Source organism: Megascapheus bottae, chromosome 5 (assembly GCF_031878675.1).
Source record: "Megascapheus bottae isolate mThoBot1 chromosome 5, mThoBot2.hap1, whole genome shotgun sequence".
In the NCBI taxonomy this organism is placed as follows: Eukaryota; Metazoa; Chordata; class Mammalia; order Rodentia; family Geomyidae; genus Megascapheus; species Megascapheus bottae.
This window is the reverse complement of record NC_143513.1, coordinates 73,714,867-73,859,045: the sequence shown is the minus strand read 5'-3', so window position 1 is coordinate 73,859,045 and position 144,179 is coordinate 73,714,867. Positions and strand designations below refer to the sequence as shown.

General features: G+C 38.7%; 2 protein-coding genes across 5 annotated transcripts in view; both read left to right on the top strand.

Annotated features, from left to right (window-relative positions):
• Positions 1–11,338, top strand: part of Dgki (diacylglycerol kinase iota) — a 402,899-nt gene extending 391,561 nt beyond the window's left edge. For all 3 annotated transcript variants that reach the window (XM_090333372.1, XM_090333371.1, XM_090333370.1), the window contains 3 exons: positions 3,787–3,823; positions 5,424–5,523; positions 8,207–11,338. In XM_090333372.1, the coding sequence (XP_090189498.1) occupies positions 3,787–3,823; positions 5,424–5,523; positions 8,207–8,323 (254 nt within the window). In that variant the 3' untranslated portion in view covers positions 8,324–11,338. The remainder of the gene's footprint in view (positions 1–3,786; positions 3,824–5,423; positions 5,524–8,206) is intronic.
• Positions 11,339–34,736: 23,398 nt separating this feature from the next.
• On the top strand, positions 34,737–122,462 carry Ptn (pleiotrophin). Of its 2 annotated transcripts, none has more exons than XM_090333369.1 (5): positions 34,737–35,042; positions 96,664–96,779; positions 97,741–97,914; positions 100,015–100,176; positions 121,708–122,462. In XM_090333369.1, the coding sequence occupies exons 2-5, from the start codon at positions 96,665–96,667 to the stop codon at positions 121,758–121,760; spliced, it is 504 nt and encodes a 167-aa protein (XP_090189495.1). In that variant the 5' UTR covers positions 34,737–35,042; position 96,664; the 3' UTR covers positions 121,761–122,462. The 2 variants fall into 2 exon arrangements, with proteins under 2 accessions (XP_090189495.1, XP_090189494.1); XM_090333368.1 differs by having other exon boundaries at positions 34,741–35,042; positions 121,705–122,462.
• The last annotated feature ends 21,717 nt before the right edge of the window (positions 122,463–144,179 follow it).

The following is a 144,179-nucleotide window of genomic DNA, read 5'->3' as shown; positions in this document are numbered from 1 at the left end:
GTGGCTGCAAATACAATGATTCTGGTCAGACATGGTCAGGAACAAGATATTCTTTGTTCCTTGTTGCCATCCTTAGATAGTCAGACCATGGCTGATTTCATTCAATTAATGTGCTTTCAGGACCTCCCCACTTGCACAGAGGCTTGGACCCTAAAGAACCCTAGAACTACCATAAGAGCACCACTGAGAGCAAGCATTGAGTCGCACTGCCAAATAAGGAAGAATATATAGCAAGGCCTCTGTTGCCTAAGTAGCAGCAACAGTGGGAGTATAGCCATCTGTCCAGAGTCTGGGCTGCTGATGCTCATGGAACGCCTCTCAGCCCTTTAAAAGGGTTGTCGAGGGAAGCTTGGTAGAGGTGCCATCAGGTGAAGCATCCTTTTGCTCCAGATTGTGTTGAGGGTACTCTGTCAGCAACTGAACAGGCCTGGAGTGCTTGGTTCTCAGGACCTCCAATTAGAGTCAGCAAGTGGCTTCTTGTGTAAGTGGGAGTGAAGCAGCTCTTGTTCATGGCCTTCCATCCCCGATGTGGAGTTAGACTTGGCATGATCAGCTGATGCATGCCAGAGAGCAGCTGTTATTACTCTCTAAGGAGTGAGTGTGGGCTCCCCAGCCCTGTTGTAAGTCGTAACACACGAGCCCCATATCAACCCTGTGGGATAACTGATACAAATCCACTTGCTATAGGTGACCACCAAGGGACTCCACACACATCTAGATGTGCTAAGACCATTAGGATTTTCTTATGAACCTCCCCAAAGTGTCTAGATATTGAATCTAGGTGTGACAACTCCAAAAATGTCATTCCTTTACTGATACCCTTTACAGCTTTGAACCTGTTTAGGTGTGCATGAGGTAAGGGAACAATTGGCATTTGGGTTTTTTTCCCTTGGAATTGTAGAACTGAGAGTCACATATGGGTGATTTAATTCTCTGTTATATGATGAAAATATTTCAAGAAATACAAAAAATATTTAAGTTAGTCTTATATTTGAGAAATGTAGAATGATTTATTTAAGAAGACCAGGTATGTGGGGCATAGTAATTCACTCCTGTAATCCTAGCTACTCGGAAGGCTGAGATCTGAGGATCAAGGTTCAAAGCCAGCCCGGGTGCAAAAGAACCTGAGACCCTTATCTCCAGTTAACCCCTAGGAAGTGGGGCTTGGCTCAAGGGTAGAGCAATAGCTTTGAGCTGAAGAGCTCAAGGACAGTGCCCAGGCCAAGTTCAAGCTCCATGACCCACGGGGAAAAAAAAAAGACCAAAAGAAGAGGTTAAAATGTAAAAAACAAAAAAAATCCAGCCATTATGAGAAAATGTTCATCATCCATGGTCATAAAGGAAACACAAATAAAAACAACCCTAAGCTAACATCTTACCCCAATCAGAATGGCCAATTTTCTGAACTCAGGAAGTGACAAATGCTGGTGGGGATGTGGAGAAAGAGGAACCCTATTGCACTGCTGGTGGGGATGTGAACTAGTACAACCACCCTGGAAAGCAGTGTGGAGCTTTCTCCAAAAACTAAAAATAGACCTTCCCTATAATCCTGTCATACCACTCCTGGGCATCTATCCTGAGCATCATAACCCAGGATATGATAAGGACACCTGCTCAGCTATGTTCATCTCTGCACTATTCACAATAGCCAAGCGATGGAAACAACCCAGATGCCCTACTGCATATGAATGGATACAAAAAATGTGGCACATATATACAATGGAATTCTATATAGCCAACAGACAAGATAAAATAACATCATTCACTGGGAAGTGGATGAAGCTAGAGCAAATCATGTTGAGTGAGATAAATCAAGACCAAAGGAATAAAAGGCGCATGATATCCTTGATATGTAGATATTAGATCCAAATAGTACAAGAGCGAGGACTCAATATTTGGGTACCCAAGATTATTGACACAGTATTGAAAATATAAACCTAAGTACATAAACATAAAAATCTATGATGGGATATATACTCTATAGATATGATTTATATAGATTGATGTGTATCTATGACATACAAACTCTCCACTTTATTTTGTGTTCTAAAATCTATGTGCCAGTGATTGCATATAGATTCTCTTCTTGAATACTTCTTTGTTAAACATGACATTTGAAATATGATGTAAAAATCTGTGTTAATAAAATCTTAAAAAAAAAAGAAGACCAGGCATGTTTAAGCAAATACATAATATGAGCCTCACGTCTTATGGGAAATCAAAAGAAATCCATTGCATTTTGTCTAGAATTGTCTCCCAGTGGGCTCCTGGGAGAGTGAATCAGGTGTAGCCTTGGAAGATTGTTAGGAAAGGAAGATTGTTATGAAAAGAGAACATAGGTGGGGCTGGGAGTTTGGCCTAGTGGTTAAAGTGCTTGCCTAGCATGCATGAAGACCCAGGTTCGATTCCTCGGTACCACATACATAGAAAAAAGCCAGAAGTGGTGCTGAGGCTCAAGTGGTAGAGCTCTAGCCTTGAGAAAGTCCAAGGACAGTGCTCAGGCCCTGAGCTCAAGCCTAGGACTGGCCAAAAAAAATGAGAACATAGGTGACTTTTAAAGGTAGGAAAGCATGAAGAATGATGGTTAGTTGGCCTCTTACTAGCGTCTCTTATGTGAGAAGAGGAAATCTTGGTAATAAATGAAGAAAGGGTGGTCCCAAGAGAAGAGTGGTAAACTTCATTGAACACTTGGGTGTAAGCAGTCAATATAGTGTTTATGTGGAAAATTAGAAATCTTGGAAATATATGACCTTTATAGCCTTCTTAGTAATTGATTTCTATATACAAATTATAGGCTTGGCAGAGACCTAGTAGGAAGTCTGTAGGTCAGAGATGATGGGAAAGAGAAGAGGGAGCAAGTGAGCATCAGAAAAACAGGGGAAGAGACAGAGAGTTAGAGACCCAGACAGAAAGGGATATTGTAAGAGAATTACCTGGCCCTAGTAAGTAGCAGAAGTAAAAGCAAGGAAGTTAAAAAATGACTGAAAATGGGAAGATTATGAAGATTCCATAACCTCCCACTCATCTTCTTGACCAGTGATGTTCTCTGTTAAGAACTTATAACCTCTTCCCCTTCTTATGTTATGACAAGTTATTTTCCTTAGTGGTGACCTACACCAATTAAGAGAACAAATCACAGGTGTCATATTTCCAAAGACCTTCCAAGCATATTTAATCATTTATCCAACTTAATATTTGAACATCTGCTTGACATCAAACTCAAGCTGACATCCCTGGAGAGGGACACGCTGCTAGAAAAAGCATAGGCCAAAACTTGCAGAGGTTTATTGGATATGTAGGAAGAAAGACATCAAAAAGTGATTTTTAAAATAGCTTGATGTTTTCAAATAATAGAAGTTTCCATCATTTCTGAAGTAAAGGGATTGAACTAGATGGTTTGTATCATTTCTTGGAAATTTTCCACAATCATAGAAGATGCCTATCCTTATTATTTCTGGGTGAAGAATGAGAAAGAGTCCTCAAAGCCCACCGTTAGCCTTTTGCTCTCTAAGTTTGCTCTCCCTTCCTTTTTTCAGTTACTACATTCCAATTAATTTTACTTATTCATCTTAGTTGAAAGATCCTTGGTCACAGAAATGCTAACCATGCTCTCTCCAGGTGAGATAGGAAATGGGTAACTGAGAGGCTATTTTCCTTTTATTATCCCTGTCACCAACTTGTTTTTTTTTTAATGAACCTTTCTAAGACATTTTAATTTACTGATTATAGATTGTGATTAGTTTTTGAACTTCTCTCTGATGAACATCTTCCCTTGCTCTTGTTTAGGACCTTCAGAGTTATTGGACATGGCAGACAGTGAAACGTGAGTGTTGCCTTTCATTACACGATCGAGATTACTTTTTCTTGAGACTATTTAGGAGAAGGACATAGTCTATCAGGCATATCAAGTTATTTTAATTGCATTGATTAAGGTCCTACTTCAGCTGTATTTATAAGTGTGCAGAGCTAGTCTACTCAATAGAATATCATACTACAAAAATTAATGACAAGTGTCACAATGATTACAAAGTCAATGCTAATTGTCATTTAGATTTCCTCTAACCAAAGTACTTTCTCATTGGTGCTGAGAAGTCTAAATAAATACCTTGCTTTTGTCTCCACCTGTCACAATTGTTCTCTCTTGCCTTGGGCTTGTAAGAAAAATAAAACCCTGGCATGCTAAAGTATGCTATGTATGGGATGTCATCAGCTTCTCCCTGGTAGTCTGTAATGGCACAAGTTACACACTACCAGTGTAAAAGTGAAATGGAGGAAGTCATTTCTCAGCTCTCTGATGATCCCTAAACTGGAAGCTTTATTTTCAACTATTTTATTCCTCTGGCAACAAAACAGCTACTTCTCTACCCATAGAGCCCAATTAACTTTGAAATCCATATGAAAACTTCTAGAAAATGTCAAAGAAATTGACCAAAAGGAAAAAAGTGACTAGCATTGGAGGAGAATAGTCTAGAGAAAAGCTTCATGGGCAGGAAGCAGGGATGGACAGAAACCAAGAGGACCAGTGGGAAATGATACTGTCCTGAACAACTCCACATTGCAGACACTGGCTGCCATGTGTTTCAGCTGGTCCCACTCCTGTGGGTGCCATCCTTTTACCCATGCTTGTTTACTCTAAGGATGATGCTCTATTTTTTTCCACATGAAGCCATTTGTCATTAAGCCTCATTTTGACTTTGGAACTCAGAAGGAAAAGATCTTGTGAACTATTTATGTTCTCCCATTCATTTCCCATTGAGAGGCAGGTCTCAGATCTGCTGCCTCCTGGAGAGGACTTGGGCCCCTGAAGTCTCTAGAGTCTTACCAGGCCTCTCAGATACCCCTCCTCCTGCCACCCTCACAGAGCTAAGAGGGCTCAGCAGAGTAAGGATCAGCCTGGTCCTTTGAAGGTACAGTCCCAGCACTTATTCCTCCAAAGGCCACCTGGCTCTGCCAAGGGCTGTAGGAAAGATGTGTTCAGTGGGTCAGGAGCCTGGGCCTCCACGTAGCATCCAGTGCATCTCCACCCAGAGCTCTTGATGTGGCACCAATGGATGTGTAGAGAACTGCCTCAGCATTGGGACACAACTGCACAATGGATCTCTTTCTTAGAGCCATCTAGTCTACCTGAAGTCCCACAGTAATGGGTTGAAAAGTATCACCAGTAAGTTAGTTAACCAGTACTGTTTGAAGCTGATCCTCTAGCCGATGATGGCTAACTCAAGGAATTTTTAGACATTCCCTTGCCCACCTCTTGGGAATGTCCCCTCCAGTGCGGGTGTGGGTCACCCCTGGAAGGAAGCTGAGGGGCACCCAGCAGGGATAGAGTACGCTAAGGCCCCCTCACCCCACCAGCTGTCCCCTCCCCTCCAAGCCTGTAACTCAACCCCTTCATGGGTGGTTTCCCCACTTCTTCTTTGATTTAGGGGTGAGACTGCACTGCACAAGGCTGCCTGCCAGCGGAACCGGGCGGTGTGCCAGCTTCTGGTGGACGCAGGAGCATCTCTGAGAAAGACGGACTCCAAGGTAACTGACTGAGCCCGTCCAAGCATGCTGCCGCCGGGCAAGTTCGCAGGCCCTGCCGCCGGCAGGACCCACAGCTCAGGCGTCCTTCCTGTGCTCATGGAAATGCCCGGGGCTTCAGAAAAAGGAGGAAAAAATAGAGTGTTTCATTTAGAGAGACTGCAGTTGAAATGTATAAGCACAAAGGGAAGAGTGCGTGCTTGCCTATAGAGCTCTCTAAACCTTTCAGCATGCCTGGCCTGGGGACTAGGGGGTGTCCTGCTCAGTATCAGCAGGCAGGGGGTGGGGAGATGGAATCAGCATCCCTAGAAGAGGGGCCAGGGCTGTGTAAAAGACACTGGCCTGGCTACTGACAAATATCTCATTGAGGCTTCTCTTTCAGCACTGAATCCAATGTAGTAAGGTTTTTATTGTATTGTGGTTGTTATAGTATCACTATTAATTTGATATTTTTATTATTTGGTACCATTATTGTTATTATTGGTATTGTCATTATTTTGTCCAGTACTGGAACTTGAATTCAGATCATGAGATCCCTGAGACCTTGCCTAGCTTTTTCCACTTAAAGCTGAAGCCTTACCATGTAAATGGTACCTCCAGTTCTAACTCCTTGAGGATGAATTGGAGATAAGAGTCCCTTGGCTTGGTCTGTCCAAACAAACCATGATCCTCAGATCCCGGATATCTCAGGGTCCTGAGCAAATGGGATTGTAGGCATCAGCCACAGGTTCCTATCCTCATTGTAGTTTTAAATCTACCATTCGTGTGGAACCGTACACTGATGGTATACCTGGGAACTCCTCAGATGATGAGGGCTGGCTCTGAGATGGTTGCAGTCTTAAGTCTGATAGATTTAGGTAGTTGTTTATCTTTTGGTTAAAAAAAAAACTGCATGTGTTTCCTTACATACTTTCCCAAAATTATCCCTATGAATTGGTTGGGTATTATTGGCACTGTCTGGTACAGAAATGTAAACCTAAAAATGGAGGTTAAATGTGTGTTTGTACCTCTGGACATTCAGAAGCCAAACTTCCATACTCCCTCCCTCTCTGATACTGGGGCTTGAACTCGGGGCTTGTGCATGCCAGGCAAGTAGGTAGGTACTCTACTTCTTGACTCATCCCTCCAGTCTCCTTTGTACATTGGTAATTTTCAATTGCTCGCATTGCTGGGGATGACAGATGTAAAACACTGTGTTCAACTACAAATTGAGATGGACTCTTGTGAATCTTTATACTTGGACTGCCTCAGATTATAGGCTTAAGCCACCACACTCATCCTGTAACAGAATACTCAGCAAAGATGAATGTGTGAAGCAGAATTACAAAGTTAATTTTCACATTTGCTGTGTTGCAACATCAATAATTCTATCTGTGGGACTTGACATGTGGTTACTTTCTTGACAGAAAATGTAATGTAAAACTGGCTTCAAAGTGTGCAAATACATTAAGAGGATAGTGAAACCAGATAGTGCTAGTGAGATAAACATATATTTACACACACACACACACACACACATATGCATGCATGCATGTGTATGTGTGTGAATTTGGTCAGCAAGTGCCCACAGGTAAAGTCATTATTAGAAGAATTGGAATTTGGTTGCATTGTGAGCCAGTTCACTTTGTAGAGAACACCCAAGAGAAAGAATTGCAAGATGGAGTAAAGTAAGTTGAAGCTCAGTGGAGCTGACCTAGGACTGAACCTGTGTGTGTGTGTGTGTGTGTGTGTGTGTGTGTGTGTGTGTGTGTGTGCGCGCACACGTATTTGAGAAAGACCTTTTACTGAATATTAATACTGGATAGGATGTTGATGAGTACTCAGTTTTAGAAAAGAAGTTTTTAATTTGGGTTGTTTTGTTTTCTTACAGTACTGGGGATTGAACCTAGAGCTGCAGCACATTAGTCAAGTTCTCTACCACTGAGCTACACCCCTAGTCTGGCACTCAGAGTTTTAAAGCAGTGTGAAAACTTCAGGGACATAGTAACCCCTTGACTATACTGGGTTGAAGTGCAGAATTTAATGTATAGATGAGGCTCTCGGTACATATCAATCAAGGAACAGATTTTGAGCCAATGATACACACACACATACATGCATACTGATATATACATATGTAGATATACATATAAATATATACATAAAACATTTATTCACATAGCTATTACGGAAGCCTAATTAATGACTTAAATGGTAGTGAAATGATGAGAATCTACACAGTTATAATTTCTGCTCTGATAATGCCTCAAACTACAGCACACCTTTAGAAATAACTTGGTCTCCTAAGTAGACCTTCTTACTTCCTGAGCCAATGGTCCTGTGTGAAATTGTCCACTTCCCTCATCTTCCTCCTAAAGCTGGTTCAATACATTGAAGCTGTGTTTTGTTTTTTGGCTGGTCTTATTCCCTGTTTTGGCTAGCTAAGTGGATATTGTAATCTAAACCACTACCACCCTTCCAATCTCAGCTTCCCAAGTAGTCAGAATGATAGGCACTTGGCTTATGATGTAAACTCTTAAAACTTATCATTTTCCTATCTTCTGTATAATGCTGATCATAAAAGATAGTGGATTTGAAGCCATCATACAAACTCTAAATCATTAAACATGGAAGGATCCTTATTTGTGAGTGATATGCATGTTATCTCACTCCAGGTGTTTCTCTTTCCTCTTCACTGCACCTATAGGGTAAGACACCTCAAGACAGAGCACAGCAAGCCGGGGACCCGGATTTGGCAGCTTATCTAGAAAGCTGCCAGAACTATAAGATCATTGGCCATGAGGACCTGGAAACGGCTGTGTGACCCCATAGACAGGCAAGGAGAACATGAGCAAGCATATCACCTGTGCCCTCCTGGCCACTGAGCAGCTCCTCTGAAGAAGCTGATGGAATCCATGTATCTGTCTCTCTCCTGCAAGAATCGATCGGAGACCAAGCTACCCGTTGTTTAAGGGCTATCACGGTGTACAACAGGATGTGATAGCCCGTTGAGAAGGAGGCCAGGCTACATGGAGATTTGTGGAATATGATTTCCACAAAATGTGATCCTATTGCTTCCAGCAAGTAGCATGACCTTCTGTGTTCACCTGTATAATTTATTTTAATGATTCAAAGGATGTTTGTTTAAATGGCACTGCTCTTTCTTCTTCCTATGCATTCATCTCTTACCAATATCACACAATTCTACTGTAATTACCCATCAACTAAACAAACAAAAAATACACATATTTCTCTTCTCTTTCCCATGAGTCTTTGAAGACCACAAGATTCTCCGAAGGTCTTTTAAAAACCTTTTGGATGTTCTACAGAAATATAACTGTAAAACCTCTTCCATTTCCAACACTAACTATACCCAGACTACTTAGTGACTCTTTGCATGCCCTATCCCCTCCCCTTCCTGTTTCATGAACTAGGAGCTGGGAAGTGCCACGTGGGTGATGTCATCTTGCATGCTGTATCTCTAAGGTATGGCGAAGTGGCATGGGGTCTGTCTGTGCTTGGAGGGTCCTCAGAGAAGTTACCCAGGGGTCAGCCCAGAAGCTGGGCTGTGGATGATCACCTTGCAGGACTGGTTCAGCTTGGGCTGTTTGTACAGCTCCGCACTGCCTAGATGTAGCCCTCTTTGCCTATTGCTGCAATCGAGATGAGCAAAGGATTAAACAGAATCCCATAGCTAGTTTGCAGAACTACTCAGTTCAAAGTACTGGAATGAAACCCTGTGGGAACTGTGGTTATGAGGAATTGAGCGCTCTAATGTTTACTTCTAGTCTTTGTAGAAGGATAATAGAAAGCAGTCTAATAACAACAGACCAGCAAAAGCAGAAGTAGCAACATACGTCAAGATAGGACCCTTGAACAAGAAAACATCATGTGGAATGTTAACACGGTGTCCATTCTCTGTAGACTCCTGGGTGCAGTGGTGACAGGCGCTCCATTTTAGGCTTTCTTTGTAGGTTTTTGATTTTCATTACTTCCAGGGCAGGCTTGATTGACCCAAGGACAAAACCCTGTTTAATATACTCCACTGCCAGATTTTCAGCCTACCTGGTTCTTTCCGATATCTGCTCTACATTTTATTTATCAGATCCTAAGTTCATACCCACTAATCCCACTACCCATGTATGAGATGATCTCCCTACAGTCCTTTCACTACTTTATGTTTATCAGAAAGCTCTCAGTTCTAACCACTGTGAGAATCTAGTCAATCTGGTGGTAGAAGGGTGGTGTCTTATCATGCCACCGATCAGAAGGGAGTTTGTGATGGCTAATATATCAGGAGGAAAAGTTTTCTAACTTTCTGTCTAAATACCTTAGATATAAGTCAAAAATAAAAGTGAAGTGTCCAAGGTTCCCCCCCCCCTCTTTTGGCAAAATCTGATGTCTCCTGAGCGTCTTTTTATTTTGCTCTTGGACACAGAAAATTGCTTTCCCTGTGTTTCTACATGTGATCATTTCTGTATATTTAATTTAATGTCCAGTTGTGACACATCGTTTATCTGAATCATATGTTGGTCACCTATCATCATTTTGAAGTCTGGATTTGGTATACTATATGACGTTGGAACAGCCTTTCAGTGGGTGGGGAATTTTGTTACCACAGTCTCTCTCTCTCTCCATCATTATTTCAAAATCAAATTATTCACATCATTTCCAGCTGTGGAAGAATGAGTTGCTTATGAGTAATTTATTTCCCTATATCGGAGCCCTCTTTTTTTGGATTTTACAGTCAGTGAGAGAAAGAACTTTGGATTATAGTAGATTGTTTCCAGAAGCTGGGAAAAATTATTCTCTGGGAGAATTTAACCACTGGGCTTCTGCTGGGCATTCTTTCCATTGGTGGGGCTGTCAAGGAGGTCATTTGCTGACAGGAATATAATCAGATCTTTAAAACAGACGAAAACCTGGCTTTGAATGGTGCCTTCCATTTTCTGGGTAGAGTCAGACAATTAGCTCAAGCAGTCAAGCTACCCAGCTGCTGTCGTTGTGATAAAGGATTTTATTTTCATCAGCTACCATCTCACATTTCTCTGCAAATGCTTCAGAGAAGCCATGAGAAACTTTAGGGTACAAGTGGCTTTGTGCCAATTCAAATAGGTCTGATCGGAGATACAAATAAACCCTTGGTATAAAAACAGATGAAGTGCCGACTACCTGACACATCTGGAAATCATCCAAAAACAAACAGAAAAGGCACTGGATCCTTCATTATTGATGAGAGTAATATATGATCTTTCTCTCTTTGAGGACGTAAAATCCCCGAAAAAAATGAAAACTGGAGTTGTTATTGGGTTTTCAAAAATAGGGAGGGGGAGGAAGGACAGCGGAAAAAGACAGAGATCTCTTTAATGATTTGAAGTTATATCTACATCCTGTAGCATTTATAATCACTGATTTCTATGTGTGGCTGCTATGGGTTTTAGAAAGACTTCTGGTTTTAGAAACTCTTCTATTGAAGAGTTTCTATCTCAACTTAAGAAGTAAATAAGAAGTATAGAGGAAATGGTCTGAGCTTACTCTGGAAATCACACGACTTTGTGAGATATGAAAATGTGTCCCTATAGAAATGAAGATTTTATAATTTTAAAAATACACTACTGAGACCATATTGCAATAGGTAGTCCACCTAGCTGGCACACCTGTGTTTAGTCCTTCTGGTCATGGCATTATCTTTTATGGGATTCTACTTTTCCATTCTGCTGATAGAAGAATGAAAAATGGAGGTACTAAAAGACAACATTCTATATTCTTAGAGGGAGTCATTTCTACCACTTGGGACTTTTGTATTGCACAGTCAAGAAATAGAGCACAGACCAGGGGTCCTTGATCACATAAGAGGACTCCATAAGGAACAGGAGAAGGTTATTAAGCCCAAAAAGAAACCGCACACATACTACAACTGGGAATTTTTCTTTGAGAGACTTCTAGTTACATTTAGAGTGGAGATGTTTGCACTGGGTGCAAGTTCTGAGCAGAATTCAGCTGGCAAAGGCACAAGTAATGCCATTAATAATGACTGGTGGTAATCTTCATGTTCTTTGCTGCCAAGGCAAATCTGTCTGTGTTAGGAGACGCTCAACAGGTAGTTGCTTTGCCTAAAGGATTTCTGAAACGTATTTGTTAGAATTCTCGTGATATCATTGGTTTAGAAAATGAGGGATACTCATTTCATTTTATAACATGTCAATGTAACTGAGACAGTGTTGATTTTTTTTCATTTTGAAACTAGCACATTCCTTATATGACAAATTATAATGCCACAGGTAGCATCATATGAAACATGACAACATCATTCTGTGTTGGTATCATGTCTTAATAAACACTGTTAGCACTGATGAACATGGTTGCTTTTACATTGTATCAGATACTCCTTGTTCATACATATGCATGTTTATACATATATACATATACATCCACATATATAGACAACTGTATTTATTTGCATACATATACACATCATCTCTATTGCATAAGTTTAAAAAGAAGAGAACATTTTCAAGGCATGTTAATCATCATTATACATATAGTTCACCCCAGCAGACAAAGAGAACAGGGAACACACTGAAACTGAGCAAACCATTGTGTCAATATTGTGTGTGGCATCTGTCATTGCCTATTTCATAAAATCCATGACCAGTCGTTCTTGTAGTTCATCATTGTTTCTGTTGCCTTCCATGAAGCATGAAATATTCCTTGCCCTGAGACTTATCCATGGTATTCTGGCATCTCAAGAAGAGAGAGTCCTTTGACTCGGTGATGCTTCATATCAGTTTACAGGCTTAACCCTCCGTAGGTTCCTCATGATGATTCGCTGGGAAAAGCTACTACCAGGAAGGGTATGTGGTCGGAGGTTTGAACAGCCTGTCTTCCAGGAGAAATAGCTAATGCAATCACTGAGAACAGCATGATACTTGATTCAATTATGCTATTTAAAAATAAAAATAGAACTTTGTTAAAATGGCTCATCATAACCATCAAATAAAACTACTAATTTCTCTGCTTAACTAAATCATATTCATTTTAGGAAAAAATAGGACATTTCTGAAATGAGCTCTCAGATTATAACATTGCTTGAACATGCAGCAGCTTCTGCCCACATCTCACTAGCAAGGTCTTTGCATCTCTCAGGGCTTCTAGGCTCTGAATTTAGCATTTGGTGATCCAAATCCTGCAGTTCTTTATCTGGCTGATGTGGCCACACCCACTTTTGTGTGCTACAGTCATCACTCCCCTTGATTTTGAGGCCACAGCAACAGTCTTTCCACAAATGTCAGGGGTTTTGTATAAAATCTTCCCCCAACGCTAGGATCACAGCACTTCAACATTAAGTTGTCCTCTGTGGTAGGCATTTATGTGGCTTAAGATAAGTAGAGATCCTCTGACTTCGGTCAAGGGACCAGGAAGTAACCTACGAATTTCAGCATATCTCATTCCTTGCCATGTAAAAGGTCACAGTCATAACTGCTCCTTTCATATCCAATCATAAAAGTAATGTGTGCCCTTGATATCACTCAGAGGTCTGGAGAAGAAAAATAGAAGACAGACAGAAGAATACTTTTGAAGGACATTTGTGAATATAACAGCATCTCCCCCTAGTTTAATAATAAATCTAAAAGAAGTGAGGAGTAGCATTCTTGGACAAGTAAGTTACTCTCCTAGAATACTGAGATTCAGTAGGCACAAAGCAAAAGCATAAGAAATAATCCTTAGCCATTAAAGCAACTATTTTAAAGTAGAAAGAGGCACATTGGGTGGGGTCTTCATACTGTAGTTTCTAGTGTCATTTGCATTCAGCCCTGTGTTCACTAATCCATTTTATCTGCCTGCATTTAGTCATGTATTTAAATGTATTCATACTTTACTCTAACATAAGCATCTTTATTAAGGATATGACAATGGTTTTGATAGGCATAACTTTACTTCAGGGAACTGCTGATCAAGAAGGGCAGAGAACTTCAATGTAGGAAGTTGTCTGTTGCAGAACCAAGGGATGCCCCAGCATGAACTGGAAACTCAGCCAAGACTTTATTGTATTGATTATTCATTGGCTACCATGTTGCAGTTCTAGATAACCAGTATTAATGTGGAAAGAAATGATACTGTGTGCTGCTTCCCTTTTCTCAAAGCCTTGGTGACATTTTTGAGAGTGCATTTGATACTAAGACTTGAAGAGGACACTTAGAAACTCTTACTTTTATAAAAGTAAAGACTAAGCCCTATGCTATCCCAATTCCCATAGACAAAACTAAAAATGAGTAGGCAGAATTTGCAGTGGGTTTTGATTAATAAAGAAGATGAAGTATGAACTTTTCAATCATATATTGGGACTTAGCAGCATTTGAGCACAGGGTAATTGACCATCTTTAAGAATGTTGTGAGTGAGGAAAAGTAATCTTAATGGGACTGGAAGTATATTGCTTTATTTTCTTTGAAGCTTCTTTTGGCTCTAGTGAACATCAAGATTTCATTTGAAAAATCCATGAAAACCTTGAATTTTAATCTTCAAAATACTGCTTTATTCACCAGAAACTTTAAAATCTTGGGAGGGGTGGCCATTATTATCACTTGGACAATTTAAAACCAACTAAGCACGAATTTAAGAGCATGCAAAAAGAAAAACATGCTAAGAGATGTAACTAAATGCAAAACACTGGCGGCATTGGATTTTTGACTCGTATTTTTAGGCATTTTCACATGGAGCCCTATTAGAAATCTGTTTTGTGTTTTTCATACAATATTTTTAAAATACTGTGATTTGATATTCTTAGAATTAAGTGTAATCTAATATAACCACAGAAAGAAATTCTGACATTTTACTTAGTAGTCATGTAGATGTACATGAAAAGCAATCATGGAAAAATGCCTTGGTAATTACCAGGGAGGAATAACCCAGAACAGAAAGAAAATGATGGTTTAGGTTTTCTGGAAGCTTCAAAAGTTTCATTATCTAGAGCCAGATGGCATCTTAAATTGGAGAACTGTGGAAATTTATATTTGAAACACATGTATCTTTCAATAAAAAATTTCTTAGGCCACTCAGATGATACCGTTTATTCATAACATTTCTATTATCTTTCAACATTAGTGTTTAGGTGTTTTTTAACTGTATTTGGGGGGGTTGGTACTAAGGATCAAATTCAAGATGTTGTACCTTGCTGGGCAAATGCTTTGCAACTGAGCTATATCCCAGACCATGTTTAGGTATTTTTGATGCATTTTTGACATTGTGAGCTTGGTCCAACCCTATAAAGTGGTTAATGCAGTTAATACATTCTAAATGAAAAGGCCAGACTCATATAGTTAGTGATGGAATTGCAAACAGAACTGCAGTCTAAATATTATAGACTTACATGCACAAATTAGACACTTTCTGAGTATGTAATTTTCCACTTTTGCCTTCGATGATATTTTGCATCACTTGTTCAGATTTCCATAATAATATGTTTCCTCCATGAAAAATATCTGCCTAAGATCCTACAGAAAGAGTTGATTAGAACTGAAGAAGGCGGTAAAATCAAAAGCTCAGACTCTTTCTAATCACAGACAGAAAGTCTTGCCAGCTTGGACTTATTTCAAAGGCAAAAAGAAAAAGTCAAAAGTTTGGATACCATGGTGGACTTCATTAGGAAAAAACTGAACCTTGAGGACTAATGGCTCCTCCGTTCCATTTGTGACTCTGGGAAATGCGCCTGCCTTTGAAGAAGTGATGGATTTACCATGAAGAACATCCACCACACACACCATGTAGGTTAAGGTCCAGATCACCTATGGGAAATCATTGCTGCCCTTGGGAATGGAAAGAACAGACAACATTCTCCACTTTACAATCTCATATTTTACCCAGATCACCTTTAGGCAGACTAGTGATTTTTTTTGTGCAGATGGAAGCTTATTCTGGAAAGAAGACATTGAATTAGGAATAAAGATGGAGGAGGCAGAGTGAGTGATTCTGCTCTAAGTCCTGTAGTCCAGGCAGTTTGTTGAACAGGGCACCTAGAGCCATGAAAAAGTACAAGCTTTAGAATGTGAGGACTTTTATCCCCTGATCATTACATCCAAATAAATAAATTCAGTGAGACTTCCTGAGTGAGTTTACCACAGCTGGTGGTTCGTCTAGAATTTAAGGGAAACTTGAGCAACTTATTGAGAGTGGGTATAAAAGCAATCTTTAGTTGTGAGAGTTCTTGAACTAAACAAACTTTAGTATTTGTCAGATTTAGGTTTCTGTGCGTTTCTTTAAACTGTAGCAGATCTCAGAGGCCATTCACCCCAGATGCCTGCCAAATAGATGACAATGGAATCATTTTTGGAAAACTATCAGCCATTAGTCCAAATCATTTAGAAGCAGGGATTTAATGACTCTATAAATTTGCTTTGCAAATTTTATAAACACACCTACAATCTTGCCGATTACCAAAACAGTTATATGCTTTTATTGAGGAAACAATCTCACAAATTTAAACTGTCTCTTTCTTAACTTTTTCTGTTTATTCCTTTCTTTGGTATATAGAGTTGGGTGTAGGATTTAGAGAAGGTCCTGAGAGTTTCTATGTTTTCTATTAGTGAAGATGCAGGAAGATACTCCATAGTTTTGCATCGCTAAATAAGCTCATCTCAACTGGCTAGCATTTCAACAATATTGCTACTTAAGAGGATTATGGTTTTCATGGTCCATCTTCTCTTATTTCCAAACTGATAAGGTCTGAGTTACTAGATGTTGAGTTAGCTGAGTGGAAGGACAAAGAGACTAATAGCCATTTTTGACATAATTTAAGAAATGGACCCATATCCAAGGTTCTGCCCAAAGAGCATTTTTAGATAATATATTTTATTAATTTATTTTTGAATTATCTTTAAATAGTTGTACAAAGGGATTTCAGTTCAACATGCCAATGTCTTTGTACAAGATCAGTCATTTCTATCTCTACCATGATTCTGTGAAATAAAGTTAATTTGTTTAAACAAAAATTCCAGTAGTTGCTCTAGTATTTAATCAAAGATTGAATATGACAGACTCCAAGGTGCATTTTAGCTCTGCTCTGTCTTCTTAGCCTTTTTTGGGAAAGAAAGTGAAATGAGGTTTATGAGAAAATACAAAATCTAAGGACTCTGAGATGTAATAAGACTCCAGAATCAATACAGATTCTCATTCATACATAATACACTCAACAGTTGTTGATCCTTATGAAAATAAAACTCAGAAAATATAGAAAACAAACCTGCTGAGGATGGAGCCAAGAAGTACTAGAAAAATTAGATTATATGTGGAACTGGTAAACAAAGTCAACTAAGGAAGAGCTCAGCTTCCAAGGATTGAGTTGTTTTGTGACAATTTCCCCAACTGCTTACAGGAGGTTAGACCTGTCCACAGACTTATCTTGGACAAATTTTATCATGGGCCCATGATAAAATTTGGAAAGAGTAAGGATAATCTAGGAAATATTTCTGCCAAATCTAAATACATTCTGTCCTTAATAATTTAGTAAACATAACTTTATAATTTTGAGATTAGAATCTAACCATTGTTGTTAACCCTTCAAAGATGATGAGAAAATTACATGGTGTTTTTACTAATAAAAATAAAATGTAAAAACCCACACATAAGAGAGCCCTAAATCTTTTTTTTTATTTTTTGGGGTGGGGGTTGCTTCTTTTTTTTTTTTTTTAACTAATCCTGGGCTTGAACTCAGAGCCTGGGCACTGTCCCTGAGCTTCTTTGTGGTCAAGGATAGTACTCTATCAGTTGAGCCACAGTGCCACTTCTGGCTTCTTCTGAGTACTTTATTGAAGATAAGAGTCTCAAGGACTTTTCTACCCAGGCTGGTATCAAAACTATGATCCTCAGATCTCAGCTTCCTGAGTAGCTAGGATTACAAGTGTTAGCCACCCACACCCAGCTGATTATTTTCTACTTACAGGTAATTTCCCTAAATATATTGGTGAGATTTCTTACTTTTAAGATATCATCTAGCCTTGATATTTATTACTCCTTGACAGTCATGAATCGAAAAGGTTCCTGGTTTTGTGTTTATGAACAAAAACATTTTTCTCTTGCCTTCCCCCTCACCCCCATGTTGGTCAGGCTGAGGCTCTGAACATGTGCCTGCATCATTCCCAGGATAACTCTGATACTTGCAGATAGCCTGGTTGTGAGAAGTGGGGTTCATCCTGGAGGATGAACCGAAGAACTTTTCTAGATGAAAAATTCTAATAGAATATTTACAAAAGCACATCATTGAATGTTTAGGGTCTAGAATAACTTCATATATGTTAGTGCAGCTTTTTTAAAAAATACTGCTAATAGTTAAGTAGGCAATTGTGAATCTGCGTTTGATAGGGCCACAGTTGATTGACAGTAATGAAATCCATTCCTTCCAGGAATGGATAATCTCCGTGTCTGCAGATAAGACTATCTCCCTAAATTTCATTTCTGAGTGAGGAAACATTCTAAGGCATCTGGAAGGACATTATAAGTCAGGCCAACGTGTAAATGCTACATCTGTCTAATATATTTCAGTTGCATTATTAAGGGCTCTTTCATGATTTCTGATTCTGTCCAGTCAAATGCCAGAGTCGTGTCTTTTTTGCAAGGCCACCAGCTGGAGGGTAAAATTCATGAACAAGTCCTAGTAGTGGCAGTAGAAACCAGAAGTTTTATTTCCAGGTAAAATGGATCCAGATAATAGGAAGTTGAGGAAGGAGTGGGAAGGGTGGGGTGGGGAAGAGAAGAATGGAGTTTTTTTTTTGTATAACAAAGTCATATTTTTCCCTAACTTTCTTGCATTTCCTATTTATATAAAGAATCTTGATCACTGTGTTGCTCTATAGAGATTTTCAGTGGAATAATTTGGGAGACTGAACTAATTTCTGAAAAAAAGAAATTGACAGTTACTTTTTTGGACTTTTTTTTCCCCTGTATTGTGAATTGTGTGGAAATGTACAGAATAAAATGAAATCCAATCAATTTGTTTCTTTTGTCTCTGTTAGACATAGTATGTAAGAACATATCCTTAACTATGTTTACATTTGATTTTCATGATCAAGAGTAAGCAAGCCTAACTACAGATAGAGACTGTCTATCCCTGATGATCAGAATATATATCTTTTAATTCTATTGACTTTTACTTCCAAAACAGACTCTGGAGGCCTGACTTACCATCTCAACAAAAGGATTACTTATGAAATAATAATTGTTAAGATATGGGACCTCAATGAGAAAGACACCAATGATTCAGAGATGAGAATCAGTTGAGATAAGTTCTAAACTTACCTCACTTTACAGATGATGGGGAGTTTCTCAGCAATGGGTTAAGGCTGATTCCTACAGAGCCCTGCATGTTTTCCAACATAAAGGTGACAGAGTGGAAGGTTAGGGAATGAGGCAGCTACAGGGTACGTAGAGGAGTATCAGAAAGGGAAGTTCTGCACAAAGGATCTCACAGATCTGCAGAGGCTCCTGCTTCAGCATTTATGAGAAGGCTGATCAGTACATACATGACACATGAGAAAGAACCATCCAGAAGGATGTACAGGAGTAACCAATGGGAAGAATCTCTCTGGTCTCCAGCCACATAAACAGCTATGAAAGCATTGAGTAGCATTCTCACTTGAGTCTTGAGTCCCTGCTGAGGGATAACTAACCACAGACTTAGAATTACTTTAACTAATCACAAATATGGCCACCAGGAAGACACATTTGGTTCTACCTGAAGGCACTGCCAGGATCAAACAGGGCATTGGTGGTAGAGGAGACTCCTCTAAGCCAGTGGAGACCTTGATGCCAGCCTATTCTGTTCCTGAGAATCTAAATCCGTATTTCCCTCTTTCCTTGGGCCAGAATTTCTTCCACTGCAAAGGAAGCAGGTAGGATAAAGAATCTCAAAGGGATCTTATAATAGAAGACTCATGACAAAGGTGAGAAAAGCTTCAAAATGCTTACACTCAAACTCATTGCTTTGGGAAACTTCACTAAGCCACCCCAAAAGTATAATCTTGAGTAATATTTGTCCTAGGATTTGTAAAATCCCAAATAGATATCTATTCCTTTTAACTCTGTGTGTGTATGTGTGTGTGTGTGCGCGTGCGTGTGGTGTGTTGGGTTGGGGAGGGGATCTCAGTGTTTACCCAAGAGCCTCCTATGCTCTAGTCTGACATTTATTTTTTTTTGTAGAATACGAACTCCTCAAAAACTTTGTGTGTATGCTCACTTTTAGAGAACGCATGCTGCTCATTTATTGGCTCTACAGGCTATTTCAAAGTCTTGTAGATAACTTGCTTAGTTTGACACAGATGGAAAGCACTAGAACTTCTACAGAGCCCAGATGCTTAATGACTACGATGTCTTACAACTACATTAACGATATCATAATGAAGGAAAGGAGAGATGTTTCTACTCACGGATCATTCTAATTACAAAGTGGGTTTCTTCTTGGTTTGGCATTTTTCTCAATCAATATGGAAAGCCCTGAGGTGGGCACTTAAATTGCTGATTACAAAATGGGTTGCCTGGCCATGTAACACTCAACTTGCAGGGCCTCTGTTTTCTCATTTGGAAGCAGAAAAAAAATAGCAGCACCCAAAAGCATCTGGTGTGCATAGTAAATGAGATGTTGGCTGGAAAATATTAAAATACAGCTTGGCAGGTAGTACATATCTTTAAAAATTAAATAATATCCACACTCGGGCAGCCATCCATAAGGTACAATTCTGAAAACATACACTGAGAGAAAATGTCAAATAAATATACTGAAATGAAGATGGAAGAAAAAGTGGCTTGTCCTAAAGCCAGTTGTCTATTACGTCAGTTTGTGGGCATTACTGATTTGAAAAGAAACCACTGTTCCTTCAGAAATGTGTGTACGCACAGCCCACATTAACAGTTTATAAATCCTTGGATATCTTTCTCATTTTGAATTTGCCTTTTGAAAACCTGTCTTCAGTCTCTTGAGAGGTTTCCACATTTGCCAGGTTTCCACATTCAGATGGCACTGAGCCAAACTTGCACAGTTTCTTTCATGATCATATTTATCATAGCAATATCCTATACCCCACGGGGTTTCATTTCAGTTTCTGTGTCCTGTCCCAGTACTTAGTTTCTTTGTCCATAGCTTTTTAAATCTCAGTTCTGAATTTGTTTTTAACCCGACTTTTCTGAATTTATTTTTTGTACAACTGCAGAAAGAAAAAAATGCTTCTTTTACTCATAGCTAAAGTTTGCAATAAGGACCACAATAGAGTCACCTTTAAACTAAAAGCTTGTTGTTGTTGATGATGGCTGTGAAATACAGACTTAGGAGCTACATTGGATTACCTATATAAAAAACTCAGTAGCAGCAGTTTGTGCTGGCTCAGTGAGCAGCTGGCCAATGGTGGGGGAGAATAGAGACCATCAGGAGAGAGAGAGCCCCAGTACTTCAGTTAAAAAGTACATACTTAACTATCAATTACAAAGTCATCATTAACATTGTCTGGAGAATAGTGATACTGAAAGAATTGAATTTGTGTGTGTATGTGTGTGTGAGTGTGTATGTGTGTGTTGTGTGTGAGTTGTGTATATGTGTGTGTGTGCTAATATTGGGTCCTGAACTCAGGTCCTAGATACTGTCCTTTAGCATTATTTTGCTCAGAAGTGGCACTGTACCACTTGAGCCACAGGTCCACTTTTGCTTTTGTGGTGGCGCTTATTTGGAGATAAGAGGCTCACAAATGTTCCTACCTGGGTTCTCTAGTAACTACAATCTTTAAATCTCAGCCTCCTGAGTAGCTAGCATTAAGGCGTGAACCACTAGTTCCCAGCCAGAAATGGAATTTTGACCTAAATCCAACTTCTATTTCCTATTATGTTTATCTTGTCTATAAAGAAGTAGGAAATGTTAAATAAACAATAAATATTCAATATCTGCATAGTCCATAATAGAGTTGTATCAACCATATGATTTAACAGGCAAAGGCATTTCCCATAGATTTTTTAGTTGCATGATAGTTTTGTCAAAGGATAAACAGATGCTGCTGCAGCCTGGTGGATAAGCTGGGTGAGTATACTCAGTGGTAGGAATTGTTTTAACTAGAAAGCCCATCTGGGTGTCTCTCATTGACAGCTACTTTATGGACTCAATACCCCAGCCTCTGATATTAATGACCTCTATGGTTCTTTCCTCTATTGACTTTGGAGTTGTCTCTTTTGCTAGTGAAACTTGAGCTGCCGTATAAATCAAGTGATGGCTTTAATGAGCATTTGCATATCCAAGCTTGTCCTTTGGGGTTTTTTTTCTTGGAACCTAAGCACCTTCATGAGAGAGTCCATGGAGAGGCTATGAGAGAGGAACAGTACTGGACAGTTCTCATCTGTTTCAGAGAAGTGGCCCCTTGTAGAAGCCACTGAAGAAACCATGTACAATGTTTCCAGCAGCCCTTAAAGTGTGGTAGAGTTTAAACTCAGGGCCTTGTGCTTCCTAGACAGGCACTTTACCACTTGAACCATGCCTCTATACCAGTATTAGTCATATTTTTAGGACTAGATGTTTACATGTTGAAAGAATGTGCAATGCTTGTTTTTCTCAATCTGGCTTATTTCTTTTAACATGATGATCTCTCGATAATTTGTTTTCCTGTAAATTATGGAATTTCATTATTCATTTTTATGGCTGAAAATATATGTGTATCCCCTCACATTTTCTTTATCCATCCCTCAATAGATGGACACTTAAGACAGATACCAAAAAAGAATTACTGTAGACATGGATGCGGAATGACCTCGACTGTATTTTAATATATGTCCAAGAATGTATAGAAGGATCATTGTTCTCAGTCACCTCCAGCCATTTCTATAATGGTTGTCTTAAATTATATTCCTACCAAGAGTGTATAAGGGTCCCCCTTTCCCTATATCCTTGCCAGTATTTGATGTTACTTTCTTCTTGAGGGTTGCTGTTCTGACTAGGGTGAGAGGTCTGCTAGGGAGATGTTCACACCTGCACCTCTACATCACACTGGCTACTTTTGATATAAACTCTCACTTCCTTGTAGAGAGCTTACCTGGCTCATGGTATTCTTATTTCTCAATGCCCTACTGTAGCTGGGGTGAAAGGCACACACTGTCATGTCCAGTCTTTCCACGGGGATGGAGTCCCCTGTGCTTTTCTCCCTGGGCTGGCCTGGGACCCCAGTTGTCTGATCTCAGCTTCTCTGATAAGTAGGACAGATGTGTACAGCTGGTACCTGGCATCATTACTAAGTTTTTTCAAAGCCATCAAGTTTGACATAGTTTGCAACCCAGCAATAAATAATTGAATAAGAGTCTCAATGTCTGGAAAGAGACAGCCCAGTAGCCCAGTGGTGTTTAAAAGCACATGCTCCATTCCTTCCTATTCATAAGACTGACCCAGGGAGGATGGTGGGAGATATGACATAACTTTTTTTTTGTTTTAGTCCAAGCAGTAATTGAATTTGTGGCCTTGGAATGGCTCCTGCTCGAATTATGGCATTGGAAACTTCTTACAAAGCACTTATTCTGCATTCCAAACACCCCATTTTGTAAAGTGAAGAAAAGCCACATGTCATGGTCTGCCATAATCAGTAACCCCAAAGGTCCTAAATAAGAAAATGAGAAGCTTCACAAGTAATCACTAATAGATGATCTATAATCACACTATTTAAAATGTCCTGGGAAGAAATATACTCAAATAGTTATGTAAAAGAGACCAGGTCACATTCCTAAATCACTTACTGATGAGTTTCAAGAAGGACCCCCACCTTTCAAAATACATTTTCATCTTTTTAAATTTTTATCAGATTTATTCTTTTACTTTTATTTTTATTGTTTTTTAATTGAGAAATTAAAATAGACTAAATAACTGAATATTTAAATATATAAACGTAAAACAGGACCAAAGAAATGAGAGACCAAATATCACTTTTAATTACTGAGAATCATGGCTTAAATGGAAGGACCACTGGGCTTCCAGTAGCTTGTTTCTAATTCTAGAATATACACACGAGAAGACATCACATGTGATTTTTGCATAATCCCTGAACTTTAAGTAATAATGAAAGAAAATTGGTACAATCGTTTTTGTGTGTGTGCCAATCTTGTGGCTTGAACTCAGAGCCTTGTGCTTGTTCTTGCTTGGCTTTTGCACTCAAGTCTGGCGCTCTGTCATTTGAACCACACCTCCACTTCTGGCTAATTTGGTCTGATAGTTAGAGATAAGAGTCTCTTAAAATTGTCTGCCAGACCTGGTTTCTAACTATGATTCTCAGATCTCAGTTACTTGAGATAAAATATTTGGCTAACTGAGACACTACTATGAACACACCAGTCTTCTTAATATTTTTTTTATTCTAAACAACACAGTGAAATAGTGCATTTCTCTCTGGAATGCCAGTAACTCACATCTATAATTCTAATTGCTCAGGAAGCTGAGTTCTGAAGATTGCGGTTCGAAGCCAGCCTGGGCAGTAAAGTCCACGAGACTATCATCCCCAATAAACTACTCAGAAAAGGCCAAAAGTTGTGCTGTGACTCAAGTGGTAGCCTTGAACAGAAGCAGCTCAGGGATAGTGCCCAGGCCCTGAGCTCAAGTCCCAGGACCAGAAAAAAGAAGTATATTTCTCACTTAACTGATTTTGCCTCATCTTCACGGAGTAAGAGATAAAATATTATTCCTGGAAATGATCTATTCAATGTCCATGTATTAGTTATGAACAGCTTGCTGAGTTTTTAAGGTGAGAGCAACTCTGAACCTCTGAAATGAATGACTGATACAAAATGAATGGGAAAGAGTGACAGCCTTGTAAGAATGTTGACACAGACAGTGGCAATAAGGTAGGTGAACTGATTGAATAACTGTTTGCCTGTTGTCACAGCTTCCTATTAAGTCCCTGACAGTTAACAGAAATGAAAATAATGTCATCAAAATTCAGCACAGATGTAGGACCTGAGGTCCAGCTTTGAAAAAAGGAGCAACCCAGATGTTGGGCTTCTGAGAGGAGATGGTATTCTTGCAGTTAGTCCATTGTATCACCGGGGAGAAAGGCTGCATGTGCTATGTGCCATACAGTCATGGCACATGCCTTGGTCATCCCAGACAAAGCCTTGCCCAGCCCCTATTTCATTTGCCTGCTTTCCATTGGAAAGCTGGAAAACAAATATTCAACCTACCAACACAGGATGCACATAAATTCTAGCTACTTTACTGATGTTGGCAAGGCTATCTACAGATCTAATGTATGCTTGTCTACAAACAACCATTCCTACAATCCTCTCTGCTTTCTTCCTTCCCTTTTTTCCCTTCCTTCCTTCCTTCCTTCCTTCCTTCCTTCCTTCCTTCCTTCCTTCCTTCCTTTCTTCCTTCCTTCCTTTGTTCCTTCCCCCTCCTCTTTCTTTCCCCTTTCCTTTCACTCCTGCTTTTTGTTTTTTGGGTGGGGGAATTGTGTGAGTAACATGTTTTGAACTGAGGGCTTCTGCTTGTCTTGCCTGCTCAAGGCTGGTGCTCTACCAATTGAACTACACCTTTAACCTGGCCTTTTATGCTTTTTGCTGGTCAAGATGGTTAAGTGTTGGTGGAATCTCTTTGATTTTTCTGCCAAGGTTGGCTTTCAACTAAACCATAATCTTTTAGGTCTACATAGTGTTCTACATAGGATTATAGACATGAACCACTGGTACCCAAGCCCTCCAATCTCTTTCTAAGTTTGTTATATAAACCAAATAATGGCCTATCCATAACCAACATGTTATGTTGGTTACTATTTTGAACAAATGCTAAGATAGAAGATGGTTCATATGTTCCACATGTGTTTTATTCCTTCCACCCAATCTTTTATTTTGCCTAGGATAGTCTTAGAGTCAATTGTATCAGTTCAGTCAGTTTAAACTAACTAGATGGGCCGGGAGTTTGGCCTAGTGGTAGACTGCTTGCCTATCATGAAGGAAGACTCGGGTTCGATTCCTCGGTACCACATGCATAGAAAAAAGCTAGAAGTGGTGCTGAGGCTCACGTGGTAGAGCTCTAGCCTTGAGAAAGTCCAAGGACAGTGCTCAGGCCCTGAGCTCAAGCCCAGGACTGGCAAAAAAAACAACAACAACAACAACAACAAAACCCCAAAACTAACTAACTAGATAACAAGCTGACCCAGATGTGAGGCCAACTTCTAACACCAATTAATAGTCCTTTAAAATCTGAACAACTGTAGAACTGGCAATTGACAAAAGACATTTTGATGAAATTTGGTAGCAATAGCTGTGGTTAAATGAGGCATTTACAACTCTTTTGATTTGCAGTTCACTAAACTTAACTCCTGACTTTTAGATGTATGTATTCAACCTAATTCATCAGAAAGTAAGTTTCCCCAAACTATTAAAAATGAAAATGCTGTAAATGATATGTGCTGTCTTTCTAATACAAGATTTTCATATTTACTGAATGGGAATGGGCACAGTGAGGCAACTACTTAGAAGGCAGAGTATTGGGGCTCTCATTTCCTAAATAATTCACAATCGCTAATGGAAATCAGACCCAGAGATTTCCCAGTGGAAGGGCCCGCAGCCCTTCTCCAGTTACAGAGAACAACAATAAAGTATAATGTTAAAACAATATATTATATATATTATATTGTTTCTACTCTCTTGGGGGCTTTCTTAGCATGACGTTTCCAGCTTTGTAGTAGCTGCTGATGTTGGTAAAGAGAGAAGCAGGGGAGGGAAGGAGAGAAATCAATATTTAAATCTGAAACAGCCAGAAACTTTAATGGAGGGTATCAGCCTTAACGAGTTCTGTGTATGTGTTTGGCCTTTCAAAAGCCCCAGGTCTTAAAAGGATGGGAGATATTCTGAGTAAACAACTCATTAAGCCTGACACAGGCATTTTTGGTGAGCTCATGATAAACACATTTAAGGAAGAATATTCATGCCAAGCCTTTGTTTAGGAATTGCAGTAGTAGCATGAACTGTTGTTTAAAGTAGTGTGTTGTTTTCTTTGCTCTTTCTCTTTCTCTCCAAACAGGAAGAGAGTATTGATGTCCCATTCTTGGCTACCAGCTCCCACAGTTCTTGCTATAAGTATTGTGCTGAATAAGTTTGAGTCTCCAAAAGCACAAAGCAATCTTCAAGTGAATACCGTTTTATACATTAAAAAAAAAAACACACACAACCTTTATTATTATTGGGTAGGAATGCTAGAGAGAAACTTGGAGGTCTTATCAAAGGCTGTTGGTACCCCAACATTTGCTGTCTGAAAAGGTGGCCATAAATCTCATTGTATCCAGTCCTGGTTGGCTTCCGGCCCTGCTTGCATACAGTGGGGTTTCTGGCTAGTAGCCCCGTGCAGTGGGGGGGCTGGCGCCTGGCCTACGGATTAGAGAGCTTTCATTTCTTTGTCTCATTGATATTAGTCACAGAATCTCCCTTTTCATGCACAACCTAAATCCATGTGGAAAGTGGGAGTAGAAAGCAGAAACTGAAACACTACAAATTCTGAACTCTTGCACCCCAAGAATATGAAAAAAAAACTGTCCAATTTCCAACTCAGTTATCCAACATCTGCATCTATTTTGTTATGCACATTTAGCAGGAAATGGATAGTCTGGTATATCCTTGAAAGGGAAATTGCTTTATAGATATGAGATACTGTAAGGTAATCTTAGACAAAGGATTCAGTATGTTAAGGGTGTTTTTTTCCCTGTTTTATCCCCCTCTCCTTTCCCCTCTTCTCCGCTTTCTCTCTTTAACAAATTAATGACTATTCTGAAATTTCATCTCAAAAACAATTTGATAATGTATTTGTGGATACGTTTTTCCTAATTTGTGTGTGTGTATACTTTGCAGATGTATACGTGTAGCATATCATTTGTTGACAGATTTCCTCATACTCTTTTTTTTGTTTGTGTATTTGCACTTTGCAGAATTCATCAGTAATCCTGGAAAAGCATTCTACCTATGTTGTGGCAATGCTTGGCTGAATTTCATGGACCAAACTTTGGTCTCAATTAATAGTTACCTTGTCTAAAATATTCATGCCCAGTGGAAGCAGAAAGTAATTTCCAAAATGAAACCATCACTCTGGATAACTGAAGAGCAGCTAATTTTAAATATAAACCAACCTGTCACATCTTTCTAATTCAGCTAAAAAAACCTACTGATGTAAGAAATGAAAAATTAATGTCTTGAATGGGGCATAAATTGAATACCATGGACATGACTGTGCTGCTTTTTATTATACACATTACATAATTCTCATTTGTGAGATATCAGTTCTCAGAGTTCCCACCTCAGGAGAGGTAGGAAGCACAAGGATGGGATGAACCCACAGCTAAACACGTAAGCATCTGAGTAAAGTTGTTGCCCCCTGAATGGAGGGTTCAATGGGCTCCCTCCGCTATGAAATGACATGAATAATGTCTATCTTACAGAATTCACAGTATTAAATGATAATATAAATATGAGAGACTTTAATAACTTGCACTATCCCGAGCAAGTAGCATTGCTGTAGCACTTGGTGATGCTAATCCTTAAGAGAGAGGGATTCTTTACCTTGTGAATACTTCTGATCTAAAGATCTCGAAATTCACCCAGATTAAAATAAAATGTCCAGTCCCCTCCAGAGAACAGCAAGAATCTTTTTTTCATATATTTTGAAAGTTTACATTATATTCACCAGATAGAAGGTGCATTGCTTCACAAACATTGATACCCTTTTTCATGTCTTGGTCCCCATGTCTCTCCCCCCAAGCAAGAATCTTAAAGACAGCTGGACTTACTCTTTTAGGGAGAAGGAAATGGTGTACAAGAGCCTTGAGTGCTTCATTAAAAGTCAGAAAATGACCCAACAGCAAATTGAGCAAATCAGAATCTACTCATTTTTTATTCCATATATTTAAAAATCTACATTCCTTCCAGAGGCTCTTTGTGGGTATGTTGGTTCTAACAGTAATGGTGCTGGAGTGATGGACTTATGGTTATTGAGTTACATGGGATGTTTTAAAACTTTGAGCCACATCCTTTGACACATTTTATTTTTGTAGAATATTCATTGTATTCTCAGGATTGGTTCATTATTATTTTTAATGATGATGCCTGAAAGATGAAACTTTAATTTTAATGAAGCCTAATTTAGCAAAGTTTTAATAACAGTTTGTACTCTTAGATCTTAGCTAAGAAATCTTTGCCTACTTCAGGGTAGCAAAGATCTTACTTATCTTTTTTGGCCTTTGCTTTTACAGTTAGTTCTATAATCTATTTTCAGTTAGTTTTCCTCTATGGTGTCAAGATTTATTTCTTTCCCTGTGGGTATCCAGCACCATTTTTGTGAATACTATTCTTCTCTCACTTAAATTTGTTTCATTATATTTGTGACTATTTTTACTCAATGATCTAAGGTTTCTTTTTATGTCACCATTGTACAATAATCTTGATTATTGTTGCTTTCCAATAAGACTGCATAGTCTTTGACCATTCTTTTTCTTTATTTCAAAATATCAAAAATATTTTGTTTATCCTATAACTTTTGTACTTATCGATTAATATTAAAATAGCCATTGGAGTTTTATATAAATTATATTGAATATTAGGTAAGTGTGGAAAAAATATTATCTGAGCAATGTAAAATTTTCTTCCTTTTGTAGTATTTGTTTATTTATCTTTGAGTGGTTGAGTGGAGTCACAGAAACGGAGGGACAAGTGCAGCTGTGGAACTCACTAGACACTAGGTTAAAATGAATTGCACAACTTATGGGTGGAGATGGGAGGGGAAAATTGGGAGACAGCGAGGGAAGGAGTGTCTGTCCCAAAAGAAATGTGCTCATTACCTGACTGAAATAACTGTAACCCCTCTGTACATCACTTGTATAATAACAATAAAAACATTGGGGAAAAATGGAACTGGATGGGGCCTGTTGTCTCATGCCTGTAATCTTAGCTACTATTATGAGGCTGGCACGGAGGACTGTTTCACACTGGCCTGGGCAAAACTTCACAAGAACCCATCTCAACCAACCAACCAACCAACAAACAACAACAGCATCAAAAAAAAAAAAACCCACGCCAGTAGGTGCAGTGGATTGAACTTATTATCCCGGGTATAAAGGAAGCAGAAGTAGGAGAATTGTGGTCCAGGTAACCCAGGTTAAAAACTAAGATACTATTTGAAAATTAATAAAAGTAAAGAGGTAAGAGGGCAGAAGGAGTTGGTGTCTGGGGGCATGATTCAAATGGTAGATAGTCTGCTTAGTAGCTCAAGGCCCTAAATTCAAACCCTTAGATTGCCAAATATATATATGAACCAACTGAGTAAACATGATGGATCTCTCCAATTTCCTTTTTTTCTTTTCTTTTTCTTTTTCTTTTTTACTATCATTGTGATATATAGAGGGGTTACAGTAACATTCATAAGGTAGTGGGTACATTACTTCTTGAACATTGTTATTCTTTCTCATGTTTCTTTCCCACTTTCCCTCCTCCCACCATCTCCCAAGTTGTAGATAATTCATTTCCAACCTATTGTCTTGTGACTATCAATGTTACACTGGTTCATCCTTTACTTCTTCCTTCTCATTTTTTCAGCTTTTTGTTGGCCCTCTTTTACTCTCTAGGAATGTAATGTCCAGTGAAAGCACAGAAGTGATATTTTCTAGTTCTCTAGTTCAGATGGGATGTATTGACTTTTACTACTACCTACTATGTTAGCTAGAAGCCTTTTTCATTTCAAACTAAGAATATTTATTTAAACGTTTACATTACTAAGAACTGTAGTTACACAGAGGTAGTGAATTTGTTAACTGCTTGCCCTGTATACCCTTATGTGTTCTTTTTTCTCTTGATATTTTCATGTGGTGAATTTTATGGTTTAATTTTTACTATGAAATAAGAATTGAATTTCTTGGATAAATATCTGGAATGATATGTACTATCGCTACTACTCATAAATGGTTGGGGTTGATTTGATAATTCATGTGAATGACTTTCATGTCCATATTTCTGAGGGATTTTGTTTTTTGGTGGTGTGTAATTAATCATTTTGCGGGGTATTGTTGGTGTGATTTTCTGTGTGTGCAAGAGTGAGTCTTTGTCTTAGTACTCCTCTTTTAAAATTGCTTTGACCATCTGGAGCCTTCACCTTAGGAGTTTTGATCAAGAAGGACCAGATAGACTAAGAGATCCTATAAGATGCTAAGTAAACCAAACTGCTTAGAGTTACAAGACTGACTGATAACTTACATACTTGAGAAACGTTATAGCAGGCATTGCTTGCTTTGTCTCAAATCCATTCTATCCCTATTTTTTCCTCTATGGGAATTATCAAAGCTGATTTATTCTCTACTAGGCATTTGATCTCTTTCTCCACTTTTAAAACATATACGCTTGTATGGATAGCCTTGAAAACTGAATAAAGTGCCGTGGTTTGCAAATGGAAGGTTTAGTTTTAGAATGAAAGGACCCCAGTTCTTAAAAACATTGAGGAATTTATCTACTAATTTCATTTGTGTGAGAAAATCCCTAATGACTTAGCAAGCTATATTTTTTTGGTGTACTTTCTGTTATTTACTAATCAAAAAATATAGTCTTACAGTCACAGGAATAAAAAATAAATTAAAAGTTATTTTATTTTATAGATGTACAAAAGTATTAATTGTATTTCTATCAAATAATACCAGCTTGAGTAATTGTCATTTTGCATTCTGGGAAGACTGAAAAACTGGGACTGCATGGGAACAGCTGGCACAGTTTTCATCAAGTTCTCTCACACTTTTCAACTTGACCCATCTCTTCATATTTGTCACCACATAGTCAGTGGCGTCTCTCCTTTTCAAAACACCCTTGGCACCTGCTATAATTTCTATGATTTCAAGTCACCCTTGCATTGCTTATAGTTTAGCTTAGTAATACCAAGTAACAGTAAGACTCATTCCAGAGTGTTCTAGTGTACATGCATTCTTCACTGAGCACTCACAGAGGAGATGCTGAAAGCAACTTTGGGAAGCAGAATGCGTATTAAAGGCCAAATTATTTCTTGTTAGTTGGGGAAAGACTTGGTCATTCTTCCCAGGAAACAAGTACTAGGGGAAGACATTTGGCAAATGGGTCATTGCAGTAGCCTGCTGTTGAAGTTACCACGTCTACCCTTCCCTCTGGTGGTCTGTTTGGCAGAGTGGAGAGACCAGGTTTGGTCTCTCTTAATTGTTTCCCATAAAACAAAATAACTGAATGAACATGGGGCAATATATATTCTGGTATCTTCCTTCCTGTAATCCAATCTTCCTTCACTGAATTCTCACCACAATCACCTCTGACCCTTATACTAAAACTCCAGGAAGGTCAGAGCCTTTGCCTTTTCTGCTCCCTTTGCCTCGAGCTGCTTCTCTCTTGTATTTACTTGGCCAACTCCTGAGCTGTCTGAGGATCAGGATTTTCATCCATCTTTCTTCTTGATTCTATTCACTCAAAAACATACCTGCTTAAAAATGTTGGTGAAATGAACTAAACGTTTGCAATCTTCCCTTAGTGGTTGCATAACTATGCCCTGGGATAAAGTTTGGAGCTGAGTTTGAACACTTCAAGATACATTCAAAACTATGTTTTATTTAAACCTTCGTGAAAATGATAAGGGTGATTACAATTTATCACATTCCTCTAGATTTCTATTATTGAAGAAACCTAAGTTCTCTGCAACCTTCTTTAGTATTTAAATAAATATAATGGTAAATGATGTTAACATCTTGATCTTAGTAACATAATGGGCCAAGTCATTCTTTGTGATAAGGGTTGGACTTTTCATGGTGGGATATCTAGAAGTATCTGGCTTGTACTCAGTAAATGATACTTAGAGAACATTAACCTTTCGAGTTGGGACAAAAATATCTTCAGTATTTCCAAAAAATATCTCCAAGTATCTCTCAGAATACAAAATTGCATTGCATTGGTAACCGGTCATGTAAGTAATTTTCATATAAAGCAAAACTATGATCTAACGCATTAAATGAAAATCATGAGAATCTCATTCTCATTTTATGACAAATAAGTACTACAGTGAATCCTGAATTTTAATAGCTATAGAAGGTGAAAAGAAAACATGAGAAAGGTAGCAATGTTTATGAAGTAATGCACCTTCTATCTGGTGAATATAATGTAACCCTTCTATTAATTACAATAAAATATTTTTTAAGAAGAAGGTGAAAAGAAACTATAGTCCTTTCTTTAATGGTCTTGGCCTCCCATCTCTCTAGAGAGATAGGAAATACTAAGATATCTTTCGGTGAAGAAGGTGAAAATAATAGTAATAATAAATATTAATGATAGTGAAATCAGATTTAAATAAAGACTGATTGCTTCAAGGAAACAATTGGAACACACACAGAACACATAACCTTAAGTGTCAAGGAGGAAGACAGCTCCTTTATTTCATATAAAGGTGTGTGTATAGAAAGTTTGGTTGGAAGATTAGACCAGAAGTACACAAGTGAATTTCTGATGCTTCTTGATTTGAAAGAAAAGGGGTGGAGGTTGATAGATTAAAAAATCTACCAGCAGGGCCACTTTTCTCCTCCTCCTCATCCTCCTCCTCCTCCACCTCCTCCTCCTCCTCCTCCTCCTCCTCCTCCTCCTCTTTCTCCAACTGACCCTTCCTTGGGATATTTGTCCAGGTAGCAGTCAGTCTGCCTAAGAGCCCAAAGTTCTTGCTGCAACTATGTCTCTAATTTGGGTATTGAGGAACCACCTTAAGAAATGTAAATTTTAAGAGTCCTACAATGTGAGGGGGTAATAATGTTCAGAAAGATATGCACCCACTACCTCGTGTTGTAACTGGGACCCCTCTGTACATCACCTGACAATTAAAAAATAAAAAGTTCAGAGCCAGGAGTTTGGTCTAGTGGTAAGAGTGCTTGCCTAGTATGCTCGATGTTGGGGGTTCAATTCCTCTGTACCACACACAGAGAAAAGCTGGAAGTGGTGCTGTGCTCAAATGGTAGAGCTCTAGTCTTGAGGAAAGCACAGACAGTGCTCAGGCCCTGATTTCAGGCCCCAGGACTGGCACAAAAAAAAAAAAAAAAAAAAGAAAAGAAAAGAAAAAAAATAAGAAAAAAATGTCCTACGATGTGTAATAGCTACATATCCAATTGAACTGAAGAGATATAAGCTCAGAACTATGGGACAAATAAGTGCAGTGGAGTTTATGATTGATTTGAGATGTATGTGTTTCGTAAAATGTTTGCATCAGCCTGTCTAATGATAGCTACTTAGGAGGCTGAGATTTGAGGGCAGTGATTCAAAGCGAGCATGAGCCAGGAAGGTCCCTGAAACTCTCTTATCTCTAGTTAATCACAGAAAAATCTGGACGTGGTAAAGCCCCTAACCTTGAGCAAAAGAAGTTTAGAACAGCACCCAGACTTCATAGCCCAAGCTCCCCTCCCCCCCCAAAAAAGTTGTTTCCATTTGTATTATACGTCTCAGTCATTTTCTATACTCATTTAATCTAATCTATGCCATAAATATTTATCTGTGTGCCACCTCAGATTTCTAACAATGCACTTTCCTCCATTATATGATAGGCAAATTCCAAAAATCAGGATGGTCCAACCTTTGACTTTTACAAACTTCAGCGCTTGAGCTGCTTTGATTTTTGCCAAAAGCATGGCATTAAATAGGTCACTATATGTACCCCAAAAGCCAAAATAAGAGGAGGGGGATGCTTCCTAAAGGAAGCCTGGGGCCTAAATGGCAATTTTCAGCAATCTGTCCTTCTAGGTGAGGAGCTACAAACAGCCCTTTTCGGGTTTGGAGGCTGCAGGTGGGCTGGGCCGGTCTGGCAGGGGAGACTGACATCCCGCAGGGAAGCCCGGGGTGTGGGGGGGAGGCACTGCATTTGCAAACTGTGCTTTTTCATCCTGTAGATCACGTTTAAAAGAAAGTGTGCAGCCCCAACTGTAACCGAAAATAGCCATCGATTGTCCATTTAAGATATCCAACGCGCGCTAGGAAAGAATAGACCAGAGCCTGGGGGAGTTTGGAAAAAAATAAATCGTGCGTTGTGGCCTGCGAAGAGCAAAACCAGTCTTCCCTCTTCCGGCCTTCTGCGGGTTCAAACCCGTTTTCTTGCTCTGCGGGTAGGGGAGAGACTGGCCTTGGAGGCTCCTGATTTTAATAAGCTTCCCAATCAGCTCTCCCTCCCTCGCCCAGCCCCTCTCCCCCCACCACCCCCTCCCTCTCAGCTCGCTCTTCTCATCCCTCCCATTCTCCATTTCCCTTCCGTTCCCTCCCTGTCAGGGCGTAATCAAGTCAAAGGCAGGATCAGGTTCCCCCCGCCTTCCAGTCCCCAAATCCCGCCAAGGGAGCCCCTGAGCCCTGGGAGATCCAAAGTGGGGAGAGGGGAAGCAGGCGAGCGGTGACTCATCCGTCCATCCCGAAGCGGGGGGAGAGCGCGCGCGGCAGGCGCCCAGGCCGGAGCTGCAGCCAGCCGCACCGGGACCGGCCACCCCTGACCTCAGCCCTCCGCCACAGGCAGCCCGAGCCCCGGGGAGGACCTTCGCCACTCCAAGTAAGTGCCCGGGAGCGCGCGATTTCCCCAGGGGGTCTCACCCTGCGCCTCGCCCAGGCCCCCGGGCCACTTCTCTCCGCTGCCTGCACACTGGAGTGGCTGGAGTTGGACCTGGGCTGCTTGGTGATTTTTTTTTTCTTTTTTCCTTGAAAGGACAAAACTGACTTGCTTCAGAGGCCCAGGGAGACATATTTTTGGGGGTGTGGGGTGGGGACGGGGAGAGCCAGGTGAGGCAAGTTGGAAGGCAAAGCATGCGTTTCCAGGGTTGCAGCTACCTGCTAGAGCGCACGGCCCGGGGTGGCCCGGAGCTCGCCTCCTAGGTGAAAATCGGGAGCGTTGGTTAGGGAAGAAAGCCAGCCAGGGCATTTCAGAAAGCAGATCTCATTTCCCTGTCTTGCCTCTGCTTCTCTGATTGCCCCGGGGCTTGCCACCTGACTACTCCCAGCTGGCATTTCTAGGTGTGATAGGCATGGTCAGGTTCCTTCCTCCTGCTCCAGCTCGCTGGGAGAAATCCGGGAATGGCTTAGCCCGAAGTTTCAGATACACCTTGAATCTAAGCTCTCCTTTGTGTCCTAATTTTAATGACTGCTTTCTCCCCCTGCCCCCCAACCACGCTGCCACCTCAACTTTTTATTTCACTCACACAAACCTGGGGCTTACTGATTTGCCACCTACTTCACAATTTGAGTTATGTTTCTACTAAGTTAACAACATAGGGTCTTCAGTTTGGGAAAGGAACACATGCACACTGCATAAAACTTCCTTTATCAGCCCCCACTCTCCCTTGTAACACATCTCAACACACACACACACACACACACACGCAGAGTTTATGCACACTTTAGCTAACTCATTCCTCCTGTCTCATGGTTAACAGTTGCTTTGTGTATTTAGGGATAGAGTGAAAACAGATGTGAAGGGGTGAGCTAGGAAATGAGGGAATGAACAAGGAGAAGAAATATCAAAGTTCTTTTAAGATCTCTCTTCCTTAGGGTTGTTTTCACTCCAGCAGTTTAAGGTTTATGTGTGTGTGTGTGTGTGTGTGTGTGTGTGTGTGTATGTGTGTGTGTGTGTGTTGGCGGGAAGGGCCTGGAAGTAGATTGAGGAACTACCAAGAAAAGCTTTTGAAGTAATGCACTAATGGTCTGGTTTCCCAGTCCCAGGCCACTGTGGGGTAGAGGAGGCTGCAGAGCTCATTTTAGTCCTTTGATCATTCACTGATGCATTGATTTGTAGGGATATTAAAAGATAATGAGAGTGAAATAAGGAGAAGTCCGACGACATAGAAAATGAAACTTGTATTTTCCATCTCCATTATGTTGTGTTTTAAGTAAATTATGTGCCTCGAAGGCCAAATCATGGAAAACACTTATTATGTTAAATTCAAAGGAAATTAGAGTGCATATTGTCTGCTGTACCCTCTGGGATGTGCATTATTCTTAACTGGCAGCAGTTGTGCTTTCTCTTTTAAATTGGAAGATGAGATTTTTAAAAAATATCTTATTTTTCTTTTCTTAAAAACACTCTAATGCCATTCTTTTGTGCTTGAAGAAACTTTAGTGGTTTCATTTCTCTGTTAGGTCTTTAGAAGGTGCTCTTTCTTTTCCCACTGTTCACATGCCCTGTTTAGGACCCTCACCCCTACCCCTCCCCACTTTAGTGATGGGCCTGAGTAAAAACTGTACCCCTGAAGCTGTAGCAAGTGGCAGCTTGAGGTGTTGGGTCCCAGCTGTTGGCTAGATAATTAATTATGGTCTCAAAAGTAGAGTATCAAATCATAAAGCCACTGTTAATATATGACCTTTTAGTGACTTTTAAATGAGTTACTATAAAGAAGAGTACAATGGATGTAACTATGTACCGTATAATTTTTTTAAATATATTATAGCACATGTAAGTTTTCGCTTTTCTGGGCCTGTTTTCCATGAAATTTGGCATACAAACTCTTTGAAAGTTTTCATATATCTCAGATGCTCTTCACAAACAGCGATGTATAGAAAGACCTGAGTTGTTGTTGTTTGTTTGTTTGTATAATGACTTTTTTTAAAAAAAAAATTGTGGTTAAGCCAATGGCCTGGTTTGACTTTTCACAAAACCCAATCATTTAAAATAATATGAGAGAACTTAGATTCCCAAACAACTTGGGTACTTGGATTAGTTTGTATTTTCCACGTCAGTGCTATGCGTGCTTTCTTCATGTAAGTGCCATTCTCGCTTGATTTCTGAACCTATTCTTATTTGTGATGTGATTTTTATTACTACTTGGAAGTTTCTGAGGAAATAGTTTTAGCTGGCTTGTTCAAAAAGGGTGTGATAAGTTAACAATCAATTGAGGGCAGGAAGTCAACGTTTAGAATATAGAGGACTCATCTCTAAATGATTTTTAATCACGAGATTAAAAGCTTTGGCCATGAGATAAGAGCCTTGGCCTGTACTGCTCATCTCTCCAGAAGGTGTGGTCCGTGCTGGAAACACACACACCTTGTGTGATGGAAGGGTGACTGTACTCTACTTTTGGGCTCACTTTCCCTACTTTCATGTCTGGTTTACTCTGCAGATCCAGTTGAACACAACCCTCAAATTGCCTTTGTTCCAGCTTCTGCTGGTGGTGATAATGCCTTCTCCTCTGGCTGTTGGTCTAATGACTAATTTGAAGAGCTCTTGTCTCTTGTTGGCAAAAATCCATGCCATAGTTTTGGAAATGGGGGTAATATTTACATGAGAATGTTTTTCTTTTTTCTTTTTTTTTTTGTTGTTTTATGATCTGGGTGTCCTGTTTCCTTCCACAATTAATTGGCTTGAGTAGAATTTGGATCATGGTTTCCTTTTAGAGAGCTGCTTTTTATTCTTGATATTCATGTGTAATTCAAGTTTCCACCCATTGGGCCATTTTTTTTTTCTATCTGCTTCAAGCCAGTCTTGTATGTGGCAGTTTTCATAATGGACATTGCAGCCTATCTATGTTTTTAAATATAATGTGTTTGATAATTTAAGATTCTTAAGTTTGAGAGAGTTAGTTATGATGAAATGTTATCCAAGGTCATTATAATTCTGGTATTATTAATAAATTTGGTTATTTTGATCACACCATCCATCTCTGAGGGTTAAGGATAGATAAGAATATAGTCAATTGTTCTTGCTGAGATACTTTAAGTAATAAAATTTTATTTTTCTCAGAGTTCTTTATGGTTGGAGTCATTTTTTAAATCATGAGCTTAGATAATGTACCATTCAGGGTGAAAAGAAGTTCATCGTTGAGTCTGCTAAAGCAGAGCAGACAAACTATAAGGAAAACTTATTGCTATTTGCTTGCAAAAAAAATATGAGCCATAGTACCTGATAACTATGCTCTTCTCTAAGAATTACTTTGATTGGATTATTTTTATTATCTTTAGATAGTTGTACAAAGGAGGTGACATTCAACAGAGCAGCTTATGAATTCAGTGCATTTGATGTCACCTCTTTCAACATTCTCACCCATCCTACTCCTTCCCCCACTTTTAATTTTTTTAGGATATGTATTGATTTTATTATTTGCCATTAAGAATTACTCTCAGCCAAACCAAAAACATCATTTTAAAACACAAATGGCATGCTGTGTCTCAAACAGTTTGTTCTCATTTCTGCCAACTTTTTTCTTCCCCTTCCTTTATTTCTCCTCCTTCTTCTCTTTTACTAACCTACTTGTTGTTATTTTCATCCAAAAAGATGTGTGGTGCTTTGCCCAGTTTATTTGTAAGGGCCCATGTGAGTGAGGAATGTCTGCCTGTAACTGGAATTCCTAGAAGGTTGGATGTTGCAGGCTGATATTTTGACACTCAACTCTCTTGTCAGTGCCAACCAGAGGGGTTGCTTTTTGGATTCAGCGCCTTTAAGTGGTCAACTTGTAACAAATGTCGACTTTATTCTTTTAGCATTGCTTCCTCTGGGGCAGGGCAGTTAGTGGGGCAGCTCTATCACATCCAGGTCCAGCCTAAACAATTATTTATCTTGCTGCTGTGTTAAACAAGTATCCATATGGTACAAATGATGCTATTCCAGACAGTGGAGCAGAGTTAAGAAATACAGCAAGTTTCTTTTCTCTAGAGGTTCGCGGTTTTGTAACTTCAAACAGTTTGCATTTTGTAAGCAAAACTGATGAAACTTAATGAAATTCATGTAATTTATGGAACACTGCATTAGAAATTCATTGAAAGGTGTCTATCAATTAATGGCCAATATTCCCCCCACCTACTCCTACCTATCTCTGAAGAAAATTCTTTAAAAAAATTTTTTTTATTGTGAGTCATGGGGCTTGAGCTCAGCCTGGGCATTGTCCCTGAGCTTTTCAGCTCAAGGCTACCGCCCTGCCCTTGTGCCAAGCCCTACTTCCCCTTTTCTAGAGATTAATTGGAGATAAGAGTCTCAGTGCCTGGACTGGCTTTGAACCTTAATCCTCAGATCTCAGCCTCCTGAGTAGCTAGAATTACAGACATGAGCCACTGAGCCTGGCTTGAAGAAAATTCTTTAAAAAATTAGAGGTCTTCTCATGAAACAAATAGCTATTTTTTTAAATTGTTGGGATAATGTATAGAGGGATTACAGTTACTTTCGCCAGGTAGTAGGGGCATTACTTCTCATACATTGCTATTCCCTCTCGTGTTTTTGTCCTCATTTATCTCCCTCCACCCCCTCCCAATCATCTTGTTTTCCCCCTTTCCCTTTCCTATTTCAAATAAACAAATGAACGTGTATACAATATATCAGGCAACAAAGTCAGATACAGTAACAGTATGAGATTAACCATAAGAGCAAAAAAAGAGACGAGAAATAACATAGTACATTAAGAACAACAATCACACAAGATAAAGCTCTTGTATCCTAGAGTTCTTTTTATTTAGTAATAGCTTTTTGTACTTTTTCCCTTTACTCACTGCTTAAGAGCACTATACACTAATACTACATTTTATGCTAATCTTTGCTGTTTTATTGTGACCACCTGGATATGTTAGTATCTAATTATTTTTCTAACTTTTCTGTCTTCTCTTACTTTTATCTTCCCCTACCTTTCAATTTCTAAAGGGGACATTCATTTTTAAGTCTCTCTCTCTCTCTCTCTCTTTCTCTCCACACACAGACACACACACACACACACACACACACACACACACACACACACACACACACACCACACAGCAGTGGTTGAAACAATCTCACCTTTACTGGAAAAATGTCCCCATACCTTTTGAAAGATCTTGCTCATGGAGTTTGAGAACTATGCTATTTTGCGTAGTGATAAGTGATGAATGAAAAATTCAATAGTTGACCTTGAGTATCATTTATTCTTTTTGCTGGTACTCGTTTCCTAGAAGAGCCCAAGCCTTCCCATTCTCCACGTCAGACCTCCAGAGGACTTGCCAGCTCTGTCTTGCAAAGGTTGTGGAGATGAGCCAGCTTTTTGGAAAGTCTACTCACCATTTTACCCACTTCAGTCTCTCTAAACATCCATTGTTTCTGCTTACACAGCCAACTGTATTATTCAAAGCAATAAGTCTGATCATTCGAAGCTTTGTTTTCCTCCTAACTCCTACATAGCTATGAGGCTTTTACTTCTCAGTAGCTTTCACATTTATTTCTAAATCATATGAAAAAAAGTATGACTTTTTTTTTTAAATGAGAAAGATTTTGAGAAGGCAACGCAGTCCTTTCAATGATAATAGAAGAAAAGTAATAGAAGAAAAGTTGTCACATTCTTAGTTGGGGAGTTTTTTCCCCTCTTTTATAACCTAATGTCATTTCTGTCTATTCAAATGATGTCATCTCTCCATTGTCTCTCACATCTAAAGTCCAACATGCATATAAAAGTTAAGATAATCTAGAGTGATGGTTCCCTGTTTCCAGTGCTTCGCAATCAGACTGACAAATAATCTTGGAGTATGCAGAGGCCGGGGTCCCAGCTCCACATTCTTTCTTTAGTGTTGGAATTGGGGTACCAGATGTAACACACGAACTCTGGATGCAAATGAGCCGATACATGTCTTAGTCCTATCAGTCTAATATTCAATCATCAAATAGATTGAGGTTTAAATCATTACTCTTGCTATCAGCGGTGGGAATGGCAACTGTTGTGGTTTTGCGAATCAGTTTTCATACCTCTAACAATGAGGAAAATGCTTTTACCTTCCAGATCATTCTCTCCTTTTGCTCTAACTTCAGTAATAAGAAAAGAAACAGAGCCTACAAGTATATCTAACGTGTGAGGTGTGTTTAACATGTAAAAATCTCCAGAACAGACTGTTTTCCATAGAGGCTTACAGAGCATGTTGCATTCAGGGGCCCCCAATCCAGAGTTCCATCACTTTGTCACTTTATTGCCCTTGTGGTGAAACCCATAGCTGTGACCTTTCTGACCCCTGATGATTACTGTTTGGATTCAGGAGCCAGTGCAAGCCTCACCCCTTCCCTCCTTCCCTCCTTCCTTTCTTCCTTTCCTTGTAGTATGTGGGATTTGAACTCAGAGTCTAATGCTTAGCTTGCTCTACCATTTGGGCCATATGTCTCCCCAGGTTTTTTTACTTTTGTAATTTTTTTTTGAAAGAGTTTTGTGCTTTTGTCTGAGGCTGGCCTTAGACTGCTATTCTACTTATATTTCCCATGTGAGTGATTTCACAAGGATATCCCACAATGACCAGCTTATTAGTTGAGATGGAGTTTTCTAACTAGAGCCTAACTTTAGCTAATCAAAATCCTCTCCATCTTTGACTCTGGTGTAGCCGGGATTACGGGTGTGAGCCATCTTACCTCTAAGCCAGGAATCAGCATTCCATCACCATTCTGCCCACTGCGCAGTGCAAATCGACTGGAAGCTTAAGTGTTCAAATCTAAATTGAAAATGATGATGGAGTTACCCGCTTTGCTTTCCTCACAGGTGGTGGTAAAGGTAAATGGCTGTGATGTAACATTTATAAACTATAAACCATTACACTAAACATGAACTACTCTTAAGAATACCAGCAGGGGAAATTTCTGTCTCTCTCATTCCCCAGTTCTACTGATGTCTGGTTCCTTTTCTCCAAATGCCTAGAGATTGCTTAAGATGTGCAAGGTAAGTTTGATCCAGGAAGCGAGAAGGAGGGAAGGTATGTGAAAGGAATGAAGAAAAGGAAATTTGAGTCATGGTTTAAAAAAAAAAACAGCAAGAAGATAATTTGTAGGAAAGCTAAATAAAAGCAGTCATGATTTCTTTGATTAAATACTGTATTCAGATTCCTTATCAAAAGTCTTACAAGATTCAGATCACATTTCTCAGGTATTCGCCCTGGGTTGTTTACCCAAAAACTGTGCTGTTCCAACCTTTCCCTGTTTGTCGGCCATGAGGCATCTCGTAGATGTACAGATTCGCCAAGCTGTCATCCTAGCAACTAAGGAGGCTGAAATCTTTATGGTTCAAAGCCAGCCTGGGTGAGAACTCTTAACTCCCATTAATCCGCAAAAAGCTGGCGTTGGATGTGTGGCTCGAGTGAGTAGAGAGTCAACTTTGACAGGAGCTTAGTCCTGAGTTCAAGCCTCAGTACCAACATAAAAACAAACAACAATAGCAACACAAAAGCAGAGTTTGAGTCATTAAGTCTCTTGGTGTTTTCTGGCATCTGCTGATACAGGGGCTTTATTCACATCCAGTCACAGGTATTTAGTTTAGTTGGAGAAACCAGAAAGAACAGAATGATCAGAACTCTTCACCAGATCCACAGCTTGATCCAAATGGTGAGAGAGTCACAGGCAATAGTGCATCTGGCCCCATAGAGAAGCTGCTCATGCTTCTGCTCAAGCTCCTTCATGCCCAGGAATTTCCAACCTTTAGTTATTTAAGACAGACATTTTCCCCACTCCTCCTAGTTGCTATTGCCCTGGCTGATGTCTTTGTAAGAGCACAGATGCGTGGCTCTGCGTGGCAGGGTCTGCCAGGGAGTCTGCCACTGGAGTCTTCTCCTCCCAAAGCAATATGGAATCCAAATGTTGCTTTCTTCGTTTGCATGAAACGCATGATGGGAAGCTTTGGAGTAAACATGAATCTAAATGTTCAAAGATGGTCAGTGGTGGTTTGGATTGGAACTGGGGCTCATACTGCTATTCTTTTTTTTTTTTTTTTTGCCAGTCCTGGGCTTGAGCTCAGGGCCTGAGCACTGTCCATGGACTTTCTCAAGGCTAGAGCTCTACCACTTGAGCCTCAGCACCACTTCTGGCTTTTATCTATGTATGTGGTACCGAGGAATCGAACCCGGTCTTCATGCATGCTAGGCAAGCACTTTAACCACTAGGCCAAACTCCCGGCCCCTGCTATTCTTTTCTTAGTGTGAATTTGTATCAACTGTTTTCCCTTCCATACCGTAATGGAAGAAGAACAAGAGTGGGTACTATCTTATATGACCCCGTGAAGGCATTAGGTTGCCAGAGAAGAACCAGAACTTTTTTTTCTTTAGTTCAGATTTTTTCAATAAGGAACATAATTAGGTAACAGAGAAAGTCATGCAGGGTGGCAAATAGAAACAAGTCAAAACTATAGAATATCATTTGCATAGTGACCTTCATGATTTGGTCCCATCCAGTAGCCTTTATTTTAAGCAGAAGATCATCAGGTGTCATGAGAATCTATCAAACCAGTCAGGTGTCCCTTCTGGGGACAATGCGTTCCTATAGAGGGGCTTCCAGTGAAGAAGCTTAAAGCTTCTAGAAGAAAGAACACAGATAATTTGATAGATGATTTTAAATGCATGTCCATGTTTAAGTCTTGCAGCAATGACATAAAGCCTTCCTACTTAACCTTTTTTTTTGGCTCACAATATAGGTTTCATTATTGGATAATGTCTCTAGACACATGCAGGCTCTCAAACACAAATGTCTGTTTCACCTAAGTCCCTCAACCATCTCAGCTGGTCCTAAGAGCCTGGGAAATTCTGAGCTGCTGTGGGCTCCAGGGATGGGGAGAATGCACTGTCTGTAGGTGGGTCAGCTCCAGGGCGCAAACCTCTTTGATGCCTGACACTCCAGGGTTTGGCAGTCTTCAGGGTGTTATTTATTCTCTCTGCTATTATTTGGAATGACTAGTGTACAATTGGCTTCAGTTGAAAGTGAGTCAGATCAAATTTGGGTCTGAGAATCATTCTTGATCACAGAGGAGGGGTGAAAGTCAAACGCCTTTATTGTCTATGCCAGTGTTAAGATTCCCACCAACTTTGGTCTCATGTGTGTGTGTGTGTGTGTGTGTGTGTGTGTGTGTGTGTGTGTGTGTGTGTTTTAAACTTTATAAAAGAATAGTGTTTTAGTCTAATTGAGTTTTCCTTCTGATATGCTGTATCTGGGGATTTACAGATACACTTCAAGGCTGACATGAATGAATTTGGTCTGGAGAAGTAGATCAAAAGCAGTTTAGAAAGAGACATTTTTTTTAAACCAATTCCCCTTTAAACAGATCCCCATTTCCTAAATGCAGGGTAACTGCGGGTTCCCAAGATTCCAACCAGAGATGTTCTGTTTGAAGAGGTGAAATGAGGGCCATTAACTTCAAAGGCAAGCACAATAAAAATAAAAGTGGATTTGAACTGTGAGGCCTTAGGGAAAATATCCAAGAATGGGTAAGATAGAAGCCCTTTGTTTAGAGAGAAGAACTCCAGGCCTCAGAAAATGCTATTAGTTGGGTGTTGAGCTTTCCCATCGTAGACAAATGACAGGGAAATGTTCCATTTGGTCCTTGGGCCCATCTGCTGTGATCCTGCTCCTTGGGAAATTTCTCTAGAAAGCAATTGCTTCCCTCACTTTCTAAGTCTCTTGCAAGGGCTTTATATGTCTCCAGCAATAATAGTCCCATGAAATCAATCCAACTCCATTGGCAGAGACCACTCCATTCCCATCTTGCTCTTCTCAGAAGACAAAGCAGTATCAGCAATGATGGTATATAGTTTCTGCCTCAACCAGGATGGGTCCAATCATGAGTGCAGGGCTCTAAGCTGAACAATCTGGTCCCTGGAACAAATTCTTCCTGCATCCATGTCTTCTAGATCTTCTTTGGAGTTGCTACTTTCCATAGATAGGTTAAAGCACAGCAGGTCCTCAGCCCAAGGCTCTCATTGGTCTGTCAGTTTCCTAGGTCCTGTCAGCCCAGGGCTCTCATTGGTCTGTCAGTTTCCTTGGTCCTGTCAGCCCAAGGCTCTCATTGGTCTGTCAGTTTCCTGGGTCCTGTCAGCCCAGGGCTCTCATTGGCTGGTCAAGTTTCTTGTGTTGATGTTTTGCCTTAACTGCTGTTTACCATCTATTGTGTGGAATATTGGACATCCTGTTTCAATATTTAGAAAAGAGGTTAGACTTGGGCCTAATATGTTTCTATTAACCCATTGCTAACAAAATGTCTCATCTAATTATGCACATCAAACACAACACTTCAGTTCTTCTCATCTCAGATTGACTCCTTCTCTATCTGATGTTACAACTGCATCAAGGTGTAACAAGTTCCACCATTATCCTCCATTAGACTTTGAGCAATAGCAATTGGAAGTAAATATAGGAACACAAAGTGATTTTAGTGTTTCTTTAGCAAAGAAGATCACTCTAAGATATAGAGAGTGTTTCTCTCCCTCAAATAGGATCAGTTTTGTTGATTTACTAACTTCCCATGATATTCCTTATCTCAACTCTTGGTGGCATTTAAGCAACACAAAACAAACAAACAAACAAACCAAAACCTACCTTGTTCCTGGAGAAGTTTTTAGACCTGAAGAGTGACTTGGCACCTTTGATTGAGGTGTAGGGAGACACAGACTAGTGGGCAAGGCTTTACAAAGCAAGGATGCAAATGAGAACCTAGGGAGCTGACTTATAAATATGTATGACTTTACTGAAATAAGGATGAGCGAAACTGACAGAGAAGTGTCATGTGCAAATGAGGGATATTGACATACATATCAGAAAAAAATAAGGCCTGGAAGACTTAATCTGTAGCTCTGATAACATAGCCCACAAGCAGGTATCTAGCTGGTATGTTTCCCTTTTGGAAGTTGCTCTCTGAAAGCAACTTTGGTTGCCAAATCATCATGGGTCACTAGTCTCTCTTATTTAAAGGAAGTCACTGTATTTTCACGGAACATCATTTTTATAAATTCCATGGGTAGCCATGTAGTTCTTTCACTTTGTAAGGGGCCTGACTTGCAAAGAAGTAGGTGTGCCTTTCATGTTTGCTGGTGTGGGGAATTAGAGCGTCCTCTTTCTTCATTTCTCTCCATCTTTCTGCTTGCCTCTAGCTCTTCCCTGCATTGACAAGCAAGATGCTACCCAGCAACCCCAGCCACAAATGGTTCCCTGAGACATCAAAGGCATCTCCTACTTTACTATTTCTTCATGACTTCTGCTTTATTGTTGTTGTTTTCATTGTTATTCTGTCATTATTTCTTTGTTACGTTCAGCTGTGATATTACCATTGTTGGAAATATCCTCCAAGTATCAAGTAGGAGGAACCCCACCCCAGAAACCAGGCTCCCACTATACTTGTATCTCATCCATGTTGTATCCCGTCCTCATGCTGCACTTGGACACCTCTGTCTCTTGCAGTGCTCTGGAGAGCTGGAACAACACATGAAAGTTCAAGGTAACTTTAAGTATTATTCCATGAAACTGCCAGGCTAGGAGGCAGTTGTGTCCCTTACCACGAAATATCCCTGGAAACTAAAAATCTTGCCCTCTTTTCTTACTACTTCCTCATTCTTTACTGAGCATCATTTACCAACATGAATAGTAACAAGATAGATAATATTTGTCGAGTGCTTTTGTATATGGTAGTAAGCCCAGCACTTGAACTCTGCGTTCAATGCTGGGGCTGAATTCTCCCCACAACTAGGGTAGGACTGCTTATTTTTGTTAATGAAGGAACTGGGTCTTAAGGATTCTTAGGTAACTCATTCACGATCACAAATTTGTAAGAAGTAGAATCAATAAAACAGCACGAAGTGAATACTTGAAAGGAATGAAGTTGGGGAAAAGGAGTAGGGGAATATAGAGAAGAAGGAGGGGGATGCAGTCCAAAATTCAATGTATATTTTACAAACTTAAGAAGAATGAGGGAAGGGATGAGGAACAGATGAGAGCACTGAAAGGTTTGACACTGATCTACATAGATTGTATTCAGAAACTTTCATTAAATGACAACTTCTTTGTACAGTGACTTAAACATAATAAAAGATTTTTTTAAAGAAAGGACTAGAATTGAGGTTGTAACTTAAATACATCTAACAACAATTTTCCTCAGTACCATATTTCTTCTCTCTCTTTTCAGAGACAAGACCCCAGTGACTCTTCAAGTCATTTTAGTTCAATATTTCCTTCTTCTGTCTAGTCAGGGTCTATGGATAGGATGTCATACCATGTGTATGACATTCTGGTCTGGAAGATGCAATTGATTGGATAATGAATGCTGTCATCAGTTTAGAAATCCTTCTTTACATGTCACTGCCTACCTTTCCATTCTCCAATCTCTTCCCAGGCATGGGTTAGGCTGGCACAGTGTTTCAACATGCTTGTGCTGAGAATAGGGCAGCTCAGCCTGATCCGTTAGCCTGCTATCACCTGACTAAATTGTTTGTTGGACTGCTCTATTCCAGCCCCAGAGGAGGCCACAATGCTGTGTTTGTTTGTGTGTGAGAGTCTCTGGCTTTGATTAGCAGCAAGCCCCAGCGCAGCTGAACATACAATAGGGACGAAAGGATGGGGGGAAAAAAGAAGAAAACTCCTGCTACAGTTTCCCATTGGAAAGCATTTGCTGTCAAGTATAGACACCCAGCCGCGGAACACAGGGGCAGAGGCTGGGAAAGGTTAGGTGATGCATTCTCCAGGACCTGCATCTGTGGTGTATGGGGAGGCTTTCCACCCTGTATCCCTCAAAATGTATTTCACAGTTCTGGTTTCTGACTGAAATTCATAGGCTTACATGAGGGGTAAAATCCAGAAAATCAATAAGCATGGATTACAAAATTAAGACAAAAACAGTAAAAAGGAAAGCTAGTCTGTACAATTGAAAGCCTTCAAGGTCCCAGTCTGTAGGCACCTCCAGAGAGAAACAGAGACTGAGAAGAGACAGAGACTGAAAGGGAGACAAAGAGATAGATGGAGAGAAAGAGAGGCAGTAAGACACATAAAGATAACTTGTGGTAAAGAATAGCTTTGTCAGGGTTTCTGAAAGAAGACGATTAGGAGGGGAAAGTGAATGGAGCACAAAAAACACAGGCTTTTTTTTTTTTTTTTAAATAGGAGTGTATTGCAAATGTGGCCAAAAGACAGAGGGATGTGTCCCAGGTGTGAATGAAGAGTGAGATGATGCTACATAAGACATTGAGGAAACTAGGGCAAAAAGGCCTGATGGGTGCAGAATGGCTGTGAACAGACATCATAGCTGGGATGTTGAAGAACAATACGCCAGACCCTTCAAATGCAGGCTATCCTCCTTGAATTTTATTGTGCCCAACAGTATGGTATCCTTGAGGGTTCTTTATAAAAGCAAGGAAAAATAACTTGGTGAAAAGTTATTCCAGCTAGGATATAAGAAAGATTCTTTTGGGACAAGTAATAGATTACAGGTGGAAATAATTAGTTGGGTTATAAAAAGTAATCCTGGGAACCATGCCTTCCTCCAATCCCCTTGATCTTGTACATTGTGGAAATCCTGTCCATGCTTCAGTGCTCTGCTTAAATACCATCTCCTCCATGAAAATTGTCTTATTCCTCTAATGAAAATGCATACGGACTCATTTTTCTATTTCTCCACTTTATGATTTTTCTTTTATGTTTTTTCCCTCCCTCTTTCCCTTCCTTCCTGCCTCCCGCTTTTCCTTTCTTCCTTTTCTGTATATGTTAGGAACACAACCTATCAGGCTCCATGTTCAATGTCAGGAGTACAGGGATGAGTGAGGGTGGTGCTCGTCGTCAAATCACACATCTCATTGCAGAGAGCAGGTAAACAGAGAGATAGTGCATCAGTGCAATTCAGGATTTGTACATGTGTTTAATTTTTGGGGGGAAGGGTAGCTAGTCCTGTGGCTTGAACTTAGGCCCTGGGCACTGTCTCTAATCTTTTTTTGTTCAAGGCTAGCCCTCTACCACTTGAGCTATAGCTTCATTTCTAGCTTTTTTTTTTTTTTTGCCAGTGCTGGGCTTGAGCTCAGGGCCTGAGCACTGTCCTTGGACTTTCTCAAGGCTAGAGCTCTACCACTTGAGCCTCAGCACCACTTCTGGCTTTTTTCTATGTATGTGGTACCGAGGAATCGAACCCGGGTCTTCATGCATGCTAGGCAAGCACTTTAACCACTAGGCCAAACTCCCGGCCCTAAAAATATGTTTTAAAAAAGGCTAACAGTAGAGGTAGAATATTGGCCTTGATCAAAAAAACCCAATTGAGAGTGCAAGGCCTTGTTCCAAGCTTCAGTACTAGCACACACATACAGCCAAAACAAAACAAAAAACTGAGTTTTTGAAACTGCTGGATTGGGGAATCCTAAAGGAAGAGGAGCAAGAAGAGTTGACTTAGGGAATGAGGCAAGTGATCCAGGCCTGAAGGAATTGTAAGGAGGCAGAATTATTGGTGGAACTTATCTGGGGTTGGGTGCTGACCAGTGAAAGTATTTTGTAAAAAAAAAAAAATCATTCTAAGAGAAGTTGCTACTTTATTCTTCCCTATACTCCTGTGTCCCTGAGCCTTTGCCGGCTGGAGCCTTTTGATGAGAAGTAGCCTTAGGCTTGTGGTCCTAGGTCTCCATGGAAACCCATCTCCAGCTTGAATGCTAGCCTTCCAGGCTCATTACTACACATTTTCCTCTTTAACATACTTTCCCTACAACGTGGTAAGTCCAGGCTAACATTATTATTTTTTCCCCTGGGAAATACATAGTTTTAAATTACTTTGTCCCTTATAGATAGAGGTTTCCTTGAATATACTAACTTTCCAGAAAACTCTAATCAAGTCTAGACATGGCACATGCAAATGGAACGGTTTGAGGCCACATCTTCTAGGTTAATTTGCCTTGAAAGCCATTTGTAGTTCAGGTGACCACAGAACAAACACTGCTGTGCCCACATGGAGATGGAGATGCCAGCTCTTGCCCAAAGTGTTCTTTTTCCTTGTAGTCCTTTCATGAAACTCAACTTCTGAGAGACAGTAAAAGCTACACTCTTATGGCTCAATCTATATTGATTAAGGTAGGTGTGATCAACAGGGTTGTGCTGTTTCCAAAGGCAGAAACAATATGTTATGTTCTTGGTTAAAAGAGTTCCTGTCTAAGGAGAATCTATTATCTGGTGTCTCCTTTCCTGCTCCTCCCCAGGCCCTGCTGGGCTACCAAATCTCTCTCTTCCTCTTCTGTATTTTCTTTGTCCCACTTCAGGGGTTTTCTTTGGTAGTGATGGCAGAGTGGAGGGTAGAGAAACCATTGTCCAAGTTTTCTTCCCTTGAAATGTATTTTCCCCCCAGCTTTGATAAAAGAAAGAAAGCTCAGGAAATCAAACTTGTCTGGTTTCTAGTCCTCAATTTAATTATAACTCAGAAGAGTTGGGATATGTCCTGAGGACAGAGATTAGAGAAGATATTTTCCAAGAGGGCCATTTAGCTTAGTATATACTATATTTAATGCGGTTTCAGATTGGAAGTTAGTAATTTAATTCCTGGCTCAAGTAATTTGGGCCTGGAGAGGGTAAAATCTTTTTCCTTTCCCACTTTGAATAGTACTGGAGTTTGAATTCAAACTCTCATGCTTGCTAAGCAGACTCTCTTACCACAGAACCACTCCTGATTATTGCTTAGTTATTTTTGAGCTTCTTGTCTAATGACTTTAACAACCATCCTCCATGTAACATTTTACTATTCACAAATTGCTTTTGTATCTTATTTACTCTCCAAATAGTTCTATGAGATTAGTTTCTGAAATTGTATTTTTATTATCTTTAATCATACCGAGCTCAATTTTCATATTATTACTCTACCTACAGATAAAACAAAGGGTATATCTGTGTTTTTTTCCAAAACAGAGAACCTGAGTGCTACCTTATCTATCTCAGAAGATCTTTGGGGAGTGGATTATTATAGTCTGTGAAAGTATTTTGTAACAAATATTTCCACAAAAGTTGCTACTCTCTTCTTTCCTATGTAATGCATTATTCTACTGCTTAGGAGCACTGTTTCTTGAAGAATATTGTGCCTGTAATCCTCTGGGATAATCCTAGGAAATGAGAAGGTACTTAGGCGTGCACTCATTCTTTGGCACAAGTGCATGGGCGTGTGTGTGTGTGTGTGTGTGTGTGTGTGTGTTACTATAGTTTGGATTTAGGGCGTTGTACTTTCTGGTTAGGTGCTCTTCTACAAGAACTGAACTCAGCTCCTAGTCCTCTTTCACTTTATTAAATCTTCAGATAAAGTCTCATCGTTTTGCATGCAACCAGTGCCCAGTTTGTTGGCTGCGATGGGGTCTCATGTTACATTTTTCTCACTTGGCTTTGTCTAAGCTTTGCATTCTGAATAGCTGGGATTACAGGTTTCAACTACCATACCCAAAATTACTGTCATAGTTAAACTTGGGAGCTTTTTTTTTCACTTGTGTGTATGAATGTGTGCATACTATATCCAGCACACACACACACACACACACACACACACACACACACACATTCCATCATAACACTTTTGCAACAGCATGGAATTGGATACAGTTCAGCACTGACTTAGTCTTTCATTTAAATCTCTTAAACTATTCAGGCCGCTGTCCTATCTTGTAAAACAAGGACAACTAAAAGATTGCGAAGATCTCTTGAAGAGCTTTTTGTTGTTGTTGTTCTTTTGTGGGTCATGTGGCTTGAACTCTGGGCCTGGGCACTGTCCCTGACCTCTTCAGCACAAGGCTACCGCCCTACCCCACTAGCCACAGCCCCACTTCCTATTTTTTAGTGGTTAATTGGAGATAAGAGAGCTGGCTTTGCACCATGATCTTCAGATCTCAGCCTCCTGAGAAGTTAGGACTACAGGTGTGAGCCACCTGCCTGGCTCTTGAAGAATTTTAATTCAGGTCTTATGGTCCCGCTATGAGATCTCCAGATTTTTCCTCTTTTTCTCCAGGATCCCTTTCATATTCTATTGTAAGCCATTGGTTCTCAAACTGTGGTTCTCAAATCTGCAACATAACTGTACCTAGCAGTTCACTAAACTGCAAGTTCTCAGTACTCCAAACTCTGAGGGCGGGGCCAGTAACCTAAATGTTCTAGGCCCTCCAATGGTTCTAATCTCTGAGAAAATTTGAGAACCACTGATTTAAACTTTCTTGATCCTGCTTAGTAAATGCAGCTACATCATCTTCCTCTACTATGTTATGACTTTAAGTACAAGTCAAGGAGGGTTCAGCGAAGGCCTTTTGTAAAGTTCGTCTGTTTTTCTCTGGTGACTTCCTAAAGTAAGAACCTACTGCCCTTACCTATGAAAGTTTGCCCAAGAAATGAAGTTTTCAGCTATTGACAGTCTTCACTTCTCCTGCTTTTATTTTATTTTTTATTTTTTTGCCAGTCCTGGGCTTGATCTCAGGGCCTGAGCACTGTCCTTGGACTTTCTCAAGGCTAGAGCTCTACCACTTGAGCCTCAGCACCACTTCCGGCTTTTTCTATATATGTGGTACCAAGGAATCGAACCCGAGTCTTCGTGCATGCTAGGCAATCACTTTAACCACTAGGCCAAATTCCCGGCCTTCTCCTGCTTTTAAAACACAAGCTTTTCATGGTCACACTTGAACCAACTGACCTTGCTATTCTTCAAAACCTAGTTTACATGTAAGTATATTAACTAAAGGTAATTGCATAAAATATACATTTCCCTGTAGCTAGCAACTCATTCTACAAACCACCACATGAATGGCAGATGCAGATGTGTTTTATAAACAGTGACCAACAGTCATTTCTTAGCCATCCATGCATCTGGCATTCACTTTAAGCACCTAAGGGCACCGTGGATTGTTTTGTCATCTCTGTGCCTTTCAGTGATAAGTGCACAAGATTTTAAAAATGCGAAATCCAAAGAAATCAGCCAACAAAAATGAAGTACAGACAGGGGATGAGAAATAATTTGACACTAGAAGTGAAACTCCAATCATAGAGTGAGGTGAAATGAGTGGGTGAGGATGGTGATTCTACTGCCATCTGAGAGCCTCTGGACACAGCCAAACACACTGAGCAAAGAAAGGCAAGAGAGCAAAAATATGGGATGTGGCAAGGAGATGGAGGAGAAAGCTATTTCCCCCTCTCCAATTTGCCAGCAACAAAATCTCTTCAATGGCATAGTTGGGTCTGTTTTGCAACACTAAGAAATCAATGAATACAAACCTGGAAAAGTGTGTGACAGTTCACCAGGCATAGGAACAACCTGTTCTGTATTGTAAGGTGCACTACAGAGAAAAGAAAACAAACTGAGTTACTCTTGATTATAGTTTCACCGCTCCTCTCATCCAAGTAGTTTGTCCCAGTATCTTAAACGTTTTACATGACTGTATACTAAGCAAATATTAGTTTTAGTCTATTTTAATTTTCTTATGCATTTGTCAATGAAAGAGAGTCTTTAGAAGCTGAACAACATTTTTTCATAGGTCATAAATCACTCATTGTTTTCCTCCTGGATTAAAAAGGGTGCTTTCATGGCTTTTGATTACATACTCATGTTTAGCTTCTCCCCCCAGTCTTGCAGTGGGAACTGTCTGCATATATCTGCCCTCACATTACTCGTGAAAATAGCTATACTAGAAAAGTGGTACATTTGTAAACTAGGAAGAAGATTTTCCTAGTTGCAATACCTATCCATTTATTCAGCCATCAACTATTTTTGGGATGCTCACATATCATTCTTCAAAACTCTGGGAAACCCAGGTATACAAACATCAAAGGTCCTTACTTTCATTCTCAGTAGATGAGAGGCAAATAAATAGACATGATTCTTGTTAGTAGTAAGGATGATAAAGGAAGTGACAGAGGAAAATGTAGTACAGATCGATGATGATGATGATGATGATGATGATGGTGTGTGTGTGTGAGGATGGGATGGACAAAGATACCAGATGCAGGGAGGCCTCCATCTCAGATTATGCAATTTCAGTGATGAAATCAAAACTTCTTATGTTGTGCTTTCATTACCATATATTTATGAAAATTAGCTGTTCCTATTAAACACATTACTTAGCCTAGTCACTCATGACTTATTTTTAATAAAACCGATGAGAAAAATCCCCAATAATTAGTTTATACATAGAATTTTAATTCAAGGCTATCACAACTTTTTCTTCCATATTTTAAGCCATATTATATTTTTGCCATTAATTTTATGAAGTCCTGTATGTAAATACCAAAGGTAGTGGTCAAGCTAAGAAATGACTATGAAACACTTTTGTACTTGAGTGTATAAAAGAAAATCCACTCAAAATTAAGTCACTATACAACAAAAAGAATAGTGTTATAGAAAAATTCCTAAATCCAGCTGGGCATGGTGCCTTACACCTGTAATCCTAGCTACTCAGGAGGCTGAGATCTGAGGATCAAGGTTTAAAGCCAGCCTGGGCACTAAAGAACATGAGACTTATCTCCAATTAGCCACTAGAAAATGGGAAGTAGTGCTGTGGCTCAAGGGGTAGCCTTGAGCTGAAGAGCTCAAGGACAATACGCAGGCCCAGAGTTCAAGCCCCATGACCCACCAAAAAACATGTAAGGATTGGCATTCATTCAAAATATTATTAGAAGAAATACTATTAACACCTTTATTAGTTTTATTATTACTACATGGGTATGAAAACAGTCATTGAATTACCCGCTTAAGCAATGAAACACGAATTGTGAGAAAAAGAATTCTATATGCAAGTATGTGGATAGACACTATTCTAACCAAATTCCAAAGAGGAATCCAAATCATATTTGGTTTAAGGGATTTTTTTTTCTTACAAAGCAAACATCTCTTTGATTCTTAGCAAGCTGTGAGCAGGTAGCAAGTCTGGCCTTTAGCGAAAGCTTGGTAAATGGTATTAACCTAGAGTTTGGAGGAGAGAGCAATAAGGACTTGGGGGGCTTCTTTGCTTGTTTAGTTGTGCATGCCTCAGAGAATTCAGTGCTGCCTGTAGTGGGAAAACAAGGGCCTTCTCAGAGTTGTCTAGTCCCTTCCTTATCCATCCATTAGCCTGGAAGCTCTGAATGGGACACCTGCGGACATTGTGGAACACTCGTTAAAGAGTGTGGCACACACAGTCCTCAAAGCTTCCTCTGCGTGTCTGTGAAAAATGAAGCCAGGAGTTATAACACAGAGCAGCATTCTCTCAATCCCAGCATGCTCTGCAAGACTAGCTATCACACCAAGATGTTTGAAAAATAGCAGTGGCCCTGCAGCTGACAAGGAGCAGCGGGGCTGGGGAAGGCAAGTTGCTGGCTTGTCAGGCAACTGCTGCTAGCATTGAAATTCAAGTGACAGGAGAAAGTCATGAAATCAAGAGAAAGCAAGGACAGTAGGCTTGAATTTAAAGATTTAAAAAAAAAAAGCCTATAGGCTTGTAGAAACTTATTTTTCTCTCTGTTTACTGTCCAGAGTTGTATGATTTTCTATAATCTTCCAGAATCCTGCCTCAGTTTTCTTTTTCTTACTTTGGTAGGATTCCCTACCCCCTTCTTTCTCTCTCTCAGCAATTGCGTCAAGGCTGATGTGGAGTATGTCTTAATCCCCAGTTAAAATGATACAATTCATCATATATTAGTCATGCAGGGAATAAAACAATCAGAGCAAAACAGCGATGCTAAATTTCCTAGAAGTGTGAAATGAACCAGTTTGAATGACAGTTGTGGCGCATCGGGTTGGTAGAAAAGAGTATTCATTTGTATTTTGAAGCTGGGATGTTTTGCTTTACAGAAAAGTTTGTCAGGGAACCCTTCTATCTCCTATCCTATTAGGTGAGTAAGGAGGAAGTGTATCGTTGGGTTGCAGGGGACATCTAAGTGTGGAGAGGATTTGCAATGAAAGATGAACAGAACAAACAAGAAAGAAAGAGCAAGACCATTTTATTTCCTCATGGCATAAAATAATAATCACGAAATTGAAGCTGCTCAGTGGCTGCTTAAGAATAAATGCAGCCATAAGACATAAGTATACTTTGTCTTCTAAACTAGCAGGCACATATTGAGTGCATACAAACTATGCAAAGGGATTCTACAGCTAGATGCAGGGAAGATATATTTTTCCCTAAATAGTCCCATGATGTGGGAATCCAGCTGTGTGGACTTAAGGAAGTAGAATGTATTTGGAGCTGGTACATCAAGAAGGGCAGGAGTATTGAGGAGAGCTTGAAAAAGGACGTAGACCACTTAACATTCTCACTTACCCTCAGATGTCACTTTGTAGGCTACTCAGATGCAGTACAGGATATGAGAAACCTTACCTTCAAGGAGCCGGAGCAAAGCTGTGTGAGCTGTGAATGCTTGGACCCTTTGAACACATGAGTACAGGTCCTGTACAGATCCTCTGGGCCTCAAATCTTGACATTTTGTCCTTATCCTCATCCGCACAGGCCTGAATACCCTTTGTGGACACGGAGAGACAGGCTGAGACTCTGTCAGACTCTGATAAAATGGAAAACAGAACCCCACAGGGGAGAAATCCTGGGCTTTCCATTTCAATGACAGAGGAAGCTGAGCAGCCAAAAAAAGAACTCAGAGCTGAATGAGGAGGACTGAGGGCTTGGGAAAATGACAGAAATGTTTTCCTGTGGCCCCTTGGAGAGCCTCCATTCAATGTCAAGTTTAGGAAATACTCCCCAAAGAGCTTTCAGGTTATGGGTATAAAGGTAATACCCTCTTTGGAGACTTAAGCTTCCTGAGAGCAAATAAGAAGGAGAGAGAGGGAAAGAAAGGAGGTAAGAGAGAGAGAAAGGGAGGAGGGAGGAAAGGAGAGAAGGAGGGCAGGGGAGAGTAACTTCTTATAATCTCCAACAGTATTTGAGCCAGAAAAGTAAAGGTATCATGTATATGACTCATTTACTCTCTCTCTCACAAATTTTAAGGCGTGAAATGAATGAATCTAGTTTGATAGATGATACAGTGGAGGCCAGCAAGGGGTGATAAGGAAACAACACGTGATTTTAAACATATGCACTTTAGAAAGCACAGAAATAAAGAGGGCACTAGTTCTGAAAAATCAGTAAAGTTCAGCTGTTATTGAGGTGCACTGATAAATGGAGAACTAGACAGTAGATAGGTGATCAGGAATCCTTTTTCTATAGGAATATAACAAGGGAGAGAAGCACAGCACAACACTAAAGTACCTGAGCACAGATAAGAAAAGTTGGGTAGTCGAGAGGAGGTCTTCTATTATTGTGTACTATGTTTATTGCTGTCATACAATTTCCTTTGAAGTATTCCATTGTTTGAAGGAGTAAGGAGACTTTATATAGGTCAAGTAAATTTCCCTGTTATCAACCAGTTTTTAGCAAAGATGAGATTGAACTGAAGCTATCTGACTCCAAAATCCATGCTACTTATCACCTCCTGGTGATTGAAGACCAAGACAGAAGATAAATACTTTTCAGGAAAACCTGGGGCCATTGGTCCATTGACTTATTACTTGGTGGCATGCACCTTTTTGCACCTTGTCTCTTTGAGGCCTGGAAACATGATGTTTTATAAAACCTAGAGTCTGCCATTTGTTTTCTTCAAATTGTAGATGACAGCTCAACATAGATTAAAATGTTACCACCTTTTGGGGGGTGTGGGGGGGGGAGGGAAATGGGTACCAAGACATGTGAAAGGGTATCAATGTATGTGAATTAATGCACCTTCTATCTGGCAAATATCATGTAACCCTTTTACTAATTACAATAAAAAAATGCAAAAAAAAAGTCAAATCCCTGTGGAAGATGATAATAAAGTTTCAAGACACTGGTCTCTCTGCCTTTTTCTCTCTACTTTGCCATAAAAGCAGGTCATATTACCTTGTCACATCTTAGATCTAGAATGACCATGTCCTCAGGACTAGAAGATTAAAGACTTTACCCACAAAAAAAATAAAAATAAAAAATAAAATGTTACCACCTAATATGACTAAAAAATACCACCATCAACAACAACAAAAACTAGGAGAAAAATTGTAAGATTCTTTTTTCCATATATTTTATTGTAATTAATAGAAGGGTTACATGATATTTGCCAGATAGATGGTGCATTAATTCCCATACATTGATACCCTTTCACATGTCTTGGTCCCCATTTCCCTCCCCCCACCCCCCACCCCTCATCTTGTTTTCCCCCCATTCCCTATCCAATTTCAAATAACCAAATACAAATATATCCAATATATCAGGTAACAAAGTGAGATACTGTAACAATATGAGATAACCAAGGGACAGCAAAAGAGATGAGAGATAGGTCGGGAGGTTGGCCTAGTGGTTAAAGTGCTTGCCTGGCATGCACGAAGACCTGGGTTCGATTCCTCGGTACCACATACATAGCAAAAAGCCGGAAGTGGTGCTGAGGCTCAAGTGGTAGAGCTCTAGCCTTGAGAAAATCCAAGGACAGGACTCAGGCCCTGAGCTCAAGCCCAGGACTGGCAAAAAAAAAAAAGAGATGAGAGATAATATAGTACTTTAAGAACAACATCATTCATTATATGGCTTATGTTTCTATATCCTAGAGATCCTTTCATTTAGCATCATACTATATGGCCTTTTGTATCAAGGTTTTGCTCTATTGCAAATCTCTGCTAGGAGAGCCCAAGGTTTCTACTGATTATGATTTTTTCTCAGTTTTTCCATTTCCTTACAAATGGGGTGATGTCGTTCTTTCTGACAGCAGCATAGAATTCCATTGTGTACAAATACCACATCTTGTTGATCCACTCATCAACTGAGGGGCATCTGGGTTGGTTTCATATCTTTGTTATGGTAAATAGTGCTGCAGTGAACATCGTTGTGCTAGTGGATTTAGTATGTCCTTGTTTCTGGATGATTGGGTAAATGTCAAGTAGTGGAATTGCTGGGTAAAATTTGTAGGATTCTTTTGAGCATCTTCCTCTTGGAAGCTTCTGGAATTGCTATTACCATCAGGGTCAATATGGGGAGATAAGGTGCTGAATATTGTCTTCCTGGTACTTCTGTAACTTCCTGTGAGGAAAAGTTCAAGTCTATCTCTTTAAGGAAATTCCCTGACTTGGGCTCCTAGGTCTTACCCCTAGATCTTAATACTATGTCAACCATTGTCTCAACTGGGTTATCTTCTTCTGCAAATATTCTAAGTTATTTGAGGAAAGATTATATCCTTTTATTTTGAACCTCCAAGGCAGCATAATTGGGACATCAAATGCCTTATGTTTAATTATATAAAAATAATTAAGGTATTTAATTAAGGTAATCTTTTAAGAAGATGTTATGAATTCTGGAGAAATAAAGACAAATAGCTAGTTGTCTGTTGAAGCATATTTGAATGTGAGGCTGGCATGTTTTGAAATTTCTAAGATAAGGAAATGGACAAGCCTCCAAAGTCTATAGGTTTTCCCAAAGATGAGACTCATAGAAATAGAGTTAGAGGTCTGAGGTACAGGGATTCCTCACTGGAGACCTGTGAGCTTCTTCCCACCTTCCTTCTACCTACATACTCATACTCACAGACAAGCCGGGGAATTTCTAGGACAGTTGGACATTGATAAAAGCCTTGCTATTCAAATGTAGCTCTCACATGGGATGAAATATAAAAATCACATGCAGATTTCCACCCTGAGGAGACCAAAGGACTGGGCTATGATTGTCTTCAGGCAAGAAGAGTGGCGATCCTCCCACTTTCTGCCTCTCTCCCTCTCCCAGAGCTCTTCTGTCCATCGAGCCTGACACCACAAGCCCAGGGAGTCACTGAGAGCCTTAGCACAGTTCCAAGTGACTGGTGTGCCCTGTAAGATTTCCATGCCTGTGTGGAAATGAGAGAGGCAGAGAGGGATAGTCCACCAACCTGAGTGGAGCCCCACACCCAGCAGAGAAGCCGGCTTGAGGAGAGACAAAGCAGCTAATTGTGAGCAATTCCGTGAAGGGCCTGGGAAACTTTAGCACAGAGGGGTGGCTGTGACCCATTTGGCACCAGTGGGGCTGGCCTTGCATATTTCAACACCCTGGATGGTCCAACACCTGGGGTCCCTCATGAGTGCCACCCTGTTCTTGGAGATTTATGACATTCACCAGATCTGGCAGCTGGCTAATTTACAGGAAAGGTAACACTTCCCAGGCCCATTCTGCAACTCTGGACTCCCCAGGAGGGCTCGGGTCACCTCTGCTTCATTCCCCTTGCAATGCTGGCCATTTTCTACTACAAAGAAAGTGCTCATTATTCTTATTTGGGGATCCCTCCATCTATTGATATCTCATCTTGCTCATGTCTAAAGCAGCCCCTTCCTGTTCAAAAGATAGACGTGAGACTTCTGTGGTGAATGAAAAGGAGTGATCTTTGTGAAATCCTCCTCCAGTGTATTGCTTGAGATATGTAATCGTGGGAAATGTTTCTCTCGGAATTTCTCAGTAATACTAGTTTGTCTTTCAGTGGGCTTTTCTTAGGAGAGTCATCTTTCCCTCGTAGGTAGGAAGGCCTCCGAGTTCAAAACTACACAGGGGAAACTCCGTGTTTATGAATGTAGAGAAGGGGAGTTTTGAACTCAGAACCCTGACAATGTCCATGGACAGCTATGTAATGGTGATGTCTATGATAAGATGTGAAACACTTTATTTAGCCATAATGGGGATGGAACGGCAGGTCTTGTGCTCATTAGGCAAGCAGTCTGCCATGAGGCTCTGAGTCCTTTTGTTCAGAGAAGTTCTCATGCTTTGCCCAGACCATCTTCAAACCTAGACTTTCTACTTCTGCCTCGTAAGTAGCTGGGATTACAGGCTTGGACTACTATGCCTAACTGAGGAAAATTACACATAGAGAGAGGATCTCAGAATCATCTACCTTTAGAGGTGGTGAGAGCATATTTAATTCAGATTCATTTTGTTTGCGCTTCTTTCTGTGGAGCCTTATGGTTTTGGAGAGGAGTCTTCAGGGAGATTGAGTAGCATAAGAAGTTTTTCCCATTTTGGTATATGATTTAATTTGGTAGGAAGCTTTTGTTACTTTTAAATAAAGTGAGGCTACCAATTTAGTGTATTATTTTCTTTTCACTATGCAAGTGCTGAAAAAAAGCATATCATAGGGCTGTAAAACTAAGTGACCAGAGCCCATGGGGTCATCTGCCCTAAATAGCACAATTTAGGTTTGTGCATGTACTAGAATCCACACACACCTGTCTTTCAGCCATTGTATTCTTTTCTTGTGAGCTGGAGTGGATTCTGAAAACCCTATTTCTGTATTGTTAGTTGGCTTTGTGGTTGGCTGTTGCTAAAGGAACTCAAGGAAGACTCAAAGGAATTCAGGGTTCTGACCCTGGATCCAGTTATATCTTCTACCTCCAGGCATCAAGAACTCTTTTTCCTGGACAACATCTTGATATACATAGGAAGCATTAGTGAAACAGAGACACCAACTAACATTTTAAATGCGGTAACACAAACAAGTAAATGTGCACTTGATATATAGAAGATGAGTGTCTTTCGGAGCTACAACTGACATTCTTGCCTGTAGCTTAAAAAGAGTTGAACCGGGCTTGTCACTTCTTTAGGTAAGGGCTTTAAGACAGGTAGAAGAGTCTGCCGCAGACCACAGCCCTCATAGTCATTCCTTCCATAATGGCCCAGGACAGCTGCCACTTGGGCTCTCTAAGCACATCTTCCACTGGCCACAGGTGATCTTGTGTTCCTTTTTTGACAGTGACGCCATTTCTGGTAGTGATGCATCACTTCCAGAAGCCTCTTGTCCGTGGGCAAGAAGCCTATCACTGTGCCTCAAGTTCAAGGTTAAAATGAACCCAATCTTAACCTCCCACTTCTGGGTGTCTTATTCCTGGCCTCACTCTTTGTCTGCCAGGACCAGCCAAAAAATCAACTACACCAATGATTTTTAACAGAAAGTATAAGCATAAGTAAAAGATAACAATGCATAAAACTGCTAATTCATTCATAGAAATAAAACACAAAGGATCCAGGAAATATTGAAAAGTAGCATATGGTCCTGAGAAATAAGTGAAACATATGTACAACTATCCGCTACACCTGTGCATATTCTTTTACTTGCCTGTTAAGTCTCTCCAATCTCCTGAGGCGGAGTACATTCAGATGGCTCTTTTTAATTCACCATGCACGCTTTGAGGTGTGCATTACATAGTTTCATACATGCCTACCTTGTGTTAACTGTGGATATTCTGTTAGTGACTCTGGTTACCTCTGTCAGCTGCCCCAATGCACAGAAGAAAGTAGCACAATGCACAAAGCAAGAATAATAAGCCACCATACTGCTGAACCTGCTTTAGTTAGCAGAGTATTATAATGTACACCTATTGTGGAAAGCCTGCTTTGGGATTGTATTGTTTAGGGTAAATCTTGTGAAAATTTGGCTATGCTTAAATATAGCAATTTGACATTCAATGCTTCTAAAATAGATTCCTTCTTCTGCCTTTTTAATGGGATTTCTCTCTGCTGCTTATCACCCAGTGGCTAAATAATGGGCATGGTGAATAATAGATGTAAATAAAATATCAAATTAAAATAAGCAAATCTGCTTTCTGAATGTTACTTCTCAGTGTCTACTTATAATCCAGAAGCTGATATAAATAGGCCGAATAGTGATTCTACCTCTTGCCCAGTTCATGGTAACCAGGACTGGTTAGATAAATGAATCGATGTTTCAATTGACATAGGCTCTTATTTGATTCTTAGGTGGCTTTATTGAAGCTTTTCAATCCCACATAGGATAATCCATAATATGTTAGATTTCATAACCACATTGTCGATACAAAGGTCTTCATTAACTCTTCGAGTTGTTTCCCATCCATATGTGAATTGAAATGTAAAAAAAATATTCATGAGAATTTGTTGAATAATTTTTCAGTTCTAAAGAGTTTGGCTGAGAGTTGAGATTGACAATAAGGGAAAGAGTATAGGTCAATTAAAAAAATACAAGTAGCAAAATTCCCTACTTCTCTAGGAAGGTAAGAAGGAAGGTAGGAAAGGAGGGAGGATGGAAGGAAGGAAGAAGGCAAACAGACATGCAGGCAAAAACCCTATCCTAAAAGCAAAATGGTTGTGGGAGTAGCTCAAGTGAGGGTTCTTTCTTAAGAAGTGCAAGAATCAATCCTTAAGTACAAAAATGGATAATTAAGAAACAGAAATGGGGTCCAGGAATATAGCCTAGTGGTAGAGTGCTCATCTAGCATGCACTAAGCCCTGGGTTCAATTCTTCCACATCACATACACAGAAAAAGCCTGAAGTGCCACTGTGGCTCAAGTGGCAGGGCACTAGCCTTGAGCTAGAGTGTCCAAGGACAGTGTCCAGGCTCTGAGTTCAAGCCCCAGGACTGGCAAAAAAAAGAAATGAAAATGGGGACCAAGACATGAGAAAGAGTATCAATGTTTGTGAAGTAATACACCTTGTATCTGATGAATATAATGTACCCCTGCTATTAATTATAATAAAATATATGAAAAAATAAATAAAAATTGGTAAATAAGACATTTCTCCTTTATTGATAGGTTTTTATAGATAACATACATGGCCACCCATATCTTAAAATCAGCCCTATTCATGTTTCTATGATGTGGACCACTGACAATAAAACCGTTTTCCTCAGATGTTCCAGTTCTCTAGATTACAGAGGTCTTGTACCATCCTTCTTTTGTACATTTGTCTCAGCTCCATTTCAAGGTATATTTTGATTCCTATCCTTACTTTGATTCTGTGTTCCAGTTTCAAGTGATTTTTGACCTGATGGGATATATTAATCCTGGTAGATCTAGAAGTAATATGATTTTCATTTGAGCCTATCAAGGGTGGTTAAAATATCTAGTGCAGACAATTATGAGCAAGCTAGCAAATGCCGAGTTATCTAATAATATGTTTAAGGCTTCCAGTTCTTTACTTTTTTTTTTTGCCAGTCCTGGGATTGAGCTCAGGGCCTGAGCACTGTCCTTGGACTTTCTCAAGGCTAGAGCTCTACCACTTGCGCCTCAGCACCACTTCCTGCTTTTTTTATGCATGTGGTTACTGAGGAATTGAACCCAGGTCTTCGTGTATGCTAGGCAAGCCCTCTACCACTAGGCCAAACTCCCAGCCCCGGTTCTTTACTTTTTATAGTCTCTAGAAGAGTGTTTATGTTTTAGGGACTTTACCAAGAGCTGGAAGGAGCTGGAGACTGAATCCATCGTATTTAGTCCTGTGCGTTTGCCTGCCACAGAAGACTTAATCCTTTTTGTATCCCAAGGTATGCACTGTGTTGGTGATCTGATCCTCCACTGTGATCCTGTCCACAGCCTGGTGTGGTATGAACACCTATTCTGAAAAGAAAACAATGTTATTTATGATAATTGAACAGGCCAGGATCTGTCATACTTAGGGGTGCCACATTAAGAGAAATAGATATTAATTAGGAGGTGAACACATTGTGAATCCATTTCCAAATGAGTTCCAAGATGAAAACTCAGCTATTTTTGTTATCCTTGGTCCAGATTATTTTTCACTGCTTCTATTAAGAAAAAGTGGTGAGTGTGGCTGTATTGGCTTAGATTTTTTTTTTTTTGGCCCAAAGAGTTTCTTTTATTTCACAGAAGACCTCATTTATCCTAGCTCTGCCTGTTCCCCTGAGGCACTGGAAATTTAGCCAGGGCATCTGATTTATATAATTAGACTTTCGTGAGTATGGATGGCCTCTCATTCCAATGTGAAGTGAGATGAATTCGAAGAAAACACTCTTCCTTTATGCCCTTTGTTACCTTCCTTCCCAACTCAGCTTCCCATTTGTAACTTGGTTTACCAGGAAAAGCCCTGATTCTACAATCCAATGTGATCTCACCCAGTCAGAGCTTTCAGCCAGAAAGACTTAGAGCCCATCTATTTCAAAATAATGACTGAATAATGATGATCCTTTTGGTACTGCTCTCACCCAAATCCCCATTTAAAGACTGTGACTGGAAGGACAAAAGCTAGTGTTTCAGGAAGGGCAGATTTAGGGTAGATCAGCCATGAAAATCAGCATTGGTTCACATGTCCAGGACCTAATGAGAATCTGGCAGGGGCCCAAATGGAGTTTTGAATCTACTTGACTGAGCATTCTGGTCTCCCTTTTGAGGCTTTTCATGGGAATCTGTAGAACAGAAGAGGAGGGAGGTATGGAAATAGTGCAGGCAAGGGGACGATCACAAGAGCATTTGCTACAGTCTCAACCCCAGGCTCTTCTTAGTTTGGGATGCCACACTTGGTTTCTGTGTATACTCTGTGGCCTTTGGAACGGCTCAAGTTCTTTGCTCCTTGACTGTGGATGTGTACAAGAAGTTCAATGAGGTTTCCACTTGAGTTGGGCTCATGCGAATTTGCCAGCTTGACTGTCAGCCTCTTTAATTTTTTTTTCCCTCCCAATCACAATACATCACCTCCTTCATGCATATTCTTGGGCTGGAAACCTGACAGTTCTAGAAAATGTAGTCAGAAAAGTGTCAGAAGAGATGAAGTAAAAAGGAAAGTGCAAACAGACATTTAGGACCAATGCCAAATTTCTCAGTGTAATAATTTTAGATTTTCTATTTGAAGGAAGCTAGAATATGCAGTGAGGAAGGAAGGGGTATTTTATTTTCCTTCTTTCTTTATTGCACATGCAATCCATATTCACCCCTAACCGTTAATAATGTATTCCTGATATGAGGGAAATACATGGAAAAGTAGCAGAAGTAACTTCTTATCAACATACTTGACCAGAAGCATGGACTTATTTGAATTATTACATCAAATGAAATCTCTTTGAGGTACTTAGCTTAGAGAGAGCTTGCATAGGATGAAAAATAGGTTTTCAGATATATGATTACTAAATAAAGGGTATTTACATCTGATGTGAAAAGAGGAAATATACTTTTTGCTGCAAAACTGTTGAACAGTTTTGTGTGATCTGAATTTAATTACCCCCCTCATTTAACATTAATATTAAACATCTTAAGCCAAGAGGAAATGCTTTGTTCATCAGCTTCTCTGCTGCCACCAATTTGGTGAACTGTGACGCCCCTAGCTGATTGGATTTAGGTCTAAGCACACTGCGATGTTCAACCCTATGGGTGAAAATCTGGACTGACATTATCTATAATAAGGTGCTCTGTGGTGTGAAAGAAATATTTCTTCTGAGTGCATGTTGGATGTGCATACAATCTCAGTTCCTAATGTTCTGGGCAGATGTCTTCTTGTTTCCATCTTTCCTAGCTCCCAAACTGTACCATTGAGATAAGTAAGAAAGGAGAATCTCTGCTTTGCTTAAGAAGGTGTAATGCAAGACATATGCATTCATTTGTTTATTTGAAATAGGAAAGGAAAGGGGGGAAAAACAAGATGATGGGGGGATGGAGGGGAAGGAGAACAAAAGCATGAGAAGTGGTATCAATGTGTGAGAAGTAAGGCACCAACTACCTGGTGAATGTAACTGTAACTCCTCTACATATCACCCCAACAATAAAAAAGAAAAGAAAAAGAAAATAGGGTCCATAAATAATCTGAACTAATGTTAAAGCATAAATTATTCAAATTTGTAAAAAGTCTTATACTGAGATCTATTTAAAAACAATAATATACATGCCCTCATATTTTAAAGTGACTAGCACTAAGTAAATACTTATGTGAGCAATTTTCTCTGAAAAAAGGAACTAGTTGTAAAGCAAACAAAAAAAAGGAGGGTGTAATGCAAGACATATGCATTCATTTGGGGGGAACATTTATCACTATCATCTATCTATCTATCCATTTATCTATAGATAAATAGATACAGATATCTATCTATATCTATATATCTCCCAGTTCCAGGAAATATGTGTTGCAGCTTTTCATCTGTGGCCTTCATTTCCAAGAATTGGGACCTTGCACTCCATGCCAGCCTCCTTATCCCCCTCCATCTCTTTCCCTGGCCTTCCTTCTCCTTCCCTGTCACTGTTTCTCAGCTTGTTTCCCAGTCAATAAGGCTTTCTTCTTCATCTGTTTCTTATTGATGAATGAGTTTCATTCATCTTTCTGTTTCTTTCTTTATTTTTGGGGGGGAGTGGTCTATGAATAGCTATAGACTGTTTGCTCCCATTTTTTTCGCTCCACTATTCAGTTCCATGGTGACAGAAAATGGAGGAGAGCCACAGGGTGGGAGGCCCCAGGGTCAAAGGTTACGAGTGGTCACCTTTGGAATGAAAGCTTCTGATTTCCACTTGGGATAACAATCATAACCTCCAAAGAATCTGTGAAAGTACTAGCCTCTCAGGAGGTGCAGTGCAAAGGGAGGGAGGGGGGAAGGAGGGAAAGATCAGAGGAAGGAGGAGGAGCGTGAATCCCAAGGTCAGTTAACATTATTTGCAGGAGTTTTTCGGATAATGCTTGGTGACTTCGTGTGAGTGTCATTGTCCTTTGAGCCTCTCTGTGTATCTTCCACAGGGTTGGGTTGGGCAAATATTGTGCTACATGCTACATGCATCAGATCAAAGCTACTCTGCCTTGTGGACAACTTCATTTCAAACGGTTTTGGTGGAAAATACTTGTTCATCCCATAGAAGCTCTTGGAAAGCGAGGGTTACATTGTATTGGAAATCCATTGTCACTGCTCAAAGGTTTTGCTGTTCCCTTCTGGAAATGATGCTTGCATTTAGACTTAGTGGTTTAACACGTGCAGTTTAACCTGCAGGAAATTCTATAGACACAGCCAGTAAATAAGCTTTGCTTGGCTTCACTGGCAGATTTGTTTTTAAAGCCCCTTGTATAATTTTGGTGAGGAATGGATTCTCATTAAAGTCACTACACAAGTTACCTACTAAAAATGTAAAGTCTCTTGTTTCCGTTTTATTTGTCCTCATGCCAAATACAGAGATCTCTGCAGTGTTTCCTCACTGAGTGTGGGAAGAGTGAATGATAAACCAAAGGGAGTAAGAATTTGTTTCCAGGTGTTTGGAATACTGTTTTTTTTTTTGCATGCTAGAAATTACTTGGTTTAAATCATATGCTTCAATATAAACTACTTAGTTTATAACCAATAACCCTAATACCAATTTTGAACTATGTTAAGAGTAGTTTTTTTGTGATTAGTCTCAGTTTTTTTTAAAGGGGTGGAGCAAGGTGTTTTCATTCTAGCAGCTTAACAGTAACTATATTCAACCTTCAAAATGGAATTATTTAACTTGAGTCCAAAAAGAAACCAAAAGAATGTTACATGGAACATGTTGTATTTTTTTTTAAATCAAGTCGCTTATCAAAGTGACCTGGGAATCTCTCCACCCCCTCCCTCGCTTACTCTCTCTTATTGGGCTCTGTAATGGTGATTCTCTTTTTTTGTGTGTTATTCTCTTTTTGAATTAAATTCTATTTTCAGAGGGGTTACACTTACATATATAAGGGAATTTGTATATCTGTTGTTGAACATTGTTACTCCCTCCCTGTTTTTCTCCTTCTTTCCTTCCCTCTAACCCTTCCCTCCCCAAATTGTAAAGTTCATTTCCAACAGACTGTCCTGTGAGTATTGCTTTTGCACTGGTTTACCCTTCACCTTTTGTCTCATCATTTTGTTGTTCCCTGATTCTGATGTATCATATATTTTGTAAGGTATTGTCAGTAACAGGGAAAATAAATCCTTCCCAACTCTAAAGCACTTGGTAGAATTCAGAGCCACACAAAACACAATTCCGGCCTAATAACAACAAAAACAACAAACATACAGTGAGAGTATTAGAAAACAAAGCCATTTGCACATCTCATGCAGCTGGCCTATAGAAACAGTGCCTTATTGATGCTATTCCAATAAATACAGTCTAATGAGTAAACATGAATATCAAATGCTTTTTCACTCAGGCTACACAAGCAATAGTTACTGTTTCACGAAGGAGCTAAGGAGCACGTCGTTTACATGGAGAACAGAGACAGCAGAGCTGAACTGACTGCCTTTGAGTTATTTTGAGCTATTTATGCAACAGATCCCAGCCATTAAAGGGTAGCTCCAAGTTATTCCAACCACCCATCCTTGGGGATTAGATGTCACCTGCAAAAGATAGGGGTGTTGCAGGTTGCTTTGCCTGCACAGAGTAGCTGGTATCAAATATAGAAGTATGCAGAGTGGTCAAAAATTGCTACATAAATACAGACTTGCTAGCCATTAATGTACTAATTTCTCTTAACTCTCCAGGTAATTTTTATTTTACATAGAATGCTCTTAAACTTTATTATAACACAACTAAAAATTATTAGGATTCATAAGAGATATACTTGGTAATTGTTCTCTTATCTTGGTGGTAAGCATTGTTGAAAAGTTTGGGATTATCTCAACTTCTCTGCATCTTTAACCAATAAGTGCTAACATATTTTCATTAGGACACTAGTTATAGCAAAACAAAGAAGGACACAATTTATTTCTGTTGAGTTCATGTTTTCCTGTTTGTCTATTTTAATCAAAGTTCCCAGAGTTCTGTAGGAGAGCTTGTTGCCACTTTTCTTTGGGAATCTAATGCAAAGCTTCTGTTCCACATGACATTCTGCACCAAATGAACTGTTGGGACATTTCTGTTCACTTTATATGGAAGATCTCGGCCTGTCTTTTTATCTTCATGGGATGTTTTCTTAAGTCACCCCTATTCCCAAGGAAGAGTTAGGCCATTGCTCTGATCTCTTTCCACATTGCCCTGGCATGTCTCTATCTTGGTCACTCATTTGTCAGCTTCATCTAACAGGCTGTGACTTTCCTGAAGGCCAGTGCCCTGCTGTGTTTTTTCTGTCTTTGGTGTCTACCATCTGGCTGATACCTAGGAAGTATCTGATAAATAGTCACAAAATTAAATGCAGAAAGACATAAGAGAAAATGATAAAATTCACCTAAAATATCTGATGAACACCTATGCTTCTCAAATACACCACTGAAATTAACCATTTAAGTCTTATATCTTAGGGTCACTCTGATGACAATACAATGCTAGATTTTGAATTTCAGTGTAATAACAGTGTTTATTCTATCTATCTATCTATCTATCTATCCATCTATCTTCTATCATCTTTTACATATCTTATAAATATCATTTACTTACCATTTATTATCCATCTATCATCTATCCACACATATATCTGTCATCTATCAATCTGCTGAGAATTAGAGGGTTGGGATTTTTTTTAAAAAATGCAGATATGGAGGGTGGCCACTACCTCACCGTAGCCTTCTGCTCTCTCACACCTTAGCCACAAATCATGGGTACAAGCAACAATGGACTTTTCATGAAATAGTCTTAAACTTAACCACCAGCAAAGTAGGTTAGAGAATTTGATGCAAATATGTAATGCAGGACTTCCATAGGCTTTTTTTTTTGCCAATCCTAGGCTTTAGCTCACGGCCTGAGCACTGTCCTTGGACTTTCTTAAGGCTAGAGCTCTACCACTTGAGCCTCAGCACCACTTCCGTTTTTTTTTCCATGTATGTGGTACCGAGGAATCAAACCCCAGTCTTCATGCATGCTAAGCAAGCACTCTACCACTAAGCCAAACTCCCGGCCCCCATAGCCTTTTTAATAGTTTATATTTTTACTTGAAGGGAAGAGTGGCACTATGATTTTAGGGCCAAGACAGGGTCTCTGGCAACTATTAGTAGATTAATTCTTCAGAATTGACTCTCAGGCAGAGACACAAAAATTGCAAGTATATTTTTCTTTGGTGCGTGTTGGCCACACAACTGAAGAGTTAGAGGAGATTTGCAATTGGACATTGAATGTTACATGTTTTGTGTGGAGTTTAAGTAATGTCTACCTTCTGCTATCACTTTGGAAATAACTCTCCATCAGGGTCCCATTGATAGTGGTTCTTTGATCTTGATAACTCTCCTGCTCAGTGCCATTCTTCATCCTCTGAGGGATGAGAGCCACAGAGGACCGTTCCATTCAGCGTCCTGGAGGGATGAGCCACCGTGGGTCTCACTGCTCTTCTTTATCAACCTTGTCAAATGACCATCTTTTTAAAATTCAGTTTTCCCCTTTTTCAAATGGGGATTCATAGTTACCTCCTAATGGGGCTATAATGAAGATGAAATTAAGCACAAACATACAAAGCATTTTGTTTTATGCTAGAGCCAAAAAGGAAAAAGAAAACAATAATAATGAAATAAAACAAAACAAAATCAGTAAACTAGAGCTCGTTTTAACTTATGACATTTTGTTATAAGTCAAAAGTATGAAACTTGGGCAGTGGATTCCTGAATGGCACAATCTCAAGGGCTACCAAAAGTTGCTGATAGGACAAAACTCAGTGTTGGTGACTAATATTCTGTATAAGTAGCACAGACCCATAGAAAAAGATGTATGCAAGCACAGAGCAAGGATTTATTAACCCCCAAGGCAAGCAATGGATTCTGTTTTCAGTACATAAAGAAGCACTCTCTAGGGTTCCCCCACTTCTCATACATATCTGAAGCTCTCCATGTCTCTGATGAAACTGATTCCATAAGTGAATCTAGGAGAGTGCACAGAAACAGGGCTGCTAGTAATAGAAGCCGTGCCAGTTCTCAGAATTGCTGGATCTATTACGAATCCTGGTCCCTTGCTTTGCTCACATCTAAATTCTGGATAAGAAACCACGGCAAGCCAAGTGATTCATGCCTGTAATCCTAGCTTCTCAAGAGACTGAAATCTGAGGATCCTGGTTCAAAGCCACTTGGGGGGGCACTAAAGTCCATGAGACTCTTATCTCCAATCAACCATCAGAAAACTGGAAGTGGCACTGTGGCTCAAGTGGTAGAGCACTAGCCTTGAGACGAAGAGCTCAGGGACAATATCCAGGCCCAGAATTCAAACTCCATAACTGATTTTTTTTTAAAGTTACTTTATTGAAGTTTCTGGCAGGAAAGCCAAGCTCTACTGGGAGGTTATTTCAAGAGAAGAGTAGGAGCCCTAGAGTTGGATGATTCCTGCTACTGTGGTCAGGAAGGCAGGAAATAATCCTGTTGCACAATTATGGGCCATGAGGCCAGGAATAAAGCACAGCTTACGACTTGCTCAATATGGGGGTGCAGAGTCACCAAGAGTGTTCAGGACCCCCACAAGTCTTTTTGCATCTCAGGAACTAGTCATACAGACCCATAAAATTTTAAATATGAATTTCAACAAGTAGTTTACAATTATTTCATTACCAATATTTGTGTACTACAATTTATGGGAGATTTAAGCTGGCCACTAGTGACTTGGGCCTCTTAGCTACTTTGAAGACAGATGATATCTGAGGGATTATGGGTTCAAAGCCAGTCCAGGCAGAAAAGTCCATGAGACTCTTATCTCCAAATAACTAGCAAAAAGTTGCAAATAAAGCTATGGCTGTAGTGGTAGAGCACCAGCCTTGAGTGAATAAGCCAAGCAAGAGCTCACAGCTCTGAATTCAAGCGCTGGTACTGTCTGGTGGATGCGTGTGGATGCACACATGTGCGTACATACACACATCATACAAGCAAAAAATAAACTTTAAAACATTGAAAAAATGGAGGGAAATTTTTACATGCAAGTGCTATGTGTACATTTTTCTGTTCAATTATTGGCTATGTACCCAGTAAGCTTTTGAGCAGGTGAGGTCAATAGTTGGCTAATTCAAGAAAAAAGAAGTTGGAAATCATATTTTCTTGGTTGATAAATACGGAGTTGGGGAGTAAGTCAATCAAAATTTAAATCATTTGGATTAGAACAAATCTCGGGAAATGGAAGATTGAAACAGTAATGTTTTTATAGCTAAGGGTCCCCAGGTACTCTAAAATCTGCTTGTGGATGTACCCCCCTTATTCCCTGTTTTTGCTTCTCAAGCCTTACTTTAGGTCTTTCATGTTGAGTGTTATGGGATAGCTGCTTGTAACAGCTTTATGTTCTTTACAGAGTAAGCTCTGACATGAGGTTGGAAGGAGATAAGAGTCTCAGAGCAAGATTGTGGGAGCCGCTCTTGTGAATATTACTCCTGTCCACCTCTGGACTGAACTGAGAATCTCTGCTTTGCTGCAGCAATCCCACGAGCTCTCCTCACCTGCTTTCTCTGTTCTGCTGTGAATACCATGGGGGCTGGTCTTTATGATAAACATCAATGGAGTCTTTGCCATCTGGCTTTGGCCAGTGGAGTCACTGTCAGGAGATCAAAGAGTTGGAGAAGGACAACTCTGAGCTATTTATTTCCCTCTTTTCCTCCCCGCCTATTTGTGAATTTTTAGAGTTTGCTCTTTTTCAGCTTGCTCTCTTTTACACTTCTCTTTCTACTTTCCACCTGAGACTTAAAGCAATAAAGAACATTTTTGTTATTGTTTGGCTCAGCAATCAAGCATCTCTCCTTGGTGAGCCTTAACTCTCTTGACATGATTTTAAATAATATATTCATTAAATTCATCCCCAAGAATCAACTGGAGTCCATCATCTGTTTCTTGCTGAAACTCTTTTTTTTTCCTAAGACAATACCCCCAAACCTGCAATCCATTCACAAAAATGTACTCACGTGTCTTAAACATCTTCTGCAGCCTTGTCACTTCTTCTTACATTAATATATATGTATTTATATATAATATATATTATATATATGTTTTTTTTGGCCAGTCTTGGGGTTGGAGCTTAGGGCCTGGGGACTATCTTTGGGCTTTCTCAAGGCTAGCGCTCTACCACTTTGAGCCACAGTACCACTTCCTGCTTTTTCTGTGTATGTGGTACAGAGGAATCGAACCCAGGGCTTCATGTGTGCTTGGCAAGCACTCTACTACTAGGCCATGCTCCCACCCCTATATTTTATATCTTTATTCTCTTTAAGTAGCTGTACAAAGGAGTTTCATAACAGTTTATGGTCTTGTCACGCCTTCCAGCATTCTCCCCTATTTCTCCCAACCACTTTGTCACTTCTGCCAATACAAGGCATAATAAGCTCTTGGGTCCCACAAAAGAACACACAAGCCAAACCTAACCATGTTCCCATGAGAGATGATCACTCACTGTTTTATAATATCCATTATTTGAACAAATGGTTTTTATTAACATTATTCTGTATGTCCATATTTCACAGACACTTCTTGGAGCAAGAGCCATTGCTTTTAGTTGCATGCATTTCTCCATGGTATAACTCTTTTTTCAATGTGTATTGGAAAGTGTATTTGCTGTTAGGAGTTGGCTCTGATTGGGGATACTTGTGACTCTTTGTGCAGCCACGTAAGCTGAGAACAGCTTCATGGCTCAAACTATAATAACGCTCCTTGATGTCAACAGGAACCTGTAAAGGAGAATTTCTGAAGCCCACGAATCTGCCTTGGTTTTCAGGGTCTGATGGGACTGGGAATGTTGGAGTTAGCTCAGCTTCTCAGGAAAATAATCATGTCTCTGTGCTTGGCTGTGTGCATTATGAGCTAAGTGGTGTGGTGCCTGGCATAGCTCAGCCAGGGATTGCACTGAGCCCTTCTCTTTCAAATGCTTCAACTGCTGCAGTGTGAAATCAGCGTCTTACCTCCTACTGCTGCTACTGCAGAAACACTCAAACAATTGACAATGACATAAAAAGGGTGAGAGGTTCTATTTTTAATTTAGTTTCCCATTCCTTGAGATCTCATTCCTTCGTCAGCTTGACAGTTGTTTTGGTTTTATAAATTTTGTAGAATAATAGTTTTGATCTCATATTTTTTTCTTAATTACTTACGGAAGTAGTTACCTTGATGATTAAAACAAATGATGGTAATGGCAATAGGTTTTACAGCTTACCAGGTGATTTTGCATATATTTATCTGTTCACTACCATGCTGAATGAAACAGAAAATATGTGATTGCTATATGTAAGCCAAAAGAAATTAGGATTTTGCAAGATCTCCTGCTTTGCTCTGGACCTAGAGAATCAGGTTTTCTGATAGATATCTGCCACTTCCATTTTGAATTTTGCTGCCTATACTTTTCAATCACAATCAATATTGCTTCAAGGGACCAGTAACCCTTTAAATAAAAAAGATAAGGGTGAGTAGGTACTGGGACAATTGTAGTTCTTAGCTCAGATCAAGCAGCTTGGTCTCAGGTAGGACATAAATCTTCATGAAGTATGGTTATTAGTATTGATGGTATTGGAAATGATTTCTATTGAGTGATATGAGAGATATTGTGCTAGATAAATATAATGTGAGCCCCATATTGAATCTTGTCTTTCCTTTTGACTACATTAAAAAGCAATAGGTAAAGTGAATATAAATAATGCACATCTACTATTATCATTTCACCATGGACTCAATGTAAAAATATAAGATATTTTGTTACTTATGTTTTCATGCTATCTTTTAAATCTGGGGCATATTTTTACATTCACCACACAGTTAAACTCGGACTAGTCTCATTTTAGGTGCTCAGCCACAGGCTAATGGCCATTTTATTGAACAGTACAGCTCTAGAGCAATTTAACACTTCACTTTGGCCTGACAGCATTGGGCAGTGGGCAATGTACTAATAGGAGTTGGCTGGCATTGCACTAGGGGTATATTGTCATTTGCCTTGAGAATATCAGAAAACAAACTTGAATATTATCTACTTGTCTTTAAATTCCATCATGAGCAACCTTGAACTTACCTGAATCTGTGGGGGATTTTTTTTGTTTGTTTGTTTTTGCTTTGTTTTGTTTTGCTTTTTACTTGAGTGCAAGGTCAAGGCACTGTCCCTGAGCTTTTCTGCTAAAGGCTAATGCTGGATCACTTGCTTCACAATTCCACTTCTGACTTTTTGTGTGCTTAATTGGAGGTAAGAGTCTGATGAACTTTTCTTCCCAGGCTTGCTGATCAGATTATCAGATCTCAGCGTTCTGAGTAGGTGGGATTACAGATGTGAGCCCTAGTGTCTGGCTATTGATTTTGTTTTTAATGGTCAACACAGTGACCTGCTCTTGAATGAATAAAAGAATTACTGGTCAAATGAGTGACTCCATTCCTTTTCTGTTCATGCTGTCCTCAAAACCTGGTACATAGTCCATACATAGAGCACTGTTCAATTCTTACAACTTGCTACTACATGTGCTCGAGAGTCACAAATAGCTGGTGGCCATAGGAGAAGTGTAGATTGGAATTACCAACATAAATCACCAGATGGACAACCAGGAACAATAACTTCTTCCTTGTATATCACTCTGGAAAAAAACGACCTTTGATTTAAAATTCAATGATACTTTATAAGATGGGTGCCAAGCCACACACTGGTAATCCTATCTACTCAGGAGGCTGGCTATTTGAGGATCATAGTTTGAAGCCAACCAAGACAGGAAGTAGGAAGTAAGACTTCTTATCTCCAGTTAACAATAAAAAAACCGAAAATCGACTCTGGTTCAAGTGGTAGAGCACTAGCTTTAAGCAAAAAGCTTAAGGACAGTGCCCAGGTTCTGATTTCAAGCCTTAGGAATGGCACAATGACAATAACAAAAAGATCACTTTATAGAAATAGATATCTGATTTCCAAATATAATCCAATGCTCACATTAGTACTTACGTTTCTTATCAATGAAAGTGATTTAGAAATGTGAATGTCATCTAATATTTGCATTTATTTACATGTTTATTTTTTTATATTAGATCTTTCTAATTAACGCAAACTGGTCCTGAACTTGCAGTAGGGCTATATTGAACCTATTACCTTCGCCTTTCAAGAGCTGGGATTATAGTTGTGAACCATAATACATGAAAAATACCATGTATTTTTATGTGCAAATGAGCATGATTCTTAAGGCACATATCTGAAAGTCCAGAAAAAAAATCAAAACACAATAAATAATGGGCTTTTCAGTAACTGCCGCTTGGACTGTTTTCTCATGACTGGGATTGATGGCAGGAAATTTGCAAACAGGCCAGATTCTCTTGGTGGAGTGTGTGATGTCCCAGTAGGGAGCAAGTGACACCGCGTTGGCATCTGATAAGACACTTGACTGCCAAGCAAAGCAGCCAGAAGCTAATCTGAAAAGAGAGCATGAATGTTCACGATCAACACAGTGTCACACAACGTGCAGAATATGCCAAGGGTCCCTAAGCCATAGGAGAAGTAGGGGAGAAACATATAGAATGGTGTGCCTGTACAGTGTCCCAGGCTTGAGGTCCTGTGGAGGTAGAGATGCTCTCTTAAAGCTTTCCTTTAATAGGTCTTCAGCCCTCATTATAATCTAAGCAAACTGATCAACCCCAAGCTCTGTCTACAAGGAACCCCCTTTGCCAAGCTGCAAAAACTAATAATGATGGTGCAGTATTGGTGGCTCAAACCTGAAATCCTAGGTACTCAGGTACCCAGGAGGTTGAGATCTGAGCATCTCAGTTTGAAGCCAGCCAAGGCAGGAAAGGCTATGAGACTTCTACCACAGTTTGTGTGTGTGTGTGTGTGTGTGTGCATGTATGTGTGTGCGTGTGTGTGTATGTGTATACGTACTATAAGATTCTTAACACAATCATGTGAGACTTATCACAATCATTATATATATGAATGTGTCTAATTATAATGACTATTGCTAGATATTAGGTATATATCTAATGCTGGTAACATTCTTTGGTTGCATGATATACCAAAACCTCTTCTTCTTTAATAGTTTAAAGCACAGTCTAGATATTTTATTAATTTGGGTTGAAAATGATAGGCTGAAAACTTTAAAAATTAGGATCAGATTGTAAACCACAATAACCATTGTTACAACTGGTACAGTATGAGTCTGTGTTCTGCCCTTTCAGTGTGTGATCTCTGTTTGCCTCAGGAATTATTTAAAGTAGAAGGTCAGAATGTTTTCTATCATATGCAGAATTTAGATCTAAAGAAAAAGTAAAAAGGTCAAAGCACAGAGGACTTTAGGGCAGTTAAACTATAATGAATGATACCATAGTGTTGCATATATGTAATTGTGAACTTGCCCTTGTGTCACCAAGGAATAGATTATCATATTGATATCTTTGTGATGCCATGTATGTTAGAATTATCCAAAACTTGACTATCCTTTCCCAGTATCCAATGCAACTAATCCTGTGCAAGCATTTCAAATAGATGAGCTGGGAACCTTTATGAACAATATCTTGGCGTTTTTGAATTCTCTTCCATAGATAGACTGAGTAGGAGGTGGGCGAAAGTTTGCCCCTATTAGCCCAAACTAGTGTGAGTCACCTATTTCTACTTCCATGAGTCAGGAGAGAAAAGCTGTTTCCACTCCGTTTATGTGTGAATTCTACCATCTCTCACTTATTTCTTACCTCTCCTCTGTTGTTTAGCTTTATCATAAGAAGGAGGCTATGTGAACATGTTTATTTCTGAGATCAAAAAAATAGCCCTGGGAAAGAAGAGCAATACTCGGTGACAGGCAGAAGCACCTCCATTAAAGATCCAGAGGAGTGGCTCCAGGGATAGAGCATACAAGTTCAAACCCCAGTACCAGCAAAACAGACAAAAAATAGACAGCAACTTCCATTGAAAACTTGTGTATACATGTTTGTGTAGATGATTCTTGTTTTTAACAAAGTAAGTTTATGATGTACACATGACATTAAGAACATTACACATTAAATTCTCAGCAATTTAATGTGGATAATTACATGTGAATGGTTATACAAAATTCAATTTAATGTCTTCTTAATGAATTCCATATTGATAATGGGCAATTTTTCATGTTTCACCTTTAATCATTTTGATATTTACTTTAAATACTTGTAAAATGCTTCAACAATTCTTCAAAATGTTCTCCGCATCTGTTTTTTGTGTGTGTGCATGCATGTATGTGCATACCAGTTCTAGGGCTTGAACTTAGGGCCTAGTACTGTCCCTGAGCTTTTTTGCTCAAGGCTAGTGTTTTACTGCTTGAGCCACAGCTCTACTTCTGACTTTTTAGTGGTGAATTGGAGATGAAGAGTCTCATGGACTGACCTACTCGGCTAACTTCAAACTGATCCTCAGATTTCAGCCTTTGGAGTAGCTAGAATTCCAGATGTGAGGCAACGGTTGCTTATTTTTTTTAGAGTTAGGAATATTAATTATGGAAAGAAAAGCAGTTATTCTAAGTATAAAGATATCATGTTCTATTTCTTAAAATAAGAGGGAGAGGTAACGAGGAATATGACTCCATGTATTAGTCAGAATATCTTGTCTGCCTCAAAATTAAAATGAAGTTCTGAGAGAAATGAAAATATCTCTACTGTCATCTACTGTCTCCACCATTCTAGCCCCAAAGTTTTGTGGTCAGTCTTAAGTCAATCATTTCTTCTCTCTACAAACTCATTATAACTTATTTCTTATACTCTTAGGAAAGATCATAACTTTTTCTACTTAGCTGTAAATGACAAGCGAAAACAAGGAAGTCTTTCAAAATACATTTACGAAACAAGTGTTAAACTGAGTAGAACTTTACTGAATGTTTAAGATTCACTTGAAAAATGATTTGCCTTTTCTGAAAATAGAATCGATTCTATTGCAAGAAATGTTTGCAAGAAAATAACAATGGTGTATGAATTAACAGCAGATCCATTAAATTCTTCTGGGCACACACTCATGCAGACATATAAAAAGTACAATTGGTCTGTATTTCTTTCTAGTTGTGGAGAGGAATCGGCTGTCCAGCTGTTTTCATTGCTCGTTGCTATGACAAAATATCTAAGCTGGCTGGGGAGAGATGGGAAGAGTGATGGGAGTGGTGATGTTGATCAAGTTGAGTTGTGCTCACAGACATGATGAACTGGGAAAAAATAAACAAAGGAAGGAAGGAAAGATTGGTTTTGACTCTTGATTTCAGAGGTCTCAGTCCATTGTAGCGGGCGTATGGTGAGGATGAATGCTGCGGCTATAAGAGACACCTTACTGTATGGTGTCCAGGAAGCAGAGATAGCAAGAGAGGGGCCAGAGATAAGATGCAGCCTTCATTGACAGGCTTCCCACAGTCACCTCCTTTAACTAAGCTCTATTTTACAGCAATCTATTCAGGTATGAATTCAATGCCTTGTCAATTGATGAAGTTAGCACTCTCATGTCTCAGTCATCTTTCAATAGGGTTACCTGCTAAGGGCTATGCCTTCCACACATGAGTCTATGGGGAGATTTCATATTCCAATTACGACGCCAGCTTTGTCAGATTATTATCTGTATTCAGTTCCTTATAGCTTTATTCTGAAGACACTGCTTCCTTGGTGGGAGCCACCATATGCATTCCTTTACTCTCCTGTCTTAAAACCTTTGGCTAAATGCATTTCACACTTCAGATCTTGATGTGCTGTTCTGATGGTCCACAAGATCCAGACTAAATAGCTTCAATACTCCATCTCCAAAATAACCAGCAAAAAGCTGAGCTGGAGACATGAAGCAAATAGTCGAGTATCACCCAAACAAGCAAACCTTTTTTATGATATTTTGTACATATCAGATTATCTATTATTAACTCATTAAAAATTATTCTTAACCTGGTGCTGGTGGCTTTCACCTGTAATCCTATCTACTCAGAAGGCTGAGATCCGAGAATCATGGTTTGAAGCCATGGCAGGAAAGTCCATGAGATTCTTATTTCAAATTAACTACCAGAAAACTAGAGTAGACCTTTGGCTCAAAGTGGTAGAGCACAAGCGTTGAGCAAAAAAAGCTCAGGGACAGCACCCAGACTTTGAGTTTAAGCCATATTACTGACAATCACAAAATAAATTATTCTTTCAAGTATTTATGTGTCTTTTTCTTCAGAGAATTATATTACCTCCATGTTTAAAATCATTTGCCAACCAGATATTTAGTTTACCTCCACATCATAAATTTTTCTTTCTAAAGAAATGAGTAACTTTGAAGAGTAAATAATAAATGCTTCTCCTGTTTTATTCTTTTCTCTCTCTGTATTAATTTGATTGACCTATCCATAAATGGGATATGGTGTTGATTCTACCCTGAGTTATGATCATTGAGGTGAAACCAGGACTTTCATCAGAAATACTGAACATGAGTTGCTATGAGGGAACTGAGAAGCTGAGGAAGCCAGCAACCATGAAAACAGAGATTTGCTTAAGTAGCCTGGGGCTTATGCCTCCATGTACATGTTTTAAGGTTTTCAACTTGCTGAAGGTACACTTTTATAAAAGCAACAACAAAAGAAACTTACAAAAATAGTGCTGCACATAAATTTTTACCTTGCTGATTATACAACTTATATATTACGTGTGTGTGTGTGTATGTGTGGAGAGAGAGAGAGAGAGAGAGAGAGAGAGAGAGATGAGTAGAGAGAGAAGAGAGAGGATGTTGATGGAGAGATTAGAGAGTGAGAGAGAGAGAGAGGAGAGAGAGTGTAGATGACCATATTGTGAAGGCAGTGGGGATATTCAGCAGGACAAATTTATTGGGAATTATTGATTATTGATCATACTTGCGATCACTCTAAGCTATGGGCACAGGAACTTTAGAAGCAATAAGCAATAATTCCCTTCCCACTTCTTTTTTTTTTTTTTTGGTACTGGTACTGGTAGAACTTGAACTTAGGTCCTGGTGCTGTTCCTTACCTTTTTTTGCTCAAGGCTGGTGTTCTACCACTTGAACCACACCTTTAGTTTGGCTTGTTTTAGTGGCTAGTTGGAGATAAAAGTCTCATGGGGGATAATCCAGAAACAAGGACATACTAAATCCACTAGCACAATGATGTTCATTGCAGCACTATTTACCATAGCAAAGATATGGAACCAACCCAGATGCCCCTCAGTTGATGAGTGGATCAACAAGATGTGGTATTTGTACACAGTGGAATTCTATGCTGCTGTCAGAAAGAATGACATCACCCCATTTGTAAGGAAATGGAAAGACTTAGAAAAAATCATATTAAGTGAAGTAAGCCAGACGCAAAGGAACATAGGTCCAAGAGTCTCCCTCATTTGTCATAATCAGTAGAAACCTTGGGCTCTCCTAGCAGAGATTTACAATAGAGCAAAACCTTGATACAAAAGGCCATATAGTATGACACTAAATGAAAGGACCTCTAGGATATAGAAACAAAAGCCATATAATGAGTGATTGTGGTCCTTAATATACTACATTATTTCTCATCTCTTGTGCTGTCCCTTGGTTATCTCATATTGTTACAGTATTTCACCTGCTTATCTGATATATTGTATATATGCTTATTTGGTTATTTGAAATCTGGGAGGGAAGGGGGGAAAACAAGATGAGGGGTGGGAATGGGGGGGAGGGAAATGGGGACCAAAACATGAGAAAGTATATCAATGTATGTGAAATAATGCACCTTCTATCTGGTGAATATAATGTAACCCTTCTATTAATTACAATAAAAAATATATGAAAAAAGAAAGAAAGAAAGAAAGAAAAAGTCTCATGGGGGGCCAGGAGTTTTGGCCTAGTGATAAAGTGCTTGCCTAGCATGTACAAAGACCCATGTTCGATTCCTTGATACCACATACATAGAAAAAAGCCGGAAGTGGTGCTGAGGCTCAAGTGGTAGAGCACTAGCCTTGAGAAAGTCCAAGGACAGTGCTCAGGCCCTGAGCTCAAGCCCAGGACTGGTCTCATGGATTTTTCTGCCTCAGTTGGCTCCGAGCTATGATTCTCAGAGCTTCAAACATAGCTATGGTAACAGACATTAGTCCTCTGAGCCCACCCATTTCCTTTTACTTTTATCCAGATGTTAACATCATTGATTATAGCATTTTATCTTTTTCACTACAGACTTGAACATCAGATGCCCAAGTCTACTAATCGTACATATAATTCAAGACAATAATATCCATGGAATATTATTTCATGAGTCTTTTCAATTTTACTCATGTAATTATTCACCAGTTTAACATTCACCAATTATATAGGTACTTTCCAGTCAGAGAAGTAGAAAAATTCTATAGAACATTTTTTTTTTTAGCTCCATGTTGGTTTTGTGGTCTATTTTTTAAAAGGATACTATCTATTCATCTACCCATGACTCATCATTTCTAGTTATTCAAAAGGCTGAGATCTGGAGGATTGTGATTCAAAGTCAGCTTGGGCAGAAAAGTTTACTAGATTCTTTCTCTAAGATAAACAGCAAAGGGCAGTCTTATAGGTTTGGCTCAAGTGACAGAACACAGCAAAGCAAGGAAGCCAAGCAGGTCTCAGGCCTGATTTCAAACTCTGGTAGTACAAAAACAGGCAATCAAGCCCAAAGATGTTATGGTTTTAAGCAAATATTGAGATCTAGGTTAGCAAATCCCGTAACTTAAAAATCCAGTTCAAATTTACAACTGCAAAGTAATAATTTCCAATCTATTTTTATTTTCGGCTCTTATGTCACATTTGATGTGGGTACAGTCATAGTTAATTCTGTATCCTACTGTTTACCTTTGACTTGCCAGGAATTTCTCTTCATTTCTCTCTAGGAATAATGAAATGGTATTTACAGTGAATAGATTCCAGTTTGCTGTAAGGAAGAAATGTCTAACAATTTGAGCTTCTCAATAATGGGACACACTGATTTGCTCATTAGCTCTTTTTCCACCCATGTTTAGCATTTGCATACATTAAGCTTGCAATCAGGTAAAACTTTCACTGTATCCTATGAACCTCCATGAAATAAATTTTCTTTTCCTTACTGAAGTTGTCAATATGAATGCATTGGATTGGAAGGTTTCACAGGAAATAATTGGCACCTCGTTGTTGTACTCAGGAGTATATTTTGAGAATAGTTTATTTACTGAATCCTAGATACTCTGTGGCAATGAGATCACTGTTATTTTAGTTATTTTGTCTCAAAACTAAATGAGGTTTATTTTGCATGACTTTTGATCTCTTTGTTACTCTGTAATAAATTTCAGTAGTTGTCTTAGTCCTCAGGCTAATTAATTACTTGTAGGGAGAACCTGGACAGAGGTGTCATTGCGTGGAAGTATTTGATGCTCCCAAAGAAAGGAAGAAATAGCCATAAATCTCATTTTTAACATGGAAAGTCAGGGAGAGGAAGCAATGGATTGTCATAACATCTTGACCAGATCTGTCACTTAATGTTCACAAGGGTCTCTCAACCCTGCATACAGTGGATTATGAGTGGGTGGGCCTATGTGTGGGAGGGAGGAAGATGGAGGAAATGAGGTCTGAATGATCCTCTATTTGGAAAAGGAAATCTGGTTTCTAGAGGATGGGTTTAAGAAACAGAATCACCATCCCTGACTCCAGTAACTCTAAATGACAGCCTGTAACATTCGTTTGTTTGCAGCATTTTCTTTTCACAGCAAACATTTTGCCACTGCTGAGTATGATGAGAAATGCAAAGAACGTGGCTAACCAAAAAGGTGCAGCGAACCTCTACCAATCCACCAGGCCACTGGAAATTGGAAACCGACCTGGTGCAATGCTCTCATTTCAGATGTCAGTAGGTCCTTAATGAATTAAGTTTGCCAGGATTCTAACAAGATTTGCCCCTTTCCCAAAGTAGCACTTTGCATAATCAATGAAGCATTTCCTTGATTTCTTTTCTTGTTTTTCTCTTCTAGTTCCATTCTTTCTTATTTATTTATTGTTTTATTTTTAGTCAATGAGCTCAGCTCTAAATGAAAGCTAGGGTTGTATGAACTGAATCAGCTGGAAATAGTAGCTGAAAGGCGTGCAAATCAAAGCTGGCAAGCTTCAGCTCTTCCGTTCTTGAAGGAAAGGGCTAACTTCAATCCAAATGGCTTCCTGAGCAATTGTTTGATTATTCGAGGGTTTTGTGTGGGGTATGGAACTAGGCATTAATAACCCCACATTTGCCAGCTACACTGAGAAAATACACATCCTTACCTCGTGGTGCCTGAGCATGCATCTGGACCCTTCCTAGTACTGTGGGAACTATGTGGGAAGGAATTTTACATCATTTATGGGATAGGAGTTGGAGGGGGCTGGCTTTAGGCTTTGGTATTTTCTCCTCTCTCTAGCTTAGTTTAGGGCTCCAATTGTAGACCAAGGAGACTTTAGGAAGTCTGGAGAACAAATATCTACTTCAGTAACTGTGCTAATTCCTCGGATATAAAATTAGAATAATATTAATCACTTCTTCAAGTGGTGGTGAAGATAAAGTCAGATAAAGCTCTGAGGTCATCAAAAAATCTTTAATAGGGCTGGGAGTTTAGCTTAGTGGTAGAGTGCTTGCCTAGCATGCATGGAGACCTGGGTTCAATTCCTCAGTACCACATACCTAGAAAAAAAGCCAGAAGTGGTGCTGAGGCTCAAGTGGTAGAGCTCTAGCCTTGAGAAAGTCCAACGCCCTGAGCTCAAGCCCAGGAGTGGCAAAAAAATCTTTAATAGGGTTATATATCCCTACTTCTATTATCGCTCTGCTCTGTCTTTAGTTTCTGTTCTAGAGTTTGAACTTGGGATCTAGCACCTTTTAAGCAGGTGCTCTATCACTTGAATCATGACTCCATGGCTGATTATTTTATATCTTTAAAAGCCACCTTGAACACTAATTAGAAAAAGCTAGATTATGCATTAAATATATAGTCAAAAATGACTATTTTATTTGGATTCTTAAAAGGCTTGTAGTTTAGAATGTGTGTTTCATAATCTTTTTTATCTATCTAGAAATTCATGGGAGGAGGGAGCCTGAATCTTGTGAAACAAGTAAATTCTTTCATCAGGTCAGGACCTAGGCTTCATTTGTAATGAGTTTTCTGTGATGATGATGGTGGTGATGGTGGTGGTGATGGTGGCCCCAGGAGTATGTTCTCCTTCAGAATAATAAATGATCCATCATTCATTTGATTCATAATTGAGAGTGGAGGGAGGGGCATGCTGAGACTTACCCTTGGGGCCTATGTGTTGTTCCTGAACTTTTCTGCTCAGTGCTACTGCTCTACCATTTGAGCCACAGCTCTAGTTCAGCCTTTTGATGGTCAACTGGAGACAAGAGTCTTATCAACTTTCTTCCTTGAGCTGGCTTTGAAGTGCAATTCTCAGATCTCAGTCTCCTAAGCTAGAATTCCAGGTGTTATCCTCGTGGGAACTTGGCTAGACTCATAATTTTGAGTGAAGACCGGTTTAGAGCTTATGAGACAGTCTAGTATTTAATGCCTGGGATGTAAGTTAGGCAGAAAGCAGTATTGAATGGTGTATGTAGTGATGTCAGGGCAGTGATTGTGTAGTGTTGTAGCTTCTTTCGTAGTGTCTATTAGGTCTTTGCAGTTTTTCATCTGGCTCTGTCATGTAGTGTCTGTGTCTCAGGTTTCTGCTCTCTGCATCTCATTCTCATTTTCCCTCTGATTGTTCTCTGATTGTGTGGTCTTATTCTGAAAGTTCTCAATTCATATGTTTGTAAGAATTTTATTACATGGAAGTTGGTATTAGGGACATCCTAACTGAATGTGAAATTGAAATGGTCTTATTTGCATTCTCATGTCTTGGTATTCAAGTTGACTATTTGCTATTCGCATTTGTTGTACAGCCAAGTTGGATTTGATATGTAATCCATGCTAATGGCATTCCAGTGATTCATTTTTGCCTTTGCCTAAACGTTTAATGTTTTAAACATCTCTCTTGCATAGAGCATGTAATTGGGTCTTGTTTGTTTGATCTGGTTAGACAATCTATGTTTCATTAATGTATTTAGTCTATTCATAGTGATGAAATAAATCATGTGTCTTTTTTTTTGCTCTGTAGTTCTCTTGCTTTAAACTATTATCCTTGCCTTAAATAATTATGTATTTGAATATTAGTAAAAGTTCTCTCTCTATATATATGCCTTTCATTGTTATTTCTTTTATTCTGAATTTCCACATGTAGGCATACAGCATGTTCATATATAACATTTAGGTATAATAAATATACAAACACATACAGTATAAAATAGCATATGTTACTTCCCTCCAATCTAAACAATTTTTTAAAAAAATTCATTAGAAGAACACTGTGGTAGTATTAGGTTCTTTCAGCTTTTTCCTGAAGAATATTTATTTATTGTAAATTTTTGAAATATATCAATTATGGTTTGCTATTTTTTCCTCTGATGGTCCATTGTCTTTTTACTTCCATTTTTTTTCACTGGGAAGCCATAGAGGTCTTTACTGTCTCACCCTGTAACGCACTCCTACAGTTGTTACTCTAAAGATCTTTCTTGTATTGTCATGATGTTTTCCTTGTACGTTATTTTCCACTGTTTCAATATAAAGTGTCTCCATGGATTATTCCTCTTATCACTCATGCTTGAATACTGCTGAGTTAATTGCTTTAGCAAGTTTAGGTTTTCATCAACTTATAAAGTATTTAATTACTATTTCTTCAAATATTTCTTGTGGCATAACTTTTGTTTCTATATCCATTTAATTTCTTTGGTTACTTTTTGTTGGTGTAAATATTTGTGAAATTATCTTTGTAACCAAGACAATGAATATATCCATCCTTTCCAAAAGTGTCTTGTGAAATCTTTTGTAAGCTTTCTTTTGTCATCTTTCCTCTTCTACTTACTCCATGTCCTCAAACTCCATGCTTAAGTTTTTCCTGCTACTTTTCTAAGCTCATCTTTTCTGGAAGTGTTTTGGGTAGTTTCATTGTATGGTAAATAATTCAGCCATATTATTATTTTTTGCCACTCTGTGTATCAGAATAAGGCACATAGTATAATCTTTCAAATATTATCCCACTTTACTGAATAAAGACATTCTGTAACTTCTTCACTGTTATGAGCAATAAGCATGAAGCAAGCTCATTGGTGTGCTAGTGATGATTCTTTTTTTAAAAATTTTATTTAGGGCCTGGAACATGGCCTAGTGGTAGAGTGCTTGCCTCAGGTACATGAAGCCCTGGGTTCAAGTATTCAGTATCACATACACTGAGGCAGCCAGAAGTGGCACTGTGGCTCAAGTGGAAAGCCAAGCACAGTGTTCAGGCCCCAAGTTTAAGCCATAGGCCTGACAAAAATTTTTTTTAAGTTTTTTGTCTGTATGTAGTACCAAGGAATAGAACCCAGGACTTCATGTGTGCTTGGCGAGCACTGTACTACTCAGCCACACTCTTTACCCTGGAGATGATTCTTCATATTGCCTGTATATTCCAGTATTAATCTGAACCAGTCCGAGAAGACAAAATAAAGCATGCAGCTTTATTGCTCACTAATAGACAATAAAGAGTAACAAAACCTGGATTTCATGGCAAGGCAGTCCTGAAACCTATTCAGGACAGATGGCATCTTACTTATATGTGCCTCATATTATACTGTATCTGAGGGACACCTAAGGCTAACTCTTCCTTGGGTTTTCAGGCTAATGTGTTATGAGACTTCCTGCCCTAGGATGGATAAGAACAGAGGCTGGACAATTCTGTGCGGTTATACTAGCACATTCTACACTAATACCTGAAGTTCAAATGAGAAAGATGGAAGACTTAGGTCTCAAGGGCTTACCATAGAATATATATATATGTATATTCAAACTTTTTATTAGTGTGTTAACTTTGTGGCAAATATTCAAAAACTTTTTCTGTAAGCTGGTGCTTGATGCTGCCCTGAGACATTTCTGTCTCCTACACAGAGCTAAGATCAGACAAATATCTATTCTTAATCCTTTCCCTAATACATTAGTAATGTCATACATTCTTCATTTGTTTAGAGGTATGTTGAAAATCTACATGCTGTTTTGTTACTTAGGGTTTTAATTAAGTCATTTCATCTGAAAAAATAAAGCTACTGGTTATTAGAAATGCCATCTGAACCTAGTAGTAAACAAAGATATACTTAGCTGTTTTAGAAGAGTGGTAGAAATCTAACCTGAAATAACTTCTTTATTAGAAGCTGAGATTGGTGTCTTTGGATATAGTTTCTTACTGAGCTTTAGTCTATACCTATACAGTTGTGTCTTCAGTGAATTTGAGAGCATTTTTTCCATTACTTCTTAATGTCAGATATCCTTGGTTTCTGTGAATGAATTTTGCCAATATGTAAGATTTTCTTTAAATTTCAGTGTCCCAAATAGAGACTTGTACTTTTTAGTTTTCCACAGGAAATTCTGTCAAGGATATTAGACTCTTTTATTTATTAATTTATGCATTTTTATTGTTGGGGTAATATATAGAAGGGTTACAGTTACATTCAGCAGGTAGTGGGTTCATTACTTCTCGTTATTTACTTTATTTTTGAGTCAGGGTTTTAATATTTCCCAGAGTAGTCTTTAGTTTGTTACACATCCAAGGCTGTCCTTGAATTCATGATCTTCATGCTTCTGCCTCCTGAGTAAGGGTTGAGATGTGTCTGTGGGTGCTGTTTCAGCCAAAGTGATCAGTCCACCATAGCAGATAGTGTTTTGTTTTTTTTTTCCAGCCCTGGGCTTGAGCTCAGGGCCTGAGCACTGTCCTTGGACTTTCTCAAGGCTAGAGCTCTACCACTTAAGCCTCAGCACCACTTCCAGCTTTTTTCTATGTATGTGGTACCGAGGAATTGAACCCGGGTCTTCATGCATGCTAGGCAAGCACTCTACCACTAGGCCAAACTCCCGGCCCCTACTTTGATCTATTTTTTAAAAACATAGGTAAGGGACATTAGTGTGCCAAACATGCTCTAGACCTTACAAAAGAGAAACAACAAAAAGTTAATGCTTTGTACTTTAAGGACTTCCTGGTTACTTACTGAAGGAAAGTATATATACATGTCTGCCTAAACATAAGATATTATGTAGACGAAATGCAAGCACAGTGACCATCACACAAGCATACCTATGTGTAGTTTGCAGAGGTTAGTACAGAACTTCCACAGTACAGGCCATTCTCAGTGTCCTCTACACTAACAGGGCCTCATAAATCCATGCCGTACATTGTCAGTAGTTATTCCTAAATGGAAACGTACTACCTACCTGGCTGCTGTAGCAACAGTACCATGCAATTATCTAGTGAGAATCATTAGTTAGCTTTCTACTGTCTGCCTCCCAGGTTAGCCTTATTATTATTCCATAGACACTTGTGATTGTGATACACAATCACAATCTAATTTTATTTAACTTAACTTTATTTTACTTTCCATTCATGTTTTTTTGGGGGGGAAGCAGGGAAGAAATAACTGTAAAAGAATGGCAAAGAAAGAAGAAAAATTGAAGAGGTCTGAAGATGTGAGGGGCACTAAATTAAATGGTCAAGAGAGCTCATGTTTCTTTCTTTCTTTCCATTTTTATATACCACATTTTATGGGATCAACAACATACCACTTGTGCACTTGTAAATGAAAAAAGAAGTTTATGGTATGGGCATGGCACTGTGTCCTCAGGTAATAAATATCATATGATTACCTTGGCATTGGCTGCACTGCAGTAAAGTCATTGGGCTGAGCCTTCCAAGGTGATCATATTTTGCCAAGGAGAGGGATTTGGGGAAGAGTTTCAGTCATCCAGAATAGCACCAGTGAAGACCAGTTGATTTAAACAACACTTCTGGGTTTAAAGAATCACAATCTTTTTTTTTCCTGGTTGGGTGGGCTAAGAATGCATAGATTGAGTAGGTAAAGGGAGAGAGAATGAGGCATCTATGAGGAAGAAAGCTTTTAAACGAGTCTAGACAGTTCAATTTCAACAGATCGGTGGAGTTCAAGTTAGAAGCAGCCAAAAAGGCAGCAAGCAGGTGAGGAGATGGGATGAGAAGCAGGGGAAGAGGAAATGCCTTACCCTTTGCACTGCCCTTTATTCCAATGACTACTCAGTGTCCATTTTATTATGAGTACAGTCTATCCACCTTGCCATTGTGTTGTTCTAGAATGGCTAAAGAGGATGGCAGGAAGGAAAGAGGGCTGATATACAAGGTAGCAGAGAGGCACTCGGGGGTCTGGGTTTATCATGGGCCAGGCATATTCTTGTTTACTTTTCATGTATAATCTCTGGTTCCAAAATATATAGTTCAGGTGGGAGATAAGTTTCTGGCTGGGGAAAATAGAAATTAAATGTGCTGTTTCACAAAATCTAGACATTGTAGAGATTCTATTTCAGATCTGAGTTACAGCAATACTCTTTATCCTCTGAACCAAATTTTTGTGGACAAATATTAAAAGTATAAAGAGACAATTAAAAAAAATCTGACAATGAACCTCTGGTTCACTTTGTTGTGATAAATTAAAGCAATAGGAAAACTACAAATAACTCAAGTCCTTTTGAACTCAATTTCACTCCAAACAATTGAACAAACATAGCCTTCATATGTTATAAAAAGTAACATTAAATGTATTGATTTCCTTTGAATATTTGTTTCAGATGGTTTTCCCTTCTTCCTTCCTAGATGCTTCTGAGTTTTTAAAATTGAATTGGAAGTTAAAGGCAATTTCAAGAAATGTATACACTCAGTTGTACAGATTAATAGAACCAGAACTGGGAAGGTTATAAGTTTAAAGACAACATGGGTTTTTCACTCTGTTACTGTGGCAGAAAGTATAAAAGAAGGATTCCTGGGATACTATGTTATAAAATGTAAATGGTTGCCATCATTTTTTCTTGAAAAAATGCAAACATCACTTAAAACTACAGTTTAGTAAGTTTTAATGTTGAAATTATGACATAGACATTTATCAGTGTATTATAAAATGATTAAGACTTCATATTTTGCTGGGTTGATAACCAGTGGACCAATGGAAAGGAGAAGTTCCTTGGTTAAACCAGGAAAATGTAAGTGGATTCAGGGTTAGAGTACTTTGGGTAAGCCAGGTCAGTTAAGAAATCTGAGTGGTGAATTATTGACTTCTTTAAAAAAAATACTAAAAGTGGAGATAAATATGGGACTGTGTAGTCTCAGAAGAGAAGACTATAGCAGGAAAAGTAATAATTTGGAGGTTAAGATTCAGTAAGAAGTGTCATATATCACTAGCTCTTTCTCAACTGTGTGCACAAAGGTAGGCATTACCATTCTGCCTAAATTGTCTTTCTCTAGCCATCATATCACTTCATATATTTTTCACAAATCAAAAACTATTTCACAATTAGAAACTATTTTATCAATGAATTTGGGTACTTCCCTATTTGTAACTTTCTTATTAAATAAACATATATATATATATTTATATAATGAGAGCTGGGAAATTTAGTCTATAGGATTATAGCCATAGCTATAGCCAAGTCTGGCGCGGTGGCTCATGATTGTAATCCTAGCTACTCAGGAGGCTGAGATCTGAGGATCAAGGCTCAAAGCCAGCCTGGACACAAAAGGACCTGAGACTCTTATCTCCAATTAACCTCTAGAAAATGGGAAATGGGGCTTGGCTCAAGGGTAAGGCAGTAGTCTTGAGCTGAAGAGCTCAGGGACAGTGCCCAGGCCAAAGTCAAGCCCTATGACCCACAAAAAAAAGAATTAATTTATACCCAAGGGAAACAACTCTTTCCTGTAAATAAGTTTACAATAACTAAGTACATTTTGATACTGTTAAGTTAATATCTTAAGTATATATATATATATATACCCTTGATATAGTACATTCTATAAATGTATTTGTTCATTAATTAAATGATTCTTGACTGATAAATCCCAACCAGTCTTCCTCAAACTAAATTAAAATGATTAGTACTAAGTAAGAAAAGATAGGCCATTAATTCGACCAGTATAATAATCAAGATTATCATAATTTCTCTGATTTTCCCATAATATAATTTATAGATACAAATTCAGTTATTGAGCATAGTAATAATAATCATTGGCCTTAACTTATCTTTGCATTACTTTACAACAAAGAGATTGTAAAACAGTTGTCCTTTCCTTATACTTCATAACACTTTGTGCTTCTTAAGGAATAATTGGCTTTTGTGTCACTATAATCATTATTAGAGTGCAAGTGTCATGAGGACAAACCCAAATATTGATTTTAGCATTCTTACTGTTCTTTCCTGAGAATATGGGTCCATGGCTGGCACAGTATAAGTACTTCCCCAAAGCTTAGTGAAATAATGTAGTAATTTGGGAAGGAAGGAAATGGGTGTATGGTTTAGGACATCTTCCTAAATCATCACATGGAATCAAATGGAGCAGTTTGATAGGTGGTAGGTAAAGCCAGGATCCATAGACAAGAGTTAAGGTAAAACCCAAGAGAGGTTACTTCCCATGAATCTGAAAATAAAAGTGGGTTAGACGTATTTACTAGGAAACAGAAGACCTGTAAGCTACTGATGTCTGAACGAAAAAGGGCAGAAGGAACCTGAAAATATCCTTAAGACCTGAAAATTGAGAGAGCCCCAAATTCTGCCCAAGCCTTTGCTCTAAACTATGATGAGCCACTTTGAGAATAAAAGCTCCCTCACCCAGACTTTTCTTCAGAAAAGGAATTCTCACTGAGGATAAACAACTAGTAATAAAATTAAAGTCAATCAAAAGAGCAACAGCAGAAATAAAGTCTAGACATATATAAAAAGAAGAAACAGAACCATGAACTCTCAGAAACTTGCCATTTGATTTTAATCATTATCTAGAAACTTAATTAATTCTATAAAATTAGAAAAGTATTTGGACATAAATGTGAATAGGAAACATGTTAAAATAGAAGCTCATACAAAGTAACAATGAAAACAAATCAGGGAAACAAAGAGGGAGCTAATGTCCCTCTAAGAAAAGAAAAAAAATGTTTGGATATGTTTAAGAGAAAAAAATTGTCTGTAAAAGACTGTTATACAATAAGCCAGAAAACATTAAGGGAATTACATAAAATATTGAGGAATATCATTATTCACCATTAGAAGATTCAAGAATGAGATGACAAAAAATGAAGAATTAGAAATAATAGAACACTTTTAGAAACGAGCACTAGCAGAAATACAAAATTAAATGAATGCAAGTAATAGCTAAATAAAGAGAAGAAAACAAGAGCAATTGTCTTTAAAATGGAAAAAAAATGCCTTAACAGAGTTGAGATAAACTGGCAAATTTTGAAAACAGCTCATGATTGTCTGAGAATATCAACCCATAATGAACAATATCAAGTTATATGTCAGGAAAATTATGGTACTTGAAAGAAAATATTTTGTGGGGAACTCAGCAAAAACAAAATGCTCTTTTATTCAGGAGGAAAAGAAAACTATCATGATTAGATGTTTCAATAGAAATGTTTATGACAAAATAAAAATATAGGAATATATTTTAGGCATGAAAGAAGCATGGAATACAGGGCACTGTATCTAGCCAAACTGTTAAGAACATTCAACAATTTAAGTAATAATATTTCTGCATGCATCCTAAGAGATTATAGTAGACAATGACTTCAAAATAACAAACTCGCTAGAAAGAGGACTGGTGATAGACATAATTTTATGCCTGCTTTTGTAACTAGAATTAATGGGATTTCTAATGCAGAAATTTATAATGGCTACAACTCTTGATAGTAAGCAAGTATAAAAAATGAAGGATAACAGATATTACTGGCAAAAACAATTTTAACTAGTGCTAAGATTCATAATTGGAGCCGGGTGCCCGTGGCTTATGCCTAAATTCCTAACTACTCAGGATGCTGAGATCTGAGGATTACAGGTCACAGCCAGATAAGAAAAGTCCATGTGAAACTCTTATCTCCAGTTAACCAGTTAAAAACCATAGATGGTGCTGTGTGGCTCAATGTGGTAGAGTGCTAGCTTTGAACAAAAGAGCTCCAAGGCAGTGTCTAAGCCCTGAGTTCATGCCCCACAACTGCCAACAACAAAAGATTCATAATTAGTGTTGTATTATGAAATTTGCTTAGTGTTTTAAGACTTGCTTATGTAATATAGGATTCCCATACTGAACTCAAAAGGGAAAGGGATTCTGGGTTGATTTTAGGCTCTCGAAAATTACAAGCAGTCCAGGTACTGCCTCACAGCTGAAACCCTAACTATTCTACTTAGAAGGCTGTTATTTGAGAATTGTGGTTCAAGACAAGTCTGGAAAGAAAGTCTGTGAGGCTCTTACCGCCAACTAAAAGCCTGAAGTACAGCTGTGGTTCATGTGCCAGAATGCTAGACTTGAAAGAAAAAGCTCAGAGATCCTGAGTTCAAGCCGCAAACCAGTCCCCAGGCTGCTCCTTCAAAGCAAAGGGTGTTCAGAATGAATAAATCATCAGTTATGGATGGTACACCCTTCCAACCAAAGCCCACCTCCCACATGTCTTCCACCTCTCAACAGTCTGTTCAGATTTTGGATTCATCAGTTGATGAAGACAGAGCCCTCATGATTCAAAGACTTCCCCCAAAGACCTGCCTGCTTGCATCAGGCAGAGATCAAAGCTTTCAATATCGGTGGTCTGTTGAGGCACTTCATGTGTTAGAAAGAAAGCTACGGAGTCAGCAAATTCTCTTCCTGAACCAATAATGTTTCTTAATATTTTGGATTATCTTTACCTGTACATCCTTAACAGTAGCCTCTATAGTGGTTATGCTACTACCTAAGAGTAGCAAGACGTCAGAAACTGTTCCATTGATGGCGATTAGTGGATTTGTTCAAAAACATTCCCCAAAGTAAAAGGTGGAATTGACATTTGAGTCAAAGTTTGTTTTTTTTTTCTCTAACTCCTGTAGTGGTCCATCCAAATAAATGACCAAGGAACAGTTTCCAGCATTCTTATCTGTCCTTTATTCACCTGTTAGTTGCTATCTTTGAAATTGTTGATTTTAGCCAACAAATGGACAACTAATGTACGGTAGATGCAAGGGGCATTCCAGTGGTGTAACTCCTTTGAATGACTTATTTATAGTTGAACTAAAGGAATACCAGAAAGTTGAAACATATTTTGTTAGAGGGGGAGAAGTCAAGAGGGGACACACTAAGGGGGAGTGGAAAAGTAGGCAAATACAGCAATACACACACACACACACACACACACAGTGGTTAAGACAGCTGGGATTGGGACAGGTGGGATAGAATGATGAAAGAGGTAACACTGCTCAAGATGAATTATATTCATAAACTGACCTGTTGAACTGTAGCCCCTCTGCACAATGGCTTATGGGTCATGATAAAAAGTTCTCGATTCCACTCAAATGCTTTAGAAAAGAGAAGCTTTCTTCTTCCAATCTTCTGTTTATCAAGAGAAGAGACTGGAAGTCACTAAAGGAAAAATTTCCTCCTTTAATGAAATGATGGTAAGATGATAGAAATGATCATGGGAAGTGACAGAAACACAACAAAGAAATCAGTGAGCTTATTCATTCCCAACACATCTAAAGACAATGATCATACATGTGTAGAAAAGCTATTCCTCATCTCCTGTCACACAACAGTGGTTTCTAGAAATTGTCAGAAATGCTGAACATGCTATTAGCTGTTAATATTACACAATGATGCTATCAGAAAGGTATACTGCATGAACCTACCCAAATACATGCCTCTCAAATTCTTCCCCTTTCAGAGCCCCAGAATCATACCTAGTAAATCATCTTGAGGTCTTAGATTTTTATCAGTAAATATGTAACTGCAGAAGGTGCTTGTATCAATGGCCCCAGTGGAGCAAATGTAACATAATCACCATACTTCTAATCTTCAGTATGCAGCATCCTGAAATCCAGCATTCCAGCAGTGAAAAATGGACTCCTTCCCATAGGAGTTAAATGTGAGTCTTCCTCCTTGACCTGGACTGATGGCACCTTTTTCTTTCTGTCTGTTCCTAGGATGCAGTTCCAACAACACCAGGAGCAGCGTCGAAAGTTTGCAGCTGCCTTCTTGGCATTCATTTTCATCTTGGCAGTGGTAGACACTGCAGAGGCAGGGAAGAAAGAGAAGCCAGGTAAACAGCCAAGCCTGATGGGAACCTGGTGCCTGCCTTAGCCCCTCCTCCTCTCCTTCCCTGCCTTCTTTATCTGCTCATGATTGAGGAACCTAAATGATGTTCCTGTTACTTTTCTATCATGGTAAATTTTGGGGTCTGATTCTATTCGTGAGTACCAGGTAGGAAACATTCATCAGCCATCAAGTTCTACTGGTCAAGAAGGTAGAGTGAAAAGTGCTTCAAAGTGGTATAGTGCTGTATTAGAAGCTGTCACAGCAGTGTTTACTTATATTACCTCTCTTTTCAATTAATGTCCTGTAAGGAAGTTTTCTTGATGCTTCCTTAGACTGACAAAGGAAGGAACTCAACTGTAGATGGAACACAAACAGAAGGCCTTCCCGACACACCTGCTATAGTCAGAAGTAGGCCGTAGAGACAGGAGTCTAAATCTATGACCCATCCGTTTCTGCTATGCCATTCCATCTACAAGACAGAAAAAGGACGGATAACTTGTACCTAACATACCTAGTCTGACAATTGTTTCTTCTAATAGAATGTTTTTCTCAATTTTTAAGCTTTTTTTCCCCTTCTCTCTCTCCCTTCCGCTTTCCCTTCCACTCCTACTCCCCTTTCTCTCTCTGTCTCTTAGAAATATGTTACTTCTAAAAGACGTCAGTGAATCAGAATAGTTTTTGGCACACAGTAAGAATTACATCAGTATTTATTCCAACCTTCTCCTCTGTTTTCTTTCTCTTCTCTTGATCATTCCTTGGGCTGCCACTCTCATATCCTGCTACTGATATTAGACAACACAGACAGAGGTAAAAAGCACAAGGGCCCTGGTCATTAAGGCATTCAGAAAGTAACACAGTTTTATTAAGGATATAGAAGGGTGTTGTGTGTGTGTGTGTGTGTGTGTGTGTGTGTGTGTGTGTGTGTGTGTTTTAACTGATGACTATTTCTACTTCGATCCTTCCAGAGAAAAAAGCAAAGAAGTCTGACTGTGGAGAATGGCAGTGGAGTGTGTGTGTACCCACCAGTGGAGATTGTGGTCTGGGTACCCGGGAGGGCACCCGGACTGGAGCTGAGTGTAAACAAACCATGAAGACCCAGAGATGTAAGATCCCTTGCAACTGGAAAAAGCAGTTTGGAGGTAAGTTTCACCTGACTGTCCTGTTAATTGCATATCCTTCTCTTGGATAATCCTGTAGTATTTCTACTGTATGTCTTTTCAAGGTCTAGTGTTGTTTATTTATTTATTTTGTTTTTAGCATTGTGTATTTTAAATGAATGCATTTGAACAGATCCAAGGTGGTCAGACATCTTGCCTCATGCCATGTTTCTATCTCATTAGTGATATTTGGATCAAGTAACTATTTCATATTGTACAGTATAGGCTACATGGCAACACCCTTCACATGTATTCACTAGTTACCAAGAATATATCACACCCCTACCAGTAGTGAAAACCAAAAATGTCTCTAAGCAATTCCTGCCGAATGTTTCCTGCAGGTCAAACTCATCCTTGCTTGTTTTCTTTTGGACTTGGGTCTTGAACTCTGGGCCTGGACACTGTTGCCGGGCTTTTTTGCTCAAGACTACTGATCTATAACTTGAGCCATGGCTCCATTTTTGGCTTTTTTTTCTTGTGGTGGTTATTTGGAGAGAAAAGTCTTATGGATTTCTTTGTCCTTGCTGGCTTGGATGGCAGTCCTTAGATCTCAGTTTCCTGAGTAGCTAGGATGATAGGTGTGAGCCACCAGCACCCAGCAAAATCGTCTTTGTTTAAGATGATTTCCTTGTAGGAAGTAGACTGTGCCCTTGAACCCTTCCACGGACTCCATTGGTTTCCGTTCCCTTGTCTTCTTGTATTTCTACATTTATTTTCCTTTTCCTCCTTCTTGTTTCTTCCATTTCTACACTATTCTCAGTCTCTCTCTCTCTCTTGGTTCCTTCACACTTGCTGCACAGTTTCATAGATGTATTTATTGAATCTAACAACCCCAGATGATTTTTGTAGGTTTTTCTCCCATTCACTATAGTCAGCCTCATGCATGGTTGCCCTCTCTACTTGAGGCAGGTCTGTCAACCATGGCAATTTTAACCCAACAGCAAACTCCCAAGTAACTTTCCTCTTTAATATTCTAGGCTTTATTGTTTTCCTTTCTTGGTCACAGAGGGATACCAAGTGCCACAGGCCCTTGCTATGTTATATGGGAATGTACAGGGCCTGTAGCCAAGAGAGTAAAGGACTGTGCACATGTATCTCTCTCTCCCTCTGGAGCCTTATAAAAACACAAGAGAGTCTATATAAGTAGGTCATTAATTGTATCCATATGGACACTTTCAAGACTTAGCTATGAAAGCTTTATAAGGCATGTTTCTTGTGTGTAGAGAACATAAAAAATTCTCAAAACTTAATGGTAAAAAAAAAGTGCTCATGTTAACAAGTGAGTAAAAGAGAATACAAAATACATTTCATACAGACACAAAAAGAATATATACTAAATACGAGTATAATATGTAAGCCAGGAATGACTGAATTTATTCCAGAGAAAGGAAAATTTGTTTTCCAAACACCACTCACATGAATATACAGAGATTTTTTACATTTATTTTAATCAACCTCTGGATATAACCCAGATGTCCTTGGTGAATGCTTAAATAAACTGTACTCTATTCCATACAGTAGAATGCACTCAGCCATAAGAACAATCAGTTTACCAAAACACACAACTTTAATTGGATACCAGGAAACTGTGCTAAGTAAAAATTAATAATAATAATTAAAAGCCAATCCCAAAAGTTGACTCAGTGTTTGATTCCTATTAGATACCACGTTAAGATGGAGGAATTCTAGAGCTGAGGAATACGATGTGTGGTTTCTAGGGACCCAAGCAATGAGAAGGGTAGGGCTATGAAAGATGGTAGATGGGGCCTCTGGTATTAGAGTTAGGGTTCTGCCTATCAGTGGTGATGACCAGGTGACAAAACCAAATATACATTCCATCACACACGCCAGTGCATATAAACTGATGAGGTTTTTGGGATGAGACCATGTCAATTTCATAGTTGTCTGACTGGACAACACTTAGGCAAAATATCACAACTGGAGAACGGGGAGGAAAATGGGATATCTACAATTACTGAAGGCAGTAAGTTGTAAACCTATCTGTGCCTTTTCTAAAACCATGGCACCACAATAAGATCATGCCAGATGATTTTTTTCTGTTTGACTCTACCCTACCTTTAGCTGAGTGCAAATACCAGTTCCAGGCCTGGGGAGAATGTGATCTGAATACAGCCCTGAAGACCAGGACCGGAAACCTGAAGCGAGCCCTCCACAATGCTGACTGTCAGAAGACTGTGACTATCTCCAAGCCCTGTGGCAAACTGACCAAGCCCAAACCTCAAGGTAGGTCCTCAAATGGTATCTGGGTTGCCTGCACACAACCATTAGAAGCTTAACCATCTGTGACCCATCACACAAGGGGAGCATCAATTTCCCTCTACACTTATTCAATCCATTACTACCAAGAAACCATGTAGTAAAACAGGCCAATTAAGAAGGAGAACCTGTAGCCCAAACACTAAACTAGAAGAAGATCCTACCAAGGTAAGCAAACTCATGCACCATTGATCAAGATGCATTGTACTCACAAACTGCCGTGTTGAATTGAAATACCTGTGTATAACTTTTAAAGGATAAAAAAGAAGAATCTATTTAACTGGCCAAAAAAATTCATGACGCAGAAAACTTTAAATGAAACCACTCCAAGATTATCTACATTCCCAGAAAATCAGAAAAGTTATTATCATTAGCTTTGATTTTATTTTTTTGTTTTGTTTTTTTGCCAGTTCTGGCTTGAGCTCAGGGCCTGAGCCACTGTCCTTGGGCTTTCTCAAGGCTAGAGCTCTGTCACTTGTGCCACAGTATCACTTCCAGCTTTTTTCTATGTATGTGGTACTGAGGAATCGAACCCAGGTCTTCGTGCATGCTAGGCAGGCATTCTACTACTAGGCTAAACTCCTGGTCCAGAAAAGTTATTTTACAGTCTCCTTTTCTTTACCATATCAATGAATAGCTCAGTTGTGGAAACAAGACCTTCTAATAAAAATAGCTGGTAGGAAACAGGGCTGGAGGTGTGGCTCAATAGGTAGAATCAATGTCAGCCTTTCAAGCACACGCTCCCAGTTCAAACCCTAATACGTTTGCCCATCCCCAGTGATGTGCATTCCCTCCCAAGAAGGCAGCTTGGCTCTTATGCCCGAGAAGGTAGATGAGAAACCAAGTCAAGGAGGTGGCCTATTATTTTATTTTATGGGATTATAAGGGGGAAAAAATCCTATTTTGAAATCCTATCCCCTAGTACCTCAGAATGTGAGTAGAGATAGCAATTAAGGGATAGATGCACAAATAAGACGGTGCAAATGAGCTCCATCCCAGAGTGGCTGGTGTGTTTAGGAGCATCAGAAGGAAGGGTCGTGTGAGGATAAGGTGAAGCCCTGGGGAGAAATCTCAGAAGAAATCAGATCCACTGGACGCTTTCTTCTCCGATTTTCAGCCTCCAGAACCATGAGAAAATTCACGTCTGTTGTTCAAGCTACGCACTCTGTTGTACTTCAAGATGTCAGCCTTAGAAAACAAATGTAGTAAGCCTCCATGGACTCTGAATTACAATACCCCTCTGGGCTTCTGTTTATATCTGAGCCTAAAATAAAATTGAAAATTACTTCTGCCACATAAATTATAAGGAGAAATTCAGAACAATGAGTATGCAATAAATACTGGCAATAATTGAAAAATGGAGAGAGGGAATCCCCCAAAGGCTGAGGTGGGCTGTCTGGTTGGCTTGCTATAATCAGAAAAGATTCTTTTCAAGCTGTGTGCCAGTGGTTTGTGCCCACAATCCTAGCAACTCAGGAGACTTAAGATCTCAGGATCCTAGTTCAGACACAATCAGGGCAGAAAAGTCTGCAAGACACCATCTCCAATTAGCCAGCAGAAAAGCTAGACTGGAGGCATAACTCAAGTGTTAGAGCAGTAGGCCTGAGCCTAAAAGCTAAGCAGGAATATAAGGCCCTTAGCTCAAGTTTTGGTATAAGCACAATAAAAAAGGGTGGAGAGGGGAGAGAAAGAGAGAGAAAGGATTCTTTTTGCAATCCAGTTCATTAACTTCTATTAGAGCTGTCCATGAAAAAAATACTTCCTTCTAAATTTCAGATATCCAGATGCTAGAGTACTGACTAAATCGACAGACAATGAATCTAGGATTTGGGCTCCCCTTCTGGATTATAGGTCTTTCGGATTGCCATTGCGTGTATTTTCAAGGCATGCATTGGGTAATTATGCCAACTTTTGAAGTGCCATTTATCCAATGACCATTATAAGTGAGACTAAAATTGGTAGTCATATCTATTAAGTAAAACCCTTCCCCGAATACAAGACAAACCCATAGGCATGCTCTTCAAATTGCAAAGCAGCTGTTAAACCAAAATATTCAGCATTGACTTAAAATGGAAAGGAAAGGGAGCTGGGGAGGTTGCCATTTCCCATACAGTGGTTTTCAATCCCAGTTGCCCCAGCTGACTTTTCAAGGGGAACTCCAAATTTCAGTGCTCAGGCAGTGAACAACCTACCAAATCATCCTCAGTCAGTTTGAAAAGTTAAGGAAAAGATAGAGCCCCAATCAAAGGCTGTTGTTCTGGTATGAAGTACACTAAAAACACCCAAAATTCACACTTTGTATTGGGCAGTGTCAATTAATTAGAAGAGAAGGAAAATATAGGAAAGCATCTAGGCTGGGGGATGAATTTGGAAAATGTTAAAATGTTTAAAAATCTTCCTTTGATATGGCTTGTTGGGTTTTTCACCTTTTTTACATTTTCCCATCTTATACTCCTTAATGAATTTAAAATTTGTTTCAGGGTTTTAACTTGAAAACAAGGTGGTTAAAGGTATTTCAAGTAGGTAGACATTCTGTAATATTCACACATATTAAATAATTAAGGGTATTTAATTCATTGAAAATGGATTTGTCACCATTTATGAATTTTATAGGACATTAAAATTTAAACTTCCCTTTATGTATAATCTGCCTTTGTTTAAACTAACCAATCATACCTTCCTTAACAGTAAAGTGTTTTATAAATGTCTTTTTTTGGCTCTACAACTGCACAAAGAATAAGATTACTGTAGGACTTGAGCCAGGGAAATGTATCCAATAGATTTTTTTTCCCAAACCTAGGGCTTCAAATCAGGGCCTGAGCACAGTCCTTGAGTTTTTTGAAGGCCAGCTCTCTATCATTTGAGCCACAGCACCACTTCAGCTTTTACTTTGTATGTGGTACCAACGAATTGAACCCATGCCTTCATGTATACTAGACAAGCACTCTACCACTAGGCCACACTCCAAGCCCTTCCAATAAAGTTTTTTAATTAAAAATAAAGCATGTTGGGCTGGGAGTGTGGCCTAGTGGTAGAGTGCTTGCCTAGTATGCACAAAGACCCAGGTTGGATTTCTCAGTACCACATACATAGAAAAAGCTGGAAGTGGTGCTGTAGCTCAAGTGGCAGAATTTTAGTCTTGAGAAAACCCAAGGACAGTGTTCAGGTCCTTAGTTCAAGCCTCAAGACTGGCCAAAAAAAAAAAAAAGTAAATTGGCAGTACTAAGGATTGAACTCAGGGCCTCATATAAGCACTTTGCTCTTGAAGAACTCCTTTGCCATTTTGCTTTCTGCTTCTCTTTCAAATAATATCCTGCCCTTTTGGGCTGGCTTTGTACTATGATCTTTCCACACCTACCTTCTGAGTAGCTGAGATAATAGGCAAGTGCCACCATATCTTGTCTGGTTCTACGACAACACTAAATTTTCACCAGGCTAGCTTTGAACTATAATTCTCCTATCTCTACTTCCCAAACACATTTTTTAAAACACATTTTGTGATGTATGTTTTTCATAGCTGAAGAAAAATGTAGCAAGAGGAATATGTGAGTTACCTATATTTCTGTATCATTTTTTTCAGATAACTGAAAGTAAATAATACAGCTTCCTTTGTAAGTCTATAACTTACAAATTATATGATTGCCATTGCCATGTTTCTATTTCCAACCTTGTGTACTTTACTTTATCATCTCATAAAGTTCTCTGTATATGATTATAAAGGAGGCTGAGAAAACACTAGTTAATTTATTTTCATAAGGGTGAATGACAGAATCAAGCTTGGCTGTCTCTAAGCTCAAATTATATTTGGTACCAGCAGAGAGCTAACCAAAGTCACATCTGGGAATAAGCAGCCTCCTTTTCCCTTTTGAAGTAGAAAAGGGGAAGCTTTGTAAAGCCCAGTACTGCTGTGCCCAGCTATTTCTTTTTTTATTTAAATAATTTATTAACATTGATTTTTATATCATATTTCAAATGATGTGTTTAACAAGTATTCAAGAAGGGAATCTCTATATATAATCACTGGCACTTAGATTTTAGAACATAGTTAAAATTAGGCTGAGGGTTTGTATGTCATAGATACATATTGATCTATGTAATAAAGCATTATGTCTATGGAGTCATAAATTGTTATGTCTATGTATTTGTGTTTATATTTCCAATACCATGTCCAAAGCATTGGGTTCTCAAATATTGAGTCATCGCTCTTGTACCATTTGGGTCTAATAGCTATGATAGCACTGGAGACAGCCAGCAGAGTAAGAATCAGGGGAACAGAGAGCTGGCCTATCACACTCTCTTGTGTAGAACAAGTAGGTGCTGAGTAAATATTTGTGTATTAAATAAATACTAGAAGGCTTTGTACATAATGTCCATCAAAGCCTTGTTGTAATTGTCATGGTCATTTATGTAAAGTTCTCTCAAAGTGCCAAAGGTATAGCTGAGTTCAGATGGATCTCCCCTATAAATCCTGTCTACTCAGGAGGCTGAGAGCTGAGATCAAGGTTTGAAGCCAATGCAGGTAGAAAAGTCCATGAGACTCTTATCTCCTATGAATCAGAAAGAAAGCTGTAAGTAGCTCAAACGTTAAAATGTCATCCTTGAGTGAAGAAGCCACGTGAGAGTGAGAGACCATGAATTTAATCCCCGATACTGACACACACACAAAAAGTGGTAGAATTATAGATGTCTTCTTTCTGTCATTTAGGAAAGAATGAATCATCTCTACTTTCCTATTATTTTAATTCAATAGGGTAACAGAAGTAAGAAAACACCAGCTCTAACTGGGTACTGGGACAGGAGTGTCTTGCCATTTAACTTAAAACTTATACTTACTCAATGTGGTAAATTTTCACTTTCCTGATTTTTTCCCAGGAAGGCACAGGCTCAGATTGCTCCAGTGTTTTATAAGAAGTTGCACAGCTTTGTAGGTGCTAGGACCAGGGCTCCAGTTCATAGTCAGACAACCACTGGCTTTACAAAAGCTTTGTGCAGCTGCTGTATTAAAAACTCCTGAAACTTGTCATATCAGGTACTGCTTCTGGAGATATTGTCTATGTCCTGATCTAACCTTGGTGTGACAGATGGGACAGAGAATATCAATGATTCAGCATTGCCTGTCCACCCAGTAGTCTATCTATGAGTCAGTTTCAGGTTTTATTTTTATTTGATACCAACTTTGGGCCTTATGGAAATGTTATCCCAAAGAGAGTTTTCCTTTTTTTTATAGTAAAAGTGAAACCTTTGTTATTTGTTTATTTATATTTTGTGAAATAATTTGAATATAATTTTACTTCCGGTGTGTGTGTGTGTGTGTGTGTGTGTGTGTGTGTGTGTGTGTGTAACATAGTCTTAAATTTAGAATAGATTATAAACATCTTTGTGACTTCTACTACTAACATTAAAAGACAGGAAATGGGAAAAGGTTAATGTCTACACTTTACAGCAAGGCACTTGAGAATTATTAACTATCCCATGGAGGTTAAGAATTTAGCTTAATATGATATAAAAATCAATGTTAATAAAATCTAAAAAAAAAAAAGAAAAAAAAAAAAACCTAGCCTGTGGGCTGTTTGGGGTCACAGTATTCAGCTCCTGAGCCTGTGTGCTACAACCCTGGCTGGTCAGGGTCAGGACTTCCTCAATAAAGTTGCTTTTAGCAAAAAAAAAAAAAAAGAATTTAGCTTAAAATGCATTAAAATGCATTCTGGTACAGTTGTTGGCATGGCCTCTTCAGGTAGAATGTCTTTCCTGCTGCTTCATTAGTGTGGTGCAATCTCCATTGACACTGGATGTCATCTTGGGGATGTCACCCTAAGAATTTTCTCCTGTGGAAATCCCTCTGAATCCAATGAGAGCTTTTTTTTTTTATCATTCATATCAATAGTATATACCTAGGAGAAGACAGAATATTGCCATCCCTGTCTAGATATTTAACTGGGAAGACCAATAGATTATAACCAGAATTTATAAGTGCTTAGCCAGGGTATAGTAGTGAATATTTGTAGATTATAACCAGAATTTATAAGTGCTTAGCCAGGGTAGAGTAGTGAATATTTGTGAAAAGGATGCCAGCTAGCTAATTTGTGCGCGCTCTCTCTCTCTCTCTCTCTCTCTCTCTCTCTCTCTCTCTCTCTCTCTCTCTCTCTCTCTCTCTCTCTCTCTCTCTCTCTCTCTGTTCCTTCCCTCCCTCCTTCCCTCCTTTCTCTTCTTTCTTTACCTTCCTTCTTTCCTCCTTGCTTTCTCTTTCACTCTTTCCCCCTTTCTCTCTTCTTTCTTTATTTCCTTAATTTTTTGAAAAAGATAAAGTTTTAATTTCTTTAATTTACTTAATAATTAAAACCTCATGTTTGTCTGGGTTTTTAGGTGCCACGAGATGTACCTTAGTTAAGTAAAAGGCGATTGATTTGAAGTTATTATCTAGTTTCCAGGGCACTCCAGGAGTACCAGAAGATCTGGCTTGGATGTTGCCAGGCCAGAAATAATGCAGCCAAAGGCAACAGAGCCAAAAAAAAAGTTTCTAATCACACCAAATGTGTGAATTTCCTCTCTGCTGAATGACCTACTCTTCGGCACATACAATGCAAAGAATCAAACCCTGGACACGCTACATTGTTCCTGCAAATCAGAAGCGGCTACCTCCTTTCTTGTCTGAATCACCATTCTCTCTAAATCTGGCCCCATGGTGTGTTTTCCACTTGTTTCATTGAAATATGTCTGCCTGGTAGGAAGTAGGTCACACAGAAAGGCCTGCTGCAGGAAAGTCTGGGAAATGTCTGTCTCGTTATCCAGACTCTTCTAACACAAAATTAGTGCTCTTGCCTTTGGGAGCCACAAGAATTTTATTCCCCATGGGGCTGGTTCATTGATCAGTAAACAAGAAAGAAAGTTAGAAAGGTTAGTCTACGCTGACAGCTCTATAGAAAACATCAGAGCAGAGAACTCTTATGGGGATGAGTAAGTTGGCCTGAGGGTGTGGTCTGTCTTCCACAGGGCTGAGAATCAGCACATGATGGGATTAGAAGATGGTAAGGTCAAACAGGGCTTCTGTGGGAAGCCTTGTGCCCACAGTCATCCCTATCCATCCATGAGCAGGTACTGGCCACCCCTGGTGAGCCTGTTCCATAGCAAAGCTGGATCTGAGGTTGGGGTTTGTGTGAGAGGCTCCAGTGAACGCTCCCTGTGGGCTACAGATGTGGCACTCCAATTCTTATTTGGAGTATTTGTAAAACTTTGAATGATTGTTCACAAGGTAGCCATTGGTTTCTACTTTATAAATGTAAGACACATGGAAGAGGTACTGTATGGTTGCTTTGGTTCTGGTAAACATTAGAATATTCCTTGGCCTTTGAGTTTGTCTGGCTGAGCCACATTCTGGGACAGGCAGAGGTGAGAGGACATGGGTGGGTGTCTGTGTTGCAGGTGTCTCATGGAGCGGAACGGTGATCTCTTCCTTCTCTCACCATTCACATTCTACTACTATAAACTAACCAGCACAGGAAAGCCTCAGTTCTTTTTTATTTCTTCCCAGCTACTGGAAGTTTCATCATTCCCTTTTGGGCAGTGGAGTGGCCTTCTCATAGGTCTCATACTTCCATCTTCTTTCCTGTGCAGGACACAGCTTTTAGTGATTGGCTGTCAAATGGAAAAAGGGTGTTAGCAAAGGGATAGTCCCAGCCTTTTGAATTGTTTCTCCATGTCAACAATCCTTCTGTAAATTCTTTCACAAATAAAAGAAGTTCCCTGACATTTCTCAAATTCTCTTGAGGATGAGCCCGGCGACATGGTGTACCTCTAATTCTGTACCTTTTGCATCAGAATGAGCTTTTGTCAAGTTGAGTTGACAGTGGACACCTCATAGCATAATTGCTCGGAGAAAGGACTAGTGTTTGATAAGTGTGCAGCACTTTTAGGACCATTCAGATTTCTTTTTCCAAATGAACTTCATGAGCATTTCTTTAGACAGTGAAAGAATGATGAGAAGAATAATAGTAGTAACCACAGCTAGTTACTGAGAGTTATGATTGTTTTGGGGTTAGTACATTTCTCACACGAGGTATCACGGAATGTCTCAAGACTAAAATATTTACTACTGTCCTCAACTTACAGATGAGGAAAGTGGGGATTTGGAAAAGTAAGACTCGTGGCCTAAACTTTTGCAGCTAATAAATAGAGGTCCCAGGACTTAAATGCAAGGCAATCATTTTCTGAATCTACTACCTTATATATTACTCTTTCCCCTCTATCTACTTAATACAGGTATCAAATGTCTTAGTACCAGGAAAATGAATTTCAGACCTCTCTGAATGCTTTAATGGGAAAACCTGCACATGACCCATCCTCACTGGACCCTAACCAGATCTTGGCTCCAGACCTTTGCCTCAGCAAACTCCTACACTTTAACAGCTGCCTACATTGGTCATGATCTCTTAGGCATTCATTGCTATTTCCTTATAGTACCTACAATGGTACTCCTACTTCTATTATTTATACTTCCTTATTCTGTAAAGCCTGCATCATTCATTTAGCACATTTAGTTAGTGCTATATGGCAGAAGTAGCATGAAGGATAAATTAATGTTCTTGGCAGACTTCACAGAAGCAGAGAGACTTGTATGGATGTAGCATACAGAGCAATAAATGCTCTAGAAGAGAAGCGTAGATTCTTTTGGCATCATTCCTAATTCACTCAGGTGTTTATAAAATCCATTAAATGTTGACATTGGAGCACACATATGGTAAGTACTACCAGTAATAGACAAACGAATGTCCTTCCCTGGTAGCTGGGAATTCTGGTGATTGTGGGTCAATAGTGACGATAAGGGCAAGTAATGATAATTAAAATGATGAATACATGTTAGAATAAATGACAGTTTATAGTAACCTGAATTAAGAGCTAGTGTGATACAGTGCATTAAGGAGAAGAACCAGCAAATATTGCTCTGAGAAGGTAATTTAAAAAAATGATCTGGAAGACAGAGAAGAAGCTAATTATATATGTGCTGTGAGTGAAGCTAGGCAAAGTTCAAAGGTCCTGAAGCCAAGATTAAGCTTTATTATTTCTTCTCTAGAACTAGAAAGTAAGATGAGTGCTAAACCTTTCCTCATTTTGACAAAGAAAACTGAGTGGTCAATGATGAGTTGAATCAAGAGGGGTTGGTTGACACTCTAATGATCACGAGGGCCTGTTTCTCTCCCTAAATGTGGGAACTAAGCCTTCATCCATGAAGACACTCCACCAAATGTACTAACCTAGACAAATGAATGAATCATGCATGTAGCTACATTGCTTTGGTCTGGCACATGTGCATGTACCATATTCATCTTAGCTCTCAAAAATCACTAAAAAACCCAGGAAGCACTAGAAGGGACCATTGGTGTGCCATGCCCATTTCTAGGACAGATGTGAGAACTGGGAAAAGTAAATACTAGAGGCTTTGCTTTATGTTGTCTCTGTTCATTTCCCTGGGTAAATTCCACACACAGAGGCTCATTAGCTGTGCACACAGAAAACAGCTATATAATAATGAGTATTAAGGAAAGAAATATAATAGAGCAATGTTCACACTAATTACCAATTGGGTTGAGGAACCTGATTTCTTACTCCCCCGAAGCTTTTGCTTTTCTTTCTCCTAACTTCAGAATTGAGGATTTCTTCTGATGTCTCATACAGCTATTGCTATTTATTAAGCATCTTTAAGGTATTTTCTGTTCATTGGATATTTATGATATGACAGACATGATGCTAAGTTCTCAGTGTACCTTGTCATCCACAATCATCATTGTGGCACCAAAGACTCTGATTCTCATTTTGCTGTCTAGGATGCTAGGTTACACCTTTTCCAAGGCCACCAGGCAGTGAATGCCCAGATACAAATTTCAAGTGAGGATGGTCAATTTTCAGAATATTTTTCTGCTGTTCTAGTATTTCCCATACTGAACACTCCTAGAAGAGTACCCATCATTTGTGTTTGTAGTTCACAGATAAAACATAGGAGTTTGGCCTAGTGGTAGAGTGCTTGCTTAGCATTCATGAAGATACATGTTCAATTCTTCAGTACCACATACATAGAAAAAGCTGGAAATGGTGCTGTGGCTCCAGTGGTAGAGCTCTAGCTGGGAGAAAGACCAAGGCTAGTGCTCAGGCCCGTAGCTCAAGCCCCAGGCAAAAAAAAAAATATCTATCCATATATGCACGTTTAGAGTCATTGATGATTGAATCCAGGTAACTCTTGGCCAATGTTTGTCTTAATCCTATAGTTTTCAAACTGGAGTGTTTTATAAGGGGATGCATTTATTGAAGTAATAAAGAGTGATATAGAGAATTCCATGGCTCTGTGGGCTTCCCGGCTGGTCCCTTATGGATCCATGATTACCTTTTCTGAGACTCACTTAGATCTCAGGTCTTGCTGTCTTGGAAACCAGGGCTGTGGGTGCGGGTACCTGCCATATCCCCAAGACTCCACTCAGGGCTGCCTCTGGGAGCCCACAGGGAAATCAGGGCAGGCTGGCTGGCACTCAGGGCACAGAGACAAGTCAAAAGAAAAACAAAGACTTTTTTCTAGAAGAATAAACAATATTCATACATGAGCTCATCAAAAGGACAAGAAGCAGGTACATTTATTCCCCCTGATATTCTGCTGCTCAGGCATCTAGTGGGGGCAAAGCCCAGAGATATTTGCTACAGGTTAACGACTTCACAGAAAATTGTTTTCACTCTACATGAAATAGAAAAACATTCTTCACAGATCTACACGTGGACACAAGAGAGTAATCAGTTCAGCTGCCATGAAGGTTGCTGTTAAAAATTCATAAAGAATGCAGGGAAGGGTACAGTTCTGCAGGATGAGGTCTTGCTGGAGCTGGAGATGAAGGACCCACGTACCTCCCTGTCAAGACAGGAGAGTGTCAGTGAAAGAGCAGCATATTTTTTAGTGAAACAGTGAATCTGCTGTCTTGGGGAGGTGAATCAACAAGCACATGGTGTTTAGAGGGGTCCACAAAAAGAGAAAGGGGAGAGGCTTATGCTGAGGAAAGAAAAGCCAAGTATTAACTTATCATCTGTGACTGCATGTGTACACATGTGTGTGTGTATGTGTTAGTGTAAGAATACATGTAGCTAACATATAAGGTTAATGTCAATGTATTCTGTGTCAGTGTTCAGATCAGGCAATTACCTCAACACACCCATGTTTTGCCCACTCCCCATTGTAGTTTAGAAGGAGAATCTCAGTTGCTTGCTCTAAAGAAGAGAAATGGAGAGAGAGAGGAGCAAAAATTTTTATAGAACAATCACAGGATTCCAGAACACTAACTTGACTTTATATTACACTTTGTATATACTGTGGTTCATAGTACCATTACTTACGTTGTATTAGTGCTATTGTTTAATATTATCATAGTTATTACCATTATTTATTACTAACATCCATATACTGACATATATCTCAGTTGCTTTGAATAATAACTGACATGTTTAAATGCACTTTACTGGCTTATAGAATAATTTCTTATTCTTCCATTAAGCCTATATATTCACATCCATGTAATTCACTAGCATGCTCAGAGCTGAACTTTTGCCTATAAGAAGATGTAGCCAGGAGATGAGCCATCCCCCAAAGGTTAAGAGCAAAATGGAGGCTCATCAAGTATGCAGATACGTTCAGAGATTAGAGATGCCTAGTTCAGATGTGTTTAGTAGAAATAAGCCGAGTTGCCTCTACCTCTACTCACTTATACTTGATAGAAAGCAAATGTGGAGCGTGGAGTGCTGATCACAAGTGAATGCTACTGCCATGAAACAGAGTTCATGTGCCAAAAGGCAGACAGACAGTGAAGAAAAGGACCTGTATGAAGGAGGATATGGTATGTGGTGGATAGCATGGAGGGATCCTGTGTACCAGCGTACATGAGTGTGCTTCACATTTCCCATAATGCTCTCCATGACATGGAGCAAGTGCTACCACCGCACAGGAAATCAAAGCAGAAACGATTACACACATATTTGAATGAGCTATTTCTGTGACTAATACAATTAGTATACTTTTGAAAACATGATTCTTTTGATTTTTTTGTATCATATTTTATGGTCAGGATAATGTATGGAGGGGTTATAGTTACATTTATCAGGTAGTGGGTACATTACTTCTCCAATCTTGATACTGCTTATATTTTTGTTCCCCTTTCCCCCTCCCAATCATCTTGTTTTCCCCTTCTCTTCTGTATTTCAAATAAACAAATAAGTGTTTATACAGTATACCAGCTTAACAGTCAGATACAGTAACCACATGAGATTAACCATGAGTGTAAAAAAAAAAAAGAGAAGAGAAATAACTTCTCATAGTACACTAAGAACAATAAGAGCTGGCACAGTGGCTCATGCCTACTCAGGATGTTGAAATCTGAGGATCAAGGTTCAAAGCCAGCCTGGACCCGAAAGGACCTGAGACTCTTATCTCCAATTAACCTCTAGAAAATGGAAAGCAGGGCTTGGCTCAAGGGTTATGTGGTAGACTTGAGATGAAGAGCTCAAGGATAGGGCCCAGGCTGAGTTCAAACCCCATGAACCACAAAAAGAAAGAAAGAAAGAAAGAGAGAAAAGAAAAGAACAGAACAATAATCACAAAGATAAACCTCTTGTTTCCATTTCTTAGAGCTCATTTCGTTTGGTGATGTTTTAGCAGGTATTGTTCCAAATTTTGTGTACATATACATATATACATAAATATGTATGGATGTACCTTTTATGTACCTATATGTTTGTATATGTTTGACTGTATATTTTTTACTCCAGTTTACATAGAAACATTTGGAAATATGATGAGTAGCTCTGGGTTCGCAATTCTGGCCAACTCAATGGTTGTGCATCCGTATTACCTCACAAGCTATATTATCGGTGCTGAAGCAGAGCTGAGGCACTGCAAGGGATTAGGTATTTCTAGGTGAATAGGTGGCTATGTCTTCCACACAAAATGAGCTACTTTAAGTAAGTTCACCAATCATCAAAAGGGTCTTTCTTGGTGCTCTCTAGGTTCCAGGGCAGACTGTGTGACCTTGGTGCACAGTGAGTTGCTGTGATTCACTGAACCAGCCTTCCACAGGTGAACTTGTAAGTGGTCTAAGGAAAGTGACCCTAATGTCTTTGCCTATGGACTTCTGTAGCCTCCAAATCTACAGTGCCCATTTCTGAGTGTATTATGTTTCTCAAGAAATAAATTTTTACCTCTCAGGAGCAAACTCTTATTTCTTCTCTAATCAATATTTCCATTGATTTAATGACCCAACACCACTTAACATCAGGGACAAAAGCTGACTCATTTAAAATCAGGCTTCCTTCAGTCACATTATTGCTTTAATTTTCCTGTCAGTTTTCTGTATGCACAGCACACAGAACCTAAGCAAGATCTTTTGCTAAAGAAATAAGAGAGACAGAGAAAAACAGAGAAAGAGAGCTAGAGATGGACAGACCCTGATAGACAGACACAGAGACAGAGTTTGTTCCCGAAATTCTCAACTCTTCTAGTCTTTGCTAAAGCATCCCTCTAAAAAGTCTTCAAAATAAACTTTAATATTGATGTCATTCTCAAGACCAGCTTCTAACTACATTTTACCCAGATTTTCTCAGTATCAAAAATCGGACAAGATGTTTATTTGTGCCAACTTAGATGACAATCCTATTCTTAAAGGAATGTGAATAAATGGAAAATAGATGACACAGGCTGTTTGATGATTTGCTTTTTGAGAGCCAGTTCACTGGGCTAGGATTTCACATACATTGCTGATAAGAATTTAGATTAGAACTTCCTTTCAATAAATAAAGTTGCCCGTTCCTATCTAGAGCTTTAAACATGTTCCACTCTTTGAACCAGTAAATCTTCTTTTAACCATCTACAGTGAGGCAAAATTTAAACATACAGTTTTTTTTTTGCAAGGAAAAAAAATCCATACCATTACATCATTATTTATAGTAACAACATTTGGGAATAATTCAGATAACATACACAAAAGGAAAGATTACAGGACTGGGAGTTTGGCCTAATGGTAGAGTGCTTGCCTAGCATGCATGAACCCCGGGTTCAATTCCTCGGTACCACATAAATAGTAAAATCTGGAAGTGGTACTGTGGCTCAAGTGGGAGAGTACCAGCTTTGAGAAAGCCCAAGGACAGTGCCCAGGCCAGTGTTCAAGCCCTAGGACTAGCAAAATAAAAGGGGGGAGAGGAAAAATTACAAATATTAGGGGATAAAATGACAAAAGAATACTATTCAGTCATTTTCAAAGTAAATGTAATGGCATGAAAAATTGATGCAATTTTGTCAATATATTTCTAATTAAAGTCATAGAAGAAAATATAAATAGAACCTACCATTAAACATGTTGTGGCTTAATTTGGGAATTGCGGGAAATTTCTGTTCATGTATGTGTACATTTTTGGTTATATGTGAGCCTATATATAGTACAATTAAAACCAGAAAAATAATTTTTTTAAAAGAATTAAATAACCTTGGAGAAATTCTCCTTTAAACTTTCTCACTCCGCCTATATTGTAAATAAACTTTTATTTCTCCCTAGCAACTCATTCTCATTTCAGATCATAAAATAGCAGCCAACTATCTTTGATCTTTAATATAAATATATGAACAATTTTAAATGACATATACAGATTAGTCTTGGAAACTTGTAATATCAACTCTTTGAGGTTAGAATCCTGTTAGGTGCACCATTCTATCCAAGTACTTAGATATTGGTATCTGTCACATAAAGGAAGCGGAGTGTCTATTTGCTCCCTGTATAAATGAATGTTTTGGAGACATTGCTAAAAATGTCTCATAGGTCATAATATCCCATTAAACCTTCAATGTTCTTCTAAGAAGGGTCTAGGTTTATTGTTACTGGTTGATGGGGGGAAAAATACCAGAATGAGAGATTTTCTCCACATCACGAGCTAGTCAGTGGTAGCCATGCATCAGAATTAATGCTCTAAGCTGGACTTGACTGTCAGCTTGATCCTGACCAAACTTCCTCATGGAGCCAAATGGCTGCTTTGCCCCTCCTTTCCTTCTTGCCCATTCATCTTTAGTTTTCTATTCAGAGTGAAAAAGAAAGTGGCTCAAAATTATATTAATTCCTCCTCATGCTTGTTTCCTGTCAGTAGTTTGAATTCTTTTAGAAAATGTGGCAGAGATGAGACTTCACATCCCTTGATTCATAGCAATAGGAAGAATCTGAAGCCTTGCAGAATTTATTTCTAAGAAAAGTCTCAGAACTACGAAGAGACTTTCAAGTATATCTTAAAACAAGCTGCTTCTATTTAAGCAGTACAAAGCAGTCCAAAGGTTTGTGTGTGTATGTATACAAAGTACTTGTGCATGCATGTGTGCCAGTCCTGGAGCTTGAACTGAGGGCTTTAGCACTGTCTCTGAGCTTTTTTTGCTCAAAACTAGCACAAGAGCTACATCTCTACTCTCAGTTTTTTGGTAGTTAAAAGATAAGAGTTTCATAAACTTTCCTGCTCATGCTAGCTTTGAACCATGATCCGTAAACCTCAGCATTCTGAGTAGCTAAGATTACAGATGTGAGCCCCAGCAGTACAATGATTTTGTACAATACTGTCTTCTGCCTTGCCTGAATCCCAAGGATTAGGAGAAATATCCCCATCTACTCAAAATCTGGCTGAAGGTCGCAAACCTACATAGTCAATCTACAATAAGATTGTTGTTTGATTTCGATGCAGTGAAGTCCTCAAAGGCAGGAACAAAGTATGTCACTCTCAGCCAGGCACCCTTTGCTCTTCCATTTTGACAGTGCGTCATTTCCCACTTGATTTCCTGTCCTCTGTACAACTTCAACCCAGGTGGGGCTTAGTGACACATAACCTAGGGTGTTATTTAATGTGTGTCATTTGACTTGGCTTTGTTCAGCATGAAATAAGGTACCTGCTGTTTCACATCGGGCTTGGGATCCTGCTGGTTCTTAATACTTTGCCCAGTAGCCACTTCAGGACTCTATTATAAAGCACTTGTCTTTACCAAGTGCTCCAGGCCAATTTCTGACCCTCATGCTCACAGAAAACATTCATCTCACTCTAACCTTGAAAGGCTAAAATCGTGGATTAGTTTTACCTACAGAATTACTTCAGGCCTCTGTTCCAAACAAGAAAAAAAATGTTTAGGAATCTGTATATAAAAAAAAATCAAACAATCCCCCCGAACACACACACACACACACAAAATCCTGACCATGCCTTTATCTGAGCTAGTTAGGAGGAAGAGGTGGGAGGAGCCTGAGATTAAGGCCGGCATGAGCAAATGTGGTAATGACTTACATCTAACAAAAATGCAAAACTGGAAAAATGGATTCAAAGTTAAAGCACTTGCCTAGCATGCATGATGCCCTTAAACCAATCTGCAGTATTGCAGAACAAAATAAAACACCAAAACAAAAGCACGTGTATGATATGTGCATATATTGATTGGTTTGTGTGTGTGTATGTGTTTTCTGTTGGTCATGAGGCTTGAATTCAGGGCCTTGGCACTGTCCCTGAATTTCTCTGTGTTCAAGGCTAGCATTCTACCACCTGAGCCACAGTACCACTTCCAGCTTTCTCTGTTTATGTGGTGCTAAGAAATTGAACTCAGGGCTTCTTGCATACTAGGTAAGCACTCTACCACTAGGCCATATTCCCAGCCCCAAAAATTTATGGTGGTTTTTTTTTGCCAGTCCTGGGCCTTGAATTCAGGGCCTGAGCACTGTCCTTGGGCTTTCTCAAGGCAGAGTTTTACCACTTGAGCCACAGCACCATTTCTGGCTTTTTTTCTATGTATGTGGAACTAAGGAATCGAACCAGGTTCTTAGTGCATGATAGGCAAGCACTCTACCACTAGACCAAACTCCCAGCCTCCAAAATGTATGTTTTTAAAAACAGATTAAAGTATATAACAAGTTTATACTAATGAGTTGGTGCTCTTTCTTTCACATCCAAAATTTTATTTATCCAATTTGTATGCAACAAAAATTTCATAAGCGCTTTCATGTGTCACTCATTGAAGATACAGATGCAAGAGACATGCTATTTCTCCTCATTAAGGGAAAAATTAGAGACATGGTTAACAGTTCAAGTCTGATTTTGGAAAAGCCATGAGTCACAGTGGAGTGTCATGGCACTTGTTTAATCTGAGAGTTCTGCCATGGCTTACTCTAAGGAGGTAGAATTTAGCTAAGGCTTTAAGAACAAGTAGGTGTTAGGTTAGCAAAATTTAGATAGGAGAAAAGACATCCAGACAGACAAAAATAAGCCTAAAACACAGGCATCAAGAAACTTACATGAAGAAGATAAACAAGACATGTTTTTGTCATCCTTCACATTTATTCCATTGCACATTTATATGCACATGGCAGTGTGCTAGCGGCTAAGGTACAACAGTAGTAAAGTGTCTGACCTCTCACAGACCAAGCTTTAGTGGCAATTGTAATACTAAACCAAAGTACACAATACACATGCATGGAAACATTACAAGGAAACCCTTACTACACTCATTGAAAAGCATTTAAATAATAAGAATTTCACAAAAATGGAAGGGAAATAGTTATCTAAGTAAAGAGAAATGCTTCTCACTTAAACCATGAGGTCAGATTACTAGACATGCTGTCAAGGTTGGAGGATGGAAGAGGAAAGCAGGAATGGAAATGTCACCAGGTACAGGTGAAGGTTTGTGAAGTTTCTCTCTAGAAGTAGGGTCTCTGTTTAGGGTCCTTGATTTCCATTGCAGAATAATGATTTCTGGACAAGTCACAATGGTAAGGAAACTTGCAGGGCTTTACTGAGTAAATATGTGAACAGGCTTGCAGTCAAGCAAACAGAAAGACGGATACACTCTAAGGGAGTGTGGCTATTTTAAAGGAGAGACAGAGAGAAGAACACAGCTCCATGGCAGTTAGGGGTATTTATAGGCTAAAGGCAGGGGGTCTGACTTTGAAGTTCTGCAAAGATAGGTATTTTATATTTCTCTAATTACTCCTGCTGTTACAGTTTCTGGGTTTCTGGATGTTTTGAGCATTTCCTCCAGGTAAGAGTGCATCCTGCTATCAAACAGATGCTTATCCTTGAGATAAGGAAGGCATACTGTTGGCTATATTTTGAGTAGTAGGTTGCATATGGAAGGCATACATCCTGCCAGACAAATGTTAACTCTAGTGGTGAGAAATGTATTTCTCAGGAAAGAATATATCCTGTTGTCTCTCTTTGAAGCAAAGATAGTGTTTCTTGGTTTCCAAGTAGCAATATTACTACATTACCTTCAGCAGGCCATTTATCCTGCTTCATTTTCCCCTAAATAACTTTAGTCCCTTAATCTTAAGGGAAATAGATGAATGAATATCTCCCTCATTTGCTTTAAGCTTGAGTTTTTGATTTCCTGGTAGTTGCTTACCTGCCTCACTTTCCCTAGTTTTCCCTGCCTCAGAAGCATGGGTTGGTTAGGGGATGAATGAGTGGATTTGAAGACCAAAACCTCTGGAGAATAACAAGAAAGGCACGGGGAATAGAAGTAAGTCACAGCCACAAAGGTTGGGATTAAAGGGAAATGTTTTGTTTGTTGTTTCTTTACCTGCTACATGAAAGGGATGAACTAAATTCTTTCTAGACCTTAGATTTCATTACATTATTTTAATTCAAAAGAGAGGCTAGGTTAAAAGCTTAGTTAGTACATTCTAACATTCAAACATTTGTAAGTTCTCAGACCACAAGCACTGAAAATGTTCCCTTTGTCACTAAAATGTTCATTAAAGTCAGGGAAAAAATGTGATTTTGATCAGAAGCAACCCCACTGACCCAATTGTTTTCTATTTGCAAAAATCCCACAACTTAATTATGTGAGAAATCAAGCTGATCTCATTATAAACACAAGCATGGCATTGCAATGATTTTTTTTTCCTGTAGAGTTCTCATTTTTTACTTTAGACTAAACAGAGTAGACCTCAGATCTGTAATGTGTTTGCAAAATGCCAATTCTGTTGGAAGCACAGATTGATTGCAATTATGCAAACTGAATGGACAAGTGTCTGCTCTCCTGGCATTTGGCAAATTGTTCATTAATGAAAGAAGAAATCTCAAGCTCAGGTAACAAATGAAAGCAGGTGTGCTCTCATCCTTACCAAGGAGAATTTGAGATTTCTATTTTCACAGTGTTCATGGAGATGGAAAACCTACATTAGCTACTTAACATAGTATACACTATTCAAAATAATTTCAAGTTTTATGAAATAAATATATACAAATATCTGAATACTCTGGTACCCCTTTAAATCTAGGTAGACAATAGGGCCATGATAAAACAAACATGAAAATACTGCCAATATCCAGTTTACTAGAAAGCTGAGGAGACTAAAAGCTACTGAGGATTCCTCAGGAAGGTACAGAAGAAAATTGAGATAGGAGAAACAGGCATTATATTCAAATTTATAATTCTATCTAGAATACATTACCATCAGGATATTTACTTTCTCATATATAGCTGTCACTTAAAATGTTAACCAAAAACTAGGGATTGCTAAATGTTTTGATACTGACTATGTTAATTATACATTTGCAATTATACTTTTTATACTTACAATTATACAACTGAACTTGGAAATTCTACCATCACCTTTAATAGGATGAATAGGGTTTTAAAAACTGCTGGCTCATTTGCACACAGCACGTCTTTAAATCCTATATAAAGGAAGCTGGGTGTCTGGGAGTGTGGCCTAGTGGTAGAGTGCTTGCCTAGCAAGCACAAAGCCCTAGGTTTGATTCCTTGGTACCACATATACAGAAGAAGTCAGAAATGATGCTGTGGCTCAAGTGGTAGAATTCTCATCTTGAAAAAGACCAATGACAGTGCCCAGGCCCTGAGTTCAAGCCCCAGGACAAGCCAAAAACAAAAGGAAGCTGGCTGGGACAGATGAACTGAACAGAAATACTACTTTACCACTTTGCTTAGTGTGAAATGGAGTTTGGGGCTGCTGGAAGAGGTGATTAGAATTCAAATATAGGTATGAAATTTCCTGGTGTTCAGTTTCAGATAGAAAATGTCCAATATTCTTGGCCAGCATCCCATCAAATTTTCTCTCACCATTGCCCTTGTGGTATTGTTGGATACAGTTCTTATGAATCAATGAACAATGTGGTTATCTCTGCTGGCATAATCTGTCTTTTTCTGCTGTGTACCTCAGTTAGTTCATGACTAGTCCATCTGTCTTGGTGATTTAAATTTGAAATAATTTTAGTTATGCAGAGAAATGTTCTGTTCCAGGTCTAGAATCACACTAATGATAACTGGACACCTTTGTCAAGCATGAACTGCTTTACAGTATTCTGTTTATAGTAGATCTCATATAGATCACTTAATCTGGATATAAATGCTACGGTTGCTATCCTAACCTGTGGTACTGTATAAAGAGTCATTTAAAAGTGAATAATCTGAAAACCAGGGCTGTGGCTCAAGTGGTAGAGTGCTTACTTTAGCATGCATGAGGCACTAATTTCAATCCTTACGACTGGGAAAGGTGTGGGAGAAGGGGAGGAAAATGACATTAAGTAATCTGAGACACAATGAAATTTATTAACTTTTCTGGAGTCTCATATTTACTTACAGATGAGATGAGGATGTGAACTCTGTCTGCCTCCAGAGCCTGTACTTAACCAGCAAGATTCTGCCATTTCTGTGTATGGAATGGGCAATGAGGCTTAGGAATAATTAGAAATATACTTTTATCTCCTAGCCTAGTGAGTCTGATCATATACTCTTTGGAGGCAAAGTAGATTTTCTGCTGCATTCCACATGTAGGAAAATAAAGATGAACAATGGTTAACTGGATAAAGATGGAGTCTTTTATGTAAATTATCCTGATTTTGACTTACATTGGTACCTTCAGCTTACTTGACGTAGGACTGGGAGTCCCCTGGGACAAAGTTTCAAACGGATTGTATGTATAACTGGTCCTTCCTATGTAAATAGATTGCTGGAGATATATAAGCAGATGGGAGATCCAGGGTAGAATTAGTTGCTCGGAAAAAAAATAAATGTTACTAATGAAGAGACTGTGAGAACTGATGGGACTCCTCAAAGTTCCTGAAGCTTTCCTTTTAGCAAAAAACTGGATAGTATTCCCACTCTTCTGTCTGCTGTGTTTGTTTTCTAAGCATAATTCCAACCCCAAAATTTTGCCTATCAGAAATAGGCAACTAATAGGATCAGAGGTTTGTAGATCAGATCACACAGAGAAGTCTAGCTGCTCCTTGCCAACTCTGGAAAACACATTCCAGGCCAAACATGCATATATGCATTCACATCTCACATTTCTCTCAATTTACCAAGAAAACTGCTATGAGCAAGCAAGAAGTCTCCATTTTATCTTTTAATTCCTGGCCAGTGATAAGGAAAGTTGCTTTCTCTCTGTGTCAGTTAGCAACTAATGTTTTTTTTTTTTTTCCTTTCTCTCTCTCATTTTTTAACCACAGCAGAATCTAAGAAGAAGAAAAAGGAAGGCAAGAAACAGGAGAAGATGATGGATTGAGATGCCACCTTCAGTGGAACACAAAGCAAGATCTGTTAACCATTGCATTTATACCTACTGTAGGCTTTTTGTTCGAAACTATCTCTAGCTTAAGTATACAATAGGAAAAACAAAGAGGAAAGAAAACTTTGTAGTAGTGTTTTTAAAATGCATACCATAGTAGCAGTAGGGGCTATTCTAAGGGATGGTAATACTATGTAGAAAGTTGACTTCTAGTACATGATACAGGATAGACAATGAGGTAAGTTTTTTGAAGTTATATGATATTTCACATTTAATTTTTTTACTTTTTTTCTTTTGACAGCAATTTAAATGTTATGACCTTGTAAACTACTTCTCATTAGATTTTTTTTCCCACCTAGATGACTTTTTTTCCCCCACTTGTGAAAAAAAATATAGGTTAAGCACAATAGCAATAAGATGTAATCACTATTTGAGGAAAATATTCCTGCTTTCTGCCAATGGATTTTTTAAAAATGTAGTCAGAAAAATGACTGGGGACAGAGAAACAGAGCAATGATCTAGTACAATGTCAACTTCATTGTTTTCTTTTTTTTTCAAGCAAAACATTAAAAGAGGAAATTATTTCACTTTGGCAGAAACGTTTGTTCTTTTGATGAAATTTTTTTTTCATCTGAGGAAAAAAGTGCTAGGAAAATAAATCAATGTGATGCTGAATAAAAGGTGCTTTGTGTGCAATAATTTGATATTGTAACTCTTCTTTTGTTACCTACACAGTGAGAACTTATAACACAACTAGTTACATCATCCTTGACCACAAATGTTTACACAACTTTTTTGAGGGAGTGGGGTACTTTGTAAAGAATACATATTCCTAAGTCAAAATGCCATGTCTGAAATGCCTCAAAAACTAAACTAAACAAAACAACAACAAAAACAAGCAACTTTAAGGATAGATGGAACAGTACAATGGAAAATTCCACCCCTGATCTCATGTGATGGATTATAGTTAAAATATGAATGTACTAGAAATAACATTGTGTAGAATTATTGTAGGAATATAGGGAGTATAAGGAAGATAAATGAAATCAAGTGTTTAGAATTAGGCACCATCTTCAAGAATGAAGGCATCATTCATTATGAATATGTAAACATTCTAATTTTTTAAAAAATCTAGAGCATTTCTTCCAAATATTTTAGGTAAGGGATACTCAATAGGTGTTAGTACTTAGTACTATTGCAATTCCACAAAAATGCCAAAGTGACTGCAGGTTTGATGGGACAATGTTCTTCCTTTATTGAACATATTTGGCTAAGTACCATACAAATCAAGGTCACAGTAAAAAAATACAAAAGTGTAGTTTGTACTTACTTTCATGAACCAAGAATTCCCACTCTATTAGATACCATAAGTGCCAAAGGCTGGTTGAACAACTTCTTTATCAGCTGGACAGTAAGCACAGTTTTTAAGTTGTCTATGCTTCTACCATTCGAAGACATAATATCTCAGAAGACTGGCTGAGATTATCTTTGACATATTACTCTTGGCATAGTCACCTCTAATTCTAAGGTGGTAAAACTCAATAAGTCCATATTCATAAGAGATTGCATCCACGGATCTGGGAATCACTATAAAATAGATAATTATGTAATAGTTTGATGAGGTACATAAGGGGTCTTGGAAGTAAACTACTTTGGCCATTTAATCAGCCCAAGGTAGAAATGTTGGGGATTCCATCTCCCCTGAAAAGAATAGAACAGAAGAAGGATAAACATGCAGGCATCCTATGAACTGGTAAAGTGCAAACAACAGGCGCATGAATAGTAAAGATGGCCCTTTTATAAGCTGACCCAAATGGGAGAAAGTATTCATGGAGATGGATGGAAAAGATGAAAGGGAAATTTGTGTCTTAAGTGGGACATTAATAGCAGAGTTCCAAAACATTGGAATGATGGAAGAGTCCACAGCAGATTTTATAAGACTCTTCACGAATGTAGCTATTCCATGAAACAGCAGCCCATGAATCAGTAATGAGTTAAGGTGAACCAGAAAAAAAAATCTCCCCAGGGAAAACAAGTCCTGTAAGTAACCATGCATTCTCTTTTATGCAGGAGGCCTGGCAGAATGCATCAGAGGCTAGGGGTTTCTGCTGCATCCACTATGATTCTTAGCAAATCATTTAAAATCTCCCTAATTTTTCCTTAACAATAAGGTTGGAATGCTAATCTCTCTTGCATAGGGTGTAAAAAGCAACTTTCCCTAAGTTTTGAGAAGTGGTTTAATCCAATCTCACAATGTTGAACATCTTACTAAATAACACAGAAATAACGTGAATATACTTTCAAAGAAAAAAAAAATACAGCTCCTCACATCACCAATTCTCACAGTGAAGAAACAAACAACAGAAAACCAGACTGTGTTTTAAAGACTGTCAGAGGAACCTCTTATTCCTACATATTGTGTTTTCTGTCACTCTCAAGTTTATTAAGCCATGAATATAAGAAGAAAAATGTAAAGAAGTGATCTGTATTTTTTCAAATACTTAGAGTGACGTCAAGCTTTCCATCTATTAATTGGGATTGTGTAAAGCAACCTGGTCAAAACATTGATCTAAACAACCAGTGCAGGGCTGGGAGTTTGGCCTAGTGGTAGAGTGCTTGCCTAGCATGCACAAAGACCTGGGTTCTATTCCTTAGTTACCACATACATAGGAAAAGCTGGAAGTGGTGCTGTGACTCAAATGGTAGAGCTGTAGCTTTGAGAACGCCCCAAAGACAGTGTTTAGGCTCTAAATTCAGTCCCCAGCACTGGCAAAAACAAAACAAAACAACAAAAACAAAAAAACAAAGACCAAAAACAAAAACAAAACTGTGACTACAAATGTCCTTTTTGAGCTCAGGGTCTGTATCCCTCAAGCTGTCCAGTTTGTATGGATGTCTTCATCCTCCCATGCATGTGGGTTATGAAGAAAAGGATATTGGCTAAAGACTCTGTAACCTCATATGCCCCTCGAATATACATGCCTCTGGAATAGGTTATCCCTTCCTCATATCTGTTACCATTGCTAGAGTAGAAATGGCATGTTGCCAAAACTGAAATGATTTCATTTAAGTCTTAAGAAAGGGCAGGATCCAGTCCTTTCTCTATTGCCAGATATTTATGAGTACAAGAATTTTCCTCCATAATATTTAATTCTTGGCTCCATAATTTTGAAATTCTTGAATAACTTTTTATAATGAAGACTATAGGTTCTTATGAAAATACTGAATGAGGGCTCAAGAAGGAAAATTTTATCACTGGAAATCATTTAAAACTCAACATATGGATTAAATGGTAGAGTGCTTCCCCTAGCAATCATAGATCCTAAGATCAGCTCTTTCTATCTGAGAAAAAAAGAATAGCTCCTCGATCTAAAAAATTATTGATATAGCAACCATTAGTAATGGATTCTAATGGAGTAAAACAGGGCCTTTTCTTTTCCTTTTTACCCCAAATGATAAGGTAAATCAGCATACTTGGATAGAGAATGAAAAGTATTTTTATCTACTTTTTAAAAATTTAGAGTTTTAGAATACATTTATATGAAATGTATATAAAAATGAATATAACATTATGCTTAACATCCAACAAGTAATGTCTATTTCAAACTTATGCTTTCTCTGAATCCATAGGAATAACAACATAAAAAGAAAAATATGTCATACTCTTAGAGATTTGTCCTTCCTCTCCTGCTTTTTGTTCTTTTCCATTCTTTACTAGTGAAGGCTCTGAAATATAAATAACCATACTGTCAGAATCACAAGAACATACGTATAATTTAATGACATCTGAGTACTAAGAAAGTAAAGTAGATTTACTATTAAACTTATTTCAGAAAAAAATTATAGCATCTAATTTCTATGAAATGTGTTTGGGGAGGCAAACAATCTCAACAGGCAGATACTGATATAATTCCTATGCCTCTACACATCAAAATTACACATCAACAGTAACTTCCTTGTGGGCTTAGCTAAGGAGTTTATGGAGCTGGATTATCTCTGTTTTGTTTCTTTTGTTTAAACAATCACCTGCAGAGCATGTACTTAGCATCTGAGAGAGAGAAAACATGGAAATCCAGACATTGTGCATGGATCTTCTGAGAGATTCCCTGGAGAATCCCTTACACCCAACCCACTCATGGTAGATAAAGAAACATGATCTAATGTAAAATGAACCTCAGAGTATAACATTTCCTCTCTCTTTTATTGCTACATCCATTAAAAATTGGCTGAAGTTTAAAATATCTTAAGTTTATGAGATTCCTGGAAGCCACAGAGGGAGATACAGCCACAAACTCAGAGGTGGATTGTGTATCTTAGTAAATTAGTGCTAGTAGAAAATCTTTCTGTCTTGCATGAACGAATCTTGAGGGAAACAAGAGCGTGAACAATGCACCTGCTTTATTAGTAAAACATGAAGGAAATCTGAACTACTGAACTTACTGACACCATTTTCCATGTGCCTTCTTTGCTTGAAGAAGTAATGTGTTTCACTAGAGAAAGTAAGATGGTCCTTTTAGTACCTAATCTTCACTGGCTCTCATCTTACTTTTTCTTGCTGTTACTAACCTCTTAAATCATTCTCTTTTCTTCCTTTGTATTACATGCAGACTCTAACTTTCTAGAAGCTTCTGTGGCACAGCTACTGTGTCCTTGCTGTTACCTAAGGTGCCTTCAATGTAATCCTCAACATATTCACCTCTTCCAGGCTTTGGTTACCCTGCAGGCCATCTTTCCAGGGGCCTTCTCTGGCCATTGCATTTATATATCTCTTCCTGTTAGTACTGATACATTAAGCTACAATATGATCTATAATTTATAATTACTATATATTATTTATTACATAGAGCTATTTGTAAAAAATATTATCAGTATTTTCCCTAAGAATCAAATTTTATAATAAATTTCAAAAGCATAAAAAAGTTTAGAAATGGAGGCCGGGAATTTGGCCTAGTGGTAAGAGTGCTTGCCTAGCATGCATGAAGACCCAGGTTCGACACCTCGGTATCACATATATAGAAAAAAGCTAGAAGTGATACTGTGGCTCACGTGGTAGAGTTCTAGCCTTGAGAAAGCCCAAGGACAGTGCTCAGGCCCTGAGTTCAGTCCCCACAACTGGCCAAAAATTTAGTATTTGTAACAATTATGAATGGGTTTTCCATAACTTCTTTCTGTAGTAAAGAGACAGAACATTCAGGAAGACTAAGTAGATTGTAAACACAGAACTGAAGAACAAAGGAGTTGTATAAAAAGCTAAGTCTTATTCTCTTTTCTGTTCACAAGTATGTAATATAAAAGTTATATGTAAGTATATACATATAGCTTCTATTAAAATTAGAGACCCTGAGCTTGATTCTGTTTTCCATATATAAGTGGATATTGGATACTATAAACTTCAATAAAAGATGCATTTCCCAATAACATTCTAATAGCAAAATTTATAAATATTAACCTTCAATTACAGCTGAGAGATAACTGAGGTATTACTGTACATTGATCCACAAAATACCTTCAGAGCTGTTACCAAGTCTGGAAAATTGTACCTTCTGTTATGTTGAGCTTGAAACTTTTCCTAAACATATTTTTGCTCTTTATGTAAGTATGAAGGAATGAGTTTTACCACAGCAATGATATAAGAGCCATAAAATTCTAATTACAATAATTAACAACCAATATTTGTTTCATGGGGTTTACTCAAGAATCGTACACTACGGAAACACGATAAACTCCAAGTATTATAAACATGAATTAGATTCTTAGTGGGAACGCTGCTTTCATTTCCTTCTTTCTTTCAATGAAGCTGAAAAAACAAAATCATATGAAGAAAAAAATGTCATAACTAAACGTTTTCTCAAAGTAATCAATACATCTTCTTCCATACTGTTCTCAGCAACTCTGAAGTTTGCATCCTGTGGACAATAGCCCAGGCATCACTTTTCAGATGGACAGACATTCTAGATGTATTCCTGCCTATCATCTTCCTTTCTGCTAGTACTCAGATAGTACGGGTTTACTTACCCACCCTCAGAACGATGCCTGAAGGGCCTTATTCATGGCACAGAGGGCACTGCAACAGGTAGATGACTATGGCCCTGTCTGAATTTGCTGGTCCAAAGCAAGTTTGGAATGATTTTTCCAAAGTTCAGCCATTGTGAAAGCTGTAGGGCTGACTACACCTATGGGGTTAGCGTTGCATTGGGGGAAACATAACATATTAAATGTAGTGAACTAAATATCTGTGTTCAGTTAAAGTTCAATTTCAGACAAACAATAAATACATATTTTAGTATGCACACAATACTACATGTAATAGGCCTAAACCAAAACACAAAATATTGACAGATGATCTGACTTGAAAACTTTGGACAACCCTCAATTATACCTGGTAACCTTTGGACATGATGTAGAGATTGAGGTGATGGTCTTCATATAGCATTCTTGAAATACCCTAGAAAGCTAGGGCATGACTGAGAAGCTTCTCTGTGATATGGCATATACCTTGCCACCAGATAAGAGAGATTTCATTGATTTGGAAGAATTTCTTGGGACACCTGGCTTTGCATCATGTTAAAAAAACATAGGGAAGCCAGACGCCAGTGGCTCACAACTGTCATCATAGCTTTTCAGGAGGCTGAGATCGGAGGATCGCAGTTCAAAGCCAGTCCAGGCTTTGAGACTCTTATCTCCAATTAACCACCAGAAAACTGGAAGTGTCCCTCAAAGTGGCAGAGCAGTAGCCTTGAGCTGAAGAGCTCAAGGACAGCATCTAGGCCCAGAGTTCAAGCCCCACAACCCCCCCCCCAAAAAAAAAGAACCCAGAGAATCCAATTCACTCTTATGGAAGCAGTGAGAGGGCAGTGGGAAGCAATGATTCACGGGAATCTTGATTCTTATGACTTTAAGGACATTCCGAGAATTTAAGAAAAGCATTTGATGATGTCACATTGTGTATGCAATAAGGCTATTAAGAATGCAGTACTAAAAGGTGATCAGCCTTACCCAGGACTTCAATGAACATTGATGTCAGTGCTTGAAAACAATAGCCAGGAGGCTGCAGTTACATGAGGAACCAGTTAAGTGTTAAGACATGGATTCTGTGTTTCTTAAGAGGTAGATACTGTATTTCTAGAGATAAAATAATAATAATAATGCAAATTGCCCATAATACATGTACTGAACACATGTAACTAGGAAAAAGATAAGAACAAAAACAAGAGGCTGAGGGCATTTGCTCCTTCTAAATAATTAAAAATCATTGTTCAGTTTCTATCTCTGAGCCAGTTTTTATATCATTATCTAGTGTCTGAAAAGATTACCTGGGCAACAGGAGGAAAGTCTTTGCAACACTAAGGTAATAAGATACTAGATGATTCTTTTCATCCCACTTGAAATGGCTACCTGAATGCTTAACATTGTTACTATGTAATGGAGATCATCAAGACCTTTGGAGAAATATTGAGCAAAAAGTGACTTAGCATCAATAAACTAAAGATTGAACACATCACGTTTGTCTTTCCTGCTTGAGCTGAGGCTTCCAGGAATAAGTGAAATAATGGCATCTAGATGAAGTCTACGTCACAGAGAGCCTATTCCATTCTCAGACTAACCCAGTCGTCTCAGTTTCAGAATGATTAATTAGAACTGATACATATGAGAATTGGAATAATCCTCAGGTTGAATCTGTGGTAAAATGTAAAGACTGCTTTCTCTCACTGCAGCCAATAAATGTAATCACAAACGAAGTTACATCCTCAGAGGTGAGTTGATAGTACAGTTACAAAAAGCTGCAACAAGCAGATTGTGGTAATCCTGAATCAATATCTCTCTTTCATGTGATAGACTGACTCCTGCAAACAGGAAAACTTTGAAGAACGAATACCATTGATCATGAAGCCAAAATAGTGGCTACTGGAATGACTCAAGTGTCAAAATGCCTTCCTAGCAAGCTCACAGCCCCTGGTCCACCCCCCAGTACCATTAAACAGTAGCAAACATAACAACCACAAATGGAAGCTGTTCTACCAGACCTGACAGAATATTTGGAGCAATTAATAATACCTTTCTCATAGACAGCCATTGATTTGGCAAATGCATTCTTTTTTCTATTCAATTAGGAAAATAAGGACTGGCAACAGTTTACATTTGCCCCTGAGTTCTTCAGCTCAAGGCTACCACCCTACCTCTGGGCTTGGGTGTTGTCCCTGAGCTCTACAGCTCAAGACTACCTTCCTACCCCTTGAGCCTCAGCCCTACTTCAACTTTTCTAGAAGTTAATTGGAGATAAGAGTCTCTAGGGTTTAGTGTCCAGGCTGGCTTTGAATCTCTATCCTCAGATCTCACCCTCCTGATAACTAAGATGACAGTCAGAAGCCATCACCCCCAGGGATGACACTTCACTTTTTTTTTCATTGGTACTAGGGTTTGAAACCAGGGCCTGGGTACTATCCTAGATATTTTACTCCATGTTGGTGTTCTACCACTTGAGCCACAACTCCACTTCTGGCTTTTCTCCTGGTCAGTTGTACAGAACAGTCTCATGAACTTTCTAGCTCCCACTTACTTTGAACTGCCACCCTCAGATTTCAGCCCTGTGAGTAGCTAGGATTACACATGTGAGTTACTAGTGCATGGAGATACATCACTCTGGGTCAGCTCTTGGGTAACAGCACAGTAGCTAGTGTATTGTTGCACTTGGGACAATTTCTAGGGTAAATTTTGCTTTTTCTAAGTTATACATCTGTTTTTTTTTAAAAAAACAAACAAACTATTTTTGAAATTCTTTACAGATGATCTGGGTCATCAAATTACCAGAATAGAAAGTGCTCTGTATTAAATTATCTAAAATATCATCCACTTCATAGTGATGCATCTCATATACATAGCAATTTGTATTTCTTTACCCTGATATCCATTGGGAAGAATAGAATTACACCCACATTAGAAAACACATCAAAATTAAATCACCAGGAAATCTCATTCCTAGTCAGTAGACTGCAAAACAAACTTTAATAACCTTTTGAAAAAAAATCTCTTCTCTCATTTTATGAGACTAGAGAGAAAAGAGAGACTTCAAGATGATAAATAGGGAGAAGATTTCTTACATATCAAGAAGGCTCTTCAAGATGGGAATACTACTTAGTACAGTATTTATTTGATCTGCAGAGTTCACAGAAACTGCTTCCCCAGGGACTGCCGCTATTAAAGAATTGGGCCATGTTCTGGTTACTTAAATGGTCAATCTGAGAAGAGAAATTTAATACAGCAGAGATGGAGAAGCTGTAACAAAGAAATTGACTTCCCCCTTGGTTTATTTTCTTATCCTGTTATATAGTGGACTCGTTTAATGACCCTCCAATATGTACAAAACATAATAAATATTGCTAAGGAAAGAAATATCTGAGCCATGTGAAAACAATACATGACAGTTGATTTTCTATCATTATTTTGGCCAGTTGGGTGAAATTTTCCTCTGGCTTTGGTAGCAGAAGTCTTCATCCATGCCTTTTCCTAACCAAGAACTCAAATCGAGCTCTTTTATAAATATATTAATTTGAGTAATCATTTATTACAATACTGGTCCAGCATGGTGCAAATGCAATGTATACCCACAGGTGTATGCATGTACCCGTATACCCTTGTCTACCACGTGGCCCCTGATACCTAGGAATCTCATTCTCTTCATTGAAATCAGACTATCCAGGTTGATGACAGACAGTTCTACCACCTTTTCCGGTCTGTCAGGAAAGCCAACACAGCAGCATAATACTTCTCTCATTGTTTTCACAGAGGCTATACGTTGACTAGATCCAAACATGTAAGCAATTATGTTTTCTAATAAAATATTCAGGCCTTCAACCTGTCATTTCCTGAGTCCATTCTCTATATGTCCATCATTCTTCTAAGATTAGTCAATAAAACAGTAAATAAAGTAGACCAAATACTCTTTTAGAGCTTCTGTTCCAAGGGACTCTAATAAAATACAGAATGGAGAATAGGCCATCTGGGTTTCTAAACCAGGATTCTTTGAGGTGGTGAGGCTCAGTAGCAAACAATCACAGTGGAAATGTTGCTCGCAAGAATACATTCTGAAAGTCAATCATTGGTAGAGGTTCTAAAACTAATGAGCCTAGATCATGAAGAATATCTCTGTTGGAGCAGTGCTAATAGCAGATTAAGTATGAAGACATCCAAATGCCATCATTAGTTCTCATAAGTGAGAATGATGTAGAAGTTAAATATTAAGATAACAAAATGAGAACAATTTTCCCCATGTTTTATTTTTGACGATCCAAACTGGAAACCATTAAGATATTCTTTAATAGGCAAATAGTTAAATTTGTTAAAATACTACTCAGCAACAATAAACAAGGATCTGTTACTACATTTAACATCTGTGGGTATATGTCCAGAGATTGATCCTGAGGGAAAATAGTCAATACCAACAAACTACAGAAGGCATGTAACTGTATAACATTCTGCAAATGACCAAATTATAGAAAAAGAAGCTAGAATGTGATTGCAAGCGGCTACAGGCAGGGGGACAGCTGTGCACAGGGATGTGAACACCGAGTCTGCTCTACTGCAACACTGAACTTCGGGATGTTAACACTGAGGGCTCAGGATAAGATACACCTACCAGGACCTTGGATTCTTTCTTTAAATGCCACGAGGGCCTACAGATAGCTCAAAATAAACTTAGTAATCACTTTTTTTCCAAAACAATAGCTCAAAATAAACTTAGTAATCACTTTTTTTTTCAAAACAGTAGCTCAAAATAAACTTAGTAATCACTTTTTTTTTCAAAACAAGAAGTGGGCTAGACAGACAGCATTTTTTTTTTAAACGTGAATGTGAAAAATGGTTCACAGTAGGTACATCATCTGTGTTATGAACCATAGTGATGATCACAGAGAGGAGAATGGAAAATAATACCAGAGGAAAAAATTGCTTGATAAACTGGAAAGCTATGTTTTGTAGGTTTAGATACTAGGAAAGAAATAGTAGAATATTACTGATTAGTCACAATTAAGGTTGGGACATGACTTTGGTGGAACTTTCAGAAAAGTTGATCTGGCCTTGATTTATGAAGGAAGACATACTAAGTAAAAGAATAATGTACCCAGGAATGCAAGTTTTCAATTCTCCTCAACAGAGAAGAGATATTATATGCTGAAAGAGAAAACTTTTACGCCTAAGAAAATGAATTTCATGAAGACAAAAAGGAGAGAATCTAGCTATAACAGCTATTGATTTGTAAATAACTGAGGCTCCAGGGATTGCAAATGACAATATATACAACATGAATCCACAGTATTAATTAATTAATAGTATTATTATTCTGACACCTTTGATATTGGGATTGCTGGGAGAACTAGTAGAAATGCATTTTCCATGTTAGGAACAATGCACCTTGATCAAAGAAGGTTGCACAGTTCCTGGTGAAGCATTCTAAGGTAGTATTTCCAATGATGAGAATCACTTGTAGTTTACATGTTGTTTGGGATTTATAAAGGAAACATTGTGATGTGACTTTTAACAAACACTTACTCTCTCACATTCTAAAATCAAAAAGTGAGGGGATGGAAAGAAAGATGGAATGTTATTTTTTTTTAAAGATGTGAGTTATGCTCACATGTCCCCACTGCTCTCTGCAAGCATCTCCACTTGCAGGGCTTCTAACTCTGCCACAGGTGGTGGATGCAGCCCAAGCCCAGAATCTCAGCCATTTCTCAGGGCTCTGGCAAGCTGACAAGTCCTTTTATTACCAAAGCTTGAAACTGAGCCCAACAAACTTGGAGCACATGGGGACATTTAAGCCTAGTTTGCGGAGACAAGGCCACCATCATGTGGAATCTGAAGGAACTGCAGTGCCCGTCCCCTTCCCAGCTCACAGGGCCAAGCAGTAAATGACCAAGAAAGGCATCCCATGGCCCACTGGAAGGAAGAGTACGTGGAGAAAGCTCACCATCAACCTCCTCAGGAAACGTGCTGTGAGCCTGGAGAAGATCAGACAAGGTTCAGAGATCAAGTCCTGGCAAAAAGCAGATTAATAGCTACATCGTGCCTGAAATCACAATCAATGAAATCGTATGCTATAAAATGCTCTGCATGCTGAAACCAAGATTTATGTGGGCAAAGGGTCAAGCATAACATTAGGTTAAATTTGCAATTTGGAGCAAGACATGCTGTGGAATCCTTAGTGCTAAAGAGGAGACACGCATTAAAGTAAGCACCGAGGTAATATTTTTGAAGAATGCTTAACCAATCAGGATAGCTAATAACCAGAAAAATTTGGTGTATCAACAATAATCTAGCTAGTTTCTGCGACAGTTCTCCACATAGCCTATTCTTTGGTTTCAAAACACCAAACCATTATCCATAATAAAATGAGAGTTTCAAAATAGTCAAACATACAGAATGTTGGCACTGGTTATTATGAAGCCTATAAAATGACCAGGGTATATCTCTTGTGGAAAAAAATGTGTAATATTAAAAAAATATGGTATCACAGGAATTTTCTCATGGTTTTTTAAAATTGTATCTTCCATTGAAAGATCCATGTTTCCTTTTGTCAGAAATAAAGAGAAGCCATCCTAAGCACTTAATATTTGCTTCTTGAAAAACTTAAAAGGCTTGTAATTAACTATTTCATTTCTGAATATATAGAAAAAACTATATGATTACCAAAACCATTGTAGATATATCTACTACTAATATACCAGAAAATAGAATAAACAGATAATTTTTAATGTTTTTATTGTAATTAATAAAAGGGTTACATGATATTTGCCAGATAGAAGGTGCATTAATTCACATACATTGATACCCTTTCACATGTCTTGGTCCCCATTACCCTCCCCCCAACCCCCACCCCTCATCTTGTTTTCCCTCCTTCCCTATCCAATTTCAAATAACCAAATGCAAATATACCCAATAAATCAGATAACAAAGTGAGATACTGTAACAATATGATATAACCAAGGGACAGCAAAAGAGATGAGCGATAACATAGTACATTAAGTACAACAATCATTCATTATATGGTTTTTAAACAGATAATTTTTTACCAGCCATTTAAACATGCATTACTGTTACTTCCTATTTAATATAACTCTGTGGAAAATAACCTGGACTGTGTTCCTGCAAATTTCAGAACCATTTTCCTCCCCAGAGCTATTAGGTTTGTTTGGAATCCTGGGGCATTCCTAACTTGACATTCTCAAACTATATGGCTTATGTTTTTAATTATTTTTTTAGCAATGACAGGACTAAAGGCATAGAGAACAGAGTTATCAAATTTGCAGATGACATAAAATGTAGAGGCTAGCTAATGTGATCGATGTGAGAATGTAGTTTTAAAATGACTCTGACAAACCTAATCCAAAATGATACCATTTAACAAAGGCAAATGATTGTCCATTTTAGTTTAAGCAATGAGTTTTACAGTCAGATTGGGAAGGCCTTTATTTTTTTTAAAACAACAACAACAACAACAACAACAATTTGCTTAAAAATAATCTGGAACTTTTTGCTTATCACAAAATAAATATGTTTGTAATTCCTGTGCAATTTCAATTTACCTAAATGGACACTGTGTATCCAAATTATATTTGATGGCAGTCCCTCTGCACTCTGAGATAAAAAGACAGTGTCTAAAATGTGGCGTTGATTTTCATGTTGCATTTTGAGAGTGATATTGAAAAATACTGCATGGAGAAAGGACTTTGAGATGAACAGCATTATTAACTCCATTTATACAAAGGTTCTTTCAAGGTGTTATAATTATTTTCAGTACAGCACTATGGTTATGCCAGTGAATTTTGAAATAAAACCAAGTTCAATCCCAGAGCAGTTATTATCACCTGCAATGTGTGTTATTCCAATTGTATGAACCTCTGTGTCCAGATCTGTAATGCCGGAGAGCTTGCAAGTTAGTAAATGCTTGATTTTAATGATATGGCTCACATCACTGTGCTCCACTTAGCTTTGTGTCATAAAAACAGGAGAAGAGGTAAGAAAGCGGTTCAACCATGGATTGAGGGTACTGATAGTTAACACACAGTTCCTAAGAAACATTGCACCCCAGATCATGACAACCTTGGTTTTCAACTTCTTCCCTTGGTTGATGGAATCATTTCTCGTTCAGTAAGCATGTTGCTTGGGTAATGAAACTGTATCATCAATCACTGGGCTGGCAGAAAAAAAGAAAGGGGAGGCATCCTTGAAGAGAGAGAAGGTGCAGAGAGGCAAGTGGCTAGCCAGAGGACCTGAACAGGCTCTGAACAGGACCTGGTAGAAGACAAGCTGAGAAGCTTCTCTTCATCCAGGGCATGCTGCCAGTCATTTCGCAGCTGAGTCGTGGGGATTTTGTAGAAGTCACCTACTATTCATCTCATGCCGAAGGCTTCTTGAATGAGGATTGACTTTAATTTTTATTGCATCATGAGACTAAGTGGGAGTGAATAGTGAGAAGAGATATTGAATAATTTCAAGTCATGACTACAGCAAAAGCCACAGCCAATTTTCAATCATTCTGTAGACTATTATCCAACTAATACATTCATATAATTAAAGCAGTACCATCTTAATCAGATGCCAGTGGCTCAAGCCTGTAATCCTAGCTACTCAGGAAACAGGTCTGAGGATTGTGGTTCAAAGCCAGCCCAGGCAAGAAAGTCCATGAGACTAAGTAGTCACAGAAAAAGCCAGAAGAGTGGTGCTTTAACGAAAGGGGTAGAGCACTAGCCTTGAGCAAAAGGAGCTTAAAAACAATGCTCAGGCCCAGACTTCAAGTATCAAGACTAGCAAAAACCAAAACCAAAACCAAAATCAGTACCAGTACCATCTTGTTGCTAAAGTTTGCATCCTCTGAAACACATGTTGAAATTTGATGACTGCTAGGCTAATGTTAAGAAATGGGAAATTTGTGCTGGGAGTTTGGCCTCATGGTAGAGTGCTTGCCTAGCATGCACCAAGGCCAGGGTTCGATTCCTCAGTACCATAGGAAAAAAAAGCCGGAAGTGGTAGAGTTCTAGCCCTGAGAAAGTCCAAGGATAGTGCTCAGGCCCTGAGCTCAAGTCCAGCACTGGCAAAAAAAAAAAAAATTAAAAAAGAAAAGAAAAGAAATGGGAAATTTGATGGCCGTTGAGCTGATATTGGTAATGTAGACATATAGATATATATGTCTATTTCTCACCAAATTATCTGATATAAAATCATTCAGTCCCATTTTCAGATTCATGTGTTTTTTTTTTTCCATTCCTGGGCTTGAGCTCAGGGCCTGAGCACTGTCCTTGGACTCTCTCAAGGCTAGAGCTCTACCACTTGAGCCTCAGCACCACTTCCGGCTTTTTGCTATGTATGTGGTACCGAAGAATCGAACCCGGGTCTTCGTGCATGCTAGGCAAGCACTCTACCACTAGGCCAAACTCCCGGCCCCTGAGATTCATGTGCTTTTTGTTTGAGTAAAATGTTTAAGAAATGTTTATTATTATTTTAGATTCTATCATTCTCAGGAACAGCTATTATTCTTACTTTGTATTATATTCACTTTTTGTTATTTATGATTTTTCTTATTTTTTTCTTCTCCCTTTCTTATGTGAAACTTTTATTTTTTGATTGCTTTATCATTGATTCAATTTTGGGCAAGGCCAATTTTACTTTTTACTGCCCAGTAACATCCATATTTTTCTTTTCAGCAGCATGTACAGTCTCTATGAAATTATTTCTTAATCCATTTAGCTCTTATATTGTATGTTTGAACTATCTTTTACTGTCTCTACATGGAATGTTATTTAAAAATTTTTTAATAATATTCTTCCTTTTTGAATGTCCAGTTTTTCCTGGTGAGGCATATGTTTTTACATGTGGTTCTTTCTCTAAATTTCTATAAGTTGATATTGCAAATTTGTTTGGTAGTACTGGGGTTTTAACTCCAAGTCTCACTTTTGTAGTGATTGAACCATGCCCCCCAACTCCTGACATATTTTTTCTTGCTTTAGTTGTTTTTGCATAGTCTTACTTTTTTTCCTCTCAAGTCTTGCATTGGCCAGTGATCCTCCTACTTATGCTGCAATTATAGGCACAAAAATCTATAAGGCATTTTTTAACTGAGAGTGAGGGAGGTCTTCTTATTTTTCCCAGATTGCCCTTAGGCCCCCATTCTTCTGGTTCCTGCTTCCTGAGTAGCTAGAATTGTAGGCATGATATTTTTTATTTATTTATATTTCAGTACTTTTTAAAAATAGTCACTTTGTGATAGTTGTTGTTTTTAGAATTTCCTTTTCTGGAAATAAGAGTTTTCTTTGTTTTTTCCCACACACAATTTGTTTCATTTTATCTTACCCTAGCTCCAAATATCAAATCTTTATCTTAGTTTATAACAGGGAACTAGAAGTTTCACACATTGTTCCACAGCTTAGCAGAAATATATAATAATAAGCAGTACCTATCACATTTTAGATCACTTAGATACCTACAGAATTCTACTTACTCCCATTCATTTAACCCTTCCCAAAGGCCTGGAGATAAGAGGCCATGATTATTCTGTTTTACACACGAGAAAATGAAAGAGTTTAAATAACATTTTGAAATCATGTAATAGCATCACCAGGTCCTGATTTGATCTGTTTTGGCTTAAGAATCCTTTGTATGTCGGTTACAGCGTGTACTAGCTTATTGGTTTCTTTCCTCATCACCTGTTTAGAACCTATTTGGATCTCTGTCATTTCAATGAACAAGCCATCAACAAAAAGGTCAATCACAAAAACCTTGCCTGAGCTCTCTTTACAACAGCTCTTCTGTACCCTCACCATCTTGAATCCTTGCTCAATGATTCCAGTAGGAAGTATGTACTTGGAGTCATTGAAAAGTCAAAGCTCTTTTTTATATTCCCAATGAGTGTTCTGAAATATATTACTCATGATGTTCTTCTACCCTGCATGCTGTTTTCCAGAATCCAATCCCAGAAACTATAAGAGAGATGTGGTTGGGATAAGACGATCAGAGTATTCTCATAGCCTGTGTATAACCCAGAAGAATATTTCTGGCCCAGTGAGATAAACATGATGGCTGAAGGCTAAAAAGTTATCCAATATAGTCAGAAAGATCTTATATTCTTTCCAGGAATTGAATGAGAGTCATGATTTCTACTTTTCATTAACTATAAGAATAAAGGGAATAAAGGGAAATTTGTGGTTTCAGTTTTCATTGTGTCATGAACTTTGTCTTGTCTCTTGGGATCTCTTTTAAACCTACTAATGTGGAAACCAAGGCAGTCATGGCTGCAGAGAAAGATCAAAAGTTTTTACAGGACCTGAAAAACTTGCAAACTTAAGGAATACTTTAAATCTATTTTTGTGTTCAAATGAAAAATTTAGAATACCAATGGAGTCCAAAAGTGAATAATTAGTTGGGAAGCAAGCATAGCAATTAAACTTTGAAAGGCTGACACATATTGGTTAAATGGTTATGATTTCTCATTATGGAAGTTAGTGTTAGCCTTCGGCTTGTCAGCTGTTATTTCTGGTGACGCTAACTATGAAGAAGCCACGTTCCATGCACAGTTACCTTGGAACTGGAAACATCAGAGACAACCATTTGCACGTTCATCTTTTACCAAGTAAGCACTCGGGGCAGAGAAATTATAATGCAAGTGTTTTCCCTCTCTACCAATTATATGTAGTAATAAAACTATTTTGAAATAGAAGCTAGAACAATAAAACTTTAAAGCAAGGATGGATAGGATATTTTTCTTTTTGTTTCAATGTGAGGGGAAATTAGGACATGAAAACTGGCATAAAAAGGAAAAGTAGAGTGCAAATTATAATTTAGTGCTGTAATAAAGCTACAGCAGGATGACATGAAGATCTCAATTTAACTGTTCTTATTTATTTTTGAAAGTAATTTAATATATACTTATTCATTAAACCAAGAGTTCCACTTTATTCCAAACTATGACCTTTCTTGATTTAAATTTTAAAGTATCTTACTTACCATCAAAGTACTTCAAGATGCCATTTCTTTTAACTCTAGCTAATAGAACTGAACAGCAAATTTTCAAGCTAACACTTGTGAATCCAATGCAGCAGTTTTATAGGACAGCAAAAATCTGATTCTTCAGGAGAAAAAAAGTGACTTTTATAGCTGTCCTTAGGAGTGATGGCATTTTCTATTAAAACTTGGCAGGCGCTGGGCGTGGTGGCTCATGCCTGTAATCCTAGCTACTCAGGAGGCTGAGATATGAGGAATAAGGTTCAAAGCCAACCCTGGGCACAAAAGGACCTGAGACTCATCTCCAATTAACATCTAGAAAACAGTAAATGGAGCTTGGCTCAGGGGTAGGGTGGTAGCCTTGAGCTGAAGAACTCAAGGACAGTGCCCAGGCCAAGTTCAAGCTCCATGACCCATAAAAAACAAAAACAAAAACGAAACTTGGCAGGCAAAGAAATTAAAAAATTAAAATAGCAATAAAAGACAAGCAAAGTCAGGAACCTGGCTTGGGCTCTCCCCCCTATATTTATAACACAAGCTCTTATTTCCTTTCTGCAGAACAGTAGAAAAATCTATGTGAAGAAAGGAAACAATGGAAGAAAATAGGCGATAAATAGTGCAAGGAAATTCAACTTATCATCTAGCAATTGGAGACATTACTTTTCTTTTTAATGCAATTTTATTATTATTATTTTTTTATAATGGTACTGAAGAATTGAACCCAGGGCCTCATGAATGCTAGGCAAGCACTCTGTCACTAGGCCACACTGTCAGACCCCAAGAAATTCCTTTTTTTTTTTGCCAGTCCTGGGCTTGAGCTCAGGGCCTGAGCACTGTCCTTGGGCTTTCTCTACCACTTGAGCCATAGCATCATTTCTGGCTTTTTCTATGTATGTGGTACTGAGGAATCGAACCCGGGTCTTCGTGCATGCTAGGCAAGCACTCTACCACTAGGCCAAACTCCCAGCCCCAAGAAATTCCTTTTTAATATAATGTTTAAACACTGTGAATCAGAGTAGGACAGGAAAACATTACAGCTTAGCTACACTAAGAATTTTTTATGTATTTCCTCTCATTTTGAACTATGCTGTCACTAAATAGCAGATGCTACTTATTTAATGCAATTATATTTAATCTAGTAACTATTCATATTTAGAGATTGACCAAACATTCTCCTATGAAATGCCTAAAGAAAAGCTCCAAGATATTGTTGAAATTGTTCCTTTATAAATTCTTTGGTATTTGCTTGAATTTTCTTATCTGTATATTGATCTACCTATCCATCTATTTATCATCCATCCATCTATCATCTATCTCTTTACTAATGTTATTTTTATAAATCTTAATCCATATTCATAGAATATGATCTTTAATACTAAATCAATACACAATTGATGCAAAACAAATTTGCTAACTTCTGTTTTGTATAATATTTTATGCTTTACCTGACATTTCCATACACATGACTTGATTTGCTTTGATTTCAATGTAACTTTATTGCAAAATGTCAGTATAAAAGTTGAGTGACTTCTACCAACCAGTTATTAATTTAGAACATTAGTGAAAAGTAACATATATAAGTGTAAATATACACTTTAAAATGAAGCCATAGCCATCTTTTGTAATCTGTTTTATTAACTTGTTTTATTTTAACCTGCCTTTTAAAGTCATTTACATACACTACCTAACATCAGCTAACACAGGCTTGTAATGTTCTCAGTGACTGCAGAAACAAACAAAAACAAAAACTGTTTTTTACAAATGCTTAGACCTGGGCAGGGAGTTTGGCCTAGTGGTAGAGTGTTTGCCTAGCATGCACGAAGACCCAGTTTTGATTCCTCGGTACCACAGAGACAGAAAAAAGCCAGGAGTGGCGCTGTGGCTCAAATGGTAGAGTTCTAGCCTTAAGAAAAATCCAAGGACAGTGCTCAGGCCCTGAGCTCAAGGCCAGGTCTGACAAAAAAAAAAAAAAAAAACCACCAAAAAACCAAAAACCCAAAACCCAAAACCAAAAACCAAAAACCAAAACAAAACAAAAAACAAAGCTGCTTAGACTGATCTTACACTTTAATTTCCAAAATTGGCACTTCAGGAGTGAAAGGGAGACATTAGTTATAGTCATAGAAGAGTAACAGCTATGAGCTGGAATTGTCTCAGGAAAGCAAGGACCAATCATTGCATTACCCTTAGTCTCACAGGTATGAGACAAAAAATGGTTTCTAGTCTTTGTACTATTGCAAATACCATTATGATGAATGGTTAGTGTACCATCTAGGATATTTGCCTGCTCATTTGATCTTTCTTTTAGTAAACCATTCTGTATGTAACAGCTGAGTCAAAGAACATACACAACTAGTACTTTGAAGAATGTTCCCAAATGTTCTCTGAGACACACTCACTCTAATGGTCAGATTATGTAGTTTCATCACATTGCTTTCAGAATACATATAATCAATCTGGAGGGCAAAAAGTGAACTTTGCTTTTTTACTTTTTGGTTACTTATTACTATCCAGTGTCAACATGCATTGATAGATAAGTGATAGATGATAAATAGATGATAGAGAGATAAATACAGATTGATTGACAGGTAGATGACAATACATGTGTGACAGAATATCATCTATTCTCACATTTTACCTATAGCTATGTTTTTACCTGTTTTGTTTTTACCCCAAATAATTGGCCAGTTTTCCCAAGCTACTATTAAAATATCAACAAATCCTCTTATATTTGAAATAGCACATCTGTCATCTTCTAAATTATCTTTGAGTCTCATTTTGATCCCTCTGCCACCAATTTATTTATTTCTATGTAATTTCCACTCATCCCTGCTCTCCATTCTACGGTTTTGGTGCTATGCAATTTCCTTCCCTACTTTGCTTCTAATTCGCCAGTTCTCTAGCTTCACCAGTAATGCTTCCTCTTCTTGGTGCTTTCATACCAAATCCTCTCATTTCATTTCTCTCCAGAGCTCTCTGCCCTCTCTTCACCTGGGCACTGTTCCTGAGCTTCTTTTTGCTCAAGGCTAGCACTCTACTACTTGAGCCACAATGCCACTTCTGGCTTTTTTTTTTTCTGTTTGGATGGTGTCCAGGAATTGAACGCAGGGTTTCATGTATGCTAGGCAAGTACTCTACCACTAAGCCACATTCCCAGCCACCCCCCTTCCCTCACACATATGTATTTATGCAGGTCCTTCCTGTTTTTATAACTTCAGTTCCAGCGTTAGTTTGAAGTAGTCTTTCCCAATTCTGGTCATGGTTTGAGATTCTTTTCTGTACTCATTTGGAAACATTAATCAGCACAGTAATATTTTTTCCTTCACTTTTCATAGATCTCCATGTATTCCTCTAGAAAAGGTCCAGAGATCATGTGTTACCCACCCTCTATTCCCAGGACCCGAGTATTGAAGGGGTCCAATAAATTTCTTTAAGAGAATGAGTAGGTAGGTTTGTTTTATTGAATGTTGTAAAATGTTCAGATAAAGGAAAGCACATTGTTCCCTTTAATAATTCAAAGCACTTTCAACAAAACTTAGGGCCAAATGGTAAATTACAGAAACCAGAGAAGTGAAGAAAACGTCCACTTTTTAAAAATTTCTGCTACAGACAGTTGAGAAAGGGAAGTGAGTGGTTTCATAGCCCAAAGTAACACTTTTAGTATAGATCCTTTTATGGATTCTTAAAAAAAAATATATGTCCAGAGGAGAAGAATGGGAACGAGGACCATTTGTCCATTTTATTAGTCTTCTTTGTTTGTTACTATCCCCTGGAAGCAGAATCTGGATCTTAGAGCGAGAACCATCAGCTTGATGGAAAGTTTCTCCTATTAGGAAACAGAGGGAATGGGTTCCATGGGCTAAAACAAGCTCATATATGGCCTGCCTCCCTCCTTCCGTTCCCTCCCTCCCTCCCTTCCTTCCTTCCCTCCTTCCTTCCTCCCTTCCTTCCTTTGTTCCCTCCCTCCCTCCATCCCTCCCTCCCTTCTTCCTTCTTGAGCCACCCAGAAGACATCTTTCATTCAACAAAGCCTTAGGTTTCCATTACTTTTCTACGACTGCTGTATACTCCGGTCCCTGCTATGTGAGCAGCCATGCCAGCTCTCACAGAAGTTATGGAGCTGTGTGCTTAGTTTGTTGAGGAGACCCCCATTGCCAGTTGTCTAAATGAATGGTAAATTCAGTTGTTACTCAAGGCACTTAGTTGTTTACATTTCTTTCCATGGTCCTTTTATATTATAATGAAGTGATCATGATTATAATTTTTACTGATTTTCTCATAAATGATTAATGTTTTCTTCCTATATTATTCACCCACCTTATAGGGTACAAGACCATTCTTTAGGAGTAGATGACAGCTGAAGAGACAAGAGTCAGACTGAAATGGCCTCTAAGTTTGTAGTAGATGAGAATTAGCTATGGGGGTTCA

Coding starts and splice junctions, on each gene's coding strand:
- Ptn (XM_090333368.1), top strand. CDS start 96,665: ATGCAGTTCCAACAACACCAGGAGCAGCGTCGAAAGTTTGCAGCTGCC. Junction 97,915..100,014: donor CTGGAAAAAGCAGTTTGGAG/GTAAGTTTCACC, acceptor CCCTACCTTTAG/CTGAGTGCAAATACCAGTTC. Junction 100,177..121,704: donor GACCAAGCCCAAACCTCAAG/GTAGGTCCTCAA, acceptor TTTTAACCACAG/CAGAATCTAAGAAGAAGAAA.